The following is a 121,896-nucleotide window of genomic DNA, read 5'->3' on the forward strand; positions in this document are numbered from 1 at the left end:
GATGTGAATGCCGCCATAGAGGCCATTTGGCTTCAAAATCTCCTCACTGAGTTTGGTATCCAGATCAGATGGCCATCAGTCATATTTTGTGACAACCAAAGTGACATTCAAATCTCACAAAATACGGTCCATCATTAGCCGACCAAACACATCAAGATCCACATGCAATACATCTATGAGCTCATCCATGGCCATGTCATCGACCTTCGCTACTATCCGACTTCCAAGCAGGTTGCTTATATCTTCACCAAACCCTTCACTAAGAGCAAGTTCCTTCATTTGCGAGCTTTGTTGGGGGTGCGGGATGCTTCATCTTTTGGGGGAGTTTCTTCCTCTCACTCAGAATCCTGAATCTCTCTACTCTTGGGGGGGCCTCTTTTCTCTCTCTTTTTGGGGGAATTTTATGTACATGGGTACCTCATCAGGCTTGATTTGTCGAGACCCATTTCTACATCCACCTAAGCTTTGCTTATGGGGGGGTGTTAGTGTAGGTTTTTATTTCCTAGTGGGTTATTTATTTTTTTCCCTATATTCCTAGGTTTTTTCTACACTTCTTTTAATCTCGCTTAGGTTAATAAATCATGCTTAATTAGGTGAGTGGTTATGAGGTGTCACCTTCCTACATGTGTGCATCCATTTTCTATCTTGAGAAGATACTTGCTATCTTTAGTCCAAGAGATGGTTGCTCTTGATTGGTCGGTATTGCCACCTCTTCCCTCTTCCTGGTCTATAAAAGCATGCTACCTGGCTTGTATTTTGATCTCTTGATTTTACATCCTCTTAATGCTATTTTGCTTCTAGCATTTGCATTACTCTCTAGGAGACTAACTCTGTGTTGCTACTTTGATTTCGTATCATTTGCATTCATAGTTTCGATATCTATTCATTTGCATTAGTTTTTTGGGTTTATAATCTTTTTAGGTTTTATCAATGTTTAGTTGGAGATAAAATCAGAAATTGCGATATGATTCTTGCACAAGAAGAGTTTGCCTACAATAATTCAGTAAATAGGAGTACCAAAAGAACACCTTATGAGATTGTTATGGGAGTACACACTAGAGGTATATTAGAATTAAGAGATATTAGCAGTAAAGACCAGAGAAGTTCAAAAGCAAAACAATTTTCAGATCACATGAAGGACTTACATATTCAAGTTAAGCAAAATCTGGAGGACATGAACAACAAGAATAAGGAGAAGGTAGACGACAAGAGGATACATAAGGAATTTGAAGTTGGCAATGGAGTGATAGTGTATCTAAGAAAAAAATATTCCCAGTTGGAACTTATAACAAATTGCATATGAGAAAGTTTGGACCTTGCAGGATCTTGAAAAAGTTCAGTTTTGGGAATGCATATGAAGTGGAGTTACCAGATAGTCTGAGTATTTGACCTGTGTTTAAAATTGCAGATCTTTGTCAATATCATGAACTAAAATTTAGTAAGGATAGTATTGTAGACTTGGAAAAATAGTTACCCCAGAAGGAACCAGATCAGATTGCAAACATTTTGGATAGTAGGATTGGGCATAGTACTCGGAGCAGTCAGTATAAGAAGTATCTGGTGAAGTGGAAGAACATACTAGTTGAAGGTTCATCTTGGATTTCTTAGGAAGAGGTAGACCACCTTGGTTCTCTTTTGACCCCAGAAAAGTGAGAGACTCACTTTTTTTAACAACCCCAAATGTCTAATGTTGGAGCATCCCCAATTCATAGAAATCTCGTATCAACCAAAAATATTTCCTTTTTGTTTTGTTTTCTGTATGTAGTTTCAGCATTTCTTTATGTGTGTCTCGTATTTGGCTCACCGGAACCTATGGAGTTGGATTTTACTTGAATACTTAATCATATTCCTTATTGCCAAACCATGGAGCATTTAGATCATTTTCCGACAAGTTATCACTATCAGTTTCTGAGATAGTTTTTGTTACCGGTTGCCTGAACCTATTTGCATTGTTGATCTACCAGATCTCTTACGTAGCTTGTGGAGCCCTGAGCATTTATTCTAATGTTCCTTAGCATGTGGCTAACCTTTCCCCATGATCTACACTTCATCCTTTCGATTTTCAGAGGAATTTCTTTGACAAAGGTTGACCTTGTTGGTTTTACACGTTAGGTCTTGTTCTTCGGGTTTTGATCCTTTTTTGGGCCAACTAGACCCCCTTGGATCGTATAAATCATTTTAATAGAGAATTAGAATTTAATCAAGAAGTGAGACTAAGCGTAGAAGATATATCTTAAGATTTGAGGTCATGGTTGTGACCTATTCTGTATTTTGAGAATGTTTTAGCAGGCCTGTGAGCCAGTTTTTGTAACCCGATTGTTACCGGTTGGTTGTAATCAGTTTTCATGATATAATTCAATCAATTATGCATTTTCTCCATCATTTCCTTGTGTTTCCATTGTGTTTACTCTTGTTGACTGGTCTGGACTAATCTCTTTGAGGTCCCTCCTAGCTGGTGACTACTTCAATAAGTCACCAATTGAGAATAGACCAGTAACAACCCTAATAACATTCTTTGTGATCTTGTATGGCTTGTTCAACCACATAAATTCATCATGCATCCTACTAAGTACATATTGGACTCATTTGAGTTCAACAAATATTGTAAATTTGACATACTACGCAAAACGGTTTTCCTCCATAACTTTAAATTTGGGTTTCAAACTACCAACCTCATCTATAATCTTCTTGGTGTATAAATTCAACATTTGTGTGCTTCCCAGCTCCTCAATATTGTAATGCATGAAAACCCTAACATCCTCAATATGCAAAACATTGTGTGGTACCGATGAAAATTCAATCTCAAGATCAACTTTCATGGATATAAATGGATGTTTCTTGAAGTTTGTTTGAGCTCTCTCAGTGATATGTACCAAAGGAGGTTATTTCAGAAATTTTAAACATAAAAGGTTTCACCAAAAAATACCTTGACCACCGGATTAAGAAATTCACACGACAAATCTTCTTCATGCTTTGATCTCTGAAAAGTATGCTTGCAGAGCTCTCTTTAATAGTCACCTTTTATCTTTCGCATACCTAACTTTTAGGTGTAATAAATGCACTTTGCCCTAATACTTTTGGATACCTTGCATACACAGACTTCCTCCACAAAAATCTTATGCGGACCTTCAACATTTATCGAGCACTTCTCAAAATCCTTTCAATAGATCAGCAATCATCAAATACAACTTCTGCAACCTGTCGGAATCAAACACATATCTCAAACAGGGGGTTTATGAGATTTTCATGAAAACTCCCCCAGGGCCAAATCCTTAGCTTAGTTATTGGATGAAGATCCAACTTCAAAATCAAGTCCGGACCTGTTTCCAGTATCTAAGTAACTCTTCTTAACCCATGTCTTTTTCATATGATCTATGATCTCCTCCGATTTCTCTTTCCCTTTCCCTTTCATGTCTAATTGCACATTCTTATTCTTGTCTACTGGACTATTCCTATTCCCATTTCTACTTCTATAGTATCTTGCAATGTGACTGGATTTGTTGCAATTGTAGCATATCGCATTTCCTTGTCTAGGTATGAAATTCCCTTGATTTCCACTTGATCTGCATTGATTAGCAACATGTCCAAACCTACCACATGCATAACATGTGGCATTCCTTTTATTTAGAAATTTATTCACCATACTTGTACATTCATTTGACTTATGACCATACTTGTTGCATTTAAAACATTGACTAGAGAAAGCTTGACCATTTTGATTCATTATATTTATGTATTGACAAGCCATATGACCAAATTTATTGCAAACAAAATAGTTACCATTGAACTTATGAACATTAGGTTGCCTTACCAGAGACCATTTAGCTTTGATCTTTTGAGTTTGAGACTTAGGATTGCTTTGACCAAATCCGGAGCTTTCATTTTTCTCAAATCCAAGACCTCTTATGTCATTAGCATCCTTTTGTCTTTCAAGCATCGCATTAATCTTAGCTGAATTGATCGTGAACTTCTCCTTGTAGTCATTTGCATCTTCAAGATCATATCTAAGAAGAAGAATCTATTTTCCAAGTTCTTCTTTGGTTTCATGCAAATCATTCTCTAGTTGAACATTCTCACAACCAAGTTTGCTACATTCATCAGATCTTTCTTTCAAGGACTGATTAAGATTCGCTTCATTCTTCTTTATTTCCTCAATCTCCTTGGTCAATTTCATCACTATTGATTCCATTTCATGTTTCAGGGTTGCATTCTCTCTAGCAAGTTTCTCACACTCTTATGTCTTTTCCTCAGGGCTTGGTCATCAATGCTTTGTCTTTCTTTCTCCTTTATCTTATCAACAAGTTCCTTTCTCTTCTCTCTTGACTTGTTGAATTGATCTTTTAATGACTTGATGAATTTTTCAGCATCTCTAAGATTCGCTCTCATTTGTCGGACCTCGGCTTGGGATTGACCAAGTTCCTCGAGTGACACAATAAGTTGATATTGAAGACTACCAAAATCCATGGATTCACCTTTCTGGATCCTCCTCAAGTTGTTAGGCTTCTTCTGAGGGACTAGGCTCTGATACCAATGTTGGCATTAGATTGTCATTGATGTCAACAATTGAGAAGATGCAATGGAGAGATCAGACAAGATGAAATAGACGTTCAGATTGATAGGTTGGCAAAAATGTTGTTGCAGCATCGTATAACACGCTGTGTTATATGCACAAGGAGATACATGAGGATTGCATGAAGTGTGTCATTGATGCGTGTCATTGAGGCATGATAATAGATAAGAAGTACAAAGGTAATTGTGTTGGAAATGTATTGTGAAATCCAATCTGACTCAGAAAAAGTTAGTTGCAGTTGTCAATAACATGCAGTTAAAGGGAGTATTAGTTGTAGTTGTCAATAACACATAGGTTATCACTATCTACAAAGCTGCAAAATGTGACTGCAGATGTCAATAACATGACGAGATGTCATTTTGGTCTATCGGGATGTCAATAACATGACAATTATGTATCCCTCGCTATCCTACAACAAGAAACGAGAGACAAAACACTCTGCGGGCTAGTCGCTAAAGTGTGATGAAGATGTAAATAGCACATAGGTTATGCTACTCGGCTTATCCTGTGGCATGTTATTGATTGTTAGATAACCTTGTAGGATAACACTTAAGTGAACAAACAATGAACCTTGTTATCATGCAGCATGTTATTTGTTGTAAGATAACAACAATAAACAAAGGTAAATAAGGTACCCTGTTATCCTGCGTTGTAAAAACTTGGAGAGAGATGGTCGTGTGGGGTAAAAATACCAAAGGGAATAGATGGATATCATTATCTTGAGTGGTAAGAAGGCTTAAGAGGAAATGATGCAGGATAAAGAAATCGATAGAAAGCGTGTTATCCCGCCAGCTCACATGAAGGACGAGTTGTTGATTTGTGACACGTATAACACATGTGTTAGATGACTTGCACAACTCATTTGCACAACTCATGAATCTAATGTGAATTTTCTTTCACAAGTGGACCCTTTGTGAGATGAGTTTTTTGTTAATGGGTCCCACAATTGACCAAGTGGTTGAATGACAGGTAAATGTTAGGTGGACAATAAAATCTTTTTGATTGGTCAATGAAGCAAAACATACGTATCAGATAAGATTTTCTAGTCTAAGCAGCACATTCAAGATTACTAAAAATAGTAATCCATGCTCAGAGATACAATCTGATTTCTGAAGGATTCCAAGGCGATCATTTATTATTGATGGCTAGTTGTCTAGAGACAATGTTCAAAGGATCAAATCAACTGGCAGATTGGATTTCTAAGATGTCGAGAAGATTAATTTTTTAATTCATCCTTGGAGGAAAAAATATTGGGATATAGATTGCTTCTTAGTCAAGTTTGTGTGGATTTGAAAGCATAGAAGAAAAAAAGTGTTGGAGGAGTGAAAAAAAAAGGGAAGCTCTACAAAATGTAGTGTAGGGAAGTGAACAGAGTGAAAATCAGAGGCTGCAAAAAAGTGTTTTCCGTAGGTGTCAATAACACAAAGTCAGGGCTGCCAATAACACTGCAAAAAATTTGTGTGCAAAAAAATCTAAAAGTGAGGAGGAGATCAAAGGCAGCAGGAAATGCATAACATTTTGTAAGCAGATAGTTGGAAATTAGTAATGTGTTACAAAACTCATTTGTAACAAGGCTTCTATAGTTTATTGAATCATTGTGAATCTCGGAGTGGGTGCTCAGAGCAGGGGTAGGTGCTCCTTTGAGTAGGTGCTCATAAAATTAGGGGTTGGTGCTCTTTTGGGTTGGTGCCCATAAACTACAAGGGTTGGTGCCTCTTGGGTTGGCGCCCTAAAACATATTGTAATCAGTTTTTCATTGTGAGGTTGGATTGGAGCATTAGACTCCAACAAAATTTCGCATATGTTTGTGTTATGTGGTCTCTCTCTTGTTTGCAAGTGCTTTAGTCTATTTTTCTTATTTATATTGGCACAATCTGATTTAAAGTTTTAAAATTGTTGATTATCATTGATTCACCCCCCTCTTAGTAATCATTTAAGTTCTTCAATTGGTATCAAAGCCTAGGTTCCCTTGTAGTAAAACATTTATCTAGCTTGGGTAGATTATGCTTTGTGAACACAATGGATATGAATGAATCCTCTTCTAATGCACCAAAGTTTGATGGCACCAACTATGCCTTCTGGAGTAGAAGAATGGAGACCTACTTGTCTTCCCTTGGATTTGATGTTTGGATGTCTATGGTGAATGGATACACTGTACCAGCAACTCCTCCTACTGATATAGATGCCCAAAAGGAATGTGAATACAACACCAAAGCAAAGAATTCTATTCTTCGTGGTCTATCAGAAAAAGAATTTGTCAAAGTTATGCACTGCAAATCTGCCAAAGAAACTTGGGACAAGCTGCAAAGAATATATGAAGAAGATGTCAAAATAAAGGAAGCTAAGCTGTAAAATGTTAGAGCTTAGTTTGAAGTTCTGAAATGAGGGAAGAAGAGAAGATTGCAGATTATTTGCAAAGGGTAGATGAGACTGATAATACCATAAGAGGACTTAGAGAAGAAGTCAAAGATGAAGTTATTGTCAAAAAGGTACTCAGATTTCTCAATCCAAAGTATGACACAAAGGTCTCTGCTATTGAGGAAGCTAAAGACTTGAAAATATTCTCTATGGAAGAATTATTTGGTTCTTTATCAACATATGAAATGAGGATAGTAGGCATTGAATCTTCAAAGAAAGAGGCTACAATTACTTTCACAAAGAAATGGAAAGAACAAGCTACCAATGAGGAAGAAAATAAATCAGATGTTCTTGAAGCTAACTTTGTTAGAAAGCTCAAGAAAGGATCAGGCAAGTATAGAGGAAAGCTACCTTTCAAATGATTTGACTATGGTAAAATAGGACATTTTGTTGCTAAGTGTCCCTATAAGAAGAAGGAAGATAATAATGTGGAAGGTGTCAAGGATAAGGGTAAAATGTTTTATAAACCAAGAAGAAGAAACTTTCAAAAGATGAAAGTTCTTTACTCAATTGATAGTGATGTCTCTGATGATGAAAGTGGGTCAGTTGAGGAATACAGTGAAGATGAAAATAAAAACTTGTGTCTTCATGGCTTAAGAGATCCTTAATGAAAAACATAGTGGTGGTCAATCTGAAAATATAGATGACAGTGAGGAAGAAGATGCAAATGTTGTAGTTGACTTTGAAGGAGAATTGGTTTGTGCTTTTGAAGAACTTGACAATGTAAGAAATGAGTTCAAGAAATACAAGAAGTTTGTCATAAAAGAGCATGACTTACTAAACAAGAATATTGAAGAATCAAATAGAAATTTTGCTACCATAATTTCTCAGTTGGAAGAAACCAAAAGAATGTATGAAGTGACAAAATCAAATTTTGAAAACAAAGAAAAGGAGTATCAAAAGATGGAGGAAAAAATTGTGAATCTCTCAAGGTGAGAATCAAATATGAGGGCAAGACTGAGGCATTGGACAAAATATTGAACAAGCAAAAGCACTCAAAGGATATAGAAGGAGTTGGATTTAATGTTGATCAATGTTCTACCAGTAAGGACTCAACAAATAAAGAGATACATTTTGTCTCTTCAAGTAAGAATGGAAATGAGCAAACTTTCACTAGCAACAAGCCCACTGAGAAGAAAACAAATGTTAGTGTTACAAAGAGAAATCATGTTGATCCAAAAGGAAAAGCCAAGATGGATGATGGAGGTTTCACAAGAGTCAACGATACAAGCAAGAGCTCAAGAAGATCGAGTTATGTTGCTCCAAATAGACCAATGAGAAATAACTTCAACAATGATTGGTATGTACCTCAGTTCTATGGCTATTGTTATAAATGCAATACTTATGGTCATAGAATTGCATAATGTAGACTTATGCGTAGGTCCCCTCCTAGTTATGAAAGTAGAAATCCTTTTAATGCTCTTGGAGATGTAAATGTCATTTGCTATCATTACAATTGTGTTGGTCATAGGAGTTATGAATGTAGGAGAAATGTATCTTTGTCCTACAAAGGTTTTTCAAATTCATCATTCAATGTAAATATAAAGTGCTATCATTGTCAAAATTTGGGCCACATTGCAAAAAACATTGTAAGCTTAGAGTTGCCAAACAAAAGAAAAAAATGTCACCTTTGGAACCAAAGACATAATCAAATCAAAATGTGACAATAGAGAAAAGAAAGAATCAAAACAAGTTTGGGTTGAAAAAGAAAAGGACAAATTTTAATCAAGTTTAATTGTTCAAACCGCCCTACATGCAGAAAGGAAGAATTTATGGGTAGTAGAATGTGGCTGCTCAAATCACATGACTGGTGATAAGAAGAAATTTATCAAATTAGAAGACTGGAATGGTAGTTCAGTAAGGCTGGAGATAATTCTTCGATCAAGATGAAAGGTAAGCGTACACTAAACATTGATGGAAAATTAAAATCTAATGATGTATATTATGTGGAAGGTCTAAAACACAATTTGTTGAGTGTAAGTCAAATGTATGACAAAGGATACATGTTCATTTTTGACTCAAGAGGATGTGAAATTAGAAAGGAAAGCACTGGCAAACTTGTTGTTGAAGGCCAAAGGACATATGGAAATGTGTACAACTTGAAAGAATGCTTTGAGTCCAATTGCATGGTGGGACAAGTGATGAAAGTTGGATGTGGCATAGAAGGCTTGGTCACATAAATTTTGATAATCTTGTTAAGGTGAGAAAAGAGGGTATATTAGGCAAATACCTCAGATTATCAAACTAGCAAGCAGTTTTTGTGATGAGTGTCAAAGAGGAAAACAAACTAAAGAGAGCCACAAGACTAAAGCATACTCAACTACAAGGCCACTAGAGCTTGTACATACAGACTTGTGTGGGCCTACAAGAACAAGAACAAGAACCCTAAATGGAGAAAGATACTCCATACTACTCATAGATGATTTTTCAAGAATGGCATGGGTCACCTTCTTGCAAGACAACTCTCAGCCTTTCAAAGATTCAAAATCTTTCAGAACATGGTTGAAAAGGAAAGTGGTTACAAGCTGAAATGTTTGAGATCAAACCGTGGAGGAGAGTTCACATCTAATGAATTTGAAGACTACTATGAGAGACATGGAATAAGAAGACAATACTCTGCCCCTAAGACACCACAACAAAATGTTGTTGTTGAAATGAAAAATAGGACAGTCAAAGAGATGACAAGAACAATGTTAAATGAAGCAAGTCTATCTGATGTGTATTGGAAAGAGGCAGTCCATACCCCTGTATACACATTAAACAGAGTACAACTAAGAGTGAATAGTAGAATGATACCTTATGAGTTATGGTATGGTAGAAAACCTTCAATTAAGTACTTCAAGGTGTTTGGTAGAAAATGCTTTATCAAAAGAGATGAGGATGCATTAGGGAGTTTTGAGTCAAGATGTGATGAAGGAATCTTCTTGGTGTACTCTACTCGTAGTAAGACTTATAAATGTTACAACAAAAGACTAGGGACAGTGGCTGAGAGTGTGAATGTTAGAGTTGATGAGGATATGCTCAAAGGAAGGCAAAATATTGTAAATCAGATTGAGGAACCATATGTAGAAGAGGAAGCACAATCTGAAAGTGAATAAGAGGAAGAGGCATCGAACAAAGCTCCAAATAATTATGTTTAGAAAAATCACCCTAAGGATCAGAATATAAGCAACAAGAATGATGGTGTGCAAACAAGGAGAACAAGTAACAATGAACAAGTAAGTGTTTGCCTTATGACTAAGATGGAACCTAAGACATATGATGAAGCCAACAAGAGTGAGAAGTGCATGAAGGCCATGGAAGAAGAGTTACAAGAAATAGAGAAGAATAAGACTTGGGATTTGGTTCCTAGGCCAGTAGACAAGAATGTTATTGGCACCAAATGGGTCTACAGGAACAAGATGAATGAAGAAGGCAAGGTAGTAAGAAACAAGGTAAGGCTTGTATGCAAGGGATATGCTCAGGTAGAGGGCATAGATTTAGAAGAAATATTTGCACTAATTACATGGCTTGAAGCTATAAGGATGTTCTTGGCATTCTCAGCCTATAAAGGATACAAAGTATATCAACTGGATGTCAAATCTGCATTCTTAAATGGCAATCTTGAAGAAGAGGTATATATTGAGAAACCTGAAGGATTTTAGCTACATGAAGATGAGAAATTTGTATGCAAACTGAGAAAATCTTTGTATGGTCTAAAGCAGGCGCCTAGAGTAACATATTCTAGGTTGGCTAAGTACTTACATCAGCAAGGATTTAAAAAGGGGTGTGTTGATAGAAACTTGTATATCAAGGTAGATGTTAATCTTATGATCATTGTGGTTGTATACATAGATGATATCATTTTTGCAGGCAATAAATATGTCCTATGTAGGGAATTTGTTGATCAAATGCAGTCTAAGTTTGAGATGTCTTTATTTGAAGAGTTGTCTTATTTTCCTAGTTTGTAGATTTCTTAGTTAGATGAAGGTATATTCATATCTCAAACAAAGTGCAAAAAATATGTTAAATAAATTTCAAATGGAGGACAGGAAGTCGGTTAGTACTCCCACGGTGACATGATGCAAACTAAGTAAGGATGATGAGTCACCCTGTGTAGATCAGACTTTGTATAGATCAATGGTTGGGAGTTTATTATATCTAACAGCATCAAGGATGAATATAGTTCAAGTGTTGTGCATGGTGGCAAGATTTCAAGCAGCTCCTAAGCAATAACATGTCAATGCAGTTAAGAGGATATTCAAGTATTTGTAGGGAACACTCAATTTTGGCTTATGGTATCCAAAGAAAGGTGATTTCACTTTTCAAGCCTTTACTAATACTATTTGGGTAGGTTGTGTATATGAAAGGAAGAACACTAGTGGTGGAGCTTTCTTCCTGGGAGATAAATTGGTTTCATGGCACAACAAGAAACAAGAGTCCATCTCATTATCAACTGTTGAATTTGAATACATTGCAGTTGCCGCATGTTGCTCACAAGTATTATGGATGAAGTAGACCCTCAAAGACATTCAGGTAGAATTTTCAGATCCCATCTCTATCATTTGTGACAATTCAAGTGTTATAAATATATCAAAGAACCCTGCCATGCATTCCAGGACAAAGCACATTGCAATCAAGTATCATTTTCTCAAGGAAAAGGTTGCAGAAAAAGAGGTAAAAGTTGAATATGTGTGCACTGGTGAACAAGTAGCTGACATTTTCACTAAGCCACTACCAAAAGGAAACTACGAATATTTGAGACAAAAATTGTGTGTTGTTCCACCTTCCTTCAACACTTAAACCATTTTTTATGTAGTCCCTGGTTCAGGGAGAGTATATTGTTTTACACTTCTTGTCCTTGAACCTCATGCTTGTCTCAAGGGGAGTTTTGAAATTTTTGTAAGCAGTATTGGTACTGCTTTTTTATATATTATAATAATGGTTCATCTATCTTTCAGACGGTACTAGCAATCTAAATCTATGCACATAGAGATGGTCACATGGGGAGAAGAATAAGTCTGAATGTGTTGTGTGTCAGGCCCTTTTCCATTGTTTTCAAAGGAGGAGAGAAGAAAGTGTGTTGACATCAATTCCAAAGGGGGGGAGATTGTTGGTATTAGATTCTCATTGAAATCAACAATTGAGAAGATGCAGTAGAGATATCAGAAAATATGAAATAGACGTTCAAATTGGTAGGTTGGCAAAAGTGTTGTTGCAGTATCATATAACACATGCACAAGGAGATACAGGAGGATTGCATGAAGCGTTTCATTGAGGCATGAAAATGGACAAGGAGGACATAAGCAATCATGTTGGAAATGTACTGTGAAATCTGGTATGACTCAAAAAAAGTTAGTTGCAGTTATCAATAACACCCAGGTTATTGCATGTAGTTACATGGAGTATCAGTCGCAGTTGCCTATAACACATAGGTTATCGCTATCTACAAAGATGCAAAATGTGACTGCAGATGTCAATAACATGACGGGTTAGTCGTGTTCGTCTATCAAGATGTCAATAACATGACAGTTATGCGGCCCCTGCTATCCCATTGCAAGAAACACTTAAGGCAAAACACTTTGCGAGCTAGTGGCTAAAGTGTGACAAAGATGTCAATAAAATGTAGATTATGTTGCTCGGGTTATCTCGCAGCATTTTATTTGCTTTTAGATAACCTTGTTGGATAAGATTTAAGTAAAGCAAATAGTGAACCTCATTATCCTACAGCATGTTACTCATTGTAATATAACCTTGTGGGGTAACAATAAACAAAGGTAAATAAGGCACCCCGTTATCCTGCGTCGTGCGAACTTGGAGAGATGGTTGTGCGGGGTAAAAATACCAAAGGGAATAGATGGATCTTGTTAGCCGTCGTGGTAAGAAGGCTTGAGAGGAAATGATGCGAGATGAGGAAATCGATAGAAAATGTGTTATCCCACCAGCTCACATGAAGGAAGAGTTGTTGATTCGCAATGGGTATAACGCGCGTGTTATATGGCCTGTAGAACTCATTTGCATAAATCACGAATCTAACGTGGATTTTATTCCACACATGGACCCTTTGTGAGATGATTTTTTGTTAATGGGTCCCACCATTCACCAAGTGGCTGAATGATAGGTAAACATTAGGTGGAAAATAAAATCTTTTTGATTGGTTGATGAAGAAAGAGCATACATATCAGATAAGATTTTCCAGTCTGAGAAACACACAAAAATAGAAAGTAATGTTGAGTAGATTGGTAACTAGAGATATGATTTTCAAAATGGGGGGTTGAGTGTAGAATCAGAACTGATTGAGAAAATTGTGGTACTCTCATATTGAGATGAAGAGACATGAGCATTTAATGCATACTTATACTACAGAAGGTGGAGTAGCTCCAAAATGATCTAAAAATCTTCGAATGAATTGCAAAATTCAAGATTACTAAAAATAGTAATCCATGCTCAGAGATACAATCTGATTTTTGAAGGATTCCAAGGGGATCATTTATTATTGACAGCTAGTTGTGTGGAGAGAATGTTTAGAGGATCAAATCAACTGGCAGATTGGATTTCTCAGATGTCGAGAAGATTAGTTTTTTAATTCATCCTTGGAGGGAAAAATATTGGGATGTAGATTGCTTCTTAGTTAAGTTTGTGTGGAGTTGAAAACATAGAAGAGAAAAAGTGTTGGAGGAGTGAAAAAAAAGGGAAGCTTTGCAAAAATTAGTCTAGGAAAGTGAAAAGAGAGTGAAAAACAGATGATGCAAAAAAGCGTTTTCCGCAGGTGTCAATAACACGAAGCCAGGGTTGCCAATAACACTGCAAAAATTCTGTGTGCAAAAAAATATGTAAGTGAGGAGGAGATCAAAGGCAGCAAGAAGCAGATGCAAAGAGAAAAAAAATAGAGGATTAAGAAATCAGAGCAACAACATAACACAGTAGCAGAATGTGCATAACATTTTGTAAGCAGGCAACTAGAAATTAGTAAAGTGTTACAAAAATCATTTGTAACAAGTTTTCTATAGTTTATTGAATCATTGTGAATCTCGGAGTGGGTTCTCAAAGTAGGGGTAGCTTCTCCTTTGAGTAGGTGCTCATAAAATCAAGGGTGGTGCTCCTTTGGGTTGGTGCCCATAAACTACAGGGGTTGGTGCTCCTTGGGTTGGTGCCCTAAAACATATTGTAATCAATTTTCATTGTGAGGTTGGACTAGAGCAGTAGACTCCAACAACATTTATCACTGAGTCATTTCCCTGACATGGGTTTTCCTTGTATATGTTTGTGTTATGTGGTCTTTGTCTTGTTTGCAAGTGCTTTAGTCTATTTTTCTTATTTATGTTAACACAATCTAATTTAAAGTTTTAAAATTATTGATTATCACTAATTCATCCCCCTCTCAATGATCATTTGTGTTCTTCAATTAATTGATGGAAAGAGGGAACACTAGGAGGGGGTGAATTGGTGTTCTACAAACTAAACTCTTAATTTGATTCTTAAACCACTGAATTCATTTTAACAAAAGATATATGCAGAAGCGTAAAGCCAAGATCCACAACCACACCATAACACAATTATTTTTATACGTCAAAACCCGGTTAAGGGAACAACCACAGTGGGGCTGAAACTCACAATACTAATATACTCTGTTAAAAGTATAGAAATATTACAATGGGAAATGCACATACATTCAGGGACACTACCTAGAAGTCACTACTCAAAATAAAGAAGGGCAACAACCCCAGAAGGCTCACTACCTTACAAAATATTTTACAAAAGATAACTGGAATGTCTGAACTGAAAAATAGCATCTACAAATGCCAGGGTATAGTCCTGGTTAATCACAAAACACTTATTCTCACACTACTCTGCTACACTACTCTGTTATGTTGTTTTTCAATATTCAGGAGAAGAAATCCTTCACTTGCAGATGTGAAACTGTGCACAATCAATCACTAACACTTTCTACACATCCACCGTTATCCAAGATGATCATATCCATCGGTCTTTTATATCCGCAACATCAAAATAGATCTTCTACATATCGACTTCAAGAACACTATAAATAATGAAACGTGTATACCAAGTCAGCTCAATTATAACTCCAATGCATATGTGAACCAAAAAGAATTGTCCAAATGCTACCAAAATTATCTAACAACATGCCATGATCACATAACTGAGCACCAAAATCAATTCACATAATACGCACAATGATTATTTACATAATACTGCTAAATTGCTCTATCAAGTTGAGAATCAACACACCGGATCATCTAACTCAACCATGAGTTAACATCGGATGCCACAAACCTGGAATATGGTAGATAAGACATCCATAATGTTTCCCTGATATCCACAACACAATATATAAATCTGTATTGAAGTAAAGATTGATCAAGTTGTTCTCTGTCAAATACTTTGTTTTCTAGTCTATCAAAATTAACCAAAATCAATCACTCTTTCAGTATGAACAAACTGAGTTAGGTGGATGGGTGCATTAGCATTAGTTGCCATCAATGACAATATTGGATCATGTATGCAATGTCTCTTGCCAACACTATTGTCCTGCAACTAGTAGATAGTTCTACTGTTAGACCTGATGGCATGGTAGAGGATCTTGTAGTAACCTTGGATTCTTGGGAATGCCCAGTTGATTTTATGATTAGTTCTCTGAAAGCAACTCTGGGAGGATATCATGTTATTTTGGGCAAACCTTGGTTGGCTACAACATATGCCTTTATAGGTTGTAGGTCAGGAACAATGACCATTTCAGATGGCATGACTACTCAAAAGATTGCTCTTTATCGTCCAGCAAAGCCTCACATTGATTTGGAACATCCAGTGTGGCCTAATATAGGGGAAGAAACAAATGAAGTTAATTTTGTCATACAAATTATGGTGATAGATGGGGATCCTTTCCAGTAGCTCCAAGAGGAGGATAAAGTTCTCTCCAACATCATTTAGAATTACTGAGTAAATGAGCAACCCAATGGTTGTCTATCAAGTTTTGCATGTTCATTGCAAACCATACTTCCTGCTTCTTGCTCACCCAACTTTCTTGCAGCCGAATATCTGCTTCATACATTGTTGCCGCATGAAGTACAAATACCATATTTTAATGAAACATATATGATTGAGTTGACTAAGCAATTAGAGGTTTTACCAGACAAATGTTTGAACACTAACATTAAACTCAATCACAAACAACATATGTCTTTGATAGAATTGCTTCAGTCTAACAAGAAAGCATTTGCATGGAATTACCATGACATTAAGGGATTCCCAAGTTGTGTACCCATAGAATATATATCAGAGAGGATTGTAAACCGGTAAGGTAGACACAGAGGAGGATTAACCCTGCATATTTAAACAGATTTGTCACTGTGATCATTTATCAAAAACTAACCCTGTTTGCCCGATGAGCAGTGACAAACGTTCCAACAGTTGGAGAGATTGAAGTGAAACCGCAAACTTCCTCTTCATTTGAGAGGGGCAACTCCCTCGTATGATAGGGGTATTTAGGATTTTTGTGTACTTTTAACCTGAAAGTACATAACGGAGAAAACATAAAACTAAAAAGAAATAAAGATAGAAACCCCAATAATAGACATACGACCATCAACTGAGATTTCCCAACATTAGCAACAAATTGCAAGGGGAGTTTATAAGGTAATATGCTTAGCCATGAGATGACGATAAAGAAGAATGACAAGTCTCAACATACGGAGAGATAAGATACTTCAACACATTCAAACTGAGATACCAATTGTACAAATCACATATGCATAAAAAGACTACCAATTTGACATACGAGAAATCAGCAATGATAACACATGAATACATTTAGAACACATGAACTAAGACGTATTCTCATTATCCTTTTGAAAATATACAAGTCCAAAATCCTTTCTATACATAGTGCAAATCAAAATGTCATTACAAGTTTCTCCTGGAATTCCAGTAGAGCTTTCCCCTCTGTAAAAAATCCCCCCAACAAGAACAAAAAGCCTTGTATTTATAGGCTTGTAGGGTAACTACCTTATAACCAACTTCAATCCTAGGTTACTAACTAACTCTTTTCTGCGTAAATTTCAATGAGTTAGTAACTTGTGCTTTTATGCGCAAAAGAAGTGAACTTTCTAACCTTTGGTTACAATAAGCGACATAAGTCACATTTTACAAAAAATAATATCAAACCTATTACATTGAAGAAATAACTCATTGTCAATTTTGCCGAGGTGACCTCCATGTCTTCATCTACAACTTTATCTTTGTAACTTTTTCATCATCAACTCTTTGTTTACACTGTGGAGTGTAGCTACATACTGAAACATCTATGCCTTTGGAACCAATGCATTAATGAAGTTTAGTCATACTGTCTTCTCACTAAATTTTTGGATCTAATCATGCTTCAACGAAACAATCTCTTGAATATTCATTAGGTGTCACAACTTCCACTTACATTGTAGTTTCTAGAGACTTTGAGCTTGTCCTTCTCATTCTTTTTTTTTTTAAAGCGCCATAATTTACAAGTTGGAATGCTAGTACATTGAAATTTGCATCATGATATGACTCGTCTATAAATATGATCTTTAACCATCATAAAGGAGTTTGGACATAACCAAATTTTTTCACACTCACACCCATCAAACTTGTTAAGCCTTCCAGAATAAATACAAAGTGATTTTCAATCCAACTAGATGAAGTCCCACCATCTCATATGTATTCCCACCATCTTGACAAAGAGATATTCATCCACCAATAAATTTTGAGAGTTTCCTTGTGTGATCCATTATGTGCACGTTCTTCAATCTTTTCATTTCATTCTTTGAGAGGACATTTCTTGGAGACATTTTTGTTAATTTTTCTGAAACCTTATTAGAACTTCCATGTTACGCATGTGCAGTGATAATGGCAGCAATGCCATTAAATCTAGTTTGTGCATATTGTGCAATCTTTGCATTCTATAAGAGAACGTTTCTTTGAGGCATGTTATGGGATGTTGATTACATATTTGTCCTTCCACTATTTGCATTCTATCAAGCATGGCATGCCATGAAATGACATTTATCTGAGGCATTCTTTATAACAGTTATCATGCCTTGCTCAATAGTTCACATTCAGCAGTTCACGGTTTCCACATACTGCAGTCCAAAAACACATCTTCTTGTCAAACACTTCACAGCATGGCTAGGCCTCCATGATTCATGTAAGTCTACCAAAACAGCTACATGGCTGACAAATCTCCCGTATCCCTTGTGCTTGAACAACTTCCACATGGGCTCATGAGAAAAAAGACTGCAATATGTAGTTTTATACCTTCTTTGATGCATTTTATCAGACATTTTGTTTTAGTGATTATGCTCCATGGTTTTGCAGTTGTATATAACAGAGAAATTGCAACTCCCTTCCTCTATCCCCTGTGGCTTGATGAATGTCATGAATGGACAGTCAACGGTTTGATAATTGCACAATTAGTTTTGGGCATAGCTTGCGGTTATTGCATTAAACCATACCACACATTTTTTTTAAGGCAATCAATCAAACAATTCATATGTCGTGTCAAAGCTTATTGATACCATGTTTTCCAGAGTAGTTGCAATGACAATATCTAGCGAAATCCCTCTATCTTTCATGCTTTGATAAAATTTGTGATTGGTTTTGTGCCTATCCTACGATCATTGCATTAAATGAGACCATATTTCTTTAAGGCATTTTGCCAAGTATTTCACTTGCTTTGTTTATGCTCCATGATGCATGCATGTTTACCAAAGCAGCTGCAACTACAACATCTAACACAATTCCTCTATTCTTAATGCTTTGATGAATGTTGCCACCTTGATTTGAAGCTCCCCTTCTAACATGATCTAGATTACTTGCCTGGAAAACTCGCTATATAGAACTTGGGGGCAGGCTGGTCCATAGTCTGGGTAACTAAACGAGTCTACTCCTTCCACCGAGGTGCATTTGTTTGGCTTCCTTCCAATTCCAGAACTAAGAAACTTCCAACTAGGTGAGATGAATCGATTACTGTAACCATCCCTTGTATGAATGATGCTTGTAAAGGTGGTGAAATTTGGTCATACACCTACATTTCTTTGAAGCATTTTGTCAGATAGATTAGCATGCCTTGTCTATGCTTCTGCATTCTGCATCATCATATTTTGTCAAACACTTCATGGGCATTGTCTATAATTCCATATTCTGCATTTCTATGAACATTTCATGTGCATGTGTATGTGCTTGGATATTCCGCATGCCATGTCCTCGGTGCAATGCGTGCATATCAACTTTTACAAAGCAATTTACAGTGCGGAATTTGGATTTGCATCCACCAATTGCAACATGCATTATGTCAAATACTCATCATGTATGTTATTTCAAACCATTCCCGAGCAATGTGGATGCTTCCATCATCTGCAATTATGTTTTCCAGTGTTGCCTTGATGAATGTCCATACTGTTGTTTGAAGCATTTTTTTAATAACTCTTATGGAGGAGGTTAAGAATGCTCCAAAACAGAGCATTTCTAACCTTTTTGACAAAGAGAGCCCACAAGGTTAAGAAATGAGGTTAGAGATGCTCAGTTTTGAAGCATTCCTAACCTTTTTGTGAGAGGTTAGAAAAATGGGTTAAGAATGCTAAAAAACTGAGCATTTCTAACCTTCTTCTTCAAAGACTATGATTTTGACCTTGGAAACCATTGATCACGGAGGAGAATAAAGGAGGAATGCAACTGACATTTTTAGACAACTTTTTCCCTCAAATGACCAAAATATAAATAATCTAAAATATTAAATTATTTATTTGAAAAATAATTTAAATATTTTAAATTTAATGCTCATACTTGAGAAAAATGACATAACTTTCAAACGGTAGGGAGTTAGGTCCTAAAATTTGAAACACACGTCAATGGTAGGGAAATGGGTCCACGCAATTATTTACACCTCATGACGAATCGTAGGATGAGATATTTTAATCATTTTTGGGCGAGGGGCACCAAAATTTGAAAGTTTAAAATGAGACAAAATATGAACTGGGTTCAAGTGAAAAATTGGCCACATGACACAAAATGATGCTTAGATCCCGACTGTCAACTGCTTTGTCTCAATTCTTAGTAATTTTCAAAATTCATCCACTTTTCATATTTTGACTAGCAACGACCTTGGATCGCGTGCTCATTGCTTACACATAAACGCCTATTGGATGTTCATTCAACATCGAGATCAATTTGAAATTCAAATTTTAGGTATGCCAAATATGGGGGCAACATAGTCAATGGGTATCACCTCTTTTTATAGTTCCTAAAAATAGAGGAAAGTGGAGAGTCTGTGTAGATTAGAGAGAGCTTAATGCTACAACTAAGAAATATCACTTTCCACTCCCTTTTACAAACCAAGTGTTGGATTCTCTAGTAGGTAAGCAATATTTCTCATTCTTAGGTGGTTTTAGTGGGTACAATCAGATAAATATTGCATCTGAGGAGAAAGAGAAGACAACATTTACCTATCCTTGGGGAACCTATGCCTACTTTGTACTTCCAATGGATTGTGTAATGTTCCAACTACCTTTCAGAGAGCAGTCATAAGCATATTCTCAGATATCTCGCATGATTGCATGGAGATCTATATGGAAGATTTTACTACTTATGGTGGCACTTTTGAGGAAGCCATAAGAAACTTGGAAAAAGTATTATAGAGGTGTGAAGATCAACAATATGTCCTTAAATAGTGAAAAGTGTTTTATGATGATGCAAGAGAGAGTAGTGCTTGGTCATTACATTTCACAAGTTGGTATCCAAATTGACCCTGCTAAGATTGAGGTAATTCTCAACCTTTTTACTCTTGTTAAACAAAAGGATTTTAGAAGTTTCTTGGGGTATGTAGGCTATTATAAGTGGTTTATAAAGGATTTTAGCACCATGGAAAGTCCATTATATAATCCATTGACAAAGGATATTGAATTCCAATGGACATTATAGTATGAGAAGGCCTTCTCTGACTTGAAGACAACCTTGACTCAAATGCCTAATCTTAAAGGGCCCAATTGGGAACTTCCCTTCCATATCCATATTGATGCATCAAATTATGCTATTGGAGTTGTCTTGGGGCAGAAAGAAGCAACTATGGAGACTGTCATTTACTTCATCAACAAAAATTTGCAAGGACCTAAATTCAATTATACTGTCATCAAGAAAGAGATGTTAGCAGTCATATATGCACTCAATAAATTTAGACATTACATCACTGGTTATCAAATTTTTATTCATACAAATCATGCAACTATTAAATATCTCATGAACAAATCTTCAATAACAGGCAGATTAGCAAGATGGATATTGTTGATGCAAGAATTTGATATAACCATTATTGATAAACGAGGGAAGGCAAATGTGGTACCAGATTTTCTATCTAGGTTGCAAACTAAGGAGGATCCACAAGTCATTGATGACTCATTTCCAGATGAACATTTGTTCTCCATTTTTGTTTAGACACCTTGGTATGCTAGCATATCCAATTACCTAGTTGCTACCAGGATTCCTTCTCATTTTTTACCAAAGGAAAAGAGGTTACTTGTTGAGAAGAGATTTAACTTCACGGATAGCAAGCTGTTTATTTTATACTGGATTGGACCAAGTGATGAGAAGATGTGTACGAGAGGATGTGACCTATGAAATCCTACATGTATGCCATGATGGGCCTTGTGGGGGGTACTTTAAAACCAAATGAACAACCATTAAAATACTAAATATATGGTACAATAGGCCTACCATACATAAGGATGCAGCCAAATGCACCAGAAAATGTGATAGATGTCAAAGAATGGGCAAGCCAACCAGATCAGATGAAATGCCATTATATCCACAAGTGGTAGCAACACCATTTGATAAATGGGAACTTGATTTTGTAGGACCCATTGATCCTCCATCAAATGGGAAGTCTTACATCTTGGTTTGCATTGACTATGTGACCAAATGGGTAGAAGACGAAGCCATGAAACATGCAAGGGACAACAAAGTTACAGAATTTCTCTATGAAGAGACTTTCACCCACTATGGCATTCCAAGGGAGTTAGTAATAGATCAAGGAGCTCAGTTTACTTCAACTCTTGTCACAACATTGGTAGGTGAGTTCGATATCAGGCATAGAAAATCTACACCTTACCATCCCCAAGCTAATGGGCAGGCAGAAGTCACAAATAAAGAGATTGAGGCTATTCTCACCAAAACAATCATGCATAGAAAGGATTGGATAGCTCAACTACCTGAAGTAGTATGGGCATACTGAACATCATGGAAAACCACAACAAGTTTTACTCCTTTTAAAATGATATATGGAAAAACAACCATGATCCCAATTGAGTTTGAGCATAAAACATTGAGAACAACACTTGAACTTGGTATGGATATCTTTGCAGGACAGAAAGAGAGGATGATGCAGTTAAATGCTTTGGATGAAATGAGAAAATCAGCTTTACACTAGACAGAGATGGTACAAAATCAAAGGATCAAATGGCATGACAAATACATCCATGAGAAGCAATTTCTAACAGGAGATTGGACGCGCCTCTATGATTTTAGATACAAAGACAACATGGGAAAATTGCAAACAAGATGGTTAGGCCCATATGAAATTACAGAAGTTTTTCCCAATGGAGTTGTGCAACTTACAACTATTGACCCTGTGCAGTTCAGACTATTGGTCAATGGTCAATGCCTAAAACTTTATCATAAACTAGCTTCTAAACAAGAGTTCCTTCAGCAATTTAAGCTACTCACATTTTCAAAACTCTTGCAACCGAAGAAGACGGACTTGATGTCTCGCCTTTTACCTAGTCAAATCTTTGCATGCATTCATAATAAATACTTCCACTCCTTGTGGGAGTACATTTCTCCTTCAATAAAGTCATTGCCTTTGCATCTCACGCCACTTTTCTTCCACATCAGCTCACCCTCATTCCACTTCAATTTTTCAGTTGGTTTACTTGTTCAACTTGATATCACCTTCCATAATGTGTGAATCTCATGCATTAATGACAAACTCCAAGTATGTACTTGGCAATTTTTGTATATTCATTGTTTCGTATGCATTTATTTTATTATTGTTTTATTAATATGCATAACTCGCATAGTGTATTCTTGCACTTTTACACGAGACATGTGTGGACACCTGTCACAATTTAGGTTGGGGGGAGGGTACACATGTGTCATCCATGTCACTACTTTTTGGTTAACCTATATGCCAACATGTCACTTTTTTTATTTTAGATCTTTCAAACCTAAGCTGAAGTGACAGTTTATACGAATGATGTGACCTTTCTTTAGTTTTGATTTTACACATTTTGTGTTTAATTGTCATAATAATGTTGTAAGATGGAAGACAGAATTTTCAGGGTTATTGTCTTGGCGAAAGGGCATAATTTTGTGAGAAGTTGCAGGAAGTGCATTTGAGGTATTTTCATAAAATTTGAAGGATATAGGCTAAAGATAAAACAATGGGAGGGCCACTTGCCCAGAATGAGCCTATGGATCATACTATACTTCTTCAAGATCATTTTTGTGAGCGAAAGTTCAGGTAGTGTGGGTGGATGGATTATTTCCTAGAGCATATGGTTTTAATAATGACATTGCTCTGGAGTTTGTTCAGACTTTCTCGAATGGAGAAGCAATCGTGAAAGGGTTAAAGGTAATTTCTACAAAAAAGTGGATAGCCAAAGTTTTAGGGTTTCCCATGGATGCTAAAAAATACCCCGAAGCCAAGGATGTCGGGTTTTCTAGGGTTGAATTCATTAAGCATCATGACCCTCCACTCATTGTGGACAAGCAGGGGACTAGAAGGCTCTCTTTACTAAACAAATGGAGGAAAGTAGTAGTCTATGTGATCAAGTATCTCCCCTGTGAAGGTGGGCAATCTTGTTTCCATTCATTGCATTTTAAGCTCTTGAACCATATAAGACATGGTCATAGGATAAATGTGCCAAACATCCTTTATAATATGCTCTCAAACATGGCGTTTGAAACTCAAAAGGTAGGCCAACTTCTGTCTCACACCATTGTTTAATCAAGTTACTTGTGGAAAGGTCTTTGCGAGATGTATCCCAAATGTCTTGGGATGAATTTGTTGCAATTAGGAAGTTCAGAGCAGTTAATGTTAGATGTAGGGGTCAACCTTCAACCCAGAGGGTTAGCACTGCAGAAAGAACTGTTAAATGAACTCCAGGTGCCTCAGCATCTAGGGTAGTCCCTAGTGCAGACTCTCCTGTAGCTAAACCAAGCCCAACTAAATCTTCATCTAGTAATGCCAGTAGCTCTTCAGTAGGCCCTAATGTTGATATCTCACTTGAAACCCCAATTAGGACTAGGTCAGTTGTGCAAAAACATAAAGGAAAGGAAAAGAAACAGGAATTAGAGAAGAAAACCCTAAGCCCTTAGAAAAGGAAAGCTAAAGAACAGGAATCACTCATAGTCATTTCTCAGGCTGAGAAACCTGCTAAGAAACCCAAGCAAATCAAAACCTCCAAAATAGCTAAAAAGACACTGCAAAGAAGAAGTCATAGGCTCGAGGGAAAGCCCAAGAAAGCTAAACATAGTGAGGCTAGTGTTAATATCCAAATTGAATCATCAAACTTTGTTCATACTGTCCCTAGTGAAGAGGAGAAGGATGAATGAATATTGTGGGAAGGGGGATTGGGAGAGTTGCCCCAAGAAGAGAAGGACTTGGTAATGGAGGAGGAGGAGCCTCAAGAGAATGTAGGTTTGAATGGCCTTGTCGGACTAGCTGCTGCACTAGAGCTAATGGCAGAGCAAGTGCCAGCAAGGAGAGAAGAAGAGGAATCAATATAGAAAAGGCCCCAAGGAGTTAGGCATAGGCCTACCTCTTTTTCATGGATTTCCATAGCCCTGGACTTGTATAAGGACATGATGGAGAAGGACAAACTTAAATTACATGAGATAATCAATAAGAAGGATGAAGAGATTGAGAAGAAAAATAAATACATTCTTACATTAAAAAGCAAGGTGGATAATGTGGTAACCATGATACCACAAATTTTAGAATGCAGAACACCACCAAGAGTATATGCAATGTATTTAAAGGAACTCAGTCTCTCTTTCAAATTGTCAAGGATTGTTTCACATTTGAACGCTTCTATTGAGACTCCACCAAAGTTTTACCAGGTTTATCAGTACTCTCCTGTAGCAACTAAAAATTTTCTTTGTGAATTATATCTTCATAATTATGCAATTCCTCATGATGGTGACTGGAATCTCTTGTTGTACATTGGTGATAGTCATCTTAGAGCCCTCATGACTTGGATCCAAAATGAGAATAATTGGGAGCAATAGTTTAGAGAATACAGGGATAATGAACACCAGATTCCTCTTCCTTTAAGGGTTGAAGCTACAAATCCAAGGCTTCTTTATATCAGTTGGCAAAAGATTATATTCAAACCAGAATGTAAATCGCAAACCCTAGCTTTGAAAGAAGAGGTATTCCAAGAATTTGAACAGATAAGCCTTATTGCAGGACAAACAGTGATGGGATATCTAGTACAAAGATGAAATAGTTTGACATAAGAATTGAAGCAAGTAGAGTCACATTCCCTTCAGAATTATTATGCAGCCATTAGAAGAGCGTCATGGTATATACACCTGGCCAGAGCAAAGAAGAATAAATGACTTCCTCTTATTTTTCAACCACCAATGCTTTTATGGCCAATACCAGATTGCAAGCAGTATGAAAATGCTTTTGATGAAGCAACAAAGAAAGCTAGGTGGGACAAGCTAGAAAAGAACAAAGGATTTTATTGGAGTCTCTCTACCAAAGGTATAGGCCAAGTCACCTCTAGTTATTACAAAATGCAAGCTCGATCGAGGAATTTTGTACCTACTAGAGGACCAGCAGGGAGTTAGGTTGGGGAAATGATGAGCCCAAATAATGGCTCAATTTTGTATTTGTCTTTTATGTTTTTACTAGTTATATCAGTGGTTTAGGTGTTTTTATAAATCTTAAGACTTTGTTAATGATGGTTCTATGGTTGTTTTCATAAACTTGACAAAAATCGGCATGAACTTACCCTTATACCTTCTTTTTTATTAAATTGTAAAAAAATGATAAGGTGACCTTCCTATGTGATTTATTCATATTAATCTTGCATGTAGTTAGATAAATGTTATTCTGATGTGAAATGGATATGATTTTGTTTTGTACATGCTAATGTCATGATGCAAGAATAAATGAAGGAGCAAAAATGGTCAAAGGCTCACAAGGTGGGAGTTCATGCCAATTAACTAGTTCAAGATAAAGTCACACCAAGATGAACATTGAAAGACTCAGCAACTGATTATTTACAGGTCATGTGGAGTAATAATGGGACTTTAATGTTCATGTTTGTGGTAGAGTAGATCTAGAGGGAGTGGCTATGCTATATTTCCTCTGCAGTAGAAACAGTTTGACTGTTTCCTATTTGGAACATAACTCCCTTCCCTTTTTCTTATGTTTTAATAAATGGCATCCTCCTAATATCTTGGGAGTGGACTTGTTGTTAGTAAGAATTAGTTAAGAGTCTTCTTGCTATAAATAAAGTTCGGATTCCCCTTCTTAGAAAGAGAACTTTATGTTAGGCCCAATATGGAAAGCTAATGTACTGAGAGGGGAGGGGTGAATCAGTACTTCAAAACATTTCTTCAATAATAACTTAACTGTTATGCATAAACCAAATAGTGCAGTAACATAATATAAAGCTAAAACAAATAGATAACAGTCATACATAATTCACTCCATAACACATATATTTTGGTTACGCAGAAACTCTTGGTTAGAGAGAAAAACTGTGGTGGGGATGGCACCCACAACTTTACTACTGCAATAATAAAGAGTGCTCGGTTAGAGCTACATGTTTAGCTATTTCTAATAGCTTACCCTATTAGGAGTAACAAGATCTATTAGATCTACCTTGCTAAAGGATTTCACAACACTTAATCTAAATATTGCACCTGGTTAGAGGCTTTACAATTTATAGACTTGATTAGAGTCTTTTACCCTGTTAAAGGTTTCTCTTACAACTTCAAAATATTACAATAAAATCATTACAAATATCTGCAACTTTACATCTGGAATGTTATAGCAGATTCTATGTGCTCAGAATAAGTTACCTTGCTTATAGCATACCTCGGTAACCCATATAGTAACTCCATAAACCCTTCTATTTACTCTGTTCCTTAACTATTCTCTGAAAACCTTCTTGGTGACCTCTTTGTCTCTGTAACAGTCTTCTTACACTTATGCTCACACACACCTTTAACTCATAACTCATGCTATATAGATAGATCTTTTAAGATAGTGATCCAATTCCTTGCTTTGATCTTACAAACACGATTTATTGAATGAATAACCATGCAAATAATTTCATTGGTTAGATGACCTCAAAATCATACACAATCTTTAAGTGCAATTTCCAATGTGATAACAGTTAGATGTGCCTCGATCTTGTAACACATTTTCATATGTATGTCCAGGTTCAATGAATCTAGTAACACGTTTCACTCGATGTAAGTCAACTCGGTGTGTCATCTTTGCTGCTCGGTGAACAAGAAAAGATATTCGGTAAATAGCTCGGTGTATACTGCGTTCTGTGACTGCTTTCTTCTATAACTGACTAGAATGTGCATATCGACTGAATATTTTGGTAATAGTAACCGACTGAGTATATAGTATAACTTTGACATAAAGCTAATGGCAATCTGATAAGTAGTAACAATCTCCCCTTTTGACATTAGTTGAGATGTTTGACAAAAACTACTTTCAAAGTTATAACTCAAAAATCTATATACTTTGCAAAAATGACTATACTGACAATATATACAATAGTCAATAAAATAATATATCAGATATACTCCCCTTGTCAATATACTGTACATAACTCTAATTTTGTATGCTTGGTGATCTATTCTTGTTCTTTGCTTACTGTTCTATATACTGCTCGGTTCACTGTTCTGGGATACACTGCTTACTCTACTCGGTATACTCCCCCTGTATACTATACTCTGAATACTATATCATTATCTGTATACTGTATCAAAACTATCACTCCCAAAATATATTGTATTACTCCCCCAAGACTGTACGTATTACTCCCCCTTTTTTACAAACATCAAAAACTTAATTTCCATTCGGGGGTGGTAACTAATCAAAAATGGATTTGTACTTGGTACGGGCGTCAGTGAGAGCGACAGAGAGTGCATCCTTTACACTATCCATTAAAGAATTATGTTCTTCAATATCAGCCAATAGTGATATTAAGCCATCAAGAGTGCTTCCCTCTTGAGTAGTAGATAAGGATCTGGCTCGATTGATCTGTTCTTGGACTGATGAAAGATGAGGAAGGAATAATGTCTGAAGTGTCATTATGTCCATCTGGATCTTGTGTTCATCATTTCTTAAGTCCAATTGTTGAGCCATAAGTTGTTGTAACTTTGTATAAAAATTCTGGACTGAATTTGCCTCTGTGGTCAACTTATTTGAGAGATCGGTGATCTCTTTCTCAATTGTCTCTGTTTTATTCTTAATGTCCTTAATGAATAAAGAAAATGTGCAGAGTTTCTGAAATAAATAATGAATGTGCTTGAGTTGAGGAGACAACTTAGCAATAAATTTGACAAGTTTTACTTTGCCAATAGCTATAGCTTTTTGTACCTCTTCTATCATTTTGGCAGTGAGCTCTTTGTCTTTCAGCTTGCTCAAATACTCTGATGCATCTACTCCAGATGTCTTTATCTTTTTTAGGAGTTCATCCAGCTGAATGTGGATGGTTGCATCTATTGATACTGTAGCTTTAGGTAGCATACCTATTAGGAGTGCTTTTACCTTCTGAAGTACTTTATTTTTCTTTTGAATGGCCATTTGCTTCTCTTGTTCGGCCTTTGCTTTGCACAGTTCACCGAACTCAATGAGTGCTTGCCCCTTTAATTTTGATATATCCATATTGGGCAACACTATTGGTTTTGACAAATCAAGTTTAAAACTATGCTTCTTCACTTTCTTTTCTTTACCTTTCACCGATGGAACTAGGACAATGGCTTGTGAGGCTGGTTGATTCTCGATAGGTTGCTCGGTAGAGGAAACACTTTGATCGGTTCCTTTAGCCTCTATAGAGTCCTTCGGTGTCTCGGTACTTGGTGTCTCGATTGCAACGTTTTCAGTGCCAGAAGGTGCTTGAGATGTTTGTTCTTGAGTAGTACCTTCTCCTGTTGCAGACTTGTGACCTTGAGTGCCTTGCTCCGTATCCTGAGGAGTCTCGGTTGAAACAGATTCATTGACCAGTGGATAAGGCTGAACTTGTTCCAAAATGGATTCGCTAGATACAAGTTTTGCATAAGCATTGCCTTCTATCATTTCCTGTTCCGGTGCCTCTATTTCCATGATATCTTCATCTATTTGAATGGTGTCTGCAGGGTCTTGCTCGGTAACATCAGGATCTTGCTCGGTGACATCTATTATTTCAATTTCTGCTTGTTCACCGGCATCCTTTATTCTAAAGATTTCCTGTCATTTTTCTTTTGTTTCATTTTCTACATCTAGGTAGAGTCCATTCATAAATTTTAAAGCTCTTTGTTTGATTTGGAAACGTTTGTGGTAGTTTGTCAGATGTTCTTTGATTTCAGCTACCAACATGTCTGGAAAGAGATGTACTAGACTTCTTTCTCTCATTTGCATTTCTGTGTCCATTGCATATTTCCACCCGTTATCAATATGCTCATACAATTCTTTTGGAAGAGAATTACATACTTCTAATGGAACCACTCGGAACTTTGGAAGTGTGCAAATGACAGCTTCTTCAATCTGTCTCTTCTCATCATTGTTCCTAGTTTCATACTTGACATATCTAAATGTACTAAATCCTCCATATTCTTTCATATTAGCATAGAAGTTTTCAACACTATGAATATTTTCCTTCTTGCTTTTGACAATCTGGAATTTGCTTGCATCTTCTGATTCAGTATCACTAGACTCTTTTTCCAAAATGAGTCTCTGAGTAGACTTCTTGTATGTCTATGTTACCTTGGGAATAGTAACACTCTTTGTCTTCTTACTCGGTGAGGCTGTAGATGCTCTACTGTTAGGTCGCTTTATTGGAGGAGTCGGTAGGGCCTTTGAAGTGTCCAGTTTCTTTCTCTTCAACACTTTACCCTTAGGCAATTCAGTGCTTAGTGTGATTGCTGCCTCTTGGGCTTCAGATTCCTCTTCAGTGATGGCTAGGGTGCCTTTGACAGGTGTAGAGGAAGAGTCTTCTCTAAATTTCTTTGACAATGCCTTAATCATCTTTGATGCCTTTCTTGTAGCTTTGGGTACTACAATACTCATCTTTACCTTTTCCTTCACTTCCTCATAGGTTCCATACCTCAGCTCGGTAGCAAGCCTTGGTAGTGTAAGGAATGCATCAATTTGTTTTTGTGTGATGTCAAAATCAATCTCATAACCCATAGGTTGCAACGATTGAGTTCTGGGTTCCACAACATTCACATAACAGTAATCGGTGTCAACTTCAAAACAGATGTCATCTTTGTATTTTTCCACTAGCTGGGGTGGAATTTGGTACCTGTTATGCATTTTCTCCTAAAATTTGTTGAATTAATCATCCATAATATCATTGAAATTATCTCCTAACTTCTTGATGAAGTCATTGATCTGATGGGTGATTGGTCGGTGTAGTTCCCAAACAACTTTATCGACTGTTGGAAAGAATTTTTCAAAGTAGAAAAATATGCATACCATTAATGATCCAAACTTTAGAGTATTAGCCTAGTTGTTCTTCTTCGGCTTCCTGATGGTGTTCAGATTTTCAAATAGGTTCTTCAGCAATACCTCACATAGGTCAATTTTCATACCCTTTTTCACAATTTTGTAAGCCAAGTCTACTGCTGCACAGGGAACACCGTTTTCCCTTGCCGATTGAAAGAAACAGTAGCCAATTACTCTAATAGCAAATTTTAATTCTTCATCTGTGACATTATTCAGTTTCAATCCTCTGCAATCTTATTCCACTCCAGTTAAACTGATCAATTCCTTTTGTGATATCATCTTTTGGGCTCGGGCATGATCATAGATAGGGTAACCGGTAATCAGATGAATGATTTCCTTGGTAATCTTAAATGGTTTCTCTTCTAGCCACATGAAATCATCGTGAACTCTGCTCAGAACAAACTTGACCCACTGGGGTTTGAACACACGGGGATAGGTTAGGGCTTCAGTTAATCCTTTGATTTTGATGTGCTCATACTTTCTATTCAGTTTTCCATCGGTACACAACTCATCATAGGTGTCTTTGATTTCAACATGACCGAATTCTTCAACACGACATTTAGTGAAGAATCTCACATCTTCAACTAACAATACTCTATCCGGGATGAGTGAAAAAGCGGTTTTGTCATCCGATTCAGAAGCGACTTTGGGAGTCAAGAAGTATTTTAGTGAGGGCTTCTCTACATTCTTGACAACTATGGGATCTTGGATCTTGGGCGCCATTGAAGATTTCAGATAAAAACTAATAAAAAATCCTTAGGGTTTCAGGATTTCAAACAACAGATGCTTAATACTTAGCAGATAATGGCAACTAGATACGCTTGGTAAACCAGCTTAACAATGTGTAGAGATTTGATGTAAATACCTTGAATTTGCTTTGGAGGAGGTTTGATCGCCTTGATTCGCTCTTCTCTGCTCTTCTCAAAAACTTGGTGAGTGTAAATGACCATGAAAATGCCTTTAAGTACACAAAATACCTTATCGGGCTCTGTGCAGGTTAGGTCAAAACATTAAATGCACTTGATTCCACTAAACTTTCTTTATTTTCGCTTTAACCGAGAAACCAAACTTCCTTCATTTATCGACTTGACAGACTTCCTGTATTCACCGACTTGACAGGTGTCCTGTATAATGCTTCAAAAGACTTGACAGAATTTCAAACTTACTAATACATCTTTAGCTATGCAGATTTTGAATTAAGTACATAATATAATAGGAACTGTTAAGATTTAACATTGAGAGAATGCAGTCCCTTCATACCTTTACCGATTAATTTGGAATAGGCACACCTAACTCGGTAGGTAAGGTGCTTTCTTCATTTGACACAACTTCCTTCTTTATCCAAATCATCTTCAATTTTTCTTTTATTTCTTCAGTGTCTTTTCTAGGTTGATCGCTGCAATCTCCAGCTAAGTGTCCAGCCTTGTGACAATGAAAACATGCCATTCCAGAATTTCTCCATGATCTTCGGTTGTACATCCCAAACCTTATAAAACAGTTGGCACTAATGTGTCCATATCTTCCACAACATTCACACCATACCCTTGTATTGTAATCCCATGGTACTGTAGAATACTATCGGTAAGGATCTATGTGTGTTCGGTAACCTCTAGCTTTTGCTCGGTGTGCATACCATTTGTGGTTATTTTGCTTAAACCAACACTTCTCAGTACTATGACCATATCTATTGTAGTTTTTACAAAACCCTTTGAATCTTGCAGTCTTATAATTGTTAACAGACTTTGTCTTACATTGATTAGATGTGTGACCATATTTATTGCAATTGTAACAATAACTTTTGGACTTAGTGACATTCGGTTGCTTACCTTTTCTCATTTGGCACATGTTGGCAGTGTGACCTTGATTTCCACAGTAGTTGCAAATAAGGCTTCTTCCTTTTGATGTTATTCATGATTCCAGCTTGTTTTGATGATTCTCCTCTCTCGGTAGTGTGAATTCCTTTCTCGGTAGATTCTTTTCCTTTGTAACCAAGTCCTGCATCTTTGTTGGGTCTTCTTGTATTCAGTTGCTCATGCAACATCTTTGATGCTTCATAACTCTTCTTCAGTGTTTCTTTGGATTTATTCTCTGTTTCAAGTTCATTGGTCGACCTTAATAATTCAAGTTTCAATGTTTGATTCTCATCATTCTTCTGATTTGCTTCATGATGTGCGTAACCTAGTTGATCTGATAGGTTTTGTTGAATTCCAATCAACCTTGTGATTTCATCATTCTTATCAGATACTAAGACTTCAAGTTGATTTTTCTCTCTTTCTATATCTCTTGCTTTATCTTCGATTGTCCTCAATGCATCAAGATTTTCAGTCATCTGTGTGCTGAAATGTTCATGTTCTCTCTTCATTGCTTTGAGTTGATCAGCCAGTGCTTTGTTCTTTTCTTTCAATATTCCAATCATTTCTTCAGTCTCTTCAGATATACTGTTCTCAAATGATGTCTTAATTTGTTCCACTAACTCTTGAGAGTCCTGCAAATCATCAGATAATCTTCTCACTTTCAGAGATTTTTGTATTTGTCTTTGCATGTCTACAATCAATTGATTAGCATGATCCAGCTCTTCTTGCAGATACACAATCCTCCGAGATTGTTTATAGCCTTCCATTGATAAGATCTTTCTCTTTAGGCAGTAAAACCCTTTTCCAAGATTCAAGCTCTGATACCAATTGTTAGGCCCAATATGGAAAGCTAATGTACTGAGAGGGGAGGGGTGAATCAGTACTTCAAAACATTTCTTCAATAATAACTTAGCTATTATGCATAAACCAAATAGTGCAGTAACATAATATAAAGCTAAAACAAATAGAAAACAGTCATACATAATTCACTCCATAACACATATATTTTGGTTACGCAGCAACTCTTGGTTAGAGAGAAAAACTGCGGTGGGGATGGCACCCACAACTTCACTACTGCAATAATAAAGAGTGTTCAGTTAGAGCTACATGTTTAACTATTTCTGATAGCTTACCATGTTAGGAGTAACAAGATCTGTTAGATCTACCTTGCTAAAGGATTTCACAACACTTAATCTAAATGTTGCACCTGGTTAGAAGCTTTACAATTTATAGACTTGATTAGAGTCTTTTACCCTGTTAAAGGTTTCTCTTACAACTTCAAAATATTACAATAAAATCATTACAAATATATGCAACTTTACATCTGGAATGTTATAGCAAATTGTATGTGCTCAGAATAAGTTACCTTGCTTATAGCATACCTCGGTAACCCATATAGTAACTCGGTAAACCCTTCTGTTTACTCTATTCTTTAACTATTCTCTGAAAACCTTCTTGGTGACCTCTTTGTCTCTGTAATAGTCTTCTTACACTTATGCACACACACACCTTTAACTCATAACTCATATTGTATAAATAGATCTCTTAAGACGGTGATCCATTTCCTTGCTTCGATCTTACAAACACGATTTATTGAATGAATAACCATGCAAATAATTTCATTGGTTAGATGACCTCAAAATCATACACAATCTTTAAGTGCAATTTCCAATGTGATAATGGTTAGATGTGCCTCGATCTTGTAACACGTTTTCATATGTATGTCCAGGTTCAATAAATCCGGTAACACATTTCACTCGATGTAAGTCAACTCGGTGTGTCATCTTTGTTGCTTGGTGAACATGAAAAGATACTCGGTAAACAACTCGATGTATACTGCGTTCTGTGACTGCTTTCTTCTATAACCGACTAGATTGTGCATACCGACTGAATATTTTGGTAATAGTAACCGACTAGAGTATATAGTATAACTTTGACATAAAACTAATGGCAATCTGATAAGTAGTAACACTTTAGATATTATAATTTCAATCTTTAGCTTATTGAAGAACAGTTTCAGCTACATTATGATGTAACAGTGTTTTTGGATAAATAAGATAATATTCTAGTTTGCAATACTTAGTTGAGCTTTGGGAAGACTCGCTAAGGGATCCCACTTAGTGAGAATTCCAATCTTTGTGTTCAGCAGATATTTCATGTAGTATTTAGTTGTTGTTCTGGCAATTGACTGTTCCTGCAGCCACTGGAAACCCATCATGTCAATGTTCCTGCAACCAAGGCAGACAGAGAAGTTTCTTGTTTGCTTGTCATAGATTAGATTGTTATTTATTGAGTTCAATTTAGAAGATAGTTTCTATTAAACATTTAGGTTGTTTTCTTTTCATGCACTTAATTTTTGGTACCATTTCCATATCAGTTATAGTTAGCATGGCTACAAACAGGTGTCTAGGGCATATACTTTGTTGACCCATTTCAAGTACACGCCCCCAGGTTGATAGAAAATGAGCCTTCATAATGATGAGGTACCTACTTAACATGGATATCCAATCCCTAATGATTCTAGGGCCTACTTATTAAAACCATTAGAGGAGACAAACATTAGGAACCCCATGGTTGCACTCCTTAGGATATTTTTACCTAGACTTTCCAAAATTAGAACTTTGTTTCAAACATAATGGACAAGAAGTCCGTTTACAAGGGCTATATGATGGATCACCAAGAATAGTATCATCCAAGAGGATGGAAAGAATCTTTAGACAATGACAAGGGGAGTGGACTGCCCAATGCATGATTGTTGACTAGTCCTCTTCCCATACATTGATATCCAACCAATTTAAAGAAACATAAGAGGGAATTTGACAACATTCCTCTGGGGCTCCCTCCAAAGAGAGGCTTTCAGCACACTATTTAATTGGAGCAAAGGGCAAAACTTGTTATTACCACACCCTATCGTCATCCATAGAGATATAAAGAAAATTTTGAGAAATCCATAAAAGAGTTGTTGGAAATGGGGCATATCCAACTTAGCTCTAGTCCTTTTGCATATCCAACACCACTAATATAAAAGGGAAAGGAAGAAGACTAAGGGAATTTGACAACATTCCTTGAGGGCTTCCTCCAAAGAGAGGCTTTGAGAATACTATTGAATTGGGGGAAGGGGCAAAACCTATTATTACCACGCCCTATCATCAAGAAATATAAAGAATAAATTGAGAAAGCCATTAAAGAGTTGTTAGAAATGGGGCATATACAACCTCGCTCTAGTCCTTTTGCATATCCAACGCCACTAATATAAGAGACAAAGGAAGAAGACTAAGGGTATTTGATAGTATTCCTTCAGCGCTTCCTCCAAAGAGAGGCTTTAAGCACACTATTGAATTGGAGGAAGGGGCAAAACTTATTATTACCACACCCCTATCATCATCCACGTAGATATAAAGAAGAAATTGAGAAAGTCATAAAAGAGTTATTGGAAATTGGACATATCCAACCTAGTTCTTATCCTCCTGCATATCCAACACCACTAATATAAGAGGCAAAGGAAGAAGACTAATTCTTCTGAGGCATCCATTCAATTGGTGAGACACATTGTGTTAGACAGTTCAAATAACTGGAAGACAACTGGGAGGGAGGGGGGTGAATCAGTTGTCACAGATTACCAAAACCATTACCAATTAAAAGTTTAATACTGGAATATAAGTTAAATCAATTAAGCATAGACAATAATCACAGAATAAATACCATCCACATGTCACCAATATTTATACGTGGAAAACCCGGTAAAGGGAAAACCCACGATGGGAAGCCTACCCTTAGTCATGTAATACTTCTACAGTAAGTATGTGAATTACAATTGAAGGGTCTACACTTTCAGGAAGGTCAACAACCTAGAGTGCACTTCTCATCACAAAAAGAGCTTCACAAACTACATAGAATTTCATACTACAATTTGGAGAAGTGTTGAATTACAAAAGATAGCATCTCCTATTCCTGAGTACAATTCCAGTTAAGCTCAATACCGGAGGACTAAATCCTCTTACATAAACCTAATTCAATCTCCAATGATCGACTAAATCCTCTGCCTAAATGATATTACATTATTCGCACATTACATTCCTTTCCATTCCTATTCCTATAATGATCTACAATGAGGTCTTACATCTATATATACAAACCTTCGACCATAGACAATCAAATTGGCCACCAAACAATAAACCAATTACATGATTACAAACCATATCGGTCTTAGACCAAAAAAATAATATCCAACACATAAGACATCATGGAAACACATCGAGAGGTCCAATCCATATGTTATATTAAAGTCAATCCATAACCTAGATCAACCGGGACCCAGTATAGGTCCACACGCTACAGCAATGATCTCCATCTGCCAAGTCTCGAACATGACCACCATCAACATCCTGAAACTTCACCAGAAGTTTCACCAACACTACTTATGCAATTCATCAAAGATCTTCAAAACTTTGTTGGTGAAACCCTCACTAGAACTAGAAACCAGGATTCTAAGAAAACAGGATAGCATCTGATAACCAGACCAAAACCAACTTACTGAATATGAGCATGAGTATCATAAACAAGCTAGTTCTATAACCAAACTATATTGGAGCCTATTGGATCATGTTGGATCCAAATCAACCAAAAACCACTCAACCTATCGGGACCGGAAGGGTGTCGGTAAAACATCCAAACAACTAGTGTTGGCATCAATAATAAAACATCAATGCAACAAATAATCAATTCCTCCAAATGGCCAACAATCTCCCCCTTTGGCATTGATGGCAACACTAGATGTGGAAAACATCCAAGTACCAAGAAATGTCAAAGAAGTCTCCTCAAATGGAAGACATCCAACAATCTCCCACATAAAGATATAGCAACGAAGTTCTAAAACAAAGACCAACCTCCCCCTGTGAATGATATCTCTGTAAAGCTCTGAATCTCTCCCCCTATCAATATCTCTCCCCTTTACTTTTGTTTTTTCACATCAATATCTCTCCCCCTTTGACATTAGTCCCATAAATCTAACAAAAATATCAAAGCAAAAACATAAATTACTGAAACTCAAAGCTAACTATGAGACATGGACCAGCTCTAATACCATGTGAGATTTTGCCAAGATCTAGAGGCAATGGAAAGAACAAATAAGAGATAACAAAATAGATGATAGGAATAAATTGTATTCTATCAAGATGCAAAATATGATCAACTAGATCATTACATGATGTTCAATGATTGCACATACAAACAATGTAGATGAGTCTGCTTATATAAGCAAGGCTTATGGATATGTGAGCACACAAACATGACATGTGGGTCAATAAGAAACAAGGGTAGGTAGGAAATAGGTGTGGGTAGGTAGGAGAAACAATATAATATTCTTCATGAGGTGGAATGTAACAACAAGATAAGATCAACACCATAAAAGGTGGAAATTCTCCTACACGCACTATCCCAATGTGGCACAAACACCCAAGTGTCTCATACCCAAACTACTATTAAATGTATGCACCTAAGTAAACTTAAGTAAAATGTAATAATATTCAATATGAATAATTATTTACACCAACACCCCCTTTAAGTGCAACTTAGGGGAATGCACTAAAGTCTACAATGCAACTAAGCAATGCAAGATGTGTCTTGGCTACTAGGCCATGTTAGGTACCCATGTACAAATGCAAATGCAATCTCCCATAAACGGAGAAAGAGAGAAAAACCCAATGGGAAAAAACCCTCCCCCAAAAGAGAGATGATGAAAGCACACAATGCTCCCAATGATGAATGAGAAGAACAAAATGTGTCCCCCCCATAAGAGAGAAGAAGACACCATGAAGCACCCCCTCAATGTCGAATCTCCTGCAAAGATGGTCCAATGATGATGACCAAAATACCTCCCCATAAGGAAGAAAGAGAGCCAATGTTGCACCAATAATGTCAAAGTGTGACAAAACTAGGTACCAAGTCGATGACAATGAATCACTCGTTGCAACAAAAAGAAGATCAGGCTTAGAGACAACCTGCTTTGAGCATCATCTGGATACTCGTAAATAGCAAAAATACTGGTACAATCCAAGTCTCACGGGAGCCATGCACAAATGTGTACAATCTAAGTCTCAACTAGAGTCATGCACCAAGTCTCACAAGATATTCCTAATCTATCTGTACAAGAGGATTACATCAAATATGTCAACAATGACAAGATACAAAGAGGTGTGGCACTTTATGATAATGTGAGTACAACATTTATCATGCAAGAGCATACATCATGATAAAATATTTAAATGTGGAAACATGAAACTGATTCCACCAACAAATAAGCCTTGTAGAATACTGCAGATGAAGATGCCCCCGAATGAAATTTCATCAAGAGATATAAATGAACAACTGACCCCCCATAAAAAGATCATGTTGGCACTTGCAAATAATGGCAAAGTGAACTTCTAATTTTAACTTTACAACTTCTCAAAATGAGATATAAGAGACTTCAACAAATACTGCTAGTGATCTAAACTGAGATCCAAGCAAAATACAAGTACCAAATAGGTCAAAAATGACCAAATACTGCAAGTATAATTTCTACTCAAAATCACTGCAAACTAATGTCAGATTATGAAAGTAAACAAAAAATTATACACTCTAAAAAAATGGCACCTGAAAAGGAGTCCATATGAGCCCAAATGAAGCCTCCAAGGTTGTAAAAATTGGGATTTCACGATTTCCAAAAAATATGTATCTAAAAATTAGAAAAATCCTGCACCACTGTACAGATCACAAAATTCTACCCCAAAACAAAAAAAATTGCTCGAAAAAAGGAGTCTGGATGAGTGAGATATAACTATTTGAAAATTGTCTGCAAAATTATAATTTCTTGAAAATTTCCACCGCAGTTTCAAACTTCAAATGCCTCTAGATTTGGCCTCTGAAGTCCGATTTGGATGAAACAAAAGGAAAAACTGACTTTCTTGGACCTCCTCAATCCTATGGTAGCCTCAAATTTGACCCATCAATCTTCAATAATAACCTACAATAGAAAGCTCCAAAATGCAAACCCTAAATAGCATCAAATTTCTCTCAATTGGCAAACCAATGACACTCTAATGGCTCTGATACCATGTGAGACATGGACCGGCTCTGATACCATGTGAGATTTTGTCAGGATCTAGAGGCAATTAAAGCACAAATAAGAGAGAACAAAATAGATGATAGGAATAAACTGTATTCTATCAAGATTCAAAATATGATCAACTAGATCATTACAAGATTTTCAATGATTGCACGTACAAACAATGTAGATGAGCCTACTTATATAGGCAAGGCTTATGGATATGTATGCACACAAACATGATATGTGGCACAATAAGAAACAAGGGTAAGTAGGAAATAAGTGTGGGTAGGTAGGAGAAACAATATAATATTCCACATGAGGTGGAATGTAACAACAAGATAAGATCAACACCATAAAAGGTGGAAATTCCCCTACACACATTATCCCAATGTGGCACAAACACCCAAGTTTCTCATACCCAAACTACTATTAAATGCATGTACCTAAGTAAACTTAAGTAAAATGTAATAATATCCAAAATGAATAATTATTTACACCAACACTAACTACTCCCCCTGAGCAGTAGCATCCCCACATCAGTGCTAGAATGAGTAGTATCTCTGATAATGCATACCGGAATGATGCCAAGCCGCATCAATCAATTCACTACCAGAGGAGCAGAAACTCCCAATCTATCTCTCAGATACTCAAACGATTCTTTGGGCAAAGGTTTAGTGAAAATATATGCAATCTGTTCTTTAGTGTTCACATAAACCAGTCTAACTTCATTTGCTTCCACCTTTTCCTTCAAAATGTTGTACTTAATAAATATGTGCTTTGTTTTAGAATGAAATATTGGATTCTTTGATATATGAATAGCAATAGAGTTATCACAATGAATAACTACTGGTGCATCACAATCCACATTTATTTCCTTCAACATTTATTTCATCCATAGAACTTGTGTATAGTTAGTAGCCACAGTAACATACTCATCTTTAGCAGTAGATAAAGAAGTACATGATTGTTTCTTGTTGATCCATGAAATCAACTTCTTTCCAAGAAAGAAAACTCCACCAAAAGTAATTTTCCGGTCATCAACATCTCTAGCCCAATCAGCATTTGTATATGCACATAAAATAAAATCATCTTTCTTAGGGTACCACAAACCATATTCTGATGTACCTTGAAAGTATCTAAAAATCCTTTTCACCGCACTCTCATGATTTTCTCTAGGATCACTCTGAAATCTTAAAACAATACAAACAACATTCATAATGTCAGGCCTAGTCAGAGTCAAATAAAGCAGACCTCCAATTATAGATTTGTATTTTGTAAGATTTACCGGTGCAGAAACATCTTTTCTTGTCAATTTCTCACTTGTAACCATAGAAGTACTTACCGGTTTAGAATCTCCCATACCAAATTTTCTCAACAATTCCTTAGCATACTTAGTTTGACAGATGAAAATACCTTTGTCAATCTGAGTAATCTGCAAAACTAAAAAAAAAAATCATCTCTCCAATCATAGACATTTCAAACTCTTTTTCCATATTTTTAGAAAATTCTATGCATAACTTATCTTTACCTCCAAAACTAATGTCATCAACAAATACTACAATAATCAATATATCATCATCAGTGATCTTATAATATAAATTACTGTCAGCATTACCCTTAGTAAAATCAAGCTTCAAAAGATATTTATCCAACCTTGCATACCAAGCTCTAGGTGTTTGTTTCAATCCATATAAAGTTTTTCTTAACTTGCAAACCATGTTTGTATCATCTGATAGTGAAAAACCATCAGGTTAATCAATATAAACTTCCTCATCAAAATCCCCATTCAAAAATGCACATTTAACATCCATCTAATAAACCTTGTAGTTTTTATAAGCAGCATTGGCAAGAAATAATCTTACAGCTTCAATCCTAGCTACAGGTGCAAAAGTCTCTCCATAATCAATTCCTTCCTTCTGAGAATATCTTTTACAAACCAATCTAGCCTTATTCCTTATAACTTGACCGTCCTCATTCAATTTATTCTTGAAAGCCCATTTAGTTCCAATAACATTCATATTTTTAGGTCACGGAACCAAAGTCCATGTATTGTTTTTCTCAATTTGATCTAATGCTTTTTCCATAACTTTCAACCAATATTCATCTTTACATGTCTCAATTACTGATACCGGTTTAACCGATAAAACACCTTATGAATTGTGGTTTGACAATACACCTACAGTTAAGTATTTTAGAATCTTTGGTAGTAAATGTTATATCAGGAGAGATGATACTATTGGAAAATTTGAACCTAGATGTGATGAAGACATATTTCTTGGTTATTCTAATAAAAACAAGACATATAGATGTTATAACAAGATATTGCAGAGAATTGTGAAGAGTGCTAATGTCAAAGTAGATGAGCTAAACATAAGTCAAATCAGAGTTTATGAGAAGGAACTGGCAGTAGAAATGATTATATCTGAATCGGTAGCACCTTTATTGGAACGGAGAGTTGAACCAGTTACTCCGGTAGTATCAGAGAATTATACAGTAACAAAAGAACAGGGAAGAGAAATAGAGAGTCGGAGGACTCCTAAGTATGTGAGATTGAATCATTCAGAAGATCAGATCATTGGGGATAAGAACAATGGAGTAATAACAAGAAGAATACTAGCAACTCTTCTGATATAACATCTCTCCTGATATAACATTTACTACCAAAGATTCTAAAATACTTAACTGTAGGTGTATTGTCAAACTATAATTCATAAGGTGTCTTACCAGTTTCTCCTTTGATATGTGCTTTGTTGAATGTATAAATTGTTGTGCTCACTGCTTCTCTCCAGTAGATATGAGGTAGACTAGCTTCCATCATCATTGTTCTAGCAGCATCCAAGATAGTTATGTTCTTCCTTTCCACAACTCCATTCTGCTGAGGTGTTCGGTAAGTAGAAAATTGTCTTCTTATACCATGCTTCTCACAAAAGTTATTAAAACTCACCGGATGCAAATTATCCACCATGATCTGACCTAAAACATTTAATCTTCAATCTTGTCTCAGTTTCCACTTTAGCCTTAAATATTTTAAACTTTTCAAATGCTTCATATTTTTCCTTCAGAAAAGTAACCTGCATCATTCTAAAATAATCATCAATGATTAGCATGAAATATATCACCTTGAAAACTTTTAACTCTATCAAGGCCACACAAATCAATATGAATAAGATCAAGAACATCATTTGATTTATCTTGTATACTCCTAAAAGAGGTTCTTACATGTTTACCCATTTGACATTCTTTACATATTGGATTATAAGGCTTCATAATCTTAGATATATCTCTAACTGCCTTAGTTGAACTGATCTTCACAATGCAATCAAAATTCATATGACACGGTCTTTTATGCAATGTCCAACTCTCATCAATCTATGTAACCAAACATGTCTTCTCACCGGAGTTCAAATGAAATATGTTACATTTTGTCTGTGTACCGATTGCAATCTCAAAGCCAAATCTGTTAATGATTTTGCATTTTCCATCCTTGAACTGTAATTCAAATCCCTTATCTACTAATTGTCCTAGACTCAAAAGATTATGCCTTAAACCTTAAACATAATAAACATTCTCAGTATTGTTCTTACCATCTAATGATATAGTTCATTTTCATTTGATCATACATGCTTTGTCATCTCCAAATCTAACTAGACCACCATCAAATTCTTGCAAAGATAGAAACTTTCCTTTATCTCCAATCATATGATGTGAACAACCACTGTCAATTACCCATTCATCCTTGTCTTCAATTTTAGAAGCAAGTGCCTTCTCTTCAGGTACATTCTCTTCCAATGTCGGAACATCTTCTTTGATAGCCAAGAACACTCATTCCTTCTCATTGTTGGAACCACTAGCAGAGTCTTTTGTCAGTTCATCATCAGAATCAGTAATACCTTCCTCATCTGCTATGTAGCATGATTTGTCTCTGTTTTTCCTATATTTGTACTTGTTCTGATATTTAGGGTTAGGCTTAAAAGATCTTCGAACTCTTTCTTCAAATCTTGAATTCCTTTCTGGACATTTAGATACAAAATAACCAATCGTATTACATGCAAAACATTTAAAACGTGTTTTTCCTACATACTTACTTCCTACCGGTCCTTTAGGTACTCTTCTAGCAAATAGTGCTTCAAATTGCTCAAGCTCATCATCTTCTCTCTTCATATCTTCCAATTTCTTTGCATACAAAGCTTTACAATCTTGCTTACTGATTGCAAATGTAGATGCATGAAAAGCAGGTTCAGTCTTTACAGCTCCAGAAGGTCCAAACTCTTCAAGCTCAAAAGCAGAAAATTTCCCAACCAAGGTATCTCTGTTGACAGATGTATTAGTCATTGTTCTCAACTCATTAACAACAATAGCCTTCATCTTGTAAGCTGGTGGTAGGGTTCTCAGAACTTTAGAAACAATTTCATCTTCGCTCAAAGTTCCACCACAACATTGAATTCCCATAACAATCTCATTTACCCTTTCCATGAATGCAGTAATCCTTTCATCTTCTTCCATCTTCAGGTTTTCATATCTCACCCGATAACTATCAAGTTTAGCAATCTTCACTGTAGGGTCACCTTCATTTACAGTCTCCAACTTATCCTATATAGCCTTTCCAAATGATTTGTTGGTTAATCTCATTACTTATTGATCAGAAAGTGCACACAAAAGAGTTTCTCTCGCTCTACAATCATTCTCAAGCCCCTTGTCCAGGTTTGCCATAGGAGGATTTGTAGATGCCTAATTATAAGGTGTGACACAATTATGTGTGATCTCTCAAATCTCCTTGCCAAGACATCTCATATGAGTCTCCATCTGAACCTTCCATAATGTATAATTTGTTCCATCAAGCCTAGGAATCTCTCTGAAAGATAGCTCTAGATGAACTGGATGAACTTGAACTGTTAGTCGCCATAGGATCTTCCTCAAGAGATTAAGCTTTCTGCATAGAGGACCAAAGATTTCATACCAATTGTTAGACAGTTCAAATAACCGGAAGACAACTGAGAGGGGGGTGAATCAGTTGTCACAGAATAAGTATCTGGTAGATTACTGAGAGGGGGGGTGAATCAGTTGTCACATAATAAGTATCTGGTATATTACTGAGAGGGGGGGTGAATCAGTAAATAGAAAAGCTGATACAAACTTCTCAATCCCAATGTCAATCTCTCAAAGTAAACTTATCGATGACATACCACTGTCAAGATCAAAACTCATAAGATAAATTGGTTGACTGTTACAGCAAATTAACAGTAAACAACATCAAACTTATAAACATCCAAATGCTTTATCATATGTCAACGGACTTCATTTCTCAATGCTTTTGGTTATAATGACTTATCAAAATAGTTAAGTAGTTAATCAAATCAACCATAAGATTGTAACCACAAAAACATTCACCACTTGACACAAATATTTTTTACATAGAAACCCAAATAGAAAAAACCACGAGGAGATGAGACCCACAAGATAACTATCTGCTCTTCTGAAGTTTGCCCTGTTAGGAGCCAAGCTTGTTAAAGCTCTACAAAAGTCCTGTTAAGAACTGATCCTATTAGGAACCACCCGGTTAAGGGATTGACTGCAAATGCTTTGTTAGAAGCAATACCTTGTTAGGAGTAACCTCGGTAGAGGATTTGAAAATCCAAGCTAATGGATCACTTTGTTAGAGGATTTGAAAAGTCACCAAGCTTGTTAGAGCTTACCTGGTTAGGGGATTTCAATTATGTTATAATTGTTAGAAAACAACAGGAGTTTGTTTGATCTATCTAAATAGCACTACACTTGCTTGATCAGATCTTTTTTATGCTCTTATCTGTCTTTACTCAAACTGCAGATACATCATTTGGTTTGGCAACCACACACTCAACGGATCTCTGCCAACTCTCTAAACTAAACAACTTCATCAACCTTATAAACAAATCAATTAGGTCAGTAATACAACATGAGTCTAATTCTCATATAGATTACAAACAAGTCGGTTCAAGTATGACCGTTGGATTATATAACAATCTTTGCACATTAATCAAGAAAGTCTCAACCGCTCCTTGATCACCTCCTTGATCTCTGTAACTCATCACGTGCTTTGCATTATATGCAATACACTTTGCTCATTCCCTAGACAAAAAAAAACGTTACAACAACGTGCCAAAAACATTTGAAATTGTCTTCATACAATAATCATACGTGTCATCGTCATTACCGCTCATCATTAGATCATAAACCAACATAACCAATTCATCAAACTTGATCGGTTAGGGTTTAACAAAAACAACTTGTAGAGTTTACCGATTACATCAATAGATAGGGTTTTACCTTTTACCGGTTACCAATTCAGCTCACAAACTTACATACCGGTTTACAGTTTTCATCACTTAGCTCTTCCTACCGATTACAAGACAATATCAACAATATCATTACCAGTTAATTGACATCAATGACAACATAACATATCATTAATGCAATCTTCGTGCAAATGCCAACAATCTCCCCCTTTGGCATTGATGGCAATACAAATGTCAACACCATTGATTGTTGTTGTGATTGTGAATAGGAATCCCGGTTTACATTACCAAGTATTCACCATGCTCTTCATGTCTTCAGCTTGTCACTGGTTCTCCTCCTCATAATCATATAATTCTTCTCCCCCTTTAACAGCAATACCAAAGTGAAAGTAAAACATGTAATGTCAAATTTCATTGTGCAACAACAACGATCTACAACTAGATGCTCCCCTTGTCAAATAACTTCCACTTCTACACCAATCCTTCTGTAAAAGTATGCAAGTAGCTCAAGGACTAATCTAATCTACATCATGCTCAACTAACCTCATGAAGGGGGACAACCCCTAACTGACTTCTAAGAGACTCAAATATAGTCTTAGGTAGAGGTTTAGTAAAAATATTTGCAAGTTGCTCCTTGGTAGAAACATGCTCTAAGATAACATCTTTGTTCTACACTTTTTCCCTCAAGAAATGATACTTCAATTCAATATGCTTGGTTCGTGCGTGCAAAACAAGGTTCTTGGAAATATCTATGGCACTTGTATTATCACATAAAATCTTTATAGCATCTGAAATCTTCATCTTAAAACCTTCCAAAATGTGTCTCATCCAAATAACTTGTGTAATTCATGTAAGTTGCAACATATTCAACTTCAGCAGTAGATTGTGAAGTACAACTCTACTTCTTACTACTCCATGAAACAAGTCTTCCTTCAAGAAAGAATGTTCAACCTGTTGTGCTTTTCCAAACATCAACATTTCCTGCCCAATTTGCATCTGTGTACACCTTTAAATCAAAGTTTCTTCCATATGGATACCATAATCCATAGTCAACAGTACCTTTCAAGTATCTAAAAATCCTCTTGGTTTCTATCAGACATGTTTCCTTAGGATTCTTCTAGAATCTAGCAACTATGCCAACTGCATGAGCTATATCCGATCTATTGTTAACAACATAGTGCAATTTGTCAATCATTGACATGTATTCCTTCTCATCAACAGAATTAGATTCATCTTCCTTAGACAACTTACAACCTGTAACCATTGGTCTCCCAATTGGTTTACATTCACTCATGCCAAATGTCTTCAAGACCTCTTTCACATACTTGGACAATGTAATAAAAATACAATTCTTCATTTGATGTATCTGCAAGCCTATGAAAAAATTATTTCCCCTACTAAAGACATTTCAAATTCATTTTTCATTTCATCTCCAAAACTATTGCTCATGACATCATTACCTCCAAATATGATATCATCTACAAATATTTCATTGACCAGTATTTCATCTCCTTTAGATTTGAGATGTATGTTACTATCATCACTGGTTCTCAGAAAACCTATCTTCATCAAATGTGTATGAAGTCTTTCATACCATGCTCTGGGTGCATGCTTTAATCCATATAAAGCCTTATACAATTTGCATACCATGTCTTTCTCATCAGTCAAAGCATAACCATTTGGATGCTCAATGTATACTTCTTCTAGTATCTCATTCAAAAATACAGACTTAACATCCATCTAGTATACCTTGAATTTCTTATGAGCTGCAAATGCAAGTTCAGTTCTGACACCTTCCAATCTTGCTACTGGTGCAAAATTTTCACCATAATCTTCTCCTTCTTCTTGTGCATAACCTTTGCAAACCAACCTAGCTTTGTTGCGAACTACAACACCATCTTCATTCAACTTGTTCCTGAATACCCATTTAGTACCTATTACATTTTTATTTGTCGATCGGGGTACTAGGGTCCAAGTGTTGTTCTTCTCAATTTGATATAATTCCTCCTCCATAGCTTTAACCCAATGATCATCACCAAATGCTTCCTTAGCAGTTCTTGGTTCAATAGTGGAGATCATGCAAGAATTTTCTCTTATTCTTCTTTTGGTTAGTACTCCAACATCCTTATCCCCAATAATCTGTTCAGGATTGTGATTCAATCTCACATATCTTAGAATAACATGATCATTATCTTCAGGTTCAGCTTCATCATTATCATCATCTTCAGAATTTATTTGTTCTGGTTGAATTAGTGCATCACAATTTGCTTTGCTGGTTTCAGATTTCACAGTTTTTGGTTCCAAAAACAAAATGCAAGGATCTTCATCCTTCTTCTCCAAACTCATTTCCTTTGAGACTTCAAGATATTCATCCACTCGAACATCAGCACTCTCAATAATTCTTTGTGTCTGATTATTAAAACACTTGTAGGGCTTACTCTTCGTGGAATAGCCAAAAAATATACCTTCATCGCTTTTAGCCTCAAATTTGCTAATATAATCATCTCTCTTAATAAAACATTTGCTTCCAAATATCTTGAAATAACTAACATTAGGTGATCTTCCATACCAATATTCATAAGGAGTCTTGTCCTTACCTCTTTTTACCAGAACTCGGTTCATAGTGTAGACAGTTGTGCTAACAGCTTCTCTCCAAAAGGTTTTCGCTACACCTCCTTGTATCAACATTGTCCTAGCAACTTCAACAACTGAGCGGTTGTTCCTCTCTGTGATACCATTATGATGTGGTCTCCTTGGTGCAAAAAGTTGTCGTTTCATACCATTCTCTTCACAATACCTACTGAATTCCTCATAAGTAAATTCACCGCCTTGATCTGTCCTTCAACCCCGTAGACATCATCTGCACCGCTCTTCCCATTAAGAGAAATAATTCCCTTACCTTTAACCATGCAGGGTGAGTCATTATATCTTACAACTCCATCATCAAATTCCTTTAAAGAAAGAAATTGCTCTGATCACCGGTCATATGATGTGAACAACCACTATCAATGATCTAATCATCTGAGTTATCCATCTTAGATACTAATGCCTTATAGTTTGATATCTCTTCCTTAATAGCTACAAACACAATATCTTCATTAGCATCACCATGAGATTCTTCATCAGTGATACCACCATCAACAACAATAAGACAATCTCTCTTGCCTTTACCCTTATACTTCTTGAATTTCTCTCACTTGTTTTCATTTTCACCATTAGGACAGTTAGCAACTATGTGGCCAATCTTGCATGCAAAACATTTTAAAGGTAATTTACCTATATATCTACCAAAGCCTCTGGGCAACCACTTTGCCAACAATGCTTCAAGCTCCACTAAATTGTCTTCATCGTCAGCATCTCTGCTAGATCTGGATTCATAACCGTGACTAGTATCTCTACTTCTTCTCATACATGGATTAGAAACAAAAACTCTAAATGCAGACTTAGATTTTTGTACACTACCATCATAACCATTCAATTCAAAAGCAATAAGTTTGCAAATGATGGAGTCAAGAGTTACCTTAGTTTTGTCAATGGACTTCAGTTCTTGAATGGCTGCAACTCGGTAGATCGATAGCAAGGTTCTCCATACCTTACTGATCACTGTGGCATCTTCCACTTTCCCTCCTGCACTCTTAATTTCACCAACTATTTCTTTTAACCTTTGACCATACTACTGGATATTCTCACCTTCAGCCATCTACATGTCATCAAACTTTCCTCTTAGACTCTCCTCTTTAGCAATCTTAACATGTTCATCACCGCTATAAATCTCTTCAATTTTTTGTCATACCTCATGTGCAATCTCTAGACCATGAACATCTACATATTCAGCATTAGACAGGGAACTGATAATGGCCTCTAATGCTTGATGGTTTTCTTGTTGTTCTTTCTTCTGATCATTAGTCAAAATCTCAGTGGGTGCAACATATTTAGTATTGACATGTTCCCAATACCGACTTCCCAGACTTTTGATATAAATTTTCATTTTATCGCTCTATATCCTATAATTCTCTCTATTAAACTTCAAACCTTCCTTCTTCATCGTGATCTGCAAGATCTTTACCTCAAGTTGTTAGGCTTAGATCATAGAGGACCTGAGATGCTCTGATACCAATTGATGGTATGATGAAAGAATAAGTATATGGTAGATTACTGAGAGGGGGGTGAATCAATAAATATAAAAACTGATACAAACTTCCCAATCTCAATTTCAATCTCTCAAAGTAAATTTATCAATGAAATAACACTACCAAGATAAAAACTCATAAGATAAACCGGTTGACTGTTACAGCAAATTAACAGTAAACAACATCAAACTTATAAACATCCAAATGCTTTATCATATGTCAACAGACTTCATTTCTCAATGCTTCTGGTTATCATGACTTATCAATTTAGTTAATTAGTTAATCAAATCAACTATAAGATCATAACCACAAAAACATTCACCACTTGACACAAATATTTTTGACATGAAAACCCAAATGGGAAAAACCACGGTGAGATGAGACTCACAAGATAACTATCTAAACTCTTATGAAGTCCATCCTGTTAGGAGCCAAGTCTATTAAAGCTTTACAAAAGTCTTGTTAAGAACTGATCCTGTTAGGAACCAATCGGTTAAGGGATTGACTACAAATGTCTTGTTAGAAGCAATACCTTGTTAGGAGTAACCTCGATAGAGGATTTGAAAATCCAAGCTAATGGATCACCTTGATAGAGGATTTGAAAAGTCACCAAGCTTGTTAGAGCTTACCCGATTAGGGGATTTCAATTCTGTTGTAATTGTTAGAAAACAACAGGAATTTGCTTGATCTGTCTGAATAGCACTACACTTGCTTGATCAAATCATTTTTATGCTCCTATCTTTCTTTACTCAAACTGCAGATACATCATTCGGTTTGGCAACCACACACTCAACTGATCTCTGTCAACTCTCTAAACTAAACAACTTCATCGACCTTATAAACAAATCAATTAGGTCGGTAACACAACATAAGTTTAATTCTCATAGAGATTACAAACAAGTCGGTTCAAGTATGATCATTGGATTACATAGCAATCTCTGCACATTAATCAAGAAATTCTCAACCGAACCTTGATCACCTCTTTGATTTATGTAACTCATCACACGCTTTGCATTATATGCAATACACTTTGCTCATTCCCTAGACAAAAAAAAGAAGTTACAACAATGCGCCAAAAACACTTGAAATTGTCTTCATACAATAATCATACATGTCATCATCATTACTGCTCATCATCAGATCATAAACCAACATAACCAATTCATCAAACTTGATCGGTTAGGGTTTAACAAAAACAATAGGTAGAGTTTACTAGTTACATCAATAGATAGGGTTTTACCTTTTACCGGTTACCAGTTCAACTCACAAACTTACATAGCGGTTTACAATTTCCATCACTTAGCTCTTCCTACTGGTTACAAGAAATATCAACAATATCATTACTAGTTAATTGACATCAAAGACAACATAACATCATTAATGCAATCTTCATGCAAATGCCAACACACCATAGGATCTTCCTCAAGCGGTTAAGCTTTCTGCATAGAAGACCAAAGCTCTGATACCAATTGTTAGATAGTTCAAATAACCAAAAAACAACTTAGAGGGGGAAGGGTGAATCAGTTGTCACAAATTACCAGAACCATTAGCAATTAAAAGTTTAATATCAGAACCCAACACATTAATACCAGAATAGCAATTAAAAGTTTATACAGAAACCCAACACATTAATACCAGAATAGCAATTAAACCAATTAAGCATAAACAATAATCACAGAATAAATACCATCCACATGACACCACGATTTATACATGGAAAACCCAGTAAAGGGAAAACCCACAGTGGGAAGCCTACCCACAGTCAGATAATACTTCTGCAATAAATGTGTGAATTACAATTGAGGGGCCTACACTTGCAAGAAGGCAAACAGCTTAGAGGGCATTGCTCATCACAAAAAGAGTCTCACCGACTACATAGAAATCCAAACTACAATCCAAAGAAGTGTTGAACTGCAAAAGATAGCAATTCATATGCCTGAGTGCAGTTTCGTTTAAGCTCAATACTGGAAGACTAAATCCTCTTACATAAACCTAATTCGATCTTCAATGATCGACCAAATCCTTTGTTTGAATGATATTATATTATTCGCACATTACATTCCTTTCCATTCCTATTCCTATGATGATCTACAATGAGATCTTACATCCATATATACAAACCCTCTCCCATAGACAATCAAGTCGACCACCAAACAATAAACCAATTACATAATTACAAACCATGTCGGCCTTAGACCAAACAAATAATATCCAACACATAAGACATCCCGAAAACACATCGAGAGGTCCAGTCCACACGTTACATTAAAGTCAGTCCATAACCTAGATCAACCAGGACCCAATATGGGTCCACACCCTACAACAATGATCTCCATCCGTCAAGTCTCGAACATGATCACCATCAGCATCCTAAAACTTCACCAGAAGCTGCACCAACACCATTTATGCAATTCATCAAAGATCTTCATCGAAAGTTGTCAGTGAAACCCTCACTAGAACTAGAAACCAGGCTTCTAAGCAAACAAGATAGCATCCGATCACCAAACCAAAACCAACTTATTAAATATGAGCATGAGTATCATGAACAAGCCAATTCCATAACCAAACTATACCAAAACCTACCAGATCATGTCGAATCCAAATCAACTAGAAACCACTCAACCTACCGGAACCAGAAGGGTGCCGGTAAAGCATCCAAACAGCTAGTGTTGGCATCAATGACAAAACATCAATGCAACACATAATCAATTCCTCCAAATGGTCAACACAATGCAATTGAAATACAAACAAAAAGAGTAGGTGTACCACTCAATCCTCCCTTATGAGCACTCAATTCACAAATCATATTAACTTTAAGTGTTTGATGTCGAAGCATCACCATAGTTCAACAATTTTGCATCATTCCAAAAGCATTTTTTATTTTCATAGTTTTGTCTTTGAGCTTTGTATTTCTTAAAAATTGAGTTAAAGGTAAATTTGCAATTCCAATTATTTATGTTTATTAGGCTACTGTAACAGAAAAAATTTGTTGCCTCAAGGATGATGAATCCTAGAGAACAAATCTACCCTCCAATACCTCACTCAAACTGGCGCTAAGGTGGGCTAGGGGATGAAAACAATCAAACTATGCTAACAGATTGCAGAGAAGACTCAAGGATGGCTTTGTTGAGCCTCTATCCCCGAGACAAGCGCACAGAGCTAGGACAATAGCGCAACAGGTTGTCATCCTGTACAGACGAAGCACAAAACCGTATGAGAATAATAAACGTGCTTACAATATTAAATGCCCGCTCAAAGTATGACAAAATAAACTAATAACAAAAAACACGAAAAATGATTGAGAAAAAGGGGACAAAGGAGATTCACGTATGGTGTACAATTGAAGCCTCTTGTTAAATGATCTTCCCACAATCGAGAACCTACACACAAATAAGAAGGGAAAATGTTGGGGTTGTGTTTTGGAGTCTACCTAAATCAAACCCCCATTTTGAAGTTTCCACCTCCACGGACAACATAAGTCAATCCCCATTTTGAGATGGTATGACAACGACGTTGTGAGTTGTTTGGAAAGTTGTAACAATGGCGATGTCTGTAAGAGAAGTTATGAACGTTGTCCCGAGAGTTTGCCAAGAGCTCCACCCTGCAATAAGTAGTCCCGAAAATGCCAAAAGATCCTCAAAATGCCATCCAACTAGAGAGATATAGGCCCTAGACGAAAAATTGACGTCAACGGACACATGCAGAGGCGATACGATTCCTTCTAGGTGTTAATTTTATCAGATTTGAGAATGCTAAGGGTTATTTGTTTATCAAAGTACTTCTTTTATCATATATTGATTTGATCTCTTTTGAATATAAGCAAGAAACAGCAATCAGAATTTATGATTTGTATTTCAATGAATATGTAACAGCAATGTTCATTTTTTTGTGCAATCCGACTAGTTCAATATTTCCGATTTTTATATTGTCCCTTAACCACAGCTATACACCATATATACAATGGTGTGTAGAGGCATGCCTCTACATGGAATAGCATCCACGTAGAGACATGCCTGTACAGAGACGGAGACATGTCTCCACGAACTCGTGAGGGTTAGACTAATAAACATTAAAGACAATATGCTAAGATGCAAGATGGTATAATTAACCAATTCGACTTAGTCGACTAATGTTTGTCAAGCGATTAAATGTTACAAGTCGATTATATCGACTATTGGTTTTAAGAAACATATTTAATAATCAGCTTTTTCTTTATTACAAAAATGTATGTATATATTATATATGCATATATCAATAATGTAAATCACAAACATTATTGTATATATAGATATATAGATACAAATATACATTTGTAATATATATTAATATAGGCGTATTAAATCCAATCATCAATTGCAAATACTTCAGTGACAATACATATAAGCTAATTTAACATAACTTGCAAGGATAAAGCAACTATCAAATTCTTAAGGCCAATTGGCCACTTGAGCATTTGATTTCGACGATCAGAATTATCTGACTGAAGCTACACAACATTAACACTAGGCACAAGCGTAACGCTCAAACGACCACCTGCAGACTGTCAGATTTGATATTATCTTGTTTCATTTGAGTGGCAGTATGCTGTTACTTCCCGCTCTTGTGCACCCATGAGATTTTCTTTATAAGCCTTTCTTAAAAGGATTGGGCGCCAATAGAATCCACACTTAACACCAAGCAAAAAAAAGTCATATATATTGTAAATCAGTCATACAATTCAAAAAAATCAGGTTACCTATCAAACATGTTAAAAGGTAATATTTATCGCTTTACTGTCACCATTATACGTGAATAAAATCACATTAGTGCTTGGTCTGCTAAAAAGAAATACTGCAAAATAACCTCAAATATATTTATGGCCCTTTCAAAATCATGGGAGAAAAAGAATTACTGTAATTTATCTGTATCCAATTGACAAAGAATTATTATATTTCCTCATACAAAGACAACAAAAGAGAAACGTGACTGACAAGAAAACAAGAATAATTAAAAACATCTTCCTAGTATTTACCCTCAGACATCAAGGAGAAAACTTTTATATTATACACATTTGAGTTTCTGCCATTGCAAACTGAAACAACTCTGTGCTTTCTAAACAACTTGAAAAGGCATTTCAAGAAGTAGAATACAAAGCTAACATTTGCATGGATTACATAAATACAATACAAATGGTACGGTAAAAATTTAGTTCCTAATACCAATTCCTGAGAAAATTACTTTTTAAATAAAAATGTATTCCTTGATTGCATTCCTATAAAAAAAAATATCACCAATACAAAGCTCTATTGCTTCAATAACAACACTCTGCTCAATTTTCTGCTGAAGCCTTTTGTGACAGAGCTTCTGCTGCTCTAATCTTCTGTGGCACAAAGTCTGCATATGTAAAGTATGAGCTCCCATAAATATAAGAAAGCAATGTAACATTTAATGGAAAAAAAGTAGAAACACAGTTACTCTATCCATTCTCAAAAGGCTTTACTAGAATAAAATAATTAAATAGAATCACAACAGGATGAGCAAAGATTTAGAGAGTGCTTTGGATCTGCATGGATAAAGAAAACTTCCCCTTCACAAGCCTAGAATCACTATTACACAAGATTTAGAGATACTGCAGAACAACATAAAGGCAGGAAACTAAAAGATACTTCAGCCTACAAAGCTAATGGCACTGAAACAGAGAGTAAAGCACGAGGTAAAATTCATAACTAACCTGCAAGAAACTCGTATCTTTTCTGGTTGGCAACAACTAAAGCTGAAAAACACAACATATGCAAAACAGAAAAAAATAATTAGCTGAATTTTATCAAAAATCAAAATTACAAGAAGATCAAACATTGCGTACACTGAATAAAACCTAAAAGCCACTGCCTGCAAATCATAATTTAGTAAATACAAATTTTCTGTGCATCATTTTTGCCCTTCAGCTCCTTTAACCACTTTCCCATCTGAAATATAAGGCACAACCAATACACCCATGTTGGCAGCTCTATATTACACTATTTTCTGACTGATATACTATTAAGTTTTTAACAATGACGACCTCTTCACTCTAAGCAGAGTGATGCCCTTGCTCATTTTTCCGAGCTCCACCTGCCTGTGCTAGATTTCTAAGGTCATGGTTTTCAACACATCCAAGAGCGCTCTTTCGAAGTTTAAGTTCTTCAAGGGGAGCCTGTCAAGAACACATCTTAAACTTAAGGGTTCTTCACAAACCATTTTTAGCCTAAAGACTACCTCTTTGTTGCATCATTACGAGGAATATGCTTCAATTTCTTCCCTGCATTGTCAGTACTTTCTAATACACTCCTATAGTATCATTCCAAAGATGAGTAAGCACTCATCCTAATAGAATTCAAAATATCATGCTTCAGCATAAGATTCAACGTAAACAAGCAGCATCCCAGTTTATTCTTGGAGCTGATTTTGCCACATTAAATCTTCACCTCAAAAGTATCTTTACACTAACTTCTCATATCCAAAGACTTAGATCTCTAGTTTATTCAGCCTCAAACTGCAAAAAGCACCTATCATTGGCACTTTGCACTTCAAAGAGGTGTCCATGATGGGTTTTCTTAGACTCATCTGCTCATTCAATCATTCTTGAAACATGTAACTGAATAAGTGTTCAGATGATATTATAGCACATTTTCCCTGTGACCCAGGAAGGGGATTGCTAACACATTTCAAATTTCTGTATGTATTTGTCTTTATACTTGACAATTATTTGGTTGCACAGTTAATCATGGGCAAAGCCTAGAAGAATCAAAGCTTCAAGCTTTGAGAAATAAATCACAAAATTCAAGCAGAAAATAGAGTTGAAAAAGATGGTGCAACACTAGCAGATAGAGAATGAAGAATTTGAGTTAAATTGACCGGCCATAGAAATTTCCTGATCATGAAATAGTTGCTTGCAAGCATCCAAAAAAGATGGTGGAGGAATAAATATCATCCAAACTGGAGCATGAAAGAGTATTAAACTCAACTGATTAAACCACTATTCTAATTGATTGGTGAAACTGATATAAAGTGCAGAACACTCTCTTAACACTCTTAAATCCATGAATTTCAACAAGGTCAAACTATTATAGTTGTATGAGGGTCTACAGAATTGACAAATGGGTTGAGGAAAATCTTGAGATGTCAAAGCACAGCTTAAGTAGGCTCCTAAGATAACATTCAAAAAAATAGGGTTCATCAAATGCAGCAAAGTAGCAATTTCGCTTTGACCTGCATACGTGGCTATTTTTCATTTTTCCCAGTACTATACTTTAGAGAACTACTAGATAAAAAACAGCATTTCTTCCAATTTTTTTCAATTCTTTCAGTCAATCCTTCTTGGTTGACTAAATTGAGAGTTGAGTGCAATAGAGAAATTGTGCTTTTGAGCAAGTTGCAAAGTACTACAAGTGTTAAGATACTGATATGAAAGTGATTGGTGTCAGTAAAGATATCAACAAGGCTACAAACTTGTGTGGCAAGGGAAAGCAAAACTTTACTCTAATGGAGTTTCTTTTCACATTGGTTTCTTGTGCGTAATCTCGTGTTGAGCTATGATTTTGTAATGTTTTCAGTTCTTTGTTTTTAATTCATACAGCTATCTATTTAAAATTTCAGCACTTAGTCATTTCTAAGGCACATATGGACTGTTACTTAAGCAGACACATAGGGCACAAAACTAAATCATCTTATTTGTTAATTGGAAAGATGAGGATTTGTTTTAGTTAACTAGTTATGGAATATCTATGCTAACCAAAGATTACATTGATATCAAAGCAATTCTGTTCCTTGGTTTTTGCATTTTTCTTGTGGTTGACCAATTTTGCAGGTTGATGTTCATTATTGGAACTAGTAGTGCAAGAAGAGATGATTCAAAATGAGAAACATCTACCAGAAAGTAGAATAGAGAACTGAGAAGCGTGACCATGAAAAAGAAAAAGTTTCTTAAGATAATGAAGTAAGATTTATCAAGTTAGAAGAAAATGTCGCAAACATTCCTCAATCTGTAGGAAAGCTGGACCAGATGGAGAAGATTCTAGAGGGTTCCATGGGAATGATGGGAGTTTCCATGGAGGATCCTAAAGCAAATGAAGATTTGAAAAACGAACAGACCCAATGCCATGAAAAGAAGAAGCCTCATACAAATGAAGCATCTCTGAGTCCACCTCTGAAGAGAGCTAAGATTGAAATCCCAGCATATGGAGGTGATATAAATTCTGAGAAACTTGACCATTGATTGGCTCGGCTTGTAGGAGAAAGGGACCAATAGTTGTGTGGGGTCCTATTGTTGATATAGTTCTTGTGGTTATGGGATTTAATCTTGCAACATATTTATACAATATAATATTAATCGCTATTCCACATGTAAATCGACAAATGATCAAATATTTGCCAAAATGGACCCTTACATGAAAGCATGAGAACTTATGAATAAAATTAAAAAATCATAAATACATTCTTTAACAAGTGTAATTAATAGTTTTTTAACTATCCAATATTAGTGTGTCATTTATAAAATAAGATGTTCATGTGAACAGGTATTGTTCTTATGCAGACAAATATATATGTTTATCATGTGACAAATGTAAAAGGTGAGTACACTAAATACCTTTTATTTTATCATGAAATGTAAAAGATTGGCAAAAAGATTTATGATCATTTAAAGCTAAGTTGTCGAATTGGCAGGTTTACTTGCCAATTCTAGGTACATTATGTCTCAGAATTAGATACGTCCTAGAAACCTTACAGAATTGGATAGAGTTTGAACAATTTTATGCTTGAAAGGTTTTCAAAAAAAATTCACTCACCGAATATTGACATGACAATTCCAACACAATTCTATATGCTAGTACAAGTTTTTAAAAAAAAAATCACTTTTTTGAATGGTAAAAATGAAAAAACCCTAACTCATTTACACATCATTTTCTTTTCATTTTTATTTTTTTCTAGCATTTGCCAGTACCACCAATTAGGAAAATCTTCATTTCTCAAGGATTTTGATGCAGGTTGCAAAAGAAGACATGGGTTGCTGGAAATAAAGACGTTAGTTACATGAAAAGTCACAAGTAAAAGAAAAAATATAAGTTGCAGAAAAAAACGATGCCCTCACAGAAGCACATGGCTACAAGAAAAAACAGGAGTTGCAGAAAAAGGACACCAGATAGGTTATACTTGCGATCTATTAATCTTTATTTTTTATAATTTTCTTTCCAAAACGTGAAGTTTAAAATATAAAAAAATTAACAAAATAAATTCACAAACCCTAGCTTGTTTTCTTGTAGTTCAAGTTTATAATTTATTTTAAGTATTAATAGATTTAACATTTAAATTTAAATATTATATAATTTTGAATTTATAATCAAGGTTGCACTAAGACAGAGGTATTGGAGACTTCCGAGACTGGTAATGGTACGGCAATTTTCAAGATAGAAGATACGGGTACTTGGAGATGCCAAATTCTTTTATATAATTTAATAATTCATAGAAAATCTGAAAATAGGTGTATATTTGTAAAACTAAATATGAATATAGACAAAGCGTATAAGGAAATTGAAAGGCAAAGGCCCAAACCAACAAATTGAATCTTTCAACATTGTAAATCCTTTAGCAATTCTATGTGACTATATATATGAGAATGTGAATATAGACATACTCACAAGAACGAAGAAAGAAAATGTATCATAGAAAAATTCCCCACTTCCAAGGATTTAAAAGAATTCACCCCCATTGTGTATGCCGCAAAGTCTACATAAAGTAGTTATAAGAACAAGAAGAAGAATATTAAAAATAAAAATAATAAATATAAATATCTTTTGAGGTCTTGTTAGCTCGCGTTGACTCCTACCCTGTGTCGACTTCTATTTTCCCTTTTGTGGTGTGTTTATTTTCCGCTTCCTAATGCGTTTAACTTTTAATTTTAAGGGATTGTGTTTTATTTGTGTGGGAGTCGGTGTCTTTTGCGTGGGAAGCAATGGGAGTCTCGGGAGACCATGATTGAAAGTCTCCTACAATTGGACACGTCTTAGGCAAGGTCTCTGGTTTTGGAGATGAGTCCCGGTCTTCAAGACACATCCCAAGGGGTCAGATACGCGTCTTCGTGCAACTATGTTTATAATATATTGTAGCCTATTTATTAACATAATAATATAATCATTATTATACATACAATTTTAATTTGTATTTATTAAAATTAAATAAATATTATTGTTTCATAACTATTATATTAAAAAAATACAATATAATAGTTCAATTTATGTTTATTATTTTAATATTTTGTAATTTAATTATATATTAATGTATATTTTTAATATTTTGTAGTTTAATTATATATTAAAATTAATTTATATATAATAAAAATATAAATTTAAATGTTCAATAATAAAGATAATATTAATATGATTTATATATTTTGCCAATGATCAGATAGTTAATTAATCATTATTTATATAGAATTAAGTTTATTTGCCAATGATCAGATAGTTAATTAATCATTATTTATATAGAATTAAGTTTATTTTTAATTTTCTATATAAATTTAAATATGTTAGTAGCTTACTACTAGTTCAATAATTAATAATTAATATTATATAATATAAATTATAATTATACTAATTTATTTTTTAATAATAATTAAATATTTAACATTTATTGTTTAGTGAGTGTATTTTGAACTACTAGTAGAGAGTATACTGGCAGCCAATACTAGTTTTATTGGTCAACCCACCTTCAAGACTGACCCAAAGTCACCTTTATGGAGGCATGTACAAATGATAGAACAAATTTGAGGTGGTGGAACATTTGTTTGGATATGCGGTATTTGTGATGTGAACTAGACTAGCTCATACGATTTGATGAAACCACATTTCCATGCCATTCCCAATCAAGGACTCAAAGCGTGTCCAGTAAAAGAGGGCAAAGGGTTACTACCTCATCAAATAGTAGAATATATTAGAGAGCAAGAGGAAGCAGATGCAAGAGTTCCTCGTAGCACAAACCATCCTTTGAGGAGAGGAAGGGGATCAAGGAGGCCCCTTGCTTCTCCATGTCTGGGCAGAACTAAAGAACCTGTAAATGTGAAGAGAAGCAAGGGACCATTGGAGAGAGCAGTTCAAAATGACGCTAGAGAGATTGCAGATCAACTCAATGCAAGATGTCTATATGCAAACGGTTTGACCCTTAATGATGTTTGATCACCATATTGGCAAGATATGTTGAAAAAAGAAAATGAGGCTCCACAAGGGTACACACGACCAAGTTATAAGAAGCTACATAGCACCTTACTAACAAAGTAAGTAAAAAAATATAGGCAATGCATTGGCTCCCATTAGAAATTCATGGAAACAAACAAGGGTGTATTATTTATTATGGATGGAAGGATGCCAAAAATCTTCTATTAATCAATGTGATTGCAATGTGCCCTAAAGGGGCAATGTTTTTGAAAGTCATGGATAGTGAGGGACAGGTGAAGAATGCAAAACTTATTGTTGGCATCCTTATACGGTGTATTCAAGATGCAGGTCCTCAAAATGTTGTCCAAGTAATAAAGGACAAGGCAAAGACTTGTTGAGCTGTAGGTATGTTGGTTGAGATACGATTTTTTCACAAATATTTTGGATACCTTATGTTATCCACTCTCAATGTCATGTTACAAAAGTTGGGTAGTGTTGATGTGTCTTTTGTACACGACCAAACACAGAATAAAATACCTAAAGGTACCTTATCCTCTCTTGAATAAAGCTTCCCCGAACGCTGAAGATCTCGCAGAAGGATCAATCGGAGTAGCTTCAAGGTTCTGATTGTAGGTTCTCTATGTATGAATAAGCTCTTGCAGTATGATGTGATTTTGTTGGAATCACAAGGGGACTTACATTCGATGACCTGAGCATCTGATTTGCTTTGGATATCACTAGAGCGTGGGTCTTTACTGATCCTTGATTTTTTAAAAAGGGAAAAGGATAAGGGTTGGAGAAGGATCTAATTCTAACACTAAGAATGTAGGAGCAATGGATGACCTTTGATGAAACTTTAACTAAGTCTTGCTTTGACATGCTAGGATCATCTCCACAAGGTTAGTGCGATCTTCTAAGGAAAGCTTTATGATGCTTAGATCACCACTACAAGCATACACACCGTCAGGTTGATGCATATCAATGAAGAAGCAATAATTGAAGTTAAGCTTAAGTAGAATTATTACAATTGACTACACAAGGCAAGTTTGCAATCAACAAACTCCTAGTAGTATGGATATACAAATTTCACCATCGATCATACAAATTTCTTCCATTCACCTAATAACATGAAATCAAATTTGAGAAGTATAGAGACCATGCAAATTGTTGAATCAACCCATAGAATTCATCATTTCTTCAATAGAGTTTACAAGTCTTTTGCAACAATATCTTGGCAACAATCTTTGCCTTCTCTTTCTACTCTACTCTAACTATTTCCTACTCTCTGGCTATTCACTATTCTTTGTTAACTATTAACTATTAGCTAACTATTAACCTTTACAAATGAGGAGCCAAGGCTTTATATAGAGAGCCCTTTACAAATTGACGGTTCTGATTGACGTAGAATCAATGGCTAGGATTACAGGATAGAAACCCTAATTAGGGTTTGTTGTAACAAACTTCCTCTAGTCAATGAGAAAATTACATTCCAGGAGTGAGGACCAATAGGAAGCATAGGTAGGTACACCAAAGTTTGTGCCACCTCCGATAGATTAGATACATTGAATCTGGTCCTACTGAGGTGGACCAATCCAACTAGAGGAATGATGACTGGGATGTCACCTTGTCTAACGCTTGTGACTTGGTTCATCTTCCTTCGCCCTTGATATACTTTGCTGAAAAGTGTACCCCCTTGACTCCCATATGCTTGATGAGGCCTCCTTACTGTCAAGTCTTCCTACTCCAGTAGCATATCTCACCTTGAAGTGTTGGCAAAGCCTTTCTTTGTCATCTTGTGGTTCCTTAGTGCGGCGAAGTGAAGGTTTTGGAGATAGCTGGCAACTCCTTAAACACATGTAGTTTTCCAAGGCTTCAAAACACCTTGAGTCCTCCTCCATGCATCTGGGACATCCTTGACGATGATGGGCTTAGAATAGGTCGTCCTTGTCCTGGCCTGATTTTCTTCCATCTGCCAAAACAAACCAAAAGGTGATTAAGGACACATAATAAATTTATTCAACATAGCATTTTCTACCTTAAATCATCAACAAGAAGACATCAAAATGAAGTTCACTCAAGATCCTTCCCAAGGATAAGCCCTATAAAAATTTTGCTTTGGACCCTTTGGAAGGGTCAGGAGCGAAATTCTTGTTTTAGCTCAAAATCTTCATTTCTAGTGGCCAAAATCCATCCAAGGGCAATCCTAGGGGCATCTCCCAACTTCTCTCACCTTGGTTTAGGCTTGGCTTGGCACAAATTTTGGAAGATAGAATAGGTTTTAGGATTTTCGCTCTGGACCCTTTGGAAGGGTCAGGAGCGAAATCCTTGCTCTTGAGTTCATTTCTTCATTCTTCCACTTCAACTCACTTCAAAGGTCAAGGAAACATTACTCCATTCTTCTCTAAGCCATAAAAACCAAAAGTTTGACTTGTTTTGAAAAGAAAATAGGTGATCTTAGAAATTTCACTCTGGACCCTTTGGAAGGGTCAGGAGCGAAATTCCAACTCTAGGCTTGACTCATCATCCTTTCAACTCCAATCTTCTCTGGAAGACAAAAATAAATCACTCTTTACCCAAGGAACAAGGTTTGTAGCCTACGCAAGGGAGCAAAGGAGGTTTATAAAGAATTTCGCTCTGGACCCTTTGAAAGGGTTAGGAGCAAAATTCATCCTTTAAGCAAAATCTTCATCTTTCAATGCTTTCAATCACTTCTCAAGGCAAGAACATATCAATCCACCTTCCAACATGCCTTAGAAACCAACACTTGGCCAAAACTAGGAAGGAAATGAGAGCTATGGGGATTTTCGCTCTCGACCCTTTAGAAGGGTCAGGAGCGAAATCCTCATTCTTAGTTAATTTTCTACTTTATTCATCCAATTCTTCCTCAAATGTGATCAATTCAACTTCCTTCCACCCTAATCAAGGCAATCCACCATCAAACTAGCTCCAGACAAGGCCAACCTAGGGCTTAAGGCAAAAAAGAAGGTCAAATGGAGGATTTCGCTCTCGACCCTTTGGAAGGGTCAGGAGCGAAATTCTCCTTCCAGGTTGATTTCCACCATTTTATTGCCTCAAACCTTCTCTCCAAGGCAAATTTGCATCCAAGTCCTCCAAACCATTCCTTAGAAGCTCTAAACTTGGTCAAGCTAAAGAGCAAAGTAGAGGAAATATGAATTTCGCTCTAGACCCTTTGGAAGGGTCAAGAATGAAATCCATGTCTTAGGTCAAAATCTTCATTCCTCAATGCTTTCAATCACTTCCTAAGGCAAGAACATATCAATCTACCCCCACCATGTCCAAGGAACAACGATGTTGGCCCACACAAGGGAGAAAATAGTGTCTAGGGAGAATTTCGCTCTGGACCCTTTAGAAGGGTCGGGAGCAAAATTCTAGTTTTGGGTTGATTTCACACTTCTTTTCTCCTTCTCATGCCTTGGACATACTTTGTTAGGCTTCCTTCCATCATGACCATGTGAATTTGCTCTTCAAGTTGACATCTAGCTCAAGATTTTGTGAAAATAGGGTCTTACAAGAATTTCGCTCTGGACCCTTTGGAAGGGTCAGGAGCGAAATTCACATTTAGGCTCAAATCTTGACTTCATTTCCCACATTTCTTCATCCAAACCAGTGTTTTGCCCTCAATAATGCCTGGGAATGAGTTAGATCTAAGTTTGGGTCAAAGTAGAATGTCTTATGGAGAATTTCGCTTTGGACCCTTCGGAAGGGTCGAGAGCGAAATTGAAATTCGCTTTGGACCCTTTGGAAGGGTCAAGAGCGAAATTTGACATTTTGGTCTCTCCATCAGGATTCATATATGGAATATAACATTTAAGTATAAGAAAGAAATTCTTATACTTTAAGTTATATTCCATATATACTGTCAGGATGTTTGAGAGTGGTTTCAGACCTCCAGGAGTTATAATGCAAAATCTAGTTTTTGGAGGATTCTTCAATTTTCCAGACTTAGTCAAATTTCGGGATCAGGATGACATTCCAAACTTCATCACTCACCAATTTGACCTAACTCAAACCTTCAAAGAGGATATTCACTCACCAAGCTTCATTGACCTCCTCAAACTCAAACAAGACACAATTAGCAACAAGAGCAAAACTTTGTCCTAAAGAAGACTTTCAAAGATGACCCGAACCCGGAGCATCCACTGACTCACCTTTAGCTAAAACAAAGCCTGCTATCTTAGTGTTCCCTCTAGAAACACTCATCATGCAAAGGCTAATAGAGAAAACCCTAAAAACCTAGAAAGCAAACCCCAAAAAGCAAAAAGTAGGGGTCCCCATTTACAATGGGGCGATGTGTGAATACATCACAACGGGTAGAAAACAAAGTGGATCAAAAAAATTTATGTTGAGGCTAAAGAGATCTAGATGAGCACAATGATTTGCAAACATTCAAAGGACAAACTTCGGGAGGAAAAAGTAGAGTGGATTCCAATTTATTGCAGCAATGCAGCAAAGGAAAAGAGAATATAAGTCCAAGACAATGTGGAGGTCAGAGATGTCGACATGTGGTGGAAAGTTATTCAGAGGTACAAAGTAAAACCAGTGAAGGCAGCTTGTGTATTGAGGTTGGACTGAAAAGTAGAAGAGGGAAGGCTCCCGTGGACAAGGAGCAAAAGTGGATCAGAAGCAAACATGGGATTACCTTCCCATGCCTCTCCCAATATTCCTGGGTTCCCAACTCAAGGAACATTTCACTTATCTGATGTGTTTGGTGCAGGAGCACCCGGGTGAACCGGCAATCGGCACCACCCAAAAAAGGAAATAATTCCTATTGTTCTTTATTTTGGTTTTCGATTGTCTCCTCTCTAATCAGCTTAGCAGGGTTCTCTCCATGTTTACAGTGACTAAACCTCTGATGATCAAATCAGATATAAAACTCCATGAGGAAATGTTGTCAAAGCTCGTGCCTACGGAAATTGTGGTCTCATGGAATTCCTTGGTTACAACCAAAATGCTGAAATACCTCAGAGCAATGTCTGAAAGACTTAAGCAAATGCAATTGGCTGATGCAAAGCCCAACTCCTCAAACCTTTGTCATGGCCTGTTTGGAAAGGGCATGGACGTCCATCGAATCATAAAAGGCATGGGAATTTTGTCAGATTTTGTATTTGAGACTACCTTGTTAGACCTGTATGCAGAATATGGAAGCATCAACAGGACCGGTGAACTATTGACAGAATGCTTCAAATAATTGCTATCTCATGGACTGCAATGATTGCAGTCGGATGCACAAAATGGACTTGTTAATCAGATTTACAATTCTTCAAACAAATGCAATTGGCAGGTGTAGAGCCAAATTCCACAACCCCACCAACAACATCCCAGCCAGTGCCCAACCTGGGAATTTTGAAACAGAGTATGGTCGTCCATCAAAGCATAACATAGAGGGACTTTTTGTAATGCTCAGGTCAAATGAAATCGAATGTGGAAGAATAGACTACCATGAATTCCTCACAAGGTGCCCACTCATGGAATACCATGAGTGCAGGGGCTGCACAAAATGGATTTATTAATAAATTTCAAAGAAAATGTATATGTTACCGAAACCCCATGAAATATTCTTGAACAGGCAGCATCCAGAATGGAAAATGAAACAATGGGTTAAAATTGCCAAGAGAGTAAGGGAAAATGGAAGGGCAAGCATCAACCAATTTGGGCACATGAAAACAGATATAATGATATAAGTTTGCAGAAAGAAAGGCAGAGAAGGGGGTGAGTTGAATCGGTCCGATAAGGACTGTGGTTGCAGACAAGATTGAACAGAAAATTGCACAGGTAGTCTTAATTGCTGCAGGTGCAAATAAGAGAAAAGAGAGATCAAAGAAAAGGGCTAACTAAGTAATTAAATTTGTTGTAAATAAATAGGGAATGAATAAAATTTGAGTGATCATATTACAATCTTTGTGTTTTTTGTTATTTGAGTTTATTGTCTCTGTGAGTGTGAGATTTGGAAGTAGGAGGGGCCACTTGCATCATAGACAAGTCATTGCCATATAGCAGATGAGTGGAGCCACAAGCATAGTCTTCTAGGCCATGCAAAGAGCCACAATTTAATGCAAAGACCATACTCTTTACCTCAGATTTCTCACAAGAATGCAGAGAAGAAAATTGCAAAAACTTGTAATTTTTTACAATCCTAGATATGAAATTTATGATAATGATTTTAGAAGAGAATCATCATAAATTCATAATAGTTGTTAGTTAGCAGCTAGCTATTGTATTCACCATCCAACTTCGCCCGATGATGTGATTTAGTAATGCATATGTATTCAAGAATCAAATCTATTAGAAAACACTTTCTCAGGGTTTTTTGGACTCGGTCAATACATTTTGTTACTGAATTTTGCAAAAAAAAAGTGTTTTTATAATAAATTTAATTTTTTTTAAGTTGCAGAGTTTTTATCGAGTCAAAAATTTTGGGCTTGCCTTGTTCTCTCCAAATCCGAGTTTGCAAACTATGGCTTTAGGCAGTTGGCATATGTTAAATTGTTGGTATATCCATATGTTGAATTGGAACAGAGTGCACGTTAAAGTTGTTTGAGGTATAGCCATCAAGGCAATCCATTTCTAAAGGACAATGTGTGGCATAGTCACCCTGTTTATGGATCATATTGCAACCATTAATGTAGCTTATCCTATGCCATCTAGCATACCAACAACCCTTTAGCTCATAGGGAAGTCAAAAAATCTGTCGAGTTCATTGAGCACTTTCAACAAATTCAAAAAAGGCTGCAGCTGCAAACCATCATGTAGAAATCTAATGCCAAATATAAGCAGCCCCATGATCAGCATTGAACACTATTCAATTTTTAGGTTAGTGGCATGATATGATTTCATTTGATCTGCTCTCTTTGATCTGACCTAGGTACCATCAGTACAAAGTCGCAGATAATGTTTTTGAATTGAAGTTTTCAATTTTATCTTGATCGAGATTTCAATTCAACACTGTTGCATCCTTACTTTCTACCTTCATTGAAGACATTGGATAGTGTTGGAGATTAGAAAAAATGAATCCTGATTGTAGCAGTCTAGCATCAGCTGATCATGTAGTTGAAACCATGGTCAAATGGAAGAGATACCTCCATACAAAAAACATTTGAACTAGTTTGAATGTGTTGTTGCCCAGACCTCTACAAGGCCCCCAGATCACTGTTTATGACATCTCCATTGTTGCATATGTTTTATTTCTGATAACAATCAAAGCTCAGAGCACCTGGTTAGTGGAGTATGCCATATATAAGATGATTATTGTGAAAGATTGTGCTCTGACAGTTAATTTGCAGCAGTTCACCATCCAATATCTCTCTCATGATACAACCAAAAGTGTGAATGCCTCTGTTACAGCAGTTGTCATCATTTCGCCTAAAATAATGAACAGTACAATAGTCAATGCTTTCAATATTTATTTGAATTTGTATTAGTAAGTGCTTATATTTAATGTCTTATCACCCTTTTTAAGAACTTGCATTTTTCAGTTTTCACTCTTGGCCTTAAATTGTTACAAGACTCAAATAAACAAGACCACCACACACACCACATGAATCACTGAATGCAATACAATCATTAATTTATTAAAAAAATGACAACTTTAAAGCTAAGTTACCGGTTCGGGTTCGGGTTCGAGTACGGATTCGCGGATTCAGCAAAAAAAAAAAAAATCTTGGGTATGGGTACAGGTTCGTCCGTACATATATATATATATATTTTAATTATATATATATGTTCAATATATACAATCCATACAAAAATAAAATATACAATGTGACTTTCCATACATAAATGATAAATCATAAATCATAAATCCATAATTATTAATTGTCAATGCCAATAGATATTCATATATCGCAAATCTAATCAGTAAACTAATAACTAAAGTCTAATATCATATTCATAATTTGCAAAAAAGATAATATTCAAGTTTCAAGTCTTTTTTAAAAAGTCATAAAGGGGCGAATTAGAGTTTTATTATTAAAAAACTATTTTAAAAAGTCTTTTTTTATTGTTTTTTTTTTTTTTTTTTGACCCGTGGCCCTGTTTTTTGGAAACCACGAGCCTAGGTTCACGCGGGTCCTCCTGGGTTCACCCGGGTCCTCCTGGGTTCCTCCCGGGTCCTTCCCAGGTGGCCGGGTTCCCTGCTTTGACCCGTGGCCCTGTTTTTTGGAAACCACGGGCCTGGGTTCACGCGGGTCCTCCTGGGTTCGACCTAGGTTCCACCCAAGTCCTTCCCAGGTGGCCGGGTTCCCTGTGGGTCACCTGGGAAGGACCCACAGGGAACCCGGCCACCTGGGAAGGACCCGGGAGGAACCCAAGGAGAACCCGGGGAGAACCAGGACCGAGCAAGAACCAGAACCCGAACCCAGGCCAAAAGGGGAAGAACTGGTAACTTAGCTTTAAAGTTTGCTAACATAAGACATGTTGATGACCAACTAAAAGTTCATAATTTAAGAAGAGGAAAAATAATTAGAAAGGCAAGGTATTGAAACATAAACAAGAAGGTGAATATATTTTATTAAAATAGAATTGCACTGTTAGCGTAAATCAAGATCTTATTAATACTGAAATATTAGATGTACATAAGTCTAATTGAGAACTCATATCCCAACTCGCACTCAGTATCTATGCAACCTCTTTGATGTAAGTACTTTCTGAACTTCGCAATCATATTTTCTTTTTTCTAATTTTTTACATGAACAATCATTAATGGAACAGATAAGAGTTAGTCATCATAAAAATTTACATTTATCTTTTTGCATATTTAAAGTATCTTTACCATTTCCAAAACCTACAATTTAAGATTACATCAGAAAAGAGCACGGAGATTTCCCACCCATTTAAAGGTACCAACTAAATTAGATAGAGAAGGTATTTCCATGGATCCTTTCAATTCCCTATGATCTAAGTTTCTGATAGTTGCTAATATTAAAGAAAAGGCTAATCAAATGGACAATGTAATAAACACAAAAATTGTAGCGTATTACAGTCAAAAAAAATATGAATCTCTAGCAGTAAACTGAATAAAAAATGAAAAGAGACTGAATACCCTAGCAAACTAAAAATATATATTGAAACTAGAGTTCCAGTATTCAGTAACCATTTCTGTCAGTTATATTCTATATCTTGAGGCAAAGCTAGCTAAGTATTGCAGCTAATGTTTTCAATTGAGCTCAACTTATTCCTACTACACAACTTCAGTGTGCATACAAGCATGAATAGGACATAGAGTCTACTTGTCAGTTTAAAAGACTACCTTATTATATGTTCTCTTCTTGCATAGATAATTGACACGATTCAAATTTCAGAATTATAAACATTCTACTAAAAGTAGAGTCCAGACATAACTTACACAACTGTTTGTACCCTAGGATAGTTTTGTTTTCCTCCGGAACATATTCAAGTGAGTCCTCAAGAAACTGTTCCAAAAACTTTTCCTGCAAACATACGACTTTAGAACTAAGAATTTGGATGTAACCGTAAGGATTTCTCAGTACGCTCTTCATGTAGATTATTCAAGAATCAGATTTGAACAAATTGACAAAATTTTCAAGCAAACAGAAGAGTACCCCACATAGGAACAAGATAATAGAACATACATACACATTATAATATTAACAAAGAACAAGCATACACACTGTTTGAGCAATCACTGGGACAGTCAACACTCATTCTCAGAGGAAGATAGCAAAGTTTCATGTTTAAGTATTTTGGGTTGGCAATTAATATTGTTTTTTATCCATTGATCCTTTCATAGACAAAAGGTCTTTGCAAAGAAAAATTCATTGACATCACAGATCACATATTTAAAATGTTACAAAATTCAGAGATTCAAGAACTTATTGCTGCTGATAGATCCTAGATGTTCAACCTACTCTAGCAGTTGTGAAATAAGCATTTCAGATGACAGCAAGTTGTCTCATCATGAAAACACTTAGGTTGGCTTTAATGCTATTTTTGGTGCTAATGTAAGTAATCCAAGACAAAATGCTAAATTTTGGGTTCAGAATCTCAGACACTATTCTTTACTAGATGGATAAGCTCAACAAGACAAAGAAATGGATGGAGCTCTAAACAGTAAGCTTGGAGTCCCCTGGGACATGAGGTGACAAGGGAAGAAAAGGCTTACCCAACTTGAGGTATGTTTAAGCCTTAATAGGTAGGTGAAGAACAGGATGTTTCTTTTGCATGCATCAACTTTGAAGTCAAGCATTCCCTTTGTGGGAAAAACTATGACCATTTCTTGATTTTGAAGAAATTGCCGCTGATAACTAAATGGGAGGATAAAATAACCAATCAAATCTCAATTATATTGTAATGTCCCCTATTGGGAGGCTGCCAATTCCCAATGATTAACATACATCACTATGCATCTAAATCAGATTAAATTAAGAAACAATTAATGATTCATAATACATTTGACAGTTAATATACTTAAGCCCCAATTACTTGCTTCTCTCCTAATCATCAACCATAAGGAGGATAGGGAATTACTTGTCATAGGGCCCTTGGAAACCTATCTACAACTAGGCTACCCCAAGGCTTCAAGACCCAGTCCATATCCCATCTTGGGATTCACCTACCTTGTGAGGAGTTACTCTGCCTCTCCCTAACAAAACCAACCTATCCTCTTAAGGGTCAATAGCAAGTGATTAAGGAATAGGAATGGACTATGAGTACACTAACTTCTAATGTATTATGAATCTATATGACATTAAGTATGACTGTCATACATATTGCAGTCTATATTAATATTACTATTAAATTTTGCATAAGAACATTATCAGGCTTCATATATTAAGTGTTGGCATTATTCTCATTGATATCAACATGAGATACCATGATATCAACAAGTGATGCAGAGGTTACAGAGTTCCAATCATCCAATGGAGAGTTCAGATTGATGTTAACTAGATGCAGAGTGAAGCCAAAGGTTGCAGGTTGCAAAGTAAGTGATCCAACAAGATACAAAGAACTACATGATCAGGGTTAGACAAAATGCATCTCTGACATATGTGTCATGGCCAAAAATTGAAAATCCATTCATTGTTATTTACCATCTGATTGGGCCTTTGTTCTTTGTCATTACCCTCATATCTAGGGCTTAGGATTTATGTGTTTTAAACAAGGCTATGTCAAAAACCCTTAGGTCTCTTAAACCTTTTATGTTTCTGTGTTACCTTTTTTCCACTTAACTACAAGGGTCATCAGTCGTCGTGCGGGGCCATGTTCCCCTTGTCATTTTTCTCCTAGGCATTAATTTTTTTGTCAAGCTAGAGTTATTTTCCTAAAGTCCAAATCTTCCTATTGGCCGAGAGCTGAGTCACTTGCCAGCGTAGAGGTCAATGTAAGATTGACCATTGTTGATTGTTCGATTTGCTAGCATGGAGGAAGCTCTACAATTTAGTTTTAAAGTTCTTTTAAAATTGTTTGGTGCCATTTCTTTGCAACAACTCAAAAACGGAAATGGTTGACAGGCACAATAGTTGCAAAGACCTATGTGGCAAATGGCTGATGCTCGAACAGGTAATTTGGATGCAGAATATGATGACATGTGGTAACCAAGTGGACAACCAGGAGATCCGATGTGCAGGTCAGTTCTTACAGAGATAAAGGATCAGATCTTACTGACAAAGAACAGAGATAAAGGATCAAATCTTTGTCTCTGTTATGTGTCTTTGTCTATGTTCTTTGTCAGTTCTTACTGAAAGAGCATGAAGAACACATTAATGGGAGATCTTTTGCAGGTGTTTGATGGGCTCGAGATGATCTACGGTGATTGGATCAGATTCACTGGGTAGATCAAGTTTACGAAAGACAGCAACCTAATGCAAAAGGTGAACAGTACAGAGACCAAAAAGAAGAAAACACAAAAGAGTCATTTAATGCATGTGCTCAATCCAAGAAGGAAAATCAAATCTGATTCATGCCTTGATAAGAATGAATCACTCCAAGTGGAATAAAAAACATTCCTTGATGCAGAGCTATTAATACAGGGCAGTGTTGACGTGTATTTTATACACAATCATACACAGAATAAAATACCAATAGGCATCTTATCCTCTCTTGAGAAAATAGTCTCTAACTGCTGAAGATTCGCGTAAAGGATCAGTTAGGAAGACTCCAAGGTTCTTTTAGTAGGGTCTCTACGTGTGGACAAGCTTCCAACGGTATGATGTGATTTGTTGTTTCCTCCAAGGGGCCTTACGTATTCCGAAAGTTCAAGATTTGCTAAACTAAGAAACTTTTCAAAAATAACAAAAGGATAGGGTTTGAAAGAGGTCTAATCTAATCTAACCCTAAGGATGACTTCGTGTAGACAGGACTTGGCAAGATTCAACCAACTTCAATTTTGCCATAAGATAACAACTCAATTGAAATTAGTGCGATCTTCTAAGGTAATAAAATGATATTCAATGCATCAAAGATCAAGGACACTACCACGAAGGTACATATCCAAGATACAACAATGATTGAAGATTAGGGGATTCAAGGTATTTTCCAATCGACCACGCAAGGCGTTCCTACAATCAGCAAGAAGCTAGTGGTTTGGATTACGAATCCTACCAATGATCAAGTCTCACACTATGTCCTTTAAATTAACAAGCTACTTTGATTGAGCACAATTCAAGTAAATCAAACAACCATGAAGAAAACTTAAGAAAGTTGCAACGAAACACCATAACTTCAATATTTCATTGATTTCCAAGTCATCATATACAACAATTGCTTGAACTTCTCTCTTCAAACTCAATCTTGCTACAAAATAAAATTGCTTCTAACTCTAATCTCTCTTCTCTATTACATCAACTATTGACTATTACACCATTAACTATTACCAAATGAAATGAAAAATGGGGGTATAAATAGCATCCCCAATTACAATGAAAGGTCCAGATTGAAAGTAGATCAACGGACAAGATCATGACACCTAAACCCTAATTAGGGTTTGCTACAAATGGCCTCCTTTTTACTGAACAATATTAAATACATAGCCAAATATTAAATTTTGGCACAAAAACCTAGGAGACATAAACCAATGAGAAATAAGATGTCATGTCATCTGTAACAACCTTTCATCTAGAATCTTATTCCCTTTCCAATTCTCTTTCTTAGCATATGCAATGAATCTTGAAACGATTCCTTCGATTTCTGCGATTGGAATCTCGGGAAGATTCTTCATACTCTCCTCTAAGTGGATGACCTGATCGAATGCATCTAGAAGAGCTGCGTCCCAAGTAGATTCAAGTTCCTTTGTTCTTTCAATCAGGAGCATGATGGCGAACATCTGATCATACTGCTCATCTGTAACATTTGCGTCCTTGCAAAAGATGACCTTGATTCTATCCTCTAGTTCCTGCATATCCACATCCGTCTCGACCTCGATCCTTCTGCCAAGAATGGTACGAAGTACCTCAAATACTCTGTCCTGGATCAGATTGATCACCTCCTCAACTTGGCTACATCTAGTACTGATGTCCTCAAAGAAAACATTCTTCATATGGAGTAAGGTTGACCAATGAAACAAACTGTGAGGTTCTCCATCCAAGATCTTCTCCTGCGCTAAAATCTTCCTTGATGTGTGTCTAATAACTTTCAAGACAGGAATGATAACGTCCTTGGTATGGGCGAATGCAGCTACTGTTATCATCAAATTGTGGATCATCTCAAGGACCTGGATAGCTTGATGAATAATCTTCATCATCCTTGTTACAAACCCTATAGCCACTGTATGAGATCTATCCATCCAATTACTTGTACGTTGGACCATGTTCCTGAATCTTTCCGCTTCATTGATCAATTGAAGTGGAAGTGCCTGCACTGGTGATCTAGCTGGATCCTGACGTCCCAAAGGTTCATTGATGTGACTGAAATATGTCCTCCATGCACCGACCTCTCTCTCAAGCTTTCTATTCTTCTCCATTTCTTCTCTAAGCTTGTCTTTCAATGCTTCAAATGAATCGGTAGCATCATCTAAAGTCTGTTCTGCTGTAGGTGGTCCTAACTCAAAAGTCTGTATATCATATTCTTCTGCTAGGATCTCACCTTCATATTTATCTGCTGCCGGTGTAGCTATCTGCAATTTCCTGGATCCAGTCTCATCTCGAATCATCTTGGACATTTTGGTAGCCTTTCTCTTCTCTGTTACTTCGTGTGAACGTCCAACAAGGCTCTCTAAATCAATTGCATTGTCCTCGTCTTCTACTACGATCACCTTGGTTAATCTTTCCTTCAACCAATCTGGGATAATCGATCTTGTTTCTTGAACTTGAATCTCTTTATGCACTATTTCTTCTTGTCTGGGAGGAGATGTTATTTCATTGTCTTCTTTGTCTTCATCTAACTCATAGTCTTGGAGAGATCCATCGGGTGAACCATGCTGTGCCTGTCCTTCTTCCTGCCTATCGTTCTGTACCATCGACTCCATGGATTCTTCCACTTGAATTGTTCTTTTCTCAGGTCTAGAAGAAGTACCGGATGATCGATCTCTGTTGGCCTCTTGCTTCTTTTTGGAAGATTCCCTCTTTCCAGGTCTTTCTTTCCTCTTCGAACCTCTTGAATGGAGATTGCCCTCACTGGCACATCGAAGGTTTCCTTCACCTGAATTTCTAGGATTAGGATTGCCTTCACTCACACTAGCTCCACCTTCGGCAGGTTTCTCTTCCAAAGTGAAAGACATAGCTATGCCTTGTTCTCTCAACTTCTGATGCTGAATGTCAACCCATCTGCGAGTACAAGACAAGACTGGTGCCATCAAAGTATCTAAATCCACGACCTCGGGCTCATTCCAATCTAACCTTATTGTTTTGCTTTCTCGATCATAGGAAGACTGGATATGTCTGCCACTGTCCTGAGCTTGGTCGGCCACTCTGTATATCCTGCATTTCCTGATGAAATCCAAAGGCAATCTAGAATGCATTTTTCGTTTCACTTCAAGATCATCTAAGAGATTCATCATAAAATCTTCAATCTGATACTCATGCCTAAACTTCCTGTCGACTGTCTCCTCTAAATGTCCATGTGGATCAAAGCTTTCTCTCAAAGCAAAAGATGAAAAAGAATACAAGGCTAACTCCTTCTCTGCGTCATCCATGGCTAAAGCATTAGGACATACCTCAACTGAATTACCCAAAATAATAGGTACTGGAACTCCATTCTGATGTCTGTGTCTGAATGCCTTCACATATGCTGCCAACTGTCTTGTTACTTCAAGTAACACAATTCTGTCTGTCGGATATCTCGGCAACATGTATGGAGGTAAAGGACATCCATGCACTCTAATATAAGTGAACTTCGGAAACTGAATGAACCAAGCACTGTACCTCTTTATGAATTCTTGTGCATCCTGAGATAACCTGTTGTGAATTCCACCTTGCAACGTCCTTGTGATGTTCATCGTGAAAGTATCATTAACCAACTTATAGTTGCTCCCTGGCGGATGATGCAAGTAGGCATAGGAATCACAAGCTCTGACCTCGCCGGGTCCTCTTCCAATCACTCCTCTGTGAGGCAGTCCTGCGTATTCAACACTCCTGATCAAGGCATAGATGACATATGAACTCATGTGGAAGGACTTAGTAGCCTTGAGTCTCCTCAACTGTACGTCTAAGCAATGGCTAATCATCCTAGCCCAATGTATTGTACCTTTCCCTTGAACAATCACCTGGATGAAGTAAAACATCCACTTCTCAAAATAGAAGGCATGAGGGGCCCCTGTAACTCGGTTGAGCATGGTAATTAAATCTTTGTACTCCTCCTGGAAATCAATCCTGTGCGGTGTGTTCGGGACCTTGCTCAGACGGGGACGGCTCTTAAGTAGCCAGTTCTTATTGATAATGCTTAGACAAGCATCTGGATCATCTTCGTACATTGATTTGGCTCCTTCTATGCTCTTGTATATCATGTCCCTGTGCTCTGGAAGATGGAAAGCTTCACTTATAGCTTCCTCTGAAAGGTATGCCAAAGTGTTTCCCTCTTTGGACACGATCGTTCTGGACTGTGGGTCATAGTGACGAGCACATTCGATCATCAATTCATGGCACTGAATAGCTGGAGGAAAGCCGGCCGCCTTAATGATACCACTCTCGATTATTCTCCGGGCGACAGGTGATGGCTTCCCAATGTAAGGGACCTCTCGAAACTTCTTCGTGCTAAAGTTCCCCAAGTTTGTATCTCCAATGTTGCTCCACTTCGACACGATCTTGGTCTCCACTTCTTCGGTCCTCTGATCTTCTTTCATGAGAGCTGAGCGACTGGTGGATGCTCCCGCCTTCGGGGTCGCCATACCTACACAACATTTCATAATGAGAAGCTAGATTTTGCAATAAATAACATAGATTAGAGAGTATTTATTTTAGGAAACTTCATGATAAGTCTTTGAGTTATCATTTCCTAAAATAAAACGATTGAGCTAGGAATTCAAAAATTTCAAAAATCAAAATTTAGGCAATGACGATGAACAAATAAAACAATAAAATCAAATCGCCATACCTCAACAGAGAGCTAACTCTAGAATGCAAAAAAGGACAAAATTCGCCTAGGCAAAATTGAGGTATAGATGGTCTTCAATGTGATCTCCTCAAGATAATAATTTCGCCACCTTTTGTGTCCTTGACGTGATCTTCAAATTCCCCTTTAACGTGATCTTCAAGCCTTGGCAAATTCGCTCAATATAGATTCGCACCACCTTGGAAGTTACTAGCGCCACCTTGTATTGATAGTTCGCACCACCTTTGATTAATAAACTCCAAATCGCACTTTCAAACACAATTTCGCACCTTCTTCCTCAAAATCGCATGTAAGATAGGTAAAATGATGATGTGAAAATGAAGATTTCACTCTCCCTTTATAGCGCTTACCTCTCCATTCACCCCCAAGGCCGACTTTTATAAAATAAGGCAATTAAAAACGATTTTTAATTAAAATAACAAGGCCGACTCTCCAAACCAAGCGCTCTTTTTAATTCTTTTTTTAATTTAATTAATTAATTATTAAATGCCATCGTTTTTAATTAATAAACTTTGATTTTTTTACAAGGCAAAAAATAATTAATTAATACCAAGCACAATATTTAAATGCCATTTTTAATTAAAATATCGATTTTGCTAGCATTTAAATAAATTCAAAAATGTTTATTTGAGCGCCAAAAATGTTTTGAAAATGAAGTATACGTACCTCATCGCCCTGGTCCCTTCCTGAGGGACGAGCGATCCATCATGTTGGTCTCGATTTTTGCATTTTTGACGTTCAACCTCTGCATTCCTACGTTCAAATCATCATTTTTGTCGGGTCCTTCGAGTTTGATTGACTTGCATGTGTGAAGGGATGCCCTTGGATGTAATATCGCCCTGGTCCCTTGGAGAGGGACAGGAGCGATCCATTCTTTTCTCCTTAATCTTTGTAGCTTCGAACTTCAATCTTCGTTGTGATGGACAAACAATGTCATTCCTTCATTCCACGCTCATTTTGCTTGAATTTTTACAAGGCATTTTGGTGTTTAGAGGATCATCGCCCTTGTCCCTTGGAGAGGGATAGGAGCGATCCTTGTCTTCTAGCTTGAAATTCATTGTTTTGACATCAACTTTTCCTTGTATGGTGAATAATAACCTTGCTTGCTCATTCCATGCCCGTATCACTTGACTTTTATGAGGCATTTGGACGTTAGAAGGATCATCGCCCTTGTCCCTTGGAGAGGGACAGGAGCGATCCTTGTCTTTCTCCATTTTAAGCTCAAATCGGTGATATTTAACGTCCATTTCCCATTGCATCGCCTTTCAAATGATGTTTAAAACCATGTGCGACTTTACTTTGACGTGGTCTTCAAAGAATATCATGCGTTTTGGCAAATATCGCCCTGGTCCCTTGGAGAGGGACAGGAGCGATCTCCATGTCTTGGCCCAAATTTGTGAATATTTAACCTTTGCTCTTCATTTATTGCCTTCCAAATAATGTCCTTTACTTCGTCTACCTTGCATTGTCTTGATTTTGAAGGAGCATGAATGTTTTTGATGAAATCGCTTTGGTCCTTGTCCAAAGGATAGGAGCGATATAGACTCCTTAGCTTAATTGATAACATTTGGACATTCCAAACTTTGATATATCACTTTCAAAAGACGCCTTGAACCTTGTATGACCTTGTGAAGCCTTGTCTTAACGTGATTTTTGCATGAATCGGTCAATACCTTCAACATCGCTCTGGTCCCTTCCTAAGGGACAGGAGCGAAGTTCAATATTTTGAGCGTGTCTTTACCTTGTTCAACTTGCAATTGTCTTCATCGTGTAGAATGAACCCCTTTCGATTCCCTTGGATACTTGGGACGTGATCAACTTTCAAATTTCATGTCCTTATACAAATTTCGCTCTGGTCCCTTCCTGAGGGACAGGAGCGAACTGGGGATTTGAGTGCAAATTCCTTCAACGTGACGACCTTTGTAACTTCGTGCTTGATTGAAATGCCTGAAACGCCTTTGCCACCTTGTTCCTCGTCTTAGAATGTCTTGAACTTGGAGGAACGGTTTCGAACTTGAATAAGAAGCAACAAACTCATTGTATCGCCCTGGTCCCTTGGAGAGGGACAGGAGCGATTCTAGCTCTGTGGGTCTTGTTTCACTTCGTCATCTTCAAAATTTATATTCAACGGATTCGCAATGTTCCATTCCATTCATCTATGTCTTGAGATCGTTTGTAACTTGGCAAGAAAATCATTTACAACAAAAATCGCTCTGGTCCCTTCCTGAGGGACAGGAGCGAACTAGGCATTTTGGGACCCTTGTTGACGTTTCAAAATCTTCAAATTGTATTCAATGAATTCATTTCACCGTCTTTCTTGCCATCAAACATAAACTTGACTTGATCTTGGCCTGAATCTCGCCCTATGAAGAATATCGCTCTGGTCCCTTGGAGAGGGACAGGAGCTACAATGTACTTCGCCCTGGTCCCTTCCTGAGGGACAGGAGCGATTTTGGCATTCTGGACCATTCTTCTTCGTGTTTGCTCTTCAAGTTATATTCATTTGATAAAACATCTCCCCTTGGACACTTTCAAATCGTTAGGTCATCAAAATCCTGCAAGGACAAAGCAATATTTGATTTGTAGCTCTGGTCCTTAACTGAGGGACAGGAGCGAACTTGACCCCTGGAGGCATTTCCGTGCTCATGAAAATCTTCAATTTATATTCAACGGAAAGATCACGCCATCTTTGATCACTTCCAATTCGTAACTCATCTTGACCCTGCAGGAATAGTAAGATATTTGAAAACGAGCTCCGGTCCTTCACTGAGGGACAGGAGCGATTTTGCTCCTACAGGCCAAAATATCATGATTTTACAAGTTTAATCACTTCACAAGGCGAAAACAATTCATTTCCAATGCCCGGGATCAAAAATCAAAAAGGTCAAAATTTGGTCAAAATTGGTCAATTGGTCAAAATTTCACATTTCATCTTCAACACTTAAACAAATTTAAGTTCTGCATTCAAAAATTCCAATTGAAAATAGACCATTCTGGCGAAATCATTGCATTCAAAATTACATCCTACGAGAGGAAGCTCAAAAGCTCTCAAAACTGACTGGATTCTGGCTTGAAAAGACGTTAATTAAAACCCTAAGGCTTGACCCTAAATCCAGACAACTGACTGACTAACAAAATCCTAAAAGCGAAACGAAAAGGCGAGCAAAAAAAAAAAGGGGGTCCCCATTTTCAATGGGGCGATGTGTGAAATGGTCACAACAGGCAGTTAATGTGATTCGACTAAGGTAGTTGAGCCTCTCGAGACAGAGTGGGAAATAAAAAAAGGGGGAACAACTACACCAGTTGTTGTTGTTGTGTAAAGCGAGTGAGGTGTTGTAGTCGAGAGCTGAAGGAAGAAAAAGATCTGAACAGAGACAAAGATAGAGGAGTAGAAAAGTTCAATTATCAGAGTGTAGAAAGCCAAGACAACAAGAAGTTATCAGAGTGCAGAAAGCCAAGACTACCCGAGACTGACAACCCACTCAATACAATTAATTAATACCTTGTCGGATAAAAAATATTATCAAACATAACAATAGGCAATTTATGCCGACAACACTGAGTCAAGGCAGAAAGGTAGAGGAGGGAATTGATCAGAGTAGAAGACAGATAGAGAACCTAGATCAGAAAGAGACAGAGAGGAAAGAGCATAGAGAGTTACTAGCAGAAACAGAAAGCACAATTGAAGAAAAAGCAAAACAGAACGAAGTGCAGAGAGCAGAGAGAGAAAGAAAAAACAGAAGAAAACCAATAAGGTGCTACAAAACTTCATTTGTAGTGAGGTATCAAATTTGTATTTGAATCTATTCTTCATTGTAAATCTGTGGGTGGGTGCTCAGAGCAGGGGTAGGTGCTCCTTTGAGTTGTAGCTCATAAAACATTAGGGGTTGGTGCTCCTTGAGTAGGTGTTCAAAATTTAGGGGTTGGTGCTCTTTGAGTTGGTGCTCAGAATATCAAGGGTTGGTGCTCCTTGGGTTGGTGCCCTAAAACTCATTGTAGCTGTTATTCCTTGTGATGCTCGATTGGAGCAGTAGATTCCAACAGCTATTCTCACCAAGGTTTTTTCCCACATTGGGTTTTCCTCGTAAATCTTGTGTTATGTGATGTGCTCTTGTGTTCTCAATTAGCTTAAAGTCACAATATCAACACATTTATTTTAAAGTTTTTAAAACACATTGATTCACCCCCACCCCCTCTCAGTGTCCATTTGTGTTCAACATATTGAGCACATTAAGTATGACTGTCATACATATTGCAGTCTATATTAATATTACTATTAAATTCTGCATAAGAACATTATCAGGCTTCATATATTAAGCACATCCCCATGCATACCACCAAGAACAAGGATGTTATTGCTTGTAACTTAGTAATAGTTCTGAGTGATCTGATAGATGGTGATGTCACTAGAGGCTTTTGATTCGTTTCCTTTATATCTCTCAATGTGAGGGAGAGGTCAACCTCTTCATCATGTATGCCCTTTGGCAAGAGACGCACCCTTTCACCATTAGCACCCTTTGAAAGAGTGCAACTCTTCATTATTTCTGCCTTTTGAAAGGGACACAACCTTTCACAATCAAATCTGCACTTCTGATTCCCAAATTATCCCCCACTTCAAATGAGTTTTCTTCTCTTTTTTATACCTCATATTTGGGGAAGTCACAACTTATCATTTCAGGCCTTTTGACCATTCATTAACTTTAATCAAATTTTAATTATATTCTTTTATATTTTAATTTAATTTTTACTTTTATTATTTTGTATGTTAATTTTATTATTATTATTTATTATTAAATTATATTTCAAAATGGGAACATTACATATATAATGAGGATAAAGTCTCAGGATGCAAGAAGAGGAAAACATTGGTGCTTATTTTCTGTGAGCAGATGAAGTTGTTAACTCTATTAGGGGTTTAGGAGAAAAGGTTAAGGAGTCCACTGTAGTTCCAAAAAAATTAAGGTCTCTTCCTTTGCATTTTGATGCAAACCTTTCAGCGATTGAAGAGATGAAGGAACTTGATACGTTCACTGTTGATGAGCTTCATGGCATTCTAGCAGCCTATGAAATGAGGACAAAGTACAAAAATTGATTCTTCACCCAAAAAGAAGGCAGCATTCAAAGTTTCGAAGAAAGGAAAAGACAAGGAGTGTGTATCTAGTGAAAGTTCTGATGAAGAATCTGATGTTGAAGAGGCACATTTTATGAGGAAGTTGAAGAAAGGTTCGGGTAAATATAAAGGCAAGTTGCCTTTCAAGTACTTTAACTGTGGTACAATAAGACATTTTGCAGCTAAATGTCCATATGCAAAAAGTGAGGATAGCAACTATGAAAAGAAGCCTAAGTTCACCAAGAAGTATAAAGAAAAAAGAAGAAGTTTCAAAAATTCAAAGAGTCTCTGTTTAAAGGATAAAAGTAGTTCATCCAATGTTAGTGATGAAAAGCCCTTGAGTGAAGAAATATTGTTCATGGCCAAAGAACAAGTACATGTTGAAAATCAAGAACATGAAGATCATATTGATGAAGAAGAAGTGTATTTTGAAGAGGAGCTAATAAGTACTCTTAAGTGAAATCAAAAGACTTAGAAAGAAAAATCAGAACTTGAAGTTGCTGCTACAAGAAGAAAATGAGCCAAAAATCAAGACATCTCAAGCTCTTAAAGAAGCAAAAAAAATTAATAGTTGATTTGAAGAATCAGGTTGACGAAGCAAAGAAAATATAAGAAGAAATTAGAAATCAGCTTTGTTGAAATATAGCTAGGTTGTGATTGGGCCGACCTAGCTTGGTAAATGTTTGATGGGCCTACTTATGTGATTATATTATGTAGCTTGTGAATGTTAAAGGGCAGGCCCTCTTTGGGCGCTCAACTTGTGTAACTTGTAATTGGGTCTGGCCCTAAATGGGCATTATAACTTGTGATTCATGCTAGGCCCTAAATGGGTGATATAATGTAACTTGTTGATGTGATAGGGCTGACCCTATAATATGTAACTTGTAATTATTATGGGTCAGACCCTATTTTGGGAGCCAACTTTAGATGCCTTATAAATTTACTGTAAAGGTCGGCCTAAGTAAAATAAGATGTAAAAGCTCATATATATTCAAGGCAATGCAAGCATCAACATACACATACACACTTAGCGAATTACCTCTGCAAGGTTAGTGAACTTCTATTGTATGTGATCTACAATTTCCTTCATTGATCAGCATCCGTGATCAGCAAATCTGGAGCTGCACTCTAGGGCAGTGAATGCTTATCAGTCAGCGATTTGTCTAATAGGCTGGGCGAAGATCTTCTAGGCTGCCAACTTTGCCTTAGGTCTACTGGAGCATGTCAAGGCTGCCCAAATGTTGTCTAAGTTTGACAACGATCTGCACATCACCCTCACTTCCAGATTAAGATAAGTTTTGCTATATTTGATTTATGTCGTAGAAGGGTAAACTTGTAATCTGCATAATCAAATCAGATCTGAGATTATTGTTGTTGGGTTTTTCCTCCAAGAGGGAGGTTTTCCCAAGGTATCACTGTGTTATGTGTGCATTTGTGTTTTCTTGTTCTTTATTGTCAATCTGATTGCTAAGTTTAACATAAAACTAACAAGCTTAAGCTCAAGGAAGAAAACCGTGAAAGACTTGAAGCTGAAATTGTTTCACAAAGAAAGATAAATCTTTGATACAGCTGAATCATGAGAAGATAAATCAAAAAAAATTCATGGCCTCAGACAAGGTCATTGGCTCACAAAGATCATCTACTGATAAAGGTGGAGTTAGTTTTAAAGAAGGTCAAAGTTCTAAGTCTACAAAAGCAGTACAGTAGAAGACCAACGTTGATAGCACAAAAGATTCACCATCAAAAATCAGAAATGATGCTTTCAAGAGGTCACCTATCTCAAGACAAGCACTTATGACTGATGGAATATTGTCATTGATGTCAATTGGATCCATTTAGATTGATAAACATATCCATTATAACAGAATGATGAACACTATGACAGTCAATATGAATGTTACATTATGACCATATTCACTGGCTGCCTCACTGCTTTTTTTGTCAGTCACTGTATTTTTGTGACAGCTATATATAAACACAGTGATCTAAGTTGCTTATTACAGCGATCAAATATAAACTTGCGATAATCATGATTTCCAAAGAGTAAGTGGAGGATGGAAACGAACAGATGGAAGATGAAGAAGGCGTTGCTCTACAAAATGAGTACATCCACAAAATGTTAATAGAAAACAGAGGGCTCTGTTATTATCATCCGCAATACTTGTATTCAGTGACTTCTGTGATAATTCGAGGGCTCTTCATTTACCGACTGTCGATCTGGTTTGGGTTGATGAAGTTTGAATCCCGACATTGTGATATTCAGAGTTCTATAGACCTCGAATTGACAAGGTAGAAATAATCAATTTGTTGAAACCATGATTAAGGAATTAAAGTCCGTTGAAAAACAAGTCAGAAATAATCGATTGAAACAAGAATGGTATTATTCATAATTAAGTTGATATCGGTTTGTTAAGCAAAGTTAATCGTTAATAATATTACTAAACAAATAATGATTCATGAATAGGTGCGTGTAAAATACAAGTCAGCGATATGAAACAAGAATAGTATTGTTATTATTTAGTGTTTTAATGCAACGGTTAAACGCAAGTAATTAGAAAGAGTGTGATTAGTTTTGGAGAGAAATATTTATGAAAGGGTATGTCCTTAGAGGAATCGTGTTTGCTGGGAAGATATATATTGTTCATAGTGTGTAGAGTGTGAAACAAGAGAAATAATTCTGAACATAATGCTGAGATTATAATACAGAAAATAAAGGATTCTTAGAGTATGTGATGTGAAATGCTGATGAAATAATCAGAAAAAGATTAATATTGTGTTTGAGGTGTGCATCAGACTGAGCACATATAAATCAGTCACATGAAGAGTTTGGATGGAAATTAATGACAGATTTAACTGGAAATTGTGATAAGTTTATCTACAAGCATTTGGACAGTTTTGGAGAAGATAACAATCAGATTTATGACAGTAAGTGTAGGAATTATTCATATCAGAAGTATGTATTGAGGTTGGTGCCTCAACTTTGAGAAGTCAGTGCTTCATTTAGGTGGATTTGGTGCTTTATCCTTGTGGGTTGTGTTGTGAGGTATTCACACATCGCCCCATTGCAAATGGGGACCCCCACTTTTTCGCTTTTTAGGATAGTTGTCTTATCTTAGTTGTTAGTTGTTGTCGAATCTTTACTATTAACCTTTTGTTTGTAGTTGCTCAGGAGCTGATCAAGTCTCCCTCTTAAGAATGAAGTGAGGTTCAACACTCCCTTTGCCTCACTACCCTCCCAGCACTGTCAATGGGTGCCCAAACCCGATCACACCCATTCCCATTTCTCATCATTACCATCACCATTCCGCCATTCCACTTCCTTCCATTTCCACCTCCCCTACCACTCACTTCCATTTACCCTATCCTCTACCCACCTACCTTTCTATACTCCATCTACCCTTCCTTCCACCCATCCCCATATCATAACCCACTTCACCTGCATGACCTACCTTATATTTCCTAACTTCCATCCCACATCCTTAACCTACCCCTACCACTACTTTTACCTTTAACTCCACCTAACCCTCCCTCTTCCCATCCTAGCATACTCATCCTCTACCCTCCATCTCACACCCCTTACCCTTCTACTTCCCTTACCTACCACTCTACCTCCTACCCCTATCCTGTCCTAACCTACCTTCCATTTCCCACCCAAACTCTTCCTTGTCACCTTCTACCCCCTTTACCGCCTTCCTTACCCCCCTTTTATTCTCCTTCCTAACTCCTACCTCCCACCGCAGCATTTCTTATAACCCCATATCCACTTTCAATTACCCCTTGTACCTCCCACATCCTAAACCTCCCTACCCCTCTGTAGCACTCACTCTACCTATTTCCCCACACCCATACCCCTTATGTCTTCCTTTCCCCAAATCCTCTTCTTCCCTTTCACCCGTGGCCTTTCTTCAGTACTTCACATTCCATCCTTGCTACACATTTTGGGCCCTACTTTAAATTCAAAATAGAGAATTAAATAAGTTTTTTTTAAGGACTCTTTGCTGGAACCCACTAACTTTTGGATTGGGAATTTAGAATTTTTTTTATTTTTTATTTTCATTGCATGGGCCCCACCAAAATTTTGAAATGAAAGAAAAGTTTTTTTTAAGGAATTATGGAAGGGAGAGCATCCACCTCACTCTACCCCTTCATACCTTCCACCTTATCCCCTCCGTGGCACTTCTTTACCACATCACCCCATCTTCTTTGCCACAATATCCTCTTTTCTATTACACCTTTCCACTCCCTTTTCACACCCGTGGCATATTTGGGCTCCATTAAAACTTTAGGATGGAGAATATAAAGCAAATTTCACTGTAAATTTAATCCAAATCTCTAAAGCACATTTCACTGTAAATTTAATCCAAATCTCCAAGTTCACAATGGAAGATTCGCTTCAAAGGTGGTGAAATCATTTTTTTGAGGACATTCATTGAGGATCGCCCAGCTAGTACATACAGCAGCAACTGTGATATTGATCAAATTCTGATCGTTTTGAGGCAGCAATCTTGATCTTTTACTTCAATGAATTCACTTTGGCATTATAATCATCAGAGATCACCCCAAAGGCAATCTGTTTTACTCACCGACATATGATCAAGGAGATTTCATTTTAACTCAGGCTTCAAGGACCACGATATTGAGTTTTGATACTTCAACAGTGATTGAAAGGGCAGTGAATTTGTCACTCTCCAGCAAGTTTGACCTCCAAGGTGGCAATATAAAGTTCAGGATCTGAGACTTGAATCGTTTCAGTGGTTATCCAAGTCCAATCAAGGTGGCTTCATTGGAAATGATTTTGTGCCTTTGAAAGTGTGACATACCAGGCCAGCTAGTTGTATTCCATATATATTGTCAGGATGCTGATTGCAAAGCGAAAGGAGAACGATTGTAAGATCTACATCACCATGCAAGGAGGAAACCTTCATTTACAAGCACAAAATGCCTAAGAGGAATCTCAACTTTCACAGCACCAGGGAGTCACAGAGAAAGAATTCCAAAGAAGAGAAGCAGTGGTGACACCAAGAGTTCGTTCTAGGGCACATCAATACTTCAAAACTAAGATCCACACCTTGCACCTCCATAATTGAAGCCTTCGAGAGGATAGTTTCAGAAGAGTTAATCAAAGTTAGAAGATCATCATCATCATTGCGAAAGCTGGATAATATTGAGTATCAAGAAATATTCCTTCATGATGATCTATCAAGACTACAAGTACAAGTTAAAAGGTGGATTCCTAGTCATCATTCCAGTCACTACTCACCAATCGGAGGAGTTTCACACCAGCATGTCTTGATTCAATGTACCTAACTCACCCATGAGAACACAAACTTCGAGGCACCTACCTGTTGTGACGTATTCACACATCGCCCCATTGCAAATGGGGACCCCTACTTTTTGCTTTCTAGGGTTAGTTTTCTTTGCTTGGTTGTCTGGTCTTGGCTTTTAGCCCTTGCATTGGAGAGTTGTCAAAGAGATCATTAGGATAGCAGGCTCTACTTAAGTTGAAGCAGGTCAGTAGGTGGATCTCCTCAAGAGGTCGGGTCCATTGAGTGATTAGGTGTTATTTAGATCATTCCTAGGGTGTTCTTTTGTGTACTATTTGCTCGCACTTCAAGTTGCTAAATCAAACCTTGGTTGAATGCATAATGTCCTTCTAGGTCCCATCCCTTACATCAAGGACAGAGCGAATTTGCCTTAAGGAGTCTGGAATGTCATCTTGATCTTGAAATTTGACTGTCTGGAAAATTGAAGAATCCTCCAAAAACTAGATTTTGCATCATAACTCCTGGAGGTCCAAAACCACTCTCAAACATCCTGACAATATATATGGAATATAACTTAAAGTATAAGACACTTATACTTAAATGTTATATTCCATATATGAATCCTGACGAAGAGACTAACATGTCAATTTTCGCTCCTGACCCTTCCAAAGGGTCCAAAGCGAATTTCCTTATATCTCCCTTCTTGGTCTTAATTTGCCTCATAAACCTTATCCCTATGGCGTGGTTGAGAGAGTATTGATGTGTGAAACAAAGTGAAGTGATGAAAGTTGAGGAATTTGAGCATAATTGCAAATTTCGCTCCTGACCCTTCGAAAGGGTCTAGAGCGAAAAAATTTCAAGCTCCTAACCCTTCCAAAGGGTCCAGAGCGAAATTCCCCAAAAGACCTATTTCTTCACTAAGGACATCAAACAGTGGACATACATGGCAAGGAAAGGATTCAAAAGATCAAGTCTAAAGCAAAGATGAGTGAAAAAGGATGAGAATTGAGCCAAAAAGAGCAATTTCGCTCCTGACCCTTCCAAAGGGTCCAGAGCGAATTTCTCCATAAAGCACTATCCCTTGCTCCAACCTTTGAATTAATCCATTCCTAAGCATTCTTGAAGGCAAATCACTTGTTTTTGTTGAGGAAAAGTTGAAAATGAAATCAATGATGTGGAAAATTGAGCCTAAAACATCAATTTCGCTCCTGACCCTTCCAAAGGGTCCAGAGCGAAATTCTTAGGAAACCTTTTTTCCTCACCAAAACCTTGAAATGGACACCACTTTGAGAGCAAGTTGACTTGGTGCTAATAGAGGGAGGTTTGACAAGTTAAATTCAAGGCAAAGAAAGGAGAAAAGAAGTGTGAAATGAGCCTAAGGAAGAATTTCGCTCCTGACCCTTCCAAAGGGTCCAGAGCGAAATTTCTTAAAACACTATTTTCCTCCTTGTTCAAGCCAAGATCTTTGTTCCTAGGACATGGTGGAGAGAGGATGGATATATACTTGCCTTAAGAACTGAATGGAAGTAAAAGCAATGATGGATTTGAGGGTAAAAGAAAAATTTCACTCCTAACCCTTCCAAAGGGTCTAGAGCGAAATTTTCTAGAATCCTCCCTTTGCTTCAAATTTGAACTAAATTTTTTGCCTTGAAGCCTTAGTTAGGATGTCATCATGCCTTGGAAGCAATTGAGGGGTAAAAAGGTGGAAGAATTAGGCCTAAAATGCAAATTTTGCTCCTGACCCTTCCAAAGGGTCCAAAGCGAAATTTTTTCAAGCTCCTGACCCTTCCAAAGGGTTTAGAGCAAAATTCCTAAAACCTCCTTCTGCTCCCAATTTTGTATCAGACCTAGTGTTGATTGAGGTGGATTGAACTTAGAGGCATCCTTAGGCATGCATTTGAGTAAGTTGTGGTCACAAAATGTGAATAATTTGTCCTACAGGCAAATTTCACTCTTGACCCTTCCAAAGGGTCCAAAGCAAAATTTCCTAAAACTTCTATTTGCTCCTTGTTGAGACCAAGATCTTGATTTCTACGGCATGGTTGGGAAAGAATTGATATGCACTTGCCTTTGAAAGGTGATTTAAGGAAATGAAGTGATGGAATTTAAGCTAAATCACAAATTTTGCTCCTAACCCTTCCAAAAGGTCTAGAGCGAAATTCCTTATAGGTCCTGTCCTTGGCTAAGGTCCAAAGCGAAATTCCTAGGAGATCTAAAGTTTTGACTAAGTCCTTGAGCAAAACCCATTCCTAAACAATTTTGGAGGCGAATGATTTGATCTTGGTAATGTAAGGTTGAAAATGAGATCTAATTGAGCAACTTTGTCCAATTTCGCTCCTGACCCTTCCAAAGGGTCCAAAGCGAATTTCACTATAGGGCCCGTCCCTGGAGAGGATCTTGAACGAATTTCATTATAATGCCTTCTTGTTGATGATTTAAGGTGAGAAATATCAAGTTAGAACAAATATATCATGTATGCTTAATCATCCTTTATTTGTTTTGCAGATTAATAAAATCAAGATGGAGGAGGATCAGGCTAGGACAAGGAAGACCTACTCAAGTTCCATCATAGAAAGTAAACGAGGCAAAATTACAATCTCATAGGAGGAAATTTGAAAGTCTCAAAATGAAAGAAGATGAAAATATAGCCTCCTATTTCTTGCGTGTAGATGAAATTGTGAATGCAATCAGAGGGCTTGGTGAAGATATTGATGAATAAGTAGTTGTTCAAAAAGTGTTAAGATCCTTGACAATGAAATTTGACTCTAAGGTATCAACATTAGAAGAAATGAAAGAATTGGATAGATTGACAAAAGATGAATTGCATGGGATCCTCACAGCCTATGAAATGAGGATTGAAGATAAGCCATCACAAAAAGAGGTATCCTTCAAAGCATCAAAGAAGGGTAAAAACAAAAAATATGCACCAAGCGAAAGTTCAAGCAAGGAGTTAGATGAGGCAGAAGCTTACTTTATGAGGAGGTTTAAAAAGGGAAATGGGAAATGTAAAGGTAAATTCCCATTCAAATGCTTCAATTGTGGCAAAGTTGGACGCTATGATTCCAAATGTCCTCAAAATGAAAGTAAGAGAAGTGAGGAAGAAAAGAAAACGTATGCAAAGAAGAAAGGAAAGAAAGGCTATAAAAAGAATTACCAAAAACAAAATAAGAGTTTCTATTCCAAGAAAAGCTCTAGCTCATCAGAAGAAAGCTATGAAGATTGTTCCAGTAGTGATGGAGAGGATATACTTTTCATGGCAATGAAAGTTGAAGATGATGAAAATGAAGAAGAAGAACGAGAAGTGACATGTAATAAAGAGGATGTAGACCTTGAAGAAGAACTTCATTATGCGTACAAGCAAAATGAAAAATTAAGGAAAAAGATCTCCAAATGCAAGGCACAAGTTCAAGAAGTCTCAAGTTCCCTAGAAAAATCAAATAAGTTCATTGAAGACTTGAAAGTACAACTACAAGAAGCCAAAAGAACTAAGGATGCAATAAAGGACCAACTCAAAGCAAAAGAAGAGGATTATAGTAAATTAGAATTGGAAACCGTCACCTTAAGGAAGGAGTTAGAAAAATATCAAAAATTTGACAAAAGCGCCAAGAAGTTAGAAAAACTTCTCAATTCACAAAGACCTCCACTCAATAAAACTGGTCTTGGTTTTATGGAAGATCAAACAGCAAAAGCTACAAGCTCAAAGACTATGGATACTTCATGGTAAAGGGTTGAAGACAAGAAGAAGAACATAGTCTCTCAAAGAACCAATCCACCTTCAAAGGCAAACAAGAACAATGGGAAAAGGCCTCATCAAAGGCAGACATATATGTCAAAAACTTATTATTCTTTTAATGGATATTGTTTCTCATGTCATAAGTTTGGTCACAAAGTAATACATTGTAGGACTTCTATTAGAAATGTTCCTAGTTTCACTCAAAGAAACTACAATTCATTTTCCCCTTTAACGGATTATGATACTATGTGCTACAAATGTCACAATTTTTGTATTACAGCCCATTTTTGCAGAACTGTCTTTGCTAAACTTTCAAAGAAAAATAAGAAAGAAGATGTGCCTTTCAAAAGAAAGAACTCAATGATGACTTGGAAAAAGAAGAAGCAAGAAAAGAAAGAAGAAGAGGGATCCTCGTCTGTTCAAATAGCTCTACATGCTCAAAATAAGAAGGATAGATGGTATGTGGACAGCGGTTGTTCAAGTCATATGATAGGTGACAAGAACAAGTTCATCTCTCTTGAACCAGCAGATGAAGGAACAATGATATTGGTGATAACTCAAGGAATGAGATAAGAGGTAAAGGAAGACTTAGTCTAGATTGTTTACTGCCTATGGTGTCAATTTAGATACAGAAGTAAATAGAATACAGCAGGTACATGAACAGTTCAATGGATATCATTTAGAGAATAATCAAGAACATATACGCATAACTGGAATTTACAATATTTGGCTGAATAATATATCTTTATTTCATTAGGTACAACCGGATACAATAATCAGAGTTATCACAATCATGTCCTTGTTCCCATTACAACATAGCATATATACTACCCAGCAGTTGGCAGAGATACCAACCATCGCCAACTGCCAACCAATTCCTACGAGAACATTACCCAGTCGTTTATTAACTAAACAAACAAGTTTTATTCTTATGTCGGCAAATTACCACCAACATCAGCCCCCCAAAAAAAGAAGTCGTCTTCCAAACGACAAAACAAAATAGGGCTTATCGATCTAGATGCTAATAAGGATGAGGAGGGTGAGAAGACATCCCAGGAGTAGTGGAGGATGCAAAATATTGCTATCGGAGATGCTGCAGTTGCTCTGTACGGAGCCATAGGTCGCGCTCGGCAACCAGCTGGTGCTCTCTTGCTATCTTCACCATATACACTACCTCCATTAAGTCTTTGTCTTTCTGCTCCACCTGTCCTGTAAGTATTGCCACCCTATCATCCAATTCCCCCACTGTGGTGCTCCGCTCAACCACCAAAGTCTTCATGTGCTCAATCTCCTCCTCTAGAGCAGCTCGTAACTTCTAGTCAACTGCTGCGAGTTCCACCTATCGGTCCATCTCCTTCTGGATAAGTGCCACCTCTGCCTTGGCAACTTCTTGCTTTGTCTGGGCCCTAGACATCTGGGAAAAAATCTCTTTGTAGGAACTCTCCATGCCTTGGAGTGTGTGCCCAAGTACCCCATGTCTGCATGGTGTGTCTGGCACCGATTCTCCACCATCTCCTGAGTCTCAGCCACGAGCCAACCATGCTATGTGAAATGTACTGCAAACTCCTCCCAGCATCCAGTCCTCATGAAATCCAAGAGCTTCTCTGCCTCAGGTACTATGCCTACATCCACCCGTAGGGCCAAGTCTGCAATCCCTTTTGCAACGTTTGTGAACCCATCCAACTCTATTAGGAAACTCCTAATGGATCCCACGGGATCTTGTTGGTCTGGTCAAAACCCGAATGCCAATGTTTGCATGATCCTCCTCGGCTCGCCTCAACTCAACACCAATCATCCCAACCTCTCCTAGCTAAATGCTCTCATCCTCAATGTCGATAACTATGTGTATTTTCTTTCTGACTTTCCTCCTTGCTCAAAGGCTGCCCAACTTCTCCAACCACTTCACCCGCGATTTGGCCATCCTCCACTATATGTGGTGAAGGGGGTGGGGGTGCATGCGGTGCTACAACAAATTTTCCTAGCCATCTATCTAAGGAGGCATCCACGTTCTTTCTTGGTCTCTCGCCTTCTGTCACAACCGCCTCCTCCTCGGTCATAGGGATATCTCGTACCATTCTCTCAACAGGCTCCCGTACCACTCCTCTAGTCGTAGGGGTTTCCTAGCGTACAGTCCCTCAGTTGTAGGGGTCTCCTAGCATACTGTTGATGTGTCTTTTGTACACCACCAAACACGGAATAAAATACCCAGAGGTATCTTATCCTCTTTTGAACAAAGTTTCTGAATGCTGAAGATATCGCAGAAGGATCAATCGGAGAAACTCCAAGGTTCTATTATGTAGGTTCTCTACTCGTGGATAAGCTCTTTGTGGTACGATGTGATTTTGCTGGAATCACAAGGGGACTTACATTCGATGACCTGAACGTCTGATTTGCTGGAATCACAAGTCCTATTTACTAACTGGAAGATAAAGAAATGGCAAAAGATACAAGGTTCAGGAAGTCTACTCTAAGACCTAGAATGCGAGGAGATGGTTGAATGACTAGGTGGAATCCTACTAGGCTGGGTCTCACCATCAGGTTGAACAATTCAACACCAACTCAGTGCGATCTTCTGAGGGATGTTTCAAATATGTCCAAATCGTACACCATCAGATACTGATCACCATTCAAGATAATGCATGAACAACAGAGGCGCTATGACTCGGAATTAAGCTCGTTCTATGCCAGTTGACCACGCAAGGCGCTCTTACAATCAGCAAAAGGCTAGTGGTTTGGACTAGATGGATTCCTTGCGAGTGCATTCAATAACTTCTTTCATCTAATTTAATTATCTATCATCTAAAATGAAGATTCGACAAGAGACCATGCATATTGCAACGAAACAACACACTTCACCATAACTTCAATGAAAATGGAGTTTGTTTACAATCATTGGCAACAATTTCTTGCCTTGTCCTCCTAATTTACTCTAATTGCTATTCTATCAGCTGACTATTCACTATTAGCTAGCTATTCACCCACTATCAACTATTGACTAACTATTTTCCTTTTACAAATGAGGAGCCAGGGCTTACATAGCACCCTCAATACAATTCAATGGCTCAGATCAATTTGAGATCAATGGCCGAGATTTTACAATGAAAACCCTAATTAGGGTTTGTTCAACAAACTCAATTCTGGCCAATGAAATAATTGCATTATTTGGACACATGTCTTCTCTGGAATATTCGACCAATGGATAATCGGGGTAGGTACATCGAAGTTTGTGTCATCTCCGATGAGTCAGGTACATTGAATCTGGACACGCTAAGGTGGACCAATCCAACTAGAGGAATGATGACCGGGATGCCACCTTGTCTGACACTTGTAACTTGGTTGATGTTCAATTTGGTGATGCTGAGAAGCTAACTTTAATTAACTCTTCTGAAACTATCTGCTTCTCCAACAGACCCTTGCTTTAACCTCCTTTGTCTTTGATGTGCAGGATGGATGGTGTACCTTTCCTTAAAATGCTGGACTGGAAGAGGTCGTCCTTGATGATGCTAGACTAGAAAAGGTCGTCCGTGATGATGCTAGACCTGAAAAGGTCGTCCCTGATGATGCTAGACTGGAGAAGGTCATCCCTGTCCTGGCCTGATCTTCTTTCATCTGCAAAACAAATCAAAAGATGATTAAGGACACATAATAAATTCATTTTAACATAGTATTTTACACCTTAAATCATCAACAAAAGATATTAAAATGAAGCTTGCTCAAGATTCTCCCCAAGGACAGGGCCTATAAGGATTTCGCCCTGGACCCTCTGGAAGGGTCAGGAGCCAATTTTATATTCCGGGATGATTCTATCACTTGTTTACTCCAAAACTCCTCCCAAGGCAAACATATGATAGTTTTCCTTCCTCCAGAGCCCAGGGATCCACGCCTTGACCTCTATCATGAGCAATTTGAGTGAAATTGGGAATTTCGCTTTGGACCCTATGGAAAGGTCGGGAGCGAAATTCTTGTTTTAGGCTTATTCCTCCATCTTCTTCACTTTCAATTTATCTTGCAAGGCTTAAATAATCTCCCTCCAGTCTTTTCATGCCTTAAGAATCAAAATTTTGTCTTGACACAAAGGGGAAATAGTGATTTTGAAGAATTTCGCTCTGGACCCTTTGGAAGGGTCAGGAGCGAAATTCACTTTTTGCTTGCCTATTCACACTAAATTTCACTTTCTTCACTTCACTTCATCTGGACTCCCTCATATTGAATCCACTTCTCAACTTGGCAACATTGGTTTGATCTTCACAGGGCCCAAAAAGGAGAATTTGCTCAAAAACCTAGCTAGGGACAGGACCTATCCAAAATTTCGCTCTGGACCCTTTGGAAGGGTCAGGAGCAAAATTCTCATTTTAGCTCAAAATTCACACTTTTGATGGTCAAACATCTTTCCAAGGCATTCCAAATAGCTTCCCTCACCCTAGTCTAGGCCTGACTTTATTCAAAATTTGGAGAAAAGGATAGTTTTAGTGTTTTTCGCTCTAGACCCTTTGGAAGGGTCAAGAGCGAAAATCTTGTTTTAGACTTATTTCCTCATTCTTTCAACTCCAATCCACCTCCAAGACCAAGGATACATCGCCTCACCCCTATCTAGGCCATAAAAACCAAAAACTTGACTTGTCTTGCAAAGAAAATAGGTGATCCTAGGATTTTCGCTTTGGACCCTCTGGAAGGGTCAGGAGCGAATTTCTTGGTTTGGGCTGATTTCCATCATTTTGACAACTGTTGGCAATTCAAGGACATGCCTAAGGACACCTCTAATCTTGACCCACACTAGACTTGGCATAAATTTGAGGGAAAAGATAGGTTTTGCACAATTTCGCTCTGGACCCTTTGGAAGGGTCAGGAGCGAATTTCTTCCTCTAGCCCAAAATCATCATTTTTGGAAACAAAAATCCATTCAAGGGCAATCTCAAGGGCTTCTATCATCTTTGTCTGGGCTTGGCTTGGCACAAATGTGAAAGGAATAGGTGGATTTTAGAATTTCGCTCTGGAGCCTTTGGAAGGGTCAGGAGCGAAATTCTTGATTTGGCTTAATTCCTTCAATTTCAATGATTCCTAGCACCTTGAAGTTACTCCTACGGACCTCTTCCATCCCAATTCACTTTAGTTTGCAATAGTCTTGACACAAATTTGGAAAAAAGGTGGTTTTGGTGGAATTTCGCCCTAGACCCTTTGGAAGGGTCAGGAGCGAATTTCATATTCTAGGCTTGATATTACATCCTTTATTACTTTCCATCATTCCTCAAGGCAAGAATATGTCTATCCTTCCTCCAACATGCCTTGGACACTAAGAACTTGGCCTAACAAGGAAGACAATGAGGTCCATGAAGATTTTCGCTCTAGACCCTTTGGAAGGGTCAGGAGCGAAAATCATTTTTTAGGCTTGATTCTTCATTTCTCCAACTCCAAACCACCTCAAGAGGCAAAGACATGCTATCCCACTTCCATCCATGCCACAAAAAACCAAGGACTTGACCTCCTCCAATGGAAAAATAGGTGTTTTTTAGGAATTTCGCTTTGGACCCTTTGGAAGGGTCAGGAGCGAAATTCACTTTTTGGCTCAAAATCCTTCATTTTTCAATGCTTTCAAACATTTCCAATGGCGAAAGATGTCCATCCTTCCTTTCAAGATGCCTTGCAAATCAAATTTGGTCAAACTAGGGAGGAAATGAGCCTTAGGAAGATTTTCGCTCTGGACCCTTTGGAAGGGTCAGGAGCGAAAATCTTAGTTTAGGCTTGATCACTCACTTTTCAAACTTCAAACCACCTCAAGAAGCAAACTTAGATCATTTTCCACCTAAGGAACAAGGATTGATGCCCAAATCAAGTAGCAAATGAGGTTTATAGTGAATTTGACTCTGGACCCTTTGGAAGGGTTAGGAGCGAAAATCATCCTTGGGCTCAAATCCTGACTTCATTTTCACATTTCCTCATTCAAACAAGCGTTTTTACCTTCATTCAAGCCTGGGAATGCGTTAGCTCTAGGTTTTGGTCAAAGTAGAATGTCTTATGGAGAATTTCGCTTTGGACCCTTTGGAAGGGTCAGGAGCGAAATTCGCTTTGGACCCTTTGGAAGGGTCAAGAGCGAAATTTGACATTTTGGTCTCTCCGTCAGGATCATTTTATGGAATATAACATTTAAGTATAAGTTATACTTTAAGTTATATTCCATATATACTGTCAGGATGTTTGAGAGTGGTTTCGGACCTCCAAGAGTTATAATGCAAAATCTAGTTTTTGGAGGATTCTTCAGTTTTCCAGACTTAGTCAAATTTCAGGATCAGGAAGACATTCCAGACTTAGCCAAATTTCAGGGCATTTGAAGATCAGGATGACATTCCAGACTTCATCACTCACCACTTGACCTAGCTTAGACCTTCAAGGATGATACTCACTCACCAAGCAAGACACAATTAGCAACAAGAGCAAAACCAGGCCCTAAGGAAGACTCTCAAAGAAACCCTAATTCTGGGGCCCCGATGGACTCACCCTGGCTCAAGCAGAGCCTGCCATCCTAGTGATCCCTCTGGCAACACTCATAATGCAAAGGCTAACAGACAAAACCCTAAAAACCTAGAAAGCAAGCCCCAGAAAGCAAAAAAAAGTAGGGGTCTTGTTGTGACGTTTTCACACATCGCCCCATTGCAAATGGGGACCCATGTTTTTTGCTCGTTTTCGCTTTGCTTTTTAGGGTTTTGGTTTGAATCCAGGCGGTTTTGGGAGCTTTTTGAATTTCCTTTTCTAGAATGCAAATTTTGAATGAAATGGATTCGCCAGAATGGTCTATTTTCAATTGGAATTTTGAATGCAGAGCTTAAATTTGTCTAAGTGTTGAAGATGAAATATGAATTTTTGTCCAATTGAATATTTTTGACCAAATTTTGACATTTTTGATTTTTGATCCTAGGCATCTCTAATGATTTGTTTTCGCCTTGTGAAGTGTTAAAATGTGTAAAATCATGTTATTTTGGCCTGTAGGAGCAAAATCGCTCCTGTCCCTCAGTGAAGGACGGGAGCTCGTTTTCAAATATTTTACTATTCCTACAGGGTCAAGATGAATTACGAATTGGAAGTGATGGAGAAAGGCGAGATCTTTCCATTGAATATAAATTGAAGATTTTCATGAGCACAGAAATGCCTCCAGGGGAAAAATCGCTCCTGTCCCTCAGTGAAGGACCGGAGCTACAAATCCAATTTTGCTTTGTCCTTGCAAGATTTTAACGTCTTGACGATGTGAAAAGGTCCAAAGAGGTGCATTTTATCAAATGAATATAACTTGAAGCGTCGCCCAGGGGATCACATAGGATAGCAAGTCCGGCTTGAGTGAGGTCCTGATCCTGAAATTTGGCTAAGACTGGAATGCCCTGATCCTGAATTTGACTAAGTCTGGAAACTGAAAAAACCTCCAAAAACTAGATTTTGCAATATAACTCCTGGAGGTCTGAAACCACTCTCAAACATCCTGAAAGTATATATGGAATATAACTTAAAGTATAAGAACTATGTTTCTTCTTTCTTATACTTAAATGTTATATTCCATTAAAATTATCCTGATAAAGAGTGCGAAAAGTCAAATTTCGCTCCTGTCCTTCTCCAAGGGTCCAGAGCGAAAAGCGCTCCTGTCCCTCTCCAAGGGACCAAGGCGAATCGCTCGTGTCCCTCACCAAGGGACCAGAGCGAAAATGCTTAGTTGAGCCATTCCTGACCTTGTTTGGACGAATCGAGACATCATAGGCATGGTGAAGGACGAAATGAGCATGATAGAGCATCCAGACTTGATCAAAAACAATGAAATGATGAAGTTTTTGCCTAGAGGGTCAAATTCGCTCCTGTCCCTCACTGAGGGACCAGAGCGAAATTCTTCATAAGGTACGATCTGGGCAAAGATCAAGCAAATTTTATGTTCGAAGGCAAGAAAGGAGGTCAATCGAACCCGTTGAAGACAAATTGAAGATTATCAAACGTCAACAAAGGACCAAAATGCTTAAGTTCGCTCCTGTCCCTCAGGAAGGGACCAGACCGATTTTTGTTGTAGATGATTTTCTCGCCAAATTTCAACCGATCTCAAGGCATGAATGAATGAAAGGAGGCATTGCGAATCCGTTGAATATAATTTTCGAAGGTGATGAAGTGAAATGAGGCCCACAAGAGCAAAATCGCTCCTGTCCCTCTCCAAGGGACCAGGGCGATATGATAAGTATGATGTCGTTCCTTTAAGTTCAAGACACTCCAAGTTCGAATACAAGGTGGTGAAGACATTTTAAGGCGTCCTAATCAAGCGCAAAGTATCAAAGGTTGCTAACATTGAAGAATTTACACCAAGATTCCCAGTTCGCTCCTGTCCCTCAGGGAGGGACCAGAGCGAAATTTGCATAAAGGCTCTAAATTTTGAAAATTGATCACGTTCCAAGTGTCCAAGGGAATCAAAAGGACATTCAATCGCAAGGATAAGTCAATCAAGTTCGAAGATCCCAAGGAAAATGGCAAATTCAACGTAGAAATGAAGACCTTGGACGTAAAATATGCAAGGATCATGACCAAGGTAATGGATCGCTCCTGTCCCTCAGTCAGGGACCAGGGCGATGAGGTACGTATCTTTCATCTTCAAAATTTGGCGCTCAAACACATTTTTTGAATTTATTTAAATGCTAGAAAAAATCGATATTTAATTAAAAGCATTTAAATAGCGCATGGTATGTATTTATTAATTATTTTTGCCTTTGTAAAAAATCGAAATTTATTAATTAAAAATAAAGGCATTTAATAATTAATTAGTTTTTTAATAAAAACTGAGTGGAGCGCTTGATATTTATTTGTTTATTTTACCAAAAGTCGGCCTTTTACTTTATTTTAAATTCGCTTTTAATTACAAAGTCGGCCTAGTAGTAATTAAGGTGTGAGCGCTATAAAGGGAGGGTGAAAGATTTCATTTTTACATCACCTTTTTATCATTCAAATGCGATCAAAGGGAGAAGTGCGAAGTTGTATTCAAAGGGGCGAATTTTATTTCAAAGCAAGGTGGTGCGAACTTGAAGTTTCCATTTGAGCGAAGTTGCCTAGGACGTCAAAGACATATCAAAGATGGCGAAATTGCTAACTTGAAGAGGAGATCACGTCCAAGACTTGAAGGGTGGCGAAGTTGATAAGAGGAACGTTCTTTTGAAGATCACATCAAGACCATCTTATTTCAAATTTTGCCTAGGCGATTTTATTCATTTTGCATTTTAGAGTTAAGCTCTCAAGTAAGGTATGGCAAGATCTCTTGTTTTAATTTCGAATTTTGATTGTCATTGCCTTAATTTTGAAATTTTGTTTTTCCTTAGCTCAGTCTTTTTTAGGAAATGATTAATAAAGGACTTATCATTAAGTTTCCTAAAATTTGCTCTCTAATTTATGTTATGTATTGCAAAATCATGTTACTAATTTTGAAATGTTGTGTAGGCATCAAATGGAGGTCTCTTCAAGGAAAATCAAGCCGAATCAAGGACGGTCTTCGCCAGGACGATCAAGCCAGGACAAGGGCGACCTCTTTCAATCTAGCGTTCCAAGGCGAGGTACATCATCATCCTGCACATCAAGGATACAAGGAGTTAGAACAAGGGCTCGTTGAAGAAGCAAATAATTCCAGATGAATTAATTAAAGCAAGCTTCTCAACAACATCAAGTTGAATATTTACCAAAGCTACAAGTGTCAGATGAGGTGGCATCCCAGTCATCACTCCTCCAGTCAGTGTGGTCCACCTCAGCATGTCCAGATTCAATGTACTTAACTCATGGAAGGTGGCACAAACTCCGATGTACCTACCCCGGCTATCCATTGGTCGATTTTTCTAAAAGGGACATGTGTCCAAGCAATACAATTTTATCATTGGTCAAACATTAAATGTTATGTAATGGTTGTAACAAACCCTAATTAGGGTTTTTCATTGTTGAATCTTGGCCATTGATCTTGAATTGATCTAAGCCATCAGATTGTATTGTGGGCACTATATAAGCCCAAACATTTCATTTGTAAAAGAGAATTAGAGTTAGAGAAATTAGAGATAATTAGAGAGAGAGTTGTAAATAGTTGAAAGTAGTTAGTAGATAGAGAGTAGAATAGGAGGACAAGGCAAGAAATTGTTGCCATTGATTGTAAACAAACTCCATTTTCATTGAAGTAATGGTGAAATATGTCGTTTTCTTGCAATTTGCATGGTTTCTTGTTGAGTCTTCAATCTTAGATGGTAGATGATTAGATGAATGGAGGAAATGTGATTGATTGATGGTGGAATTCGTCTATCCATACTACTAGCAGTTTGTTGATTGCAGACTTGCCTTGCGTAGTCAACTGGAATCATTCAGCCTAAGCTCAATTTCAATTTGTCGCCTCTTCATTGATATGCATCAACTTGGATGGTATCTATGCCTGCGGTGATGATTTGAACATCATAAAGCTTCCCATAGAAGATCGCACTAGTCTTGTGTAGATGTTCCATTGATGTCAAAACAAGACCTAGTTAGAGTTTCATCAAAAATCAATCATTGCTCCTACATTCTTAGTATTAGGATTAGATCCTCTCTTCGCCCTTATCCTTTTTCCATTTTTTTAATCTAAGTTAGTAAGAGCCTGTGTCCAGCAAAGCAGATCGGAAGTTCAATGTAAGTCCCCTTGTGATTCCAGCAAATCACATCATACCACTGGAGCTTGTCCACACGTAGAGACCCTACATCAAAGAACCTTGGAGTCTACCTAACTGATCCTTTATGCGAATCTTCAGCAGTTAGAGACTATTTTCTCAAGAGAGGATAAGATGCCTTTAGGTATTTTATTCTGTGTATGATTGTGTACAAAATACACGTCAACAGGTCCCCATTTGCAATGGGGCGATGTGTGAATACGTCACAACACGTACCACTCCCTCAACCATAGGGATCTCCTAGTGTATCACTCCCTCACTCGTAGGGGTCTCCACTACACCCTCTAGTGCAAGTGGGACTTTCTACAGAAGAGACACCACATGGTCTCGTGCCTATAGGGATCCCTTAGGTACCCTTTGTTGGAACAACACTCCTACGGGAGTGAGAGGTGTAGCTAATCTGAGTGACTCCGAGGGTACCAAGTGCGTTGAAAAAGGTAACATGGCTGCTACAAACTTAACCCTTGTCGTAATCCTTTTTGGCGTAGGAGTAGGTGTTACTTCCTCCTCAGCTGCATGTGGCTCCTCCTCTTCCCCTCCTTGCAGGTGTGGCCCTTCTACTTCCTCTACCTCATTCTCAGAGTCAACGTCGTGGGGTGCCAATCTAAAACCCTCATCCCGACTTCTACTCTCCATGTCTTCAGTCTCCTCTTCTTCAGCTTTTGCCTCCTCTAAACTCTCCTCCTCTTCAATGTTGAGTTCATTCTCTTGTCTTCGACGCTTCCGAGCAGGTTGTATGCTCTCATTCCCCAGCGTGTCCCAAATCCAATGTACCTACTACCTAGCAGTACATTGGCGGCTTGTTGGGCTCAACCTTGCTTCTAGGTTGGAACTTACCCCATTGCTTTGGTGTTAAAGTTTGGCAAACTGAAGGTAGTATTTTCATATCTCAATCAAAGTATGCTCGCGGATTGCTAGACAAGTTTCGGATGCAAGACTACAAAGCTGCATCCACACCTATGGAGAAAGGGTTGAAGTTGACAACCAAATCAAATTCACCTATGGTGAATGAATCAGCATTCAAGCAACTAGTGGACAGTCTCATCTACCTTATTGCTATTAGGCCTGATCTCAGTTTTGTAGTGAGCTACATTTCACACTTCATGACAGCCCCCAAGGTTGATCATTGGGTAGCAACAAAGCGTGTGTTGCGTTATGTGAAGGGCACTTATGATTTTGGTCTTTTGTACAAAAAATGTCACGATCCTAGACTCATTGGTTTTACAAACTCAAATTGGGCAGGTTCTATTGATGACAGAAAATCATGATCTGGGTATGTTTTCAGTTTGGGATTTGGTGCAGTCACATGGACTAGCAAGAAGTAGCAGGCAATGGCTCTTTCCTCAACAAAAGCAGAGTATCGAGGAACAATTAAGGCAACTTGTGAGGCAGTTTGTCTTCAAAGGATGCTTTCAGACATGCAGATGTCCCAAGCAGATCCTACTCCCCTTTACTATGACAACTAAGGGGTGCTCAAACTGACCAAGAATCCAGTCTTCCATGAGAGAACCAAGCATGTTGAACTTCATTGACACTTCATTCGGAAGATGGTTGAAGGCAGATCAGTTCAGTTGTTGTATGTTCCGACAGAGGATCAAACAACAGATATTCTCACCAAGTCTCTGGGCCTTGACAAGTTTGTAAAATTTAGGGGGCAACTGGGTGTAGTTAAAGGAGGGTATTAGAATAATATCTTTATAATTGTTTAGTTAATGGTCAATAATGTAATATATTGTACATATTAGATGGTTTCTAATTTCTTTAGTTTACAATTGTTTCATAATAGAAACATCGTCCTTGTAATTGCTATATGTACATCTTCATTCATTTAATAAATTATGCAATTACCTGAACAAAGATGTTTACTTCAAAACAAACTCTTGCATTAGATTCCAAGGAATGTGATCCTGATAGATTACCAGTAAGAAATCAACAAAAGGGCTAGACAATGTTCTTTGTGCAAGGCTAAAAGTGTTCTAATAGACAATGAAACCCATTTACAAGGGTATTTATGTTGGGAATTAAGTTCTTGGTTAAGATTTCGCTTCTAACATTGAATGATCCATATCATTCCCTCGACCCTCCCCAAACAAAATTTCCATAAGTCCTAAACTATGAAATTTATATGAATGAATCCAAACACACTTTGGAATGCTTGCTTTCAAGGAATTTTGTGTTGGTTTTCCTTGTTTTCTTCCAAAACTTTCTTGCTCAAACATATTTTAGGTCGTTATTGAACTTCCTCTATATACTTCTATTTGTACCCATTATATTCAGCTAAAGACTTTAAAATCATCTAACTTTGTAGAAAAATAACATTTAATGAAAATTTGCAACAAAACATAACTTGGTAAGCAAAACATAGAACGACGGATTCACCAAATCTTATAACTTTAACTATAGAATATCAAAATTTACTAACTTCTATTTTCATGCATAAAATGTATTCTTAATAAAACAATAGAACTTGAGATAGCAATCCACTATACTTATATTAGACTTCAATATATTGTTGACTCTTTTCCTTCATTGTCATTCATTACTAATTCAATTATTGCTCTCATTCATGATTGAATGTCAAAAGTATAGTTGGAAAACTTGGACTTGGCAGCCAAAAAAATTGACTTAGACTAAACAAAAAATGTAACATAGAAAAAACATAGTTACACCAAAAAAAAAAGAAATTAATGCATTCATAGAACACATTATTCTAAGGGATGAGGGCCCAAGATCGATTGGCTAAAGAATCCTATTGCAGGTAAGAGGTCACAAGGTCCACTCTCCCCCTATCCCTGTGGTACCAGAAGACGTACCATACCTAGGTCGTCGATCAAGTGAAGAAGTTTATCAAAAACACTACAATTTATAGGGTGGGCTACCCAATTCCTATAGTCTAAACAAAAAAGAATGCATTATTCTATTTCGGTTGTCAAATTCTCATAATTCAAAGATTACACATCAAATAACCCTCAAACGTTCAGAATTTGAAATTACTAGGTTTTGGAGTCAAAGAATACATTGTTTTACAACAAAATTATAAATAATGATTGTATATAAGAGTACTATAACTATTTACTAAGTCAAAAAACAGCCAAATACAAACTAAATCCTTCTCTTCCTCCTCCTAGTGTAACCTAAACTTTCATGCCTCAAATTAGAAGGTACACCAATATCAACATGAGGACTAATTGTTTCCTCAAAAATGTCTTCATCTTCCTCCAATCCATCCACCTCTCCTTGAGTTGTTTATCTCTCTAATTCAGCAGATTTTCATCAACAAATATGATATCATTATGTCATTCTTCAACAATCAAATCAAAAAATGGATCAATGTCATCCAAGTCAATGGTATCATGAGAAGGACCCTCCACCTTTTTAGTTCAAAAGCACAAGTTGTACTAGACAAAGAAAACATCATTGAGCAACTCTTATGTCAACATGTGTCTCTTTTTGGTGTGAATGCTCTAAAATAAACTCCAATTATTTCCACACCAAATGCACTACAATTCTCTACAAAGTGAGAAAGTTGGCTCCAAATCATGTCACCCCCAAGTGTACAAATTCCTTGCCATTCATCTACTCTCATTAGAAAAAGTACCCAAGCTTGATTGTAGATAAATATGGTAATTTGTCTAGCATCTTCAACCACACCTTTGACCCATCCAATATCACTTCACAACATTCTCGGCCCGAACCTCCTAGATCACCTCTCTAACAAGTTGCACAAAGTCTTGGCATTTTTTACTTCGCATGAGGCATCTACATACTTCTAGAACACCAATGTGCCACTTGAAGCGACTTAAAAATTAAGAGTGCTATACTTGCTATCTATCCATCCATCAAATAGTGTCGCAAACCTTGATCCACCATACTTTCTTATGATCATCAACTACAAGACGTGTACTTTTTATGCCTTCAATTAGCAATGGCCCACTAAAATTCCTAGTTGTTGGCGTCTTAAACCCCCTACTAGCGACTGCCAATGCATTTACCAACCCTTCCCAATATGGGTTGCTCACCACATTGAAGGGCATATTATTGTTGTGCAATTTTGTGACTACCGCCCGAGCTTCATTGTATTTCTCTTTGTTCCAAGCAGTATTATCAAACAATGGTTGTGCCCCAAGAACATTGCGAGGAATACATAAATTTGGTGAAGATGGAAGGCACCTAGAACTCCCTTAAATTTCACTAGTGCAAGAAAGTGGATGTCAAACACATGGGCTAATAAAAGAATCTATTAGATGAATACATATTGCAACTCACCGCCAATGCCACTACATCCCTTCTCCACTTCCTTTCCATTTTCTTCGTATTAAAACTAGTAAGATAGGCATCCATTTCTCTCCTCACTTCATCAAGGACTCAGTATACACCTTCACATCATGTCCAAGTATCTGATCAAGGTGGCATTTCAACCCATTGATTCCTCATGCCATAAGATACCCATCAAAATTACCCCTAACCCTGCCCTTGCCATCACCCATTTTGCCATGCTTCCATGCAAGGTCTTTCTCACCGCTACCTTGCATTGAACTTGTAATTGATGATTTAACATAGCAAAAAAGAATGAGAAAAAGAAACGCAATGCCTTTGTTTTTAGATTCTTAATTTGAAATTCAAAAAACAAAAAAGGAAAAAAGTTAGATACATATTTTTGACAGTTTCACTCTATAAACTCTATAAAATCTTCAAAATACACCTCCCAAACCCTCCTCTCTCAACATTCCAATTACTCCTCCACACCTATGGAAGGCAAAATATGCAACAACAAAAAATGAAATGAGAATCTAGGCACATACATTTATGTTTTTCACACAAGAGAGTCTAACATTGGAACTTGTGAATCTAATGGCAAGAGGCAGTTGCACTTTTTGATGGAATTGGGTGATTCAGCAAACCATACTCAATGTGAATCTTGGTGAATCACCACAATTGATTGGCAAACTTGTTATTAGAATAATGTCTTTATTCAGTTATTTAATGGTCAATATTGTAATATATTGTAAATATTAGTAGTTTCTATTTTTGCATTCGTTATCAGTTGTTTCTTATTAGAAACATTGATCTCTTGTAATCTATTTAATGAACTTTCAATCATTCATTTTTTACCAATTACTCTCGTAATATGGTATCAAAGCATTAGGAAAAAAAATTTAATCCTAATTACCAATTAGTGGAAATTTTCAAAATTATTCCAGTTAAATTTCAAAACCCGTCTAAGGTTTTCCAGTCTTTCCTGGCTCCTGTTTGTTTTTTCCCGTGCATGGCTCTTTCCTCTATTCATGCCCACGTCTGCTAAGCTACCTTGCGATCTGTGTGGCTAGGGTTCGTCGTGCGGATTTCTTTCTCCTGCTTTTGCGTTCATTTGTGGCTTAGGTTTTTTCACAGGCTTCCTATCTGAAGGGTTTTGCATTTTTTTAACAAATCGCATTGCATTTTTCAGTCCATTGGGTTTTTGAAGCTTGCAATTTTTTCGCATGATTTTCCGCACGACTCTTGGTTCTCGCGATCTTCATTTCGCAATTTTTTGCGTCTAAACTCGTGTGTGATCTATGTGCATTCCACAGCCCCTTCCCACGCGACGCGATTTTTTGCGTTTGTGGTGGATTATTTCTTGTGCGACGGAATTTTTTCGTGTCGGCTCTAGATTAGCAACGCCATTGTTTGAGTATATGTTGGGCATCGCCATTTACAAGCACGATTTTTTCGGGATTCTACTTCCTCCCAGTCTGCGGCTAGGATTTTTACCCTTTGTATTTTTTCCGTGCCTGTGTAAAAATCTTTTGCACTTCTATATCCAACAACGAGGGTTTCTATCAATTTACTGCAGATTCTTCAAGCCGCTTAGGGTTTATATCAAACCCTGTCTTTTTTCTGCGGCTAGGGCACACATTTCCAAGAACATTTATTTCGGGTTTTTCGCAATCTCATCTAGGTCTCTCTCAAATTTTTCTGGGTCCTCCAAAATTCATACCTTGGGATCCGTGCCCGATAATTTTTAATCCTACCTCAAAATCAATGCATTTATTCTGCCTCAATTTTGGTCATTACACATCACATTTATGCGAGTTCACCCATTGACTATCTCTTGCCTCAATATTTGTGGCACCATTCGGTCAACCAACTTTGACCTCAATTTTTCCTGATGGTATATTTGACGAATATTCTGCTCAAGAGGAGTCAAAAATTCAACAACAATACCTGGAAGCAACGGATGCTCACAATATTTGAGTATCGTGTCATCAATCAATTGGTCCTTGGAAAGACCAAACATCCTTTTGCAGTCGGTCTTGATCAAACCAATTTTGATGAACAAAATCGTGAAGTTGTCATGCTCATCCAGATTTCAATGACCGATGATTAACTTCCTCAAATACCTTTCGGCAAAACAGTTGCCAAGATATGGGAGCATCTCAAGACACCACATGAGACGTCTGATAAGAGTAGAGCCTTCTTTCTGAAAAATATGCACTTCTCTATAGTCATGGATGAGTGAAAATCCCTTCAGGAGCATCTCAATCGGATCAAAGACATTTGTGACGACTTAGAAGCCATCGATTGAAATATGGAGGACATGGTCACCATCACCTTGAAAAGTTTGCCAAATACCTACGATCATTTTGTCGAAACACTCAACATCACCTCAACCGGTGTTGATCAAAAGTTCGTTGATCTTTGCACTAAACTTTTGCAGCAAGATCGGTGGAAGTAGTAGTTTGGCAGTAGTACCAGCTCATCCTCTATAGAACAAGCATTCACAACCAAATCCTTTCATAAGGATAAAGGCAAATCTCAATCTTCTCAACAGAAGAACTTTGCTCTGTCATCAGAAGGCTCGAAGAAGAAAAGTGTTCAATGCAATTACTGCCATAAATTTGGTCATATGAAACTTGAGTGTCGTAAACACTTAGCTGCACAGGCCAAGCAAAGCGGTTCAGAGCCTAAAGCAAATGTAGCAGAGCACATTGAGCAGAGCAAGTTTGCCTTTTATGCCTTCATGGCTAAAAGACCTACAAACCATGTCAAATCTTTTGCCTGGTATATAGATTAAGGTGCCTCATGCCACTTCACTCATCGTCGAGATTGCTTCATTGATTTTCAGGCTTACTCAAATTCCGTTATTTTTGGAGGGGAGGAGTACACCGTTGTTAGAAAGGGCAATGTGCAGATTCAATTTGGGGGGAGGAAATTGATTTTCCTCAACATGTACTATGTCCCAGGAATGGAACTCAACCTTCTCTTGGTCAATCAAATTCTAAGACATTCTCCTCGGCTCAACGTGACCTTCAATTCACATCAGTGCAGTATCATTGATTAGGAGACTCGGTCTATTGTTGTCGTGGGTCTTGAGGATCATGGTCTATTCAGACTAGTTGATTCTGGTAATTCTTAGGAGCTTGCCATGGTAGCCAAGCGCTCCTTTGTTAGTACACTCTGGCATCAACGTTATGGGCACTTACATGTGCAAAATCTTTCTCAACTTGTTTGAGAAGATCTTGTCATTGGACTGCCAAAGATTCAAACCCAGAACCTCGGAGTTTGCAAAGCATGTCAGGTTGGGAAGCAACATCGGACTCCATTTTCGGATGGCGACTCCTGGACAGCTTCTAAGGTACTACAACTGGTCCATGTTGAAATTTGTAGACCTATGGCTACTCCTGTTACTGGGTTCAGGTATTTTTCAATTTTTGTTGATTATTTCAACCGAAAAATGTGAGTGTATTTTCTTCATCAAAAATCAGAGGTGTTTGTTTACTTTCAAAAAGTTCTAATCATTAGTAGAAAAAGAGTCTAGTCAACATATTGTTACTCTTCGGTATGATAATGGGGGAGAAGTTTGTTCTTCTGCCTTCTCTCATTTCTGTGAACAACATGGCATCAAGCGCCAACTCACTACACCTTACACCCCTCAACAAAACGGTGTCGTTGAGCAAAGAAACCGCATAATTACCGAAATGGCCCGGTCTATGTTTGAATACAAGAGTATTCCGAAGAAGTTTTAGGCTGAAGCAGTTAACACTACAGCCTATCTTCTGAATCGATCTCCTACTGTGTTTTTGATGAGGAACGAGGATCATTTCAGCTCTCTCCTCCAATAGTGGATTCAGAGGATCAGCCTTTGAAGGCTTTAGACTTCGGTGTCCATCTTCCATTAGGCTCACCTGATGGGAGGGCTCCAGCCGTTCCAATTCCTACGCCTACACTAGTTCCTTCTCCTGCAGGATCACCTAGACACGCAACTACACCACTTGACTTTCCTCAGGATTCCTCCGATCTTCTATTTGATGAACCTGATCCTGTTGCACCTCCTGCATCTGATGTTGGCACTTCTACTCTTTGGCCTAAATAGTGGGTTAAGACACTTGTTGATCTTCATGATGATGAGCTCATCGAGGGTAGAACTGCTTGAAAGAAGAGCAAGCAACCTCATTATGTCAATTTTGCTCTCATGGCCAACATTCACAGTGTGTATGAACCTCAAACATACACAGAGGCGAAAAGGATACCTAAGTGGGAACAAGCTATGGCAACTAAGCACCAAAGCTTGCTGAATAATAACACTTGGGTTCTATCAGATCTTCCTTCAGGGAAGAAACCCATTGGATGCAAATGGGTCAATGAAGTCAAATACAAGGCTGATGGTACTTTGGATAAGTACAATGCTCGTTTTGTTGCCGAAGGCTTCTCTCAACGTAAAGGAATTGATTATGAGGAAACCTTTGCTCCGACAGCAAAGATGAGCACCATCAGATTAGTCCTAGCCATGGCAGCTCAGGGTAGCTGGAAGGTCCATCAAATGGATGTCAAGAGTGCCTTCTTGAATGGTGAGTTACAAGAAAAGGTCTACATGACGCAACCTCCTGGATTCAACGTTGTCGGAAAAGAACACCAAGTACTCAAACTGGCGAAAGCACTCTATGGCCTGAAACAAGCTCCTCGAGCATGGTACATGAAAATTGATAAGTACCTCACTGATCACGGTTTCAAGAGGAGTCCTTCTGACTCAAATCTCTATGTCAAGACTACTAGCAGTGATATCATCATTCTGGTTATTTATGTTGATGATTTGATCATCACTAGTAGTCTGGCATCTTTGATTCAAGGAATCAAGCAAAATTTATGCCAGTCTTTTGACATGACCGACTTTGGGCTTTTGCACTACTACCTAGGTGTTGAGGTTTGGCGGCAGTCTCATGGCATCTTCATCTCTCAGTCCAAATATGTCAGGACTCTGCTAGACAAGTTATGAATGCAAGACTGAAAACCTGCATCTACACCTATGGAGAAAGGCCTGTAGTTGTCAATCAAATCAATTCTCCAATTAAGAATAAATCAAATTTCAGGCAACTAGTGGCAGTTTAATATATCTCACTGCCACTAGACCTAATCTGAGCTATGCAATGAGTTACATTTCCCACTTCATGACAACTCCTACATCAGATCATTAGGTCGCAACGAAGACAAATCCTATGCTATGTCAAGGGCACTTCAAACTTTGGTATCTTTTATGGACAGACCAAAGATCCCAGACTCGTCAGTTTCACAGATTCGGATTCGACAGGCTCTGTTGATGACAGGAAGTCCACATCCAAGTATGTCTTCAATTTGGGCACATGTGTTGTCACTTGGACCAGTAAGAAGCAACAAATTGTAACTCTTTCCTTGACCGAAGTTGAATATCGAGGAACAGTCAAAGCAGCTTGTGAGGCAGTTTGGCTTTGAAGGATGCTTTCCGACATTCAGTTGTCTCAAGTAGGTCCTACACCCCTCTTTTGTGACAATCAAGGGGTGTTGAAACTCGCCAAAAATTCAGTCTTCCATGAGCGAACCAAGCATGTTGAGCTTCATTGTCACTTCATCCGCAAGCTGGTTGAAGATGGATCCATGGATTTGCAATATGTTCCTACTGAGGACCAGACTGCAAATATTGTCACCAAGTCCCTACATCCGAATAAGTTTATGAAGTTCAAGGGGCAAGTTGGTGTAGTAGACGGATTAACCATTAAGGGAGGGTATTCGAATAATGTCTTTATTCAGTTATTTAATGGTCAATATTGTAATATATTGTAAATATTACTAGTTTCTATTTTTGCATTTGTTACCAGTTGTTTCTTATTAGAAACATTGATTTCTTGTAATCTATTTAATGATCTTTCGATCAGTCATAAATACATTCATTTTTTACCAATTACTCTCGTAATACTTGTGAATCACATTGAGTCCACACCATGTTTTTGAACTATGGATGAAAGAAATAAGATCAAATGGTAAATCATTAAGGATTTCATATTAGAATCCTATGTTTAAATCCCTAGATATTTAATATGCTTAGATGTCTAAATGTTGAGTGTTTAATCTTGTAATCTAACACATTCAATACCAAAGTTACCAAGTTCAAATAATTGGATTCATTGAGGAGTTCAAAAAAGCTGAGGATTTCCAGAAAAAATATCAATAAAAATTTTAAATGAATCGAAATTTATATTGCCAAATTGGATAAATTCTATACCAAATTTCTATATGAATTGAAATTCTATATCAAATTGGAAGAGAGACTTTTCAAATAAGATGTTAATCCAATCTTACGCGTAGCTTAGAAAATGCCACACTCTCAACAGACTAAGCCAAGCTCAATTTCTAGGCACATTTGACTAACGAGATATCTCTCACCAATGGAAAATATGTCAAACACTCCTACGAAGTTACCAACGACCACTTCCCACCAAACGGGGAAAAAAGACATTCAAATCCAATGCAAAATTATCTTTGAGCAATCCTTTTCACAACTCCGTCTCGGTTGTTTCTTTTTCAGCATAGTAACGCAAAATAATCATCAAACCCTAACTAAAAATTAGGGCTAAGAAAGTACCGTAGCTTTGTTAACGAGGAAGGCCGCTTCGACAGTCGATCGAATGTCCTCCTCGCTCTTGATGAGCCGCTTCACTCTCGCCATGGGGAACACCATGCTTGCAGGGCTCTCCACCTTCATAACCTTGTTGTGCGAAGTTTTAGGAGGATGGTTAGGAGTTTGTTCTATTTCTTCCTCCTCTTCATCCTTCTTCACTATATTTGGGCCATTGATGGTGAAATTTCGTTCTACGTCTCCATGAACGGCTTCTTCGCTAGAACCTGAAGCACCCTGGGAGGAAGAGTCTGAGATTGTATGGATTACTTTAGCCATGGACAGAGTGCTGCTGTCAAGAGCCAATAGCTGAAACGAGCTCTCCTATATTTTTTTTATTTTCAATTTCAAGGGGGGGAAAGTGGACGACAAAGTTTAAGCATGGGGGAACTCCTAGATTTGAAAATTGCATCCATATAATAATGAAAAGGGAACTCCGAGAAAGTCAAGACGGGGAAACTCTTATGGGAATATGTAATATTAGGGAACTCCTAGAAACTATTAGATTTGAAAGTGGAGATAACTGATTTTATCATCTGATTATTGAGTATAATTCATAACGAAAATGATAAGTTGTTAAATTATTCTATTTATCATTTTCATTTATAAAAAAATAAAAAATAAAAATAATAAGAAAAAGTAAGATTTATCTAAAATTTCATAACTGATTTTATCATCTGATTATTGAGTATAATTCATAACGATAATGATGAGTTCTTAAATTATTCTATTTATCATTTTCATTTATAAAAAAATAAAAAATAAAAATAATAAGAGAAAGTAAGATTTATCTAAAATTTCAATTGAATAATAATTTAAGCAAGAAAAAAATATATTTTAAAATTAAGATTAAATTAAATCTTAAATCTTATGGTGGTATGAGAAAGACCAAAACATTATTAATCTTACCTCGCAACTAGAATCACCCAAACTAGAATGGTAGAGATTATCTTGACTATTCAATCCTATCGAGTAGTGGCCTCATCGAGGAAACAAAGTACATGGGGCATAAAATAATTGGGGTTAGTAGAGAGGCTATTGTTACAACTTGCACCCCACCAAATTGATTCTAATGAATGGAATTCATTGACAATTTGTAAGTATAGTTTGGAATCCATCGCTCACAAATCATAATGGTGGGACCGAGCAATCTACCATACACTGTCAAAATTCTTTCTAAAAATAGGAATTTACCATTATCTTAAAGTTCTCTATACATATAATAAATGTCTTCTTAAAAACTTGGCATCTTCTGATAAACATTGATATAAATGTTAATAGTTCATCCATCACTACAATTGAACAAAATATCTTCTCAACCCATTAAGGTGAGCATTAATTGAAATGGATATTTCATCCACTATAACACATTAACTTATTTATAGCATTGTAAAGGAAAATACACTACCATTAATTTTAATTTAAGATAATGATAAAATCAAAACAAAACATGTATAATTTACTTACACTAATTGAAATGGTAGCTAGGAAAGATAGACTGTATAAATCAATGTTATTTACAACAATTAAACTACAAATAAATCAAGTACTAAGATCATGGAACTAAGATGAAGATAAAACCCAATGCATCATTTCATTTGCCTAATTATGAAAATAGATAATTCAGATATATTCATTGTTTAGACTTCTTGTGCAAAAATATAACTAACATTGGATTGATTTTGTGGTTCAATTATATAACACATAAAGGATTGTCCTTATTTGTATAGTGCAAAAATTTGCTATCCAGTTTGTTGTGAACGTGAGGGAAAGATAGCACAATGGTAAATGGTTAGTTAAAACACAAATAAAGAGAAACATTCAAATAAACTTAACCAAAACACCATTATACCTTTGCAAGCTTCCACTTGTTCCTCGGATTGAGCTTGATGAAGTGAAGGCACCCCTTTGATTGCTCCACTTGATGTGCTCTTTTGCTTGTTGTGGATGTGGATTGCTCTCAAGTGCTCAACAAGATTGATGGATTGAGGATTTGGATGTGGATGATGGATAAAAGGATTTGATAGAGGATTATGAGAAAAGTATGATAGGAGGAGAAATTGGCAACATAAGGATAGAAGAATGGAAGACCTATTGATTTGAGAAGGAAAGATGCTCCAATTTATAGATTGGATGAGGCCAGTGGAGGGCCAAGATTGATTTGCTTATGAAAGGCTAAGATTGATTCAAGATAGTGGACATGGATCAAGGATGCATTGGAGAAATAAAAAGGAATATAAAATTCATTGAGAAGATGGGGGAAAGAAAACTTTAATTTCAAAGTGAGAATGCATGGGCGATTCAAAGAAATTTGAATTTCTTTTAGAGGCTCAATGTTGATGTGACGTGAGTGGGGGAATTTAAAATTGGAGAGTAATGATAAGTGAGATTATGAGAGATTCTAGAAGAATTAATTAGGCGAAGTGGGATTAGGAAAAGTGATTTGTAGGAATGACATGACTAGGTTAATTAATTAGAATCAATTAACTGAGTGGGCTTTAGAAGACTTAATGATTTGGTTGAATTTAGTAGAATAGGGGAATAATTAATTTATTTGATAAATTAATTACTGGACAGTGGTGACAAGATTAATTAAATTAGATTTAATTAACACTAAGAGGAACAAGGTTAACACAATTAAATCAATTAATTATGTTGACAGGCTTAAATTGATTAAATATTAATTTAATTAATTTTTAGGTGTCTACGTGTTATATTGTTATTCTTTGTTGACTATGTAGGGTTCACATTATCATAGATATGCATTAGGGAAGTTACTCAATTACAAGGGTCAAGTTCTTGTAGGTTGACCCCCTTGATTAAATCAACTTTACAATAATGACAAAGATTAGCAAATAGCGTACAAGTGATCTAGATGTTGATACTAACATAATATTATAATTCATTTAATCCATGTAAATAATAAAATTATAATAAAGCATTCACAAACATGGATTTTAGAAATATCAAAATAGGTCAAAAACTAAGTGTAGGGATAGATATTGAATGAAGTTGAATAGCAAGAAAAAACAAAGATTGTACCATAATTCTTGTGGTCTCATGGAGTTTACAAAATTTATAGTTATGTTTATTAATAATATGCATGCTATAATTCAAAATCCAAACCAAACAAGCATTTCTTTAGCTTCCAATGATTGTAGAAATTCTTCTTGGGCCTAAGAGAATTAGGTTGTCATGAGAAATCAATATATAGCGGCTTGCATTGATTTGGAAATCATGAGAGGAATAAATAACATTGTATTGAGTGAGTGAGGAAAGTGCCAACTATATATAGTTGTTTATAGAGGTCGAGATGATAAAATTGTCATTAAAAAGAAAGGGACAACTTGCATCTAAGCATCCTATTATACTAAAGTAAAATTGATATTCTTAATAGAAGTATTCTATCATTTTGTTGTTGGAGTAATTATGACATTATCTAATTATTTAATTGATTAGGATGTATATTACTTTATTTGCTTAAGCTAAACTTAAGTGAGTTTTTTATATTAGGGAGCATGTTTTAGCGATATTTTAATATACAAATCCAAGAGATTGGTAGGAAATATTATTTCTAGGTCGGCCTAAAGTCGAAAAGAAAGTTAGGATTTCATACATATAGCCTTTCCTTTCCTCATTTGAAGGATCTGATCTACAAGCAATTGAAGGAACCTCCTATGAAGTGAAAGTGCAAGTTATGTGGAATCTACAATCAGATAATCAAGCATTTATCAATCATTTATTAAGCCTTCGTCAATAATTTTCAACATCGATTGGGAGCTTTGAAAACATTGAAGAATAATAGATCACCAACTGTAGATTGGCTTGTACCTCTCCCTTAGGGTTTGGTATGGTTTCATGTTATTTTAATGTCTTTGTATGAGCTTCATAACACTCATTTTCAAATTTACATTCATGCTTTAGATTCATTATTTCATTTGTGATTTGAAGCATTTAAATTTACATTTACACTCACTTAGGGTTTACTCTCCAAAGCGTAGGGTGGAACTCTAGATCTACTTTCTTGTTCATTTAGGATCTTGCATACACACAAGATTCTTGCACACACATTTTTAATACATTGTTGGCTATTTATGGAGGAGGAAACCATCAAAACAATGGGTTTGACTAAAGGCAAAACCCTATATAGCCACCTAGACACCATTTTTCAAGTTGCAGGTGCAAGTACAGGAACCCGACGCATGCACAACTTTCAAAACCGACAGAAGACACAAGTGCAGACTTAAAGACAAAGCTGGGTCTCAATTTTCTAAGACCAGGGTGTGGCGCCCTGGTCCAAGACTGGGGTGTGGCACCTTGTTCCTCTTCATTTTTCAGTTTCTATTGGCAGTTCATCAAATCAGACATTTAGGACCTGATTCCCACAACCATAGCAAGTTGCAGTATCAGGGACCATGGCACCTAGTGCCCTGAACCTGCATAGTCAACTCCAAATTTTAGGCACACAGTGCACATCTGGATTCCCCTCCCTACTCTGTGTTCAATTTCTCAGTTTTAGTTCAATCAAATTTTGTATTTTTAGTTTATGTTTGCTTCATTGTTCATCTCTTAGCATAATTGATTGTTGCATCTTATTTTGTACGCCTCCTCTTCATTACAACAAAGGAATAGAAACCCTGAGAGATATTCCTTTACTCTCTCTCCTTTACAAGAAGTAGTCAAAGTGAGATATCACCCTAGGCTCTTTCGTATTTCAATGTGTGTACATGAGAGTGGGATTGGGTCTTAGATACTTGGTTCCATTTTTATGCATCACAACTTGCAAGTGATTCATGGGCTTATGGGGTTTAACAAATAACTCCAACATGGTATCAAAGCTCTAGATTTTCTAAGTTCTTGTTTGTTTTTTTAGAGATCTAGCATTGATGAGAAAAATTGGCTCATCTTGGAGAAAAACAATTTCTAAGTTTTCTTCGTAGCCACAAAAAACTATCTAGGTCACTCTTGCTTTTGCAAAATTCATCAAATTTTGCATTAAAAAAAAGAAAAGGAAACAAAATTAAAAGAAAAAGGAAATCAAGATTCAGCCATAACTTTTTCTCATAAAATTTTTGAGAAAAAAGATTTATTGGTTCTATTCACAACCCCCAAAAACCATATGGGTATATGTCAAGTTTTGCATTGAGTAAATTTTGCAAAAATTAAATCACAAGGGCCATGTTTGTTGGTTGCTAACTAGCTAAATTTATGCTCTTTTTTTGTTTGTCATAATTATTGACACAACATCCGATTTTCAAAAAAAATATATCGTCAGAAAGCTGGTTTCGAGCCCAATCCATATGTACTATTTTTTTTGGTATATTTTTATTATAGTGTTTTTTTGAAGGACTTTGAAGTCATGTCTACTTGTTTGCGCTTGGAGGGACATAACTTTCACATCTAGACTTTGTTTTGCACAATTCTCGTGGCATTAGAAAGCTAGTTCAATTCTCTACATATATATTAGGTCCATTTTTCTAAAATATTCATCAAGCTATTTCATTCAAATCTCATATCTATTCTTTTGGGTTCCTTTCTTAGAAAATGTGCAAATAGTGTTTCTATTTATATTGAGGTTTTTTCTTTTTGTAATTACATTGGAGATTATCTTGAGGAGTGAATCATGTATAAGAATTGTAGATATAAATAATGTGGCAATAGTTAAAATGGGTATGAATGGTATCCTCATGTCTTACACAATATTATTTAACTCTTTCTTGAGAGTGCATTTGGTCCATCAAATGATACCACATCAAAATCTCAAATTGCTCCTTATCCACTCATAGAGATAGTTGTTGAACCTTCATTGGTTGAGACTTTTATTCTTGTTGAGCAAAATAATTCATCTTTTTGGGGTGATTCATTAAGTACTACCAGTGAGTCACTGAAACATGTATCTATTTGCCTTCCTGATTGGGATTCCTATTTGACAGACGTTGCTTCATTGTTTATGAAATATCATATTTTAGATATGGAGGACACATTTGAGAGTTTACCTCTCCTATTTTACAATAATCATGGCACAAACTGTGGTCACTTCATGTTTGTCTTTGGAGCTTGTTCAGAATCAATTTCCATTGGATCCTTATTTATTACCTTCTATTGTGATTGGACATGTACCTAATTGGTTTGTGGCATCTTCATCATCCAAGGAGTTGGCAACATATGAGCATTTTTTTAGATGCATCATCGTACATTTGAATTCTACTTCCTGCCAATTCATATCTAGAATGGAAAGCATTCCTACATTTGTACTTGGTTTATCTTCTTCCCAAGGGGATAAATGTTGTTTGTAGGCATTGGACTATGTTTTTTTGTTAAAGCACTCACAATTTTTGTAGGACATTATACATTATGGGAGGACTATGTAGTCTCCATCTCTTTCCTCCATGTGGTGGATACTTGATTGTATATACATGTTGTATATAGTCCTTGGGGGGTATCATTGAATCCTCCATGCACCATCATTTCTTGTTATTTTTCTCTCGTTTGAAAAGGAGTTTTGTCCCACTAGGTTTTCTCCATCTCTCCAATTGCAAGAGTTGCATTGCTCCATACATGAGTAACTAATAGGCCTTATTATCAAGATTCATTCATGCTTGCATTTTGTAGTTGACCTTAAGGGGAGTGTTGGAGTAATTAGGACATTATCTAATTATCGAGTTAATTAGGTCCTATATTACTTTATTCGCTTAAGCTAAACTTAGGTGCTCTTTCCTTTTATTAGATTAGGACAATAATAGATTATGTTGTCTAGTTCATTATGATTGTGACGCTTGACATTGGCTAATTTAATTTTCCTCTGGTATTTTATCTTTATGCTTTTACAAGCATTCATTCATTCACTATAAACTATCCATCTCACTTTACAAGTTAATCTCAATGTCCAATTTCTCTCTGGATCAATCCCTATCAAGGTTGCATAACATTAATCATGACTTCTTCTCTTTTGTTGTGATAGGTGTTTTACTTGCAAGTGATTCACGACCTTGTGGGGTTGAACAAATAAGTCCAACATTGGTTACTTTCATATAGTTTAGTTTTAGATCTCTTCAAGGAGAATTTGGGATAAAATTCTCGAGTTTTTGTGGGATTCGATTATTTATAACGTGTATATTTTTTAATTAGCTAACCCCCCCCCCCCCCTATAACAACTACCATATGAATTAAAAGTGGCATAGTATTATACAACATATCATTATTTATCTGTAGATTCTAAATTCGAGATTTAATATATCATTTTGGTATTAGAGTAGATTGAAAACCCTTGGGATTTGTGGAGTTGCACAATCATTTAATGGTAGAGGATTATTATTCTTATCAAATAGCATTATTTATTGATTCCAGGAAGGAATAAATGAGAAATTTGTTTCACTTGTATGGGTGTTTGATTAACACTTTTTACATTCATGCAAATCGAGAAGTAATGTCCAAAAAACTAGTTTCAATTGAAGATAGCAAGTGATTCGCTCAAGAGCATGTACAACACCACTGGCAAGAAATGTGAATGTATAATCAACATGGGATAAAGTAGACGTAGTCACACATATGCATAAAATATCCATCAATAGGAAGTACAAGTCACGTGATGCAAGTGCAACCAACCAAAGTAGATATCTACTTGTGTACATAAAACTTTTAGTATAAAAGAACACATTGGACAATATAACCTATCCCACCCAAAATACATAAAAATATCAAGATAAATCATAGAGGTTAGTAAAACAATAATGAAAATAAGTAAACTCTTGCCAACACTAACTTATATTGTATCGAGCCACAGTGATTGTGCTCATAGATGGTTGATTTGATGGTATGCGATTACATTCACTAACAACACGGGTTGCATATCATGGTTATTGTTAATGCATGATAGCTTCGATAAGATAAATGATTGAATGAGAGATAAATGAAGTCTCTCATTCAATCATTTATCCTATCGATAAACTATCAGGAAAACTTCAAGCTATTGATCTTTCAATTGATGATCATTCTTCACTTGTATATGTGCAATCTACTTAGTCGATCAATGTTCAAACTATCGATAATCACATCATAGCATAGTATACTAATTAATATCGGTTTGCATTATAACTATGATCACTGATTATTATAGGTTAATCATGTATCCCGATTTATATTGATTGATTTATCAACAGTAAACAAATGATGATTATTGGGATTAATTGATTGTTATCGGGTGGCAAAGCATACACCGCTTGGTATCTAACTATTAGTTAAGTGATTGGTATTGGTTAACAAGTCACGTAGACACCAATTGGCATCGGTTAACATGTCGCGTAAACACCGATTGGCATTGGATACTAAGTTACATAGACCCCGATTAGTATTGGGCTATTGATTAGAATAAACACTGATTGGTAATTATAAATCAAAGGCATTGCTTAATCCTCCCCTCTCGCATAT

At 37.0% G+C, this 121,896-nt stretch overlaps 1 protein-coding gene across 1 annotated transcript; it reads right to left on the reverse strand.

Moving 5' to 3' along the window:
• Positions 1–55,111: 55,111 nt before the first annotated feature.
• LOC131049498 (DNA polymerase II subunit B3-1) lies at positions 55,112–113,947 on the reverse strand. The gene is made up of 4 exons (XM_057983565.2): positions 113,437–113,947; positions 70,618–70,702; positions 55,802–55,843; positions 55,112–55,464 (listed from the first exon to the last, which is right to left on the reverse strand). The coding sequence occupies exons 1-4, from the start codon at positions 113,746–113,748 to the stop codon at positions 55,400–55,402; spliced, it is 504 nt and encodes a 167-aa protein (XP_057839548.1). The 5' UTR covers positions 113,749–113,947; the 3' UTR covers positions 55,112–55,399.
• Positions 113,948–121,896: the final 7,949 nt, after the last annotated feature.

The sequence above is a fragment of the Cryptomeria japonica genome, chromosome 11 (genome assembly GCF_030272615.1).
Source record: "Cryptomeria japonica chromosome 11, Sugi_1.0, whole genome shotgun sequence".
Taxonomy (NCBI): domain Eukaryota; kingdom Viridiplantae; phylum Streptophyta; class Pinopsida; order Cupressales; family Cupressaceae; genus Cryptomeria; species Cryptomeria japonica.

Bases quoted from the DNA above. Each gene is read 5' to 3' on its own strand.
- LOC131049498 (XM_057983565.2), bottom strand. From the start codon at position 113,748: ATGGCTAAAGTAATCCATACAATCTCAGACTCTTCCTCCCAGGGTGCT. The intron at 70,703-113,436 runs GTACTTTCTTAG...GTATGTTTGCAG, and splicing joins TCCTCGTTAACAAAGCTACG to GAAAAGTTTTTGGAACAGTT. The intron at 55,465-55,801 runs GTTAGTTATGAA...TTACATATGCAG, and splicing joins AAGATACGAGTTTCTTGCAG to ACTTTGTGCCACAGAAGATT.